This window comes from Anabas testudineus, chromosome 5 (genome assembly GCF_900324465.2).
Source record: "Anabas testudineus chromosome 5, fAnaTes1.2, whole genome shotgun sequence".
NCBI classification, from domain to species: Eukaryota; Metazoa; Chordata; class Actinopteri; order Anabantiformes; family Anabantidae; genus Anabas; species Anabas testudineus.
In genome coordinates this window covers 17,596,510-17,737,779 of record NC_046614.1, presented here as the reverse complement: position 1 = coordinate 17,737,779, position 141,270 = coordinate 17,596,510, and the positions used below count along the sequence as shown (strand labels likewise).

The following is a 141,270-nucleotide window of genomic DNA, read 5'->3' as shown; positions in this document are numbered from 1 at the left end:
CACAAAGCAGAGCCAGATTTGGCAGAGAGATAAATGCAAGAGTTAAATCTAGGGCGAATTATTTGGGATTTAACATCTGGCCGTTTTGTGGTGCCGTGCTTATCGTACAAGATAAGTCTCACACCCTCTTGTTCTGCTAATGCATGTAAAGAGGAACTTCACAGACACGAAACGATGTGGCATTAAACATTATTAACCCGGGCCTCCTAATGAGGTGAAAGGGGCAAAGCATCAGACAGAGAATACATTCATAATGCTTCAGTGTCCTTTATGTTCTATGTGTTCATTAGTATATGCTCATATTTATGTTGTATGCTCCTATATACTGTGGAATTGCAGTATAAAGTGGAAATGTTTATGTTGCTGAAGCAGAATTCAAAATCATAGAAAGTCTGACTGGTTAGAAAGACAAGACAGGTTTAAACAGCAGGTGAATTTAATGCTTAGGCTCAATGGTGCATATTGACCTCAGAATTTCAGTGTGTTGCGTTGTGCCTCAATAGTTCATCAATAAACTGATGAGTGAATTAACAGAAAGTGTAAATTTGAGATTTTAAGTGTTGGGTGAATATAAAATAAACAATGAGAATATGTCACCTCGGGATGTTACTACTACTACTACTACTACTACTACTACTACTACTATAATTTTTTGTGACATTCCTGATTTGAGAGAATGAACCATCAGTTGCAGCTCTGTGCAACTTCAAAACCTCTGTACACTGGGACTGATTTTAATTAGGAGTTTACTTTGAAACACTAAGTTAGACAAATTTGTGCACAGGCATTAATTTTACAGCTACCCCAACACTGCACAGGCAGTAAAGTCAGTGCAGTATTAGTACTTCTGACTGAACAAAAAGCACGTCAACCCTCACTGGATGTGACTGTGAGTCAAGACTCCCCGACATCAGTGGTAAAAGTTTTAGAACATGAAACTTGTGTGAAGACAGTGATCCCAGCAGAGCTGAATATTTCAACGTGACAGAATGCAGCATCTACTTCTTTTTTATTTTTGGGGGGGGGGGATAATGCAACATGAAGCTCCCCGCAGACCACCCTCGTCTGAAGCCACGATTGATGTCTTTAGGTGCTCCGACAGGTGAACTTAATACACAGGAATGTCTCCATGCTTTGATCTCCCTCCTGCCTGACAGTCTTTAGTGGATCTGAGGAATTCAACGTGTATTTGTACAAATGTGCTCTGATGTTGCTTTAAGTCTACCACAGACTGGCAGAAGTGCCGTCAGTGCTGTTGTTTCAGGGATGTTGGCTTTCTGACTCCTGCTGTGTCCTGCCAGTGTAATCATCATGGGGGGGCGAAATCAGAACCTGTGATGTCTGATGTTGGCCCTGAATACGCAGTCGGATTTATTTTAGTATTGAAATAGCTGTAAATTAATCAGTGATAATATTCATTTAAGATAAAAAAAAAAAAAGAGACTTAGTAATGATGAAGTGTATAAACATTCCTCGTTATGTGAAAATAAACTAAAACTGAAATATATATATATATATCCCTATTATCTAAGTCCCCTCAGGCCATAGATAAATCAATAGTAAAAATAAAGTTGAATCCACATGTTATAATAAATAAGGAGCTGATAAATCTCAGTTTCAATAACTTATTCCATAATGGAGCTCATGTTGGTTAAAAACCAGACAAAAATAATCATTCCTAAGATTTTAAGAGTTTAATTCTGGCAGCTGAGCAACAATACATTATAATTATCTCTGATTACAGTAAATTAAATATCTTTTGGTTTGAGGTGGTTAGTTGGACAAAACAAGAAATGTGGAAAAAAAGCAATTGAACTCTGCTATTCACTCTTTTCTAGCATTTTATACACAAAACAAGTAATCAAGGAAATAATAAGCAGACTAATCAGTGATGAAAATTATTTTTAATTGCCTATTAAAACACATCTGCAATGATAACAGTGTGACAGGCAAAACTATTACGTTTCTGTTTCTGTCCAGCACCAACAACATCACAACATATCACTAAGTGCTGATTCGCTCTGAAGATCATCTCATCTCATCTCATCTCATCTCATCTCATCTCACACTCTCCGATTAGAAGTGACCTCCTGCTAACAGCTCAGCGGCTGTCGTTTAAACTTCACAACAAAAGCACCAATTTTCGCGAAGCCTCTCCAGTTCTTTAAAAACCTTTCAAACAGTGAATAATTGAGACTTAGCTCAGTCTCATCTCTGCAGGCTGTTGCTCTCATGATGTGGCTGTTGGCACTCAGTCCTTCAAACGGCAGTGGACACATTTACATACCCCACTCCACCCCTCCTTCACCCTTTGCTCTGTTAATTTCTCCCTCTCCCTCTAATTCTGTCATTCCTGCACGCACACACATGCACGCACGCCGCCCCAGGGGGTCTGCCTCTTTCCTGCTTTCATTAAATCATAAACTATGGGCCAATCGGAGAGCTTCGTCATCATTAATCCAGATTAAACACAAATCTCCAGTTCTGACTCACACCCACACACACAGTTATTTAATGCTGCATCCTGTTACTCAACATAAGTCATCTGTCAGCATTTTGTACATCTGTTCTCCAGAGGTGATTAAAATATGTTATTTTTCCACAACCCACAGTTTTAAAAGTGTTGTTTTCTTCACCATTTGCTTCTAAACTGATCTCTATGTGACAATTTATATAATCTCTCCAAAACCAACTAACCAGACTAGGCCTGATGTCTCCCTACATTTCTCTCCATGTCTGTCTCTGTGCCTGAGGAGATATTTCAAGGAAGTTGGAAGTTTTCTAGGAAGTCTGCTGTAGTGTAGGAGAAAGAAATGCATGAAGTTGAATACCACTAATGTATTTTCCAGGTTGAGGATGAAACCTGCACATGGAAGAGGGCGCGTCTTCTCCCCATGTGTTGCAGCAATAACGACATCTGCTTCATGAGTTCTGTATTAGCTAAACTAAAAGGCCGTTCTTCAACAGAATACTTTCAAACCTTGCAATAAATGCATTAAGTGGGAAAGTTGTAAGAAACAAACTGACCTGGCAATCGAACTAAATAAAGCAGGAGGGCACAAAAAAAAAAAAGGAGTATTACACAGGAGGATTACACAACCTCAGGGTCAAGGTTTGTTGTCATTTCCTCCATTTGTAATACTCATTATGTGAGCACAAAGTGAAATAAAAGGTGTTCGTTAAGTACAAATACACAATAAAAAAAGATAATAAAAATAAATAAGTGATGTTGTCCACAGTAGTGAAAAGTAACCTATACTTATGGTACTCTAAGTACAATTACCGCACAGTACTTCACATTTACTCAAGTGTGTAATATGGAAGACAGGGTTTTTACTTAATTTTTAATGGAATATTTCTACATTGTGGTATAAGTACTTTTACAGTCTGAGAAATTCTGTGCCATCTTTGGTTTTACATGGTTTACATACACAGTTTCTATCAGAATGTATATTCGTCTTTTACTTAATATCTTAAGAGTTTGTATTTTTAACATTCTTGCAGTAACTAGTTGTATGATTGGATGAGTTATAGTGAAAGATACAAGATATGATGCTAGTCAGTGCTGGACGTGCATGTGCATGTGCATTGGCACCAGCATAAATTGCAGTTCAGCTCATGTAATTCATGTATTCATAAAAGTTTTAAGCAAACTTTTACCCAATTACCACAAAAGCATGCTGTAGCTAATATTAAAAATAATTATAAAAGACAGTGTGAGAGGGGGTATTTCCAGCATGTCCTTAAAGCTAAAGACTAACATGACCTTCCTCATTACACTCTGTGCACTTTTTCCAGTAAAAAACCTCAATAACTCAACAACAGCCAACAATTCAACCCAAAACACAACAACATATTTCACTATGAAATTATACAACATCGTGGCTTCAAACGCAACCACAGTAAAAAAAAAAAATAATGTCAGCCACTACAAAGACGTCATCCATAATTAAAGAACTAAACTGTACAAGCCATTATATAAGTCACGTAAGAGCAGCCATTAAAAAAGCAAGACATTCAGCAACTTCATAGATCCGCTGTGATGGACTAACCTCACAACATCTCAAATAACTCACAACACATGTGTCCAAACAAGAAGAAAGCTCTTACCTTGGTGACATCAAGCAGTAGGCCAGAAACCTCAGGAAAACCCCACCTCTAGATTAAAGCAGCTCTAAAGAAGCAGCTAAAAGTGTTCCAGCAGGTTATCTTCCTCATTTAACAAACCAAATGAGCAGCAGGTGTTTTCAGGTGTGGTGCAGCAGTACGCTAGGCTACCTGGCAGCAATGGGTGTGTTGCATTTATGTTGCAGCAGCCAGAGGAGGTCACATGTGACTGTTCCCTCCATTTACACTGTATCTTTGTACAGTTATGGTGACCAGAACACAACCCTGATAGGAGACATGGTAACAAAACATACTTGCTGTCCACCTTCTGTCCTTAGACCGCTCCAGTCAAAAAGAAACTTCAAGGTAAAAAAATATTTCATAAGAGTGATTGCTCTGCAAAGACAGACACACAAGCAAAAGATGTGCATACAGAAAAGCACAGCATGTTAAAAGTACAGTAAGCACGTGAATTGTAAACAGAAATGAAGAATGTGGATGCAGGATGATGTCAGACAACAGACCTGAGCCACACAACTTCCTCTTGAACACAGAAATCAGAACAGACTCACACTCCATATTATTGTTTCCCCTACACCATTCCTTTTTCTCCTCTGCTCCGTGTAACTTCTCTACCACACAGCCTCCTCCCTGTTAATGAACTTGTGTTTACATAGAACATTTTTGCATTTAGAGGCCAACTTGGTTAATGGGGCTCAGACACATCATTTATCAACATGTCAAACCAAGACAGTTCACCCTGCACATGTATCACATACCAACTATTAACTGTCAACATATTTTGCATAGATACCAGTGTTCATAGTGAAAGTTTATTCATATTTTGATTGATTATTCCACCAGTATTCACTGTGGCAACCTCCAATGTGCCTCTGAATGTCACATGGTGAAGTTTGCCTGTAAAATTCCAACTAACTGAAGCAGATTAGTAGCTGTATATGAACATAGGGTTGAAAAAAATAACATCGTATTGTTGTTTTTGTTGCTTTGCTTTTTCTTCTCATCCCATCCTCCTCGCCAAGCCTCGAGGGATAGACTCACTAAGCACGGCCCCAATTCTGTCTGGTATCACAACCGCAACCAAAGTCCTCATCATCATGCGTGCTGCAAAAATGGTTCTGCTTCATTGAATTTTCTCAGAGAGATGGATGATGAATGGAGAAGGAAGGAGAAAACATGAGAAGACGTTCTAGATGGAGTCTTTACTTCTCCTATTATACGAACAGTGGGTGAACAGGACTTAGCAACACGGTGTAGTTGGAAAAATAAATGCAGAGTTTTAACAGCATACAGGAAATCCACAGGGTCAAAGCTGCGGTTATGTCTCAACATTTCGCTGCCTAACGTGTGTTTCTTACTGCCGATGTGACTCAGCAGCTTGATTCCCAGTGACCAACATCCTATCCTTTGAAATCAGGTGTTCAGCCAAATGTGGGTTAACTATTCATAGAGGTGGAAGAATGAATCAGACTTTTAAAGCTTAAAGGGAAATATTTCATACTCTTCTTCATCTTTTCACCTTCACCTTCACTTCATCTTTTCCTGCTCTTAAGCCCTGCAGCTGACCCATTCCCCCACCTCATTTCCTCCACCACCTTTCTTTTACTTTCTCCTGCCCCAAACTTACACTTCATCCTATTTTCTTTATCGTCTACTTGTCCAATTTCCAGTAGCCTACTCTCCATAGTCTACTATTTCTCCTTTGCATCTTTCCTTCACTACCTCCTCTGTTCTTCATCTCCATCGTGCTTTGCAACACAGTCGCAGACATAACACACATAACACACAAACTGTCTCGGCTGCAGTCTGATGAACACTGATTGTCGCAGCTGAAATGTCACGTTAGCCTGCTGCTAACTCCGATCTATTCCTCCACAGTCAACACTGAATGTGAAATTAAACTAGGCTCAGAGCGTCAACCCCCTTGCTGCACAGTGAAGTGCGAGCATTGCTGTGTCAAGCTCTGGATCTATTACATCCGAGTACTTTCATGCAAATGATGATGTACTAAATTAGAACAGCTTAGTGGAAACTGCAAAGAGTGATAAAACATCTTTTATCTTCCCAAGAAGTAATTCCACATGTTTTATGCTGAAGCTGGGAAATAGTGAATCTACTGAATAAACTGAAATTAAAATTCTTCTGTTGTGAGTCGAGGGAACTGCTAAAAATAAGCCATGAACTGTAAATGTAATGTTTGGTTGCAGATTTTAATAGCATTAAACATTAATTTTGTTGGCCTGGTCACTTTTTTAATGACATTATACAATGAGAAGGCTCCGAATTTGATTAAAATAAATATAAATTGATATGAAATAGATATTTGCAGCTTGGGATTAGAAAGGAATCCATCTATTATCTAAACCACTTATCTTGTCATGGGTCACAGGGAGGCTGGAGCCCGTCCCAGCTGTCATAGTACAAGGTTGCGAATCTATCAAAGTGCTGACGTAGAGAAACAGACAACCACTCACACTCACATCTACTGTACAGGTAAGTTAGAGGCACCTATCGACCTCACGGCATGTCTTTGGACTGTGGTACAGAGCTAGAGTACCCGGTGACCGGCCACGTGTTTAGCGTCTGTCTTTTTGTATTGTATTGTTTTTCCTTTTTTTCACGTTACTTTCAAAACTTCATTAAATCCAGATGCACCAACTATTACTAACTTCCACCCCTGTGTTGCATCAGTGCAGAATGTGAGAAATAATTTGCAATAATATCGTGAACTTTATGATTCTAAAAAAGACAGACTCATATTTGTGAAACATTGGGTTTTACTTCATCATTTCTAGTGTGATGCTGTAATCTTCTTTTTTAATAAGGGGTGTAAACAAAAGCAAAAGTGAAACATGAGTGTAAGGAAAGTGAGAGAGGTAGCTGGGCCCTTTATTTTAGTCTGAATATAAGGAGGAAGAGGAGGAGAAGGAGGGGGAGGAGGAATGTGACAGGATGAGATGAGACATTCACTACTGCCCTTGAGGAGAACAGCAGTACTGGGAAGGCCTGATGAGAAGTGGAAGGCAGTGTGTGTGTTTCACTGTATGTGTGTGTAAACCCTGACCCTATTCTGTATCTCACATACAGTTCATTGATTATTGAAACAAAATTAGTCTGAATTAAATATTCAAAACGGGTGTGTACACCTGATTTTCCACATGTATTAGCATCTATGCATGTGTGCAAATCACAGCTATATGTGTGTGTGTGTGTCTCAAGAGCAAGAAAATGAATGGCCCTTAGTTTACCTCAAGATCCCCTCAGCTCTATGATTAACTCCCTCAGATAGGTCCCAAATTAAAGATGTGGGTTTCAACTTTAACCCTGGTGGAGCTGCGCGGCACGGCTCTGCCCAGAGCCCGTGCAGCTGTTGCGGCCTGGCAATTAGAGGGCATTTCAGTTTAATCCAAAGCAAACCCAATGTGGTGAAGTGAGACTATAGGTGGAGAGGACTCTCCCTGCTGAGAGGAGCTGCATCTTTCCCTAGAGATTAGTGTTTGTGCTGTTCTAAGCACATTTGTGGTGTTAAAACCTCTTTCTGGGTTGAAAATAACAATTTAAAACATATTACAAAGGTTTTAGTAAATCTGCAGTGATACAAATGTTTGTTATATTCAATAATTGTTAACTATATGAAGGTGAAATGTGATTGTGAAGTGTTTGCACACAAAAGGAGGAAATCAGCGGAAAAGCAAATAAATCAAACCATGATAGGTTTAGATCAGTAGTATAGTATAACTGTCATTGTGTTTCATGTGCTTAAGGTAAAATCTAATATTTATATTTTAAGTACTTGTTGGGCTCATTTACAGAGACATCATGTACAGTAACATTACATGAAGAGAGACCACAAGTCTTCGTGTTGATTTCTGCAACAGAAATCCCATTTCAGACCACAGGGTGAGTTGCAGTGTGGCCCATATTTTCCTATTTGTATCAAAATATTTATCTTTCAATACAAATTTTACACTGCAGCTCGTGTAGCTTCATTTTTCCATGCATTTCCCAGCTTAAGTATTGGTGGTGTTGTGCAGCTTAAGAAAAGATACAGAGGCCACTTGTCTCGTGTCTCATTCCTCCAGAGAAACTTCCACCATGTCTCTTCTTCAGCCTCCCCTTCATCCTGAAAGTTCAGCAGAGCAGCGTCCATTAAACATTTAACTGCTGACTTTTACTAGTTTCTCAGAGCAACAAAATCCTTTTCCCTCAGCACATGAATATGCAAAGAGACTCTGTGGATGCATGGAGGCAGACTGGGGCACGATTACACTGCTGGCTGAAAGCCGCTGTTGTGTTGCCTTGCATCACATCATCTCCTGGTGCAGAAAAGCACACTACTGGAACACTAACCCATTAGGCTACAATCTCTGCTGGCTTTTTTTCTGTGTCATGGCTTCCTTTTCTGTGTCATGGCAGCTGGGATGCATGTGGCGCTCCCCAGATGGGTACATATCCTGACTTCAGCTCAGAACTGTGTGTATTTCTGTCACTGCTGTGGCTGCTGGACACTGTGAGAGTCCAACACTCTGCAGCAGTGACAGGATTTCCCAAACAGTTTTGTTAAGTGGGTGAAGTTGCAGTGACCCACTGACCACTGGATGATGTCTTGTTTTTTCATTGTCACATCTGTGCTGTGGCTCTCATATAAAGGAGCTCAAAACAGTTCAGACAGTGTGTGTGTGGAATACAACGTGGCAAATGTAATTTAAGACTGAGACAAATACTTTTAAGCTTAATGTAGCCTCATTTTAACCCACATGCCTACAACTATTTTGATCTTTGTTAAATAGTTAATAGGCAGCGTAGCAAGCATGTGACAAGACAAGAGCAGCTCTGTGTATTTAGTCACAGCAGTACCTTGTGCTAAATCTTTATCTTTGTGCTTGTAATCTTTATTATGTTTGAAATGATGTCATTACGTAAAAAATGTTGTATTACGTACAAGAAAATAAACTGGCTTCATCAGTTCTCAAGTTTTTATAATTATGGTTTATTTAATACATTTGTCCACACAGTACGTTCTACTTTTCAAACCACTGGGGGACATTATGGTTTGCTACATCCATTTTTATATACAGTCTGTGGTGAAACCCTCGAATGTCTGTAGAATATTTTATGCCAAGTAATTTGAATGTTGTTCAGATATTTTAGTTTGGCTCCGACTGATGGATTCTTCAACCTAAACCATCTTTAGATCCAGGCAGAGAGTGTGGCTAAAAAAATGGACCATCCATCAGGTACAGTGCCAAAGGCTGTTGCAATCAATGTATCGACTGGTGGCTCCCGACAAACAAACCAATTATTGTAGTTTGTGAATCCATCAGCCACAATCTTCTATATCAGCAGAGACAAATAAGCCATAGTTGCCACAGATGGTGATAAACATTAATCACACAGAAAGCATATGAACCTGCAGAAAAAAATGAAGGTCGGTTATAAACAGTTCACAAAGCTGCCCGGCAACATCACATTTACTATTGCTGTGCGACTCGCTCGAAGGCACCATGGTCGTATTCGATGTGAGGCCGTTTTACTCATTCGTACACTTCGCCACTTGACAGTTGGTATATAAATCTGTGTCACAAGCCCACTTTCCTAACCTGTAGGCTTCTGCTGCCCTATTTGCACAAGAAAATGAGTCAGGAAATCTGTGTTGTTGCTTGTAGCTGCATTTAATTAAAAACGTGAAAGGTAAAGTTCTGTGTGTATGCAGCCACCCGCACGGAGCCACAGCAAATTTTGATATAATATAATTGGAATAACTAATAAGCACTTTAGTTATTTTCATCACACTCGCCTTTACTTTGAAACCATTCATGCTATGACCTGATAATAAGAATTTGGAGTATATTTGCTCAGCTAAGAGGCTAAATTCCCCTGCACCAGGCTAGTGAGAAGGTCTGGTTATTTACGCAAGACCTACCTCTTAAGCAAGAGTCCAAAAAGCTGGCACCTTGTTTCAGAGGCCCATTTCTTCCATTGCCGAGGTGGTGAACAGTCATGCTCAAGCCACCCAGGTCTCTGTACTTAATTTGAACCCCTCTGCCCTGGCAGCATTAGATTAAATATCTCTCAGTCACTTAACGAGCTGCCGTGGTTGTTTTTTATTTGGGTCCAATCTTTGATGCACGATACCTGTGAGAGAGGCGGGTTTAGCTGTTGCCTGTGATTGCATGTTCTAATAAATGTTCAAGTACACTTCTGTGTGCATGTGTGTGTGTGTGTGTGTCAGTGGAGTCAGCCAATACCCCGGGGGCACGTGGTGTTACAGACTGCCCTACTGGTTTTATTAACCAGTTGTTCCTCGGGGCCACATGAAAACAGAGTTCAGCTTGTTTTCAGCAGACAGAGCGTCACAGCAGTGCTGATATCTGGCTCTCGTGGGTCTTTCTGGGTCAAATTATGTCTCCATCTGTCCTCAGAGTCAACACTGGAGTGTATTCATATTTATATTGTATGTAGCCCATAAAATACATGCAGCTCCAGTTTTGTTTAGAAAGCAATAAGCACATTCAAAGTCTTCCTACTTAGTGGTTGATTCTTTTTTTACCGTTCCTCACGCCTTACTGTGTTTTTTTAAATACCTAATTCATCATTGACAAAGCTGTCCGATACCATGTGCATTATATTTGGATGTGGTGGCAGATGGGGTGCTCTCAGTGCTCGTCATGCCCCCATCAATACTGGAGGAGAAAGAGGCGATGGCAGCACAAGGTGCAGAGAGGACATGTGACAGTGTGTAAAAAAAAAAAAAAAAGAAAAAACCCTGTGGCTGCTCCCTTCCCCCATAAAGCTCCTCCAGCCTCTCTGTCTGAATTAAATGGAGCCTGTCTTCTTCCTCACAGCTGTAGCTGAACTGTAACGCCATCAAATGAATGACAGACACATTGTTCCTTGTCCAGAATGCTCCCTGTTGTGCAAAAAAAAAAACATGTTGTCATTTTCTCATTTTCAGTCCAAAAACAATTACTTACCGAGAGCACGTATGTTAATAATAATGGCGCACTGACAGGTGTAATTGTTGCTATTAACATATTGTGTTTTGAAATGGAGGGACAGGATGTGTTAAACATGACAAGTGCTTGTATTTGTGACAGACATTGAATGTATTTTGGTGCATGTCAGCGAACTGACTTCCATCATTCTGTAAGGAAACCACACACACACACACACACACACACACACACACACACACACACAAATCAAATCCAAAATGCTTACATGTGCATACACACTAACAGCGACATGCATAATCTAAAACATCAATTAGACACACCCACAAAAAGTCCCAAACTCCACTTGCATGTAAGTGTGCAAGTGGAGATTCCCGTTCATTAAACGAACACACTGAAATACTCCCTTCGGTGAAGTAAAAGCAGAGCAGCGGCTGCTTGGTGTTTATTTCCAAAACAGGAAGTCAGACCATTAACTCAAAGCCCAAAGGCTTAGAGAAAATGATGAGGGGTATGTGCGCCTCTTTGTTTTTCATCCAGGCTTCTTTCAAGTTCACTTGTGTGAGTCTTTAACAAGGCAAATGCCAAATGAACGTGGTTATTCAGGAGAAGAGGAAGAAGAGCAACTGCTCTGTTTCAAGCACTTAGTCTAATGATGATTTTACCAGATGAACATCAATGCATCTTCAACAATAACAATGACGTGCAAACAGTGAATAGCAAAATAACACTGGTATGCATATCTGGGCCAGTAAAGCCAAACTCATTTTTTAAAAACCAAGTGACGTCGTCCTTCATGGTCATGAACATCCCACTCTCTGCTAATGAAGGATTTCCCCTCAGCAGAGCCAGAGTGGCTTTGACATCCAAATGTGCTTTGCTCACATGTGAAATGTCTGAACCAGAAATCTTCCCTTAAAACTGCCCTCAGCGTGTCCACTAACATTTAATGTACAACAAGCAGCAGCACTGGAGGGCACTGGGAGTCTAATGGTTCTCGAGCATGCCACATAACAGCAACGTCCCCAGCTTGAGTCCGGCTGGGGACTTTAGTTGCACGTCACCCTCGCACACACTCTCTCCCTCTCTCCCCTAATGTTTCCTGTCTCCTTCTCTAATGTGAAGCTGTAAAAAATAAAGGCTAACATGCCAAAAATCCAGTATTTATATTGTGATATTATTTTATGAAGTTAATCTTGTTTTCAGCTTCAGGAAGAAGGTGGACATGGTTACACACATTAAAATGCTAATTTGTTTTGCATAATATATTTTTTTTTATGTATTAAGTCATAATTTTCACCCAAAAAATGAAGTTAAGCAGTTTGAAATGATAGAATAGTGCAACATGGAAAAAGTCAAGGTTAAACCTGCAGTCTGGATAGAGCGACGTGTTTAAATTCACCAAGTGACTTTGTAAACTTGTACCACGTTAAACATTTTAAACACTTTATGATTGAGCTTTTGATGCCATCTGTCACTGAAGGATACCACATGATAGTGCGAAAAACACAGGGAACGGTAGAGTAGGTCGACGATTCGTCATTTCTTAGAGATGTAACTAATATCTGTGTGAATGTAATAAAGAGCACTCTCATCACATTGACGCAGTTACACACATTCACACTTAACAGCTGCCCAGTATAACCACAGTTTGCTCTGCAGCTGTTGTTCAAGGACAACACAGTGATGTTGAGGAGGACTAAACACTGGCGTAACTTCTCTAACCTTTAAGACACCATTGGTTCCAACCTCAGACATATACATCTGAGGTCAAGAATGAATATCCATGCTCGACCAATTTATGACTTTCAAAATAAAAATGTCACAAACCAGCATCCTGCAGAGAGCATCAACACAAAGACACCACACAATGTCCCATATCTCATCATTATAAAGATTAAAGACATGACAGGACCAGACAGATTGACAGGAAGCTCTGGAGGCTCAAACCCTTCACTACTGGCCTTCAAGTCACCCACGAGGAGCAAACCTACAGCAGCAGACTCATCAGTATGCATGAGTGCACTCTCCAGCGCGTTTATGCCTTTATACAGAGACACGTGCACATAAAAAGCTCCTCACTATCGCTATCCTTTTCACACATACACACAGACACACACCACACAGCAGGAATCTCCAGATTTATTACACGCTCCGAGAGGGGGCCTGATGTTAGCAGGTTCCATGCAAGTAGATTTGCCTCCTCAGTGTGTCCAAACATTTAGACGACATGCCGGGCTCTCACATCAAAGCTGGACTTCCTTTCTAACCGAGAGCTACAGTGGGGCACAATAACAGTGTCTCTGGTGTTATGCAATCCAGTGCAACAGCTCTGCAACAAGTACTTCAACTGTGAAGCTTATCGTTGTGATGTCAGAGGGGATTTGGTTCAACTCTGTGGTGACTTTTGAAACAGAGATTTGTCGTCCTGTCACATTTAAAAGCATCATGCTCAGTGACTGAAAGTAGCATCCCTGACACAGTAGAAACCTGGATAACTATTTTCTTGCTATGCTGAGGTTATTCACTTGTTATTTTACTTTGCGTTTGCGACTTTTGACATCTCCAGCTTAAGCTAATTAAAAATGACCCAGATCAGATCCCACTGTTGCCACATACTCAAGAATTTGAACATCATTTTGGCCCAAATATATCTGTCTATAACATAGTTTGTATGAAATCTTTGGAGAACTGGTGAATATCTTTCATTAATACGCACACACAGCAGCTGCGTATACTGAGTTCTTTAAGAAAGAAATATCAACCTGCACCTTTTCAATAGGCCTCAAAACAGCCTTAGAGAATCAGGATACTACTGTTCTTTAGAAAGACTGCTCATCTGGGTGATATGTAGCAGTAGGTCTTCTAGTGTGTAATCATGCTCCAATAATGAGCTCTTTGCTCAGTTCAATTATGTTTGGCTGTGCCGTAGAAAATCACACGAGGGAAACTTTATTTTCATTCTGTGTGTTCGTGCACATGTGTGCAAAGCACTGGTGGTACGAACAATTTGGCACAATTAGAACAATAATTAGGTGATATATGGTTAGAGGAACACATGCATTATGTACATGTTTGTTCCACTATTTCTGTTTCTGGAAATAACACTATAAACCATAGACATTAGTGAATGGTTCATTTTAATTTTAATTACATTAGCATGAATGGAAACTGGAATATGTGGTGGACCTTGACACCAAAAAACCAAAAGCAATAACTAAAACTAATGAAAAGACATTAATGGGTTTTACTAATCAAAAAGTTACCATAATATATAGTACAAAAAAAACAGACTGAGAATAAGGTTAACTTCTAAAAACGAATTCATTTCTGAAATAACACCTTTACACCCTTAAGGGCAAACTCTCTTGAAGCTTTCCCATAATGCAAATAGATATTTGTTCATTGCATGGCAGGTTTGCTGGTGTTTTTGTTCTTATTTCACCACAGGCACAGAGACAAACCCCAGGTGAGGAGTGGATGTATAATCAATTATACTTAAGAATGATTTTTTACGGGCTGATTTATCTTCATAGTGCGCTGAGAGCAGATTATGAAATCTAGCCAGCTCACAATTAAGCCCCTTTTTAAACAAGCAATGAATTTCATCAAGTAGTAGAACAGAACACAAAGATCCAACCATCCAGAGTCTTGGAGTCTACCTTGGGTTGAGCTGCAGCTGAATACCGAGCAGCCCAGGGAACCTCCACAATATTCATTACAGCCACAAACCTCCAAGTCAGCAGAACAGGAGAGCAGGACTCAATGAGAGAGCAGCCATCCAGTGGCTTTGATTTCATGCTCCAAGCCGCATTTCCCCAGTTGCAGAAACCAGTCCACCCAACCCCCACCCTTGTTTTTCCATTGTTCCTGCCGTTTATTCCACACAAGCATGACTGCATGCAGAAAGTGGCCATCACACTCAGGAGAGTGAACCTCTCCTCCATCAGCTGCCAAGTGGAGATGGATAGGGTTTCACCACCAGACAAGAGCACTATCAGTGTGCCAGTGTGCGTGTGTGTGTGTGTTTGTGTGCGTGCGTCCTAATGTGGTTTCATCCACAAGGGAAAATGCTTCACCTCCTCTACAATATAAAGCCATGTGCTAATATCAGCTCTTGTCTGCACTTTATTTTTACAGTATTTTCAGATGTTCACCAAACACGTCTACCAATTCTTCTGTTATGTACTTTGTTGTCATTCTGACATGTGTCACTTCATGAGATATTGCACAGATAAACACAGTCTTGTTTAATGACTAAGTTCCTCTTATATGACTTTGTGACTAATAGGATTGAATCATGTACGATTTGTGCTGACAAGCAGACGCAAGAACTCGGATTCATCTGTCTGCAAACGGCCAGATGTCAGCAGCTGCTTCAGAAGCATATGTGTTTCTGTCTTTGAGGGTTATCTCAGGATCAAAGCTTATGTGGTGGCCAGATGGTTACATGTATCCTAAGACAAGCATAGATCTGCATGAAAACCGGAAAGATCAATGAGTTTAATTGTAAAATAAATAATAATGTAATTGCATTTGATTGTGACCCATTTAACTTGCAGGAAGATTGCTTAAGCTGATTCTTCTACTATAGCTAAGAAAGTCTATGGATTTAATATGAGCTCAAATCTCTCCTTGTTCTTGTCCTGCTTTTCTCATACTTTGGTTTTTGGTGCCCTAATTATTACACAGGACATGTGTAATGTGCAAAAGCACTACCATAATATAGTATTGCCACATATATTAACATATGCAAAATGACTTTACAACATCATCAGCCACTGCTGGAAACACTTACTGATAAAATCCCTGAATAAATGTGGCGACAGAGGAATGATATACATTAGGTCACCAGCTTACCATGAATAACTATGCAGGCCAATTACCTTCTACTATCACTACATCTCTGGGGGTGAGGACAAGGTCAGCTCAGAAAAAGAGGTGGAGCAGCAGAGTCAGGTCTTGAATTTTTATTGAAACATCTTAGCAGCCATCACCTCATCTCTAACGTCCAGACAGATGAACATGAACACACAGATACATCAATGTTCACACATGCACACACACTCACACACAATAATATGCTGCAGACATGTGGGAGCTGGTGACCAGGAGGGAGAATGAGGTAATGATGAAAAGCTCGTGGCAGACAGAGAGAGACAAGAGAGAGCAGCGCCTCTCGTAATGAGCTATTGACATTTTTAAAGCATGAGTTACGGGAGTCATGCTTAGCTGCTGGATTGAAAAAACATCAGGCTGTAATTTTCCTAGAAAAAAAAAACAGTGATTTGTCTGGAAAACTAAGAAGATGATCTAAACAAATGAAAATAGAACAGAAAAAATAAATAAAGTTATTACATTACAGAGGAAATATTAGGTTCATAAGATCAGAAGATCATCAAGTAAATCAATAAGTAAATCATGAATCATTGAGGAGAAAAAGCTGGATCAAATGTTTAAAGCATGTACTGGGTAATATGCCTGTTTCAAAACAGGCATTAACATGAGAAATAACTCTACAGTGAGGAGAAATCCTATAATAAACTGCTACTGTACACACTCAAAACATCAATAATATGTCATAAAAAAAAACATTTCCTGTTATTATCAGATAAAAAGTGTTGTCTGTCTGACTCCTTGTATTATTTACTGAACTCAGGTCTTTGAGGTGAAATCATAAGCAACCCGTGATGTTAGCTGCAGGTTTATGTCGTACGAGTGAGACGAAACCACATCACAGAGGCTCTCACTCATTAGCTCGATCTCCAGTTAGACACAGAGTTGCTGAGGCCTATTACTAAAAGAGTTATTGACTGAAGCTCGAGCCAACAGACACAGGAAGGTCCCTAAAGAGAGCAGCTGCCACTATGGTTCTTAAACACATTGGCATTGATTTTTCTGTGTGCTCATGTCATCACATACTGTACAGGTCATGAATCAGGAAGCCATTCACGATTAAGCTTAACTTTGTAGGTAGAAATATTAAATATATTTAAAAGACTAATACAAGTGTACAGCATTTTAAAGGGCAGACAATAAGAGTAATTATACTGCAGTTACTTTGATTCCTACAAATGCAATATCTCATGTGGTCAAAGGTCAAGGTCACTGTGACCTCACCTCCACCCCAACTTTATGCAACTTTAAAGGAAGTGATGGGCAAAATCCACAGCCCCCATTCTGTGTAATATTCAAATGATGAATGGGAATTTTAAATTACAGGTACAAAGTCACATATTTGAATAAGTGGGCAAGCATTTGTAGGATGGCAGGGTAGTCAATGTAGACACAGGTGGATGTGGAGAATAACATACATGGTGTGAGTACAGTATATACTGAAATAATTAATGTCAGAGAAAAGATGTGTTGGAGCCTTAGTTGGAGTAGAGCTGTTATAAAAAAATCATCAATTAAGTCATTTATTTATGAATAATGCAAATACTACTGAACCACGACAAGACCCAAGTGTCAGGTCCAACTTTGTGAGGTCTTCCTGTAACAAATAAAAGTACAAGTACTTCCTCATTGTTCATACGTCCCTTAGGGGTTGTAACATCTGATCATGTCTCCATCACATTTCTAATCCTGTCCATCTTCATCACTCCCAACAGAAATCACAACACTTGAGTATTGTACTTGTTTGTATGTACTTCTCAGCTCTCATTGTAAACTACACTGTACAAAGTTGAACTGTTGCTTTTAGCAGATATTAAATAAACAGTATAATAAAAATAGTCTTTGGAAGAAAACTAAAAGCAGACTGGATGTCGGAAATAGAGCCACACTGCTGTCTAAACAGTCAAGTCACAAACCCGTGCAACTATTTATGTGTGTGTACACAAGTAAACAGACTTGATCTGTGTGGCTGCCTGTGTAAATACAGGTGGGATTTACTGTGAACAAATTGCCTCTTACTCCCTGTGCAAAGTTAAAGGAACACCAGAGAGAAAAACATCATCCATTTTCAATTAGACGTTACTGCTAATGAGAAGTGAAGCCCTTCATTAAACTGTGATATTGTATTCACAGGCTAAAGTTACTATCAATATTAACGAAAAAAGTATACATTAAACAATGTGTGGACGGAAAAACAATAAGGAAATAATTTTATATTGACACAGATTAGTAAACGTACTGAAAATGCCTTTTTAAATGCTTTGTAGGTAGGTCAGTATTAACCTCTGCAATTAGTGTATTACATAAAAAACATAAGGAGTTTGAAGGAGACACTATTGCTGGAAAACTAGAATACTGTATAATATTTTTTTTAGAATTACATCAAAAAAGCATCAGTGCACATCATCAAAATAAATAAATTACAGACAGGAAATGGCAGATGATGAATTTTTGGAGGACAAACGTAACCTTGCACTCCAACCTGTCAATATTCCCCCGACAGTGAAGCTCATGTTCACTGCCTCTCCAGAAAATGCATTAGACACCAATAATATCCTGGACCCAGGCCTTCAATCTATTCGACACGAGCACTAATCTGTTAATTGATCTGGTGAGGGGAAGGAGAGAAAGGGTGTGGAACGGGGTCGGAGATGGGGGGGGGGGGGGTGACATTACTGAAGCAATATGTAATCTTTTATAATGGGTTTAGGGACTTTGAGAGGATGCTGTTGTTTGAAATGCCTCTTTAAGAATGTACACACCCAAGCTTGTTGTTGCCAACAATAAAGATGTCTAACTGTGTAGATGTAATTCAGATCAGAAATAAAAAAACACTTGACAGAAATGTTTGATGTCTTCAACAATAACATCTAATTACACAGACACAGTGCCACTCTTTTGGTTTCAGGCTTTCAACAAGTTGTTTTAACCTAGCTGCAAGGATTTGTTCCCATTCAGTTACAACAACACATGAAAGTCAACTAATGAATTTGGGTGATGAGGCAAGTTTTCAAACTTACAGCTGGTTAACACTCATTGTGCCAGCTGGTTCTTATATTAATAAGATTAAGGGTATCATGATTGTTTGACCACAGCAGTTCTCAACATCTAGTCATCATCTTGGGAGGATTAAAAATTCAACATTCAAAGAATTCAAAGGTATTAATCAAATCTGGGAAAGGAAATGAAAGAACCAAATAAACACAAATATAAGTAATGATACGGTATGATATTGTTCTTTATCTCCCTTTCCACTAAACGCAACCAGTCGAAGCACATGGTTAAAAGTTGCTTCTAAGGATGTGGCTATGAAAAGGATAACATTAACCTGATAGTGTTTTGCACATTGATATTTAAAATATGATTGTCCAGTTCTTTGTCCAGTGTCCGTCCCCCACTCCATCACCAGATTGCGGAGGAGCTGTAAAGTGTAATGGCCACTGGAAGAAAAGATCTCCTGTGCTGTTATTAGTTTTTTGGTCTATTGTCCATCAGTTAAGATACATTTACATTTACATCACATGGTGGCACACTTGTAGTTGTTGTTTTATTAGTTTGAAACTTGAGAAATGTCTCTGTTCATCTTTTGAGTAATTCTAACTTTTCAAGGTTATCTATAGCAAACCCATTAAAAACATGCTAAATCCACATACTTTTGGTAATATTGTGTAACTCACTGCTAAAAGATTGTGGTATCATGCTTTATACAGACTGACACACTAGAGAGATCCCATTTTGTAAGACACAGAAAGTGAACGCTTTGATCTCGCTCAAGCCCACCTGGTACCAGACAGTCTTCCTACTTTTCCAAGGGGACTGAGAAGAACTGAAGAAACCTCACACCGGAGGAGTCTGGAGGATGATAACAGGCTTTTTTTTTTTTTTCACATGGAGGATAATGAATGCAAAAGTGTTGTGGTATTACTGCGCTTCTCAAACACTAAAGGGATTAAGGGCACGATCAAGGCTGCAGTGCAGGTGATAAGAGTCAAAAACAAGAAGAAGAAGTGAGTCACACACTCTAATCCCTTCTTCACCGTTCTCACCAGCATACATTTAGCACCCTCCTCTGCTCAACACGTCCCCCTCAGAAACATAAGAAGCTTAGATGATGCAGCATTTTTTTTAGAAAAATAGTTAACTTGAAGCAATACTTTTGCTCATGGTGTGCTTGTGTCTGGGGACATGAGATGATATACATTTACTATGCCATATATCAAGAGGTACAGCAGCTGTCCTTTCAGTATACGGGTATAATTATGTACACTAACAGGCAGTTATGGCACACAAATGTAGTGTATAATTAAGAAGCAACAACCTTCAAAGTGGAACTATCTTCATTATAACAGTCGCACAAAGCAAAGTTTATCTAAAGTCCACACGTATTATACAGTTTATGAACAAGGCTGGGGTCAGAAGGGCGGCGCACAAAATCAACTGGCCACATTAGAGAGGTGATTGTTAAAAACAATAAATATGAAATAAATCATAATTATTAACAATGTATAACAACAATTCATGGTTTCACACAACTTGGTGGCAACTTGGACGCTAATCACTGCATGGGATGGATGTTACCTCCCTCTAGCTGTTAGTTTGTTTATACTTATTTAGACTTAAAGTTATTTCACTAGTATTCTTATATTTTATTTATTTATTTTTATTTATTCTTCCAAATACGACATAGTTGTGCTTTAAGTCCGTGATCACAGTTGCATCTCTTGGTATAATGAGTTATAGTAAGTAGTTGTTTTAAACACACAGTTTAAGCTGAAGTAAAATCCAAATTAGTCACCAGTTACATTTTATTTACATCACTATCAAATAAAAGAAACTGTTTATTTCACCAAAGATCCATCAAATTATTCCCCATAGCCTCTCACCTTTCATCTGTTCTAATTTCTAAAGCACACTGCTCTTTCCTTTGCCCTAACAATTATAGAAGATTATAGAAAATCCAGCCTTTAAGGTAGGAAAGTAGAATAAATCCAGGCTGTGGAGGCACAGTTTGTAAGATGCCACCAACACTCTGCAGTGTCATCTTCCTTCTGACCCTCATTTCTTTTTTCCTTTTCTCACAATGTTTTGTGTAAAGAATAATTATGGAAAAGAAGCACTTAGCATATTAATATTTTCCATTGTGGATTATTGCCCCTTGAGCCACATTATGTAAGTTACTGCTGGGAGCAGGCTTAGGACTAACCTGTCACACTGAGTCAGTGTGTGAAACATTTCTGCTCATATACTGACTCCTGGTGGTCACTAAAAGTAAAGCAACACATCATATAATCAAATTTAGTTTAGCATATACTGTAATACAATGACTGAGTTGAGTTATACTCCAGGAAAAGACAGGTTTCACCATGTAGAATCAATATCTAATTTACTACATCTACCCAATTTCTACTTTTGTTCTAGCTACAGTTTTAAACCTTCTACAAATGCCTTTTTATTTCATTATACTCAAATAAATCAAATCCGCATTGGATAAAATTTTAATTCACAAAAATACATTGACCAATATGATGAAAATGTACTAAAATGTACTTTAATAATCCATAAAAGCTGGAACATCATTGACAGAAAAACACAAGAAGCATCATTAGAGTTGGTTTAGTATAATATATTTCCACTTCAAGAGACATAGAAATCAATCCTTATTTTCCCCATTTTTCTTCTATAAAAGACCCATTTTTTTCTGAAGCATTATTATGCAAAAAATGGCATTACAATATATTATGGGAGCTATGAAATCCCAGTGACTGAGTATAAAATTAAGTCACATCAGAGAGGAATATTTGCAGAAGAGAAGTCCATGAACAACAGGGCAAAGAAAAAATATAATAAAAATAATAATAATAATAATAATAATAATAATAATAATAATAATAATAATACATATTATAGACCTTGATCTATCATCACTGACATGACAGGCATGGAGAATAGGTGTATGGCTATAAAAAATATCTCACTTTTCCACTTGATTTCACTTGAAAACATCTACACTAAATGATGCATTTTTTCATGCTCGTTTTTGAAGAATATTTATAAATCATACAACTAAAGGGGTCAATTTCCATGTCTTTCAAATACAATATTGAAAAAGATGTGAAATACTGAATCAAAGTTCTAACTTTGTTTTCCTTCTTTAACAGTTATTTTCTTTTTGTTAGCCTGCCAAAAAACAAACAAAAAAAAAACAAACAAAAAAAAAACAAAAAAAAGAAGGGGTGCTGCTCTCTGGCGATGTAGGCAGCTCATGGACACCTTTATGTTCAGAGGCTTTGCTGCACTTATCATCAGTTTGTGGTGTTGAATTGCAGAAATGGAGACTTTCCGTTCAGGGTTCACACGGTAACTGAGACACAGGAAGGTCCTTGGAGGCAAGAGACTGAAGTCTTCTCTTTTTCTTACTGTCTTTCTTTCTCTTTACTCTCTCCATCTCTCTTCTCTTTCTCGTGTAGATCGTCCTCGTCTTTGATAGGAGCAGTTCAGTCAGCTGATTCACCGTTTATGGCTGATGGAGGGAGGGGGTCGGGGCTGTTGGAATGCTGGCACGTTCCAATCAGGGCAACAGTTCTTCATTACAGCATTTCTGCAACACAGCACAGTGGTACAGTCCTCATTGTGGGCACCGTCAGTGTTCAGACTTTACTCAAATGTCCTGAACACTATCTACAAGCTGCCTCTGCCCTCTACTGGACAATCCACAGTATTACACCTGTTCGCTTAATTCTTAGAGCAAAAGGAAAAATAGGAAGAGAAAATTCTAATGTAGTCTGGAATATATAATATTATTAAAAGCTTTGGATACAAGGAGTGATCATTTTAATCGAGGATCAAATGACAAATAAAAATGATGAAACAATTTCATTTGCTGGTGGTAAGATCTGTGTGAAGTTGTGATGATTGATGTTCTAAAAGAAGTGTATTAAAATTAAAATTTACCTTAATGTTGCGATACTACGTTCTCTTTTGTTTTTATAATTCATAAGTCCAAGTTTAGGGCTATTCCCAAAAGATTTTAATACACACCCAGGGCCCTAAAACATATCTAGTGTCTCATCCATCCCTGACAAGACTGACGTTTGCTGGTTGCCCATTTGTGATCACCACCTATTGCCTCTTACTGTCTATTTTGAAAGAAGGATTTGAGACCCATTATTAAATTAGCAAGCATAGAGGAAAGAACCCTGTCCATTTACAACGAGCCTAATGCCTTTTCCCTAGTGACATATTCAGGACAACAAGAAGTTTCATGAACTATGAGTGGACACTGTTTCAATTAGCCCACAACTCAATTAGCTGCATATTAATGCTTGAAGAGTGTACAGGGTGAAAAATATCTCTCTCTGTTGCACATTCTGTGCTGGTGCTCCATTCATGTCATATCAGCCTCATCTTAATTACACATTTCCTACACTACTAAAACTTCATCAGAATCAGTGTAGTATCACCAAACACCAGTGAATCCAATGACAGCTAAATGACATATTACATGAGGTCAACACACTGCGAGTCAACTTTGACTGTACCCCCCCCCCTTCCGTCTAACAGTGTAGGTTGATAGAGTGATGTGAGCAGGGGAACAGTGGGGCTGTAATCCTGTTAGTGCTGGTTCATTGGACTGACCATTGTTTGAATGGGGGTGGGCAGACACAGCCCTATGGCCAGCTCACATAAGCCTCACTCTGTTGGGCTCAAATGTCTGGGCTACAATTGTACTGTCTGTTTCACAAAGCTGGTCTTATCAGCAATATCAAAGTTTTATAATCCCCCACAATGCAAGGTAAAAGTAACTGAAGAAGGTAGATATAAAATCTCTATGGCTGGCTGTACGGCTGTCAACCAAAATGTGTAAACAGTGATAGGCCAAACGAGAGACTGCATAATGGCCAAAACACTGGAAAATAAACTCTTGGAAACTGTGTGTTGCTCAGCTTCACAGCTATTTGTACATTTTATATTACGTCATGCACATGATGGACGGTAGTAGCTCAGTTGGTAGAGCAGCCATGTACACAAACCCTAGGGTCAGTGGTTCCTTGGACAAGACACAGAAACCCTCTAGTGGAGCCAACACATATCGTCTGGCACACTGTCCAACAACAATTTTCCCAATTGGATTAATAAAGTATGTCTTTCTTTATTATGATGTATTTATCTTGTTCAGCAGTTAGTAAATATGGATCCAGCAGAAAAGGATTATGTCCAGATGCAGTCCGTTTCTGTATGTGGAAATATTATGTTTAGATATAAAATGCTCATTATGATTGTGCCAATATAATATTATACTTGTACTTTAAATAACTGTTTACTCTGAGTGTCAGCTTGGACTGCATACTTGGAAATAATAGCGTCAATCTTGCCAAGGACACATCCATATGGTTGACACACAGAAATAACAGCTTGTACTAAAGACCTTTAGTTGAAGGACAGTCTTTCCACTCATTCTGACACCCTGCTGGCTATTACACTGACTGACCAAATGCAGTAGTATTCAAACAGAATGCAGCCTACAATACAGTAGTACAGACCACAAATTCAACACTACTAACAGCCTACTAACAATGTGCCACAATGTTGTGGATTGTTGCTAAAGTGCATCTAGAAATGGTCAGAGTAGTCCATCATACGATCAAACATGTCTTTCTCAGCCCAGAACCATAACACTGACCATGAAAACAGGTTAACCCTGCCTGCAGTGACAAATAAACACTGTAAGAAGACTTTAAGAAAGCTCATGTCATGTCAATAGCAGTAGATGAGTCCAAAGACAAAACTGATTCCACAGTTTTGACAGTTTTTGTCTGGCCCAACTACATTTCTTGGTTTGAAAATGTGGCCAAAATGAATTTGGAAGCAAATAGCTCTGTCAGAGCTCTTACAAGCCATCTTCAGCTCAGTGAACCTAAACTCTTCAAAAGGAAACGATCAGGGTGGAAACACTCTTTACTCTGACTTTCTAAACTGGTGAAGCTCGTAAAGTTTAAGGTGGGTTAAACCTTATGATCAGCTCTTGGTGCACATGAACTCTGACCTAGACTTGCACTAATAGTTAAAATTAGAAGTGAGTAATACAACATGTTCTGTTAGTGTTGCCCGCTAGATTCTTCAGCACCAGTCATACCAAGGTAGCTATACCTTTTACTTCTTTATAATAGTTCTACAATCACAGCAATTCTGCACTATAGTAAAGCAGTGGTTAGAGATTTTACAAAAAGAGCTGAATGAAAATGTTCTCCAGTCTACTTTCACAAAGTAATCCAACATCAGCTATTCAGGAAGACTAACGATTGCATCACATCAATATCAGAAAAGCAGTTCTAAATTTATCAACCAAGTTACTCCAAAAGATTGACAGGAATCCAAAGCTGGTTTACGGTGTGACCGTTTTCAGACTTCCTCATTACCAACATCTGTCGAAACTGTAAAATGCTGAGAAAGAAAATTTAAAAAAGAAGCGATTCTGAATTTCCTGGGAAACAATCTAATGGAGATGAGGATTTCCTCAGACATAACCAGCTGCTGCAATCTGCTGAGGTCCTCATTTAAATCCAAACATCATACGGTAACTTGAGCTAAAATAAAGATGCAAAAAAAGAAAGCGCTTCACAGTACAGAAGCTGACTGAGTGATGTTGGCCTCCCCCATAATATTTATTGGCTCTGCAACTCCTGAGCATTAGCATTTATTGTTAAGAATGACAACTGCAGGTATTTATAGAAAGTAACACGACACGTCCCACACACACAACCTATGCACAAGATGTCTCACTGACTTCTTGTCACATGGAATAGTTCCTCTTCAGACTGTAACTAAAGAGGATTTATACTGGTCTGCATACAAACAATCCCTTGTAAAATACTGTATCCTGGGTCAAGTTTTATAATCTTATAACATCCAATGCACCTCCGGTTTTCTGAAAGGGGGTCATATCATCTGACTTTGCTCAGAGAACTTAAGAGAAACAAATCTAATGCAGTTTGAATGGTGAAAAATTTTGACTTGATCCTGATCAAGGCTGATTTTATATTTAAATAAGTTTAGATTTGTGGTTCAGTGTGTTTGTCTCTGTATCTTTTGAAAATGTAAGACCTTTCATCATCATCAAAAACACTAAGATATTTTATAACCTGTAATGAAAAAGAAAAATACATTTAAACTGAAGGTATTTTAAGATGTCCTGTAAATAAATAAATAAATAAATAAATAAATAAATAAATAAGTAAAACCTAACTTGGATAAATGATAAACTACAACAGATGTAGGCAGCATCATGTGAAATGACACGATAAGATAACGCCAATTAAGTCAACAGCCTCTCTATAAATTGTGACCTCAGTAATATGTCATCTACACAGCCACTTGCAACTAATGTGTTTTGAATGTTTGACACACACACACACACACACACACACACACACACACACACACACCTGGCTCAGAGCTGCTGCAGGGGCTGGTGGGGGTCTTTAAAGCAGGACACAGTTGGATTTCTTTTTTGCCTTCTTCTTTTCCACTGGCGTTTTCCTATTTATTTGTCTGACCAGGTCATAGAAGATCTAATAGAGGCAACAGACAACATGAGAACAAAGATGTCAGTAATCTAACAATGTTAAACTCCTTCAAACAGTCCTCTCACACTTTTGTACCTTTAAGCGATCTGTTGAAGCTTCAGGACTAAGTGGATTGATGACACCATTTACACAAACAGTGGGTTTAACACGGGTGAGTAGCAGGTCTTAATCCAGCTGAGCTCATTACTACTTTCATCTCAGATAGACCATATTTTACCAACAAAAAATGACACTGTCACCATTTAAACAATGCTCTGACAGATGAATGTGGTAGGTGTCTAATGGGTGATCAGTGATTTTGTTGTGCATACTTACATCAAGGACATTGATCTTTGACTTAGCAGAGGACTCTAAAAAGGCACAGTGGTTCCACTGTCTGGCCAGGTTCTGGCCCTGCTCCTTTCCCACCACACGCTCATCCTCCAAGTCGCACTTGTTCCCCACCAGGATCATCGGCACCTAAAGACAGATAAGAGAAAATAAGTCTGAATCATGTTCCAGCAAATTCATGATTTCTAATTAAGATCAAATTAAAGAACTGAAATCAAACATTCTCTACAATGTATTTAGACATTGTGAGAAAAATAAATACAAACGTATCAGCTCTTTGAAAGGTAGAACAACAGCTGAGGCAATGAAAAATGTTAATCAAACACAGATGTATCTAGCATCAAGGCAACATGTCCTTAATTAAGTCTATCAAAAATAAACTGAAGAGAGAAGAAGTGGAGGAGGAGTAAAAAAAGATTGTTCAAGAGGAAACTTTGTTAAAAAGAAAGAAGACATTTGAGTTTGGACTAAAACAAACAAGAAATAGGAGATAAATTCAATAATCAAAAAAATTAAATTAATCAAAATTAAACTTGGATGTATAAAGGTTACTCTTCTGCGTGTGCCTCCTTCAGAAATAAAGCAAATGTAAACAGTAAATGAAGTGTAAGTGTAGGATTTGTGGTCTAGGATGTACAGCAGATGATAACATCCCATGTACAAAATCCAACTGGTGCCCTTGCTACCATTAGCACAAAATTTTGTACGTTCAGCATCATACTACTCCTCAAGAACCATTTAGAGCATTTAATCATAGCAGAATAGTGACAGCTGAGTGAAAAGGGTGGACACTGAGACACTAGGTTTAGGAAGTGTAAAGAATAATATCAGGACAGAATTTCACAACAAATGCAAATCTCATGAAAGAATAAAAGTAGGAATGTGATTTTTAACACAAAAGTAGCCTATTCATTTCAGTCAAGTCTGGATGCTAAGGTTACAAAGCCAATTGAGAGAATGCAAAGATAATAGTTCAAGTTACAGAAAAGTTACAAAAGAGGTTAAAGCATTGATTCCAACCAGGAAGTAAGGTAGGTTTTGGTTTGTTCTTTCAGTAAGAAATCTTTTCAGACCAAAACTAAAAACACAACCACTGACAAGAAGTGCAGCTGGTTTTGGAAACTCCCAAATACTCAACACTTCTTCTTTTGTGCCCTCAGTCAGAGGTTATAAAAACTTATGTGGCAAAAAAACACTCTCTGAGGAAGAGAGAATATTCTGGGCAAAACATCTAACCCCAACTGTCACAGCAAGCAAAGATGGGGCAGTCAGGGTGTCGGGATGCGTCTCATCCTGCCTGCTGTTTCCTGACCGGCTATCTAGGGAGCACGCTGGCCCGGAGGAAGTCATGGCAGCCCCGCCCAGCCGGGATAACATCGCTTTCCTTCCTGAATGTTCAAGCATTTCAGCTGGATTCCATGCTCTGGCTACTGCCTGGAATTATATGATAGTATGAAACTGTTTGTTTGTGTCTGCACATATCTCCATTTGATATGCAGTGCATTTTCAGAATTAAACCTGGCTTAATACACCACCCACTGTAAAATGCATGATAAAAACACAATCTTCAGGGCTTCCTGAGTTTTCCAAAGGTTCACAGGATATCTGCAGCTGAACAAGCGACAGACAAGGGGAACCTAGTCAATCAACTAGAGGAACATTTTGCATGCAACACAACAGGAGCCAATAATACATTAGCTGGGGAAATCCATTTGTGGTGGGACTGTAACAGATAAATATATGCATGGGAAATCCTGAATTTGCTGTCTTTTTCTGGTTCAGAAACTTGATGGATCTGGATATTTGTAAGCAGTATGGTAGTATCCTGAAGTGCACAAACTTGCTTATACAGCAGTATGACCTCGGAACAGTAGACTTGTGGGTGGGAAAAGATCTGAAGTATTACAGTTTCTGGAGATTCTAATTTCTTTTTCAAGGTATAGGATGAATATTTCAGGGTCCTTTTTCCTTCTCTCTCTTTCTCTCACTGGACTGTGGAACAGACGACAGGAAACTGCAATGTTTAGATTAACCCCCTGCGGTTGCTGCTTGATGTTTGATAACCAAACAAGCCCTCGCACTGGACTGCTGAAGACATTTCTCCCAGGGGTCCTGGGAGAACCAGTGGTATGCCCTCCTAACACAAACTCTGAGCCAAGCTGGGATGAAATGGATGGAGAGATGGATGAAGGTATGCAGGGAAGAAAAATGTTCAGTGTCAGCAGCACACAAGCCAGCATTAGCTTACTTCACACAGCCCACAGAGAATCTGTTCAGACACTGCTAACATGCTAAGGACAGGTCCTATCCCGCCCACAATGGCATGCTTGAGAGTGAATTGTGAAGAACACAGAACAAGGGAGTATAGAGTAGTTTAACTGAATGGAGCAAATAGCAGTGAGTCACAAGCATGGAGTCAGACATTAGTACCATCCTTGTCACACAAGATGGAAATGGCCCAGAAAAGTCATAGGACTTCTCTTACATAAGACCTGTGTAATGTGGGAAGTGTTGACTGCTCACTTACTTTATTCTTCATTCCTAACAACATTTTTAAGGAAATGGCATTTGGCCCTACTGTCTTCAGCATACAGTCATTAAAAGTCATTTTAACTGAGCTTGGCAATATAAAGTGCCTCTGTACATTTTGCCAGCTTTTCAGTAAATGGTGCATGGCAGAGCTGAGAATGAGAACAGCTGCACTAGAAATAGGGTGCCTGCTTTAGCTCTGCAATGGCTTAAAGCTTTCAAATAAGAAATCTGTACTCTTGGACCAAAAAAAAGAACACATTAAGTATTTCCTTTCATTATGCATTCCTGCAAGGAGTGAAGAAAGATAAACAGATGTCACAGTCATCATAGGTAAATGCTTAAACCATCACTTCAGCTGATAACTAACATGGACGATGGCACAGATATGAACAACTATTTAAACTATGCATGAATTCAGAGGGAGCACAGTTAGAGAAGAAAGGGACACCAATGGTTTTCTTGCATGTTTAGGAGCCACTGATCCTGCAATCCATCTGTTAGCCTGAGGCTAACCTCAGTTCCCTGACCACGGAGGCTCTAATGAAGTACCACAGACTCACAATCCAGTGTGTTTTTGATGAGCTGAGGCTTTTTCTTGCACATCATTCCTGACAGTCCAATCACCAGCACAGAGTGCCAGACCACAGTAATACCACAAGCCAGGCCATAGAGAAAGAGGTGGTGGGGATCAGAGCAACAGGCTCTAAAAAGGCCAGTCAAAACAAAAAGCAGGAGTATAGTAGAACACATACAGGGGAAGGGGAGCAACAAAGGTACAAATAGAAAGATGGTATAAAACCTTTGCATCAGGCTGCAGAGGGGCTTCATTCATTGACAGGGAACAGCAAGCGAGACAGAGGAGGAAAGAGTGAGGGAGAGGGTTATGGTAACATTCACTCCCTCAAGAGATCACCAAAAAAGGGCATCTTAGATTCTGCTGACGCACTGTCCCACCAGAAAGGGATCGGAGGGTTTACTCACTCAAACAGCCTTGCAATTTACCAGACATATAGAAAACGGAAATATGTTACTGACAAACGCTAAACCAGGAAAATATTTAAAATGACACATACTATTTTGCTTGCACCATGGCAGACACCAATCCTAGCTGAGGGGAGTCTAACAAGCACTAGCAAGTCAAAAATGCTCTACCTTTTCTGGTCTCTTAGCTAATTGGAGACTTGCATTGTGTGACCACCTCAAACACAGATGAAGTAAACAAACCACTGGGATATCCATTGCACGAGTAATAGCTAATACTAGGCTAAGTACAGTACACAACTTTCACCAAGTGGTTTCTCATTGTTTGCACTATACAGGCAACACAGAAACACAGTCACACTGCCCAAACTTCTAATCACTGGCATAAGATGGAGTGATTTCAGTGTTGAATCGTGTCCATAGCAACTGTGCAATGTCTCTGCACAGTGTAGGTGGCTGAGAACACAGAAGTAGCACATTTGTAATTTATCTGTGTGATTTTCTACTATATTTGATGTCTACAACCTATTCAACCATAATTTAAAAATAAAATAAACTGAGGAAAAGTTTTGCGAAAATAGGGAAGAATCGATATAAACATAAAATATAAAATAATTATGCATGCTGTGCACTTACATCCTCTGTGTCCTTTACTCGTAGAATCTGTTCTCTCAGGTCCTGGAGGTCATTGAAGGTCGACTGTGCTGTGATGGAGTATACCAATGCAAAGCCTTGGCCGTTCTTCATGTACAAGTCTCTCATTGCTGTGAACTGCTCCTACACAGGTGGGAAAAAAGTGGAACAAAGGGCAATGAGATACTGTCATAGGCCTTTTGGCATTTTATATTCTATTAAAAATCTAATGTCAAAGTAATATAACAGGAAGTCACAGTGTAACACATTCCAAGACGCAGCAGAAATAGTGGGTGAAACAATTTGACACTTTTCAAGTAAAAGTGTGAAATATTTGAAGTATTTGGGTTCTGCAATATAAGGATTTGCTTCTTTCCTTTATTTTGGTATAAAGACAAGTCTTCAATCTGAAGACATCCCCTTGGACTGTGGGGAAAATATTACTTATTACCATTTACAGATGGTAAAGACAGATTTAAAGACCAAATGATTATTCAGGAAAATCTAGGGACTGGTTTCAGCCATTTTTAATGCAGTGAAGATACAGTACTGCACAATATGCACAATAACTGACTCTCTGTCAAGTTTTTTTACAGCACTGTACAGTGTTGGCCTGATTCAGAAACAGAAGACTATCAGGTTTCCACTACAAACAGGCACTTACATGTTTGCTGCTTGTGCCCCATGAACATCATGACAACTTGCCCATAGCAGATCTACTCAGCAGGTATACTCCTACTCTTGCAGCATACTTAGGCTGACTTAGGCCGGTCAAAAGTGTGAATATACCGAAACCACACCACCAGTGTGTCAGGTTTCTGCCCTTGTTATTTTAACCTTTGCTCCAGATATTTACATTTCATCAAATAAAACGTTTTTTTCCTAAGAAGAAAAAAAACTATTATGGAAAGTGTCCCACAGCACATTCACCTACAAAGTCTTTGTTTAATACAGTGATCCAGGACTCCCTATAGAAAAAGTACTGACACTTTTTAGAGGTATGGCATTCACTTACTGTGCCCGCTGTGTCGAGAATTTCAAGCATACATTGCTGCCCGTCTACCTCCACTTGCTGTAAGAGAAGGGAAAAAAAACTAAGTTAGCTAATGTACAACTCAATTTCAGGTCACTGGGTACATGTCATGTTATCTGTTTAAATTATAACAAAGACCAAGAGACAACTAAGACAAAAATATGAAACAAGTTGAAGGGAATTACATGAGGGAAAGCAAGAGTACAACATCATGACGTGAAACTGCAGAGCAGCTGCTAACAATCAGCTCATTCCAAGCCAGCACTCACTGCCTCTCCTTCTCCCCTCTCACGGGACACTCACCTTTCTGTACGAGTCTTCTATTGTAGGGTCATATTTTTCCACAAAGATTCCCTGTACAAACTGAACTGTCTGTAAGAAAAGACACAGAAAGAGCTAGTGTCAGATCAAACGCAGGGATGTAGTAAATGTAGCAAACGCAGCCAAATTGCCCCGTCTCCTAGTTGTCCTCTCAGTTGCACCTATATTCATTACAACAACAAGCTAGGACATCTGGAATGAGAATGTTTATGATGTTAGTAGGCAGTCCAGCCAGGATGCAGAGAGAGTTCAACTAAAGCCAAGAACATTCATTTTAATGACATGTGTGACTACATGTAAATCAAACATTTAGACTGTACTATATATAAAGAACTGTGCTTTTAGTGGCAGGTTTACATTAGGGCTAGACTGAGCTCACCTAATAACATCTTAAGTTCTAAAGAGATTAACCCGACTTTGACACTTGGGCGAGCTAGTTAAGCAGGGCAAAAAAGATTTCACAGAAGTGTGTGGTCTCCTGACAAACGTCTTATAAAAATAAAATACATAAAAGTTTAAGATTTTCTGTCTGTTTTCTATCAAACCCAGAAAATAAAAAAGTCAATATGGCTTAGAAGTATTTAAACTGCCCAATTCAACGTGCAATGTTTAGAAATTCTAGATTATCTTTTTCTATTTTAAACAGGTGTGACTTAGAAGACAGCAGGCTTCATCCTGTTTTGCTGAAGCTTCTTTTACCACAGTTTCCTCCATAATCTATTGAAATGCCTTGGTGTCAAATTGACAATTATCTCAGTGGCTTCTACAAAATCATTAGCTAACACACTGGAGAGGTGTCAGAGATTGGACGCACTAGATACTCACCAGAGCAGACTTGCCCACACCTCCAGAGCCTAACACCACTAGCTTGTATTCACGCATGGCGGGATTGCTTCACCAGACAGCCCAACAGTCTACAGTGGACAAACAAAGAAGGAAATGGGATAAATAAGATAAAGGAGAAAGAGGGTCAAACAAAAAACACATGTTACACAAAGTAACCTTCATTTTAAGCAAAACAAAGTAACTTTCCCAGTCTGGTCTCTGAGTTTTTCCACTCCAAAAAGGGAGGATTGTAGTCTATCCTGAAAGCTATAGAGAAGACACAGCACAACAATAGAGGAAACACCCATAAGTTATGCTGTTTGAGGGTGGAGGAGGTGAAGAGTATTTGACCCCTCTCTAATACAAACCAGCTGTGTATGAGTGTAGGGGGGACTGAAGGGGAGATGATACATGGATCAGGCAGATTTTCCTCCTACTGACACAATCATCTGGCCATCTCACACTAAAACACACCCTCCTGTCAGATTTTTAGTCACTCACTCACTTTTGGTACTGTAAAGCAACAACAGAAGAAAAGAAAACAGCTGGAGGGAGTGGAAACTGTGATTGTGAGGAAGTTGTGAAATCACTGGAATATCCCTTTGAAAGAGAAAGAGGCTTCCAATCAAGAAAGTTCTCAAATGCGATTAATCTTCTTTCAGAATGTTTTTATTTGGTAAAATCACTTATTTTAAACATGCCTTTCCAAACTAAAATGCCAAACCCTAAAAGATATCATATCACTTATAATGATGGGGGGAAAAAAACAACAGATTGTCACACTGAGGAAGCTAAAATTGAGAATTAGCTTGATAAAAGCGACAAAATGAAAGCTGAACAACATAGTTGAGTATTAGAATAGACCTTTTCAGCCTTAGGAGAAACTATCATTTTGGAAGCTACAATTTTCCAATCACTGATATAAGCTTGATTTATGACTGTGCTATTCTCAAACTTCCTTCAAGTGTACCACCAGATTTCCATCAACACACATGAGGGAGCTGCTAGCTGGCTTAATGTTTTCATAAATCTTGCTCCTGAAACAATAAAATAATAATTTCGTATCATTGGTTGAAAAGCTCAGTTTGTTGCCATGAAGACTGCATTGAAAATCATCAACTGGCTCATGTTAAAACCTGGTCCCAAGTAACACAACATAGCCTTGCTGGATAATCATCCTTTTTTGCACACTATCAAGCAGATGATCCCCCTCCCACAATGTTCTTTTTACAGTACACTCCATCGAAACACTCAGAGCAGTGGACAAAGAACTGAGGACCTGCAGCTTCAATCAAACAGTGACCATGTGGGATATGAAGCCTGGGCTGTGAATAATTCATTCTCACTAATCCTCAACACACAATGAAGTTCTCCTTACGTGATTAGGAGCAAAAGAATAAAGAACAGGGTGGCACAGGTGCTATGCTAACAGTCACAGCTGCAAGCTCGTGTAAATCTTAAAGTGTAGAATAAAGTGTCACATACACAATGTCATATTTCGATTTACGCTATGCCTCACTTGTCAGCTTTAGGTATGTCAGGTTTCTTGTATAGGGTGTGTGGACAGATAACGTTAGGAGTCCAATTGGTGACAATGGATGTTAGATTATTACAGTACATAAATGCTTTAAAGGTCACTAGTGGAGGTCTATTAAAATATGTACACCAAGTACCTTTTTCAAATGAGCAGATCAGTTTCATATGATGCAAACTGGCAACCTAGTCCAAGCTTCACACAAGGGTTTGCAGCCTTGTTCTTGTCATATCACAGTTAAACAGGAAAATGATTAGTAGATTAACTAATAATGAAAATAGTGACTAGTTGCTGCCCTAATAAAAAAGGTAGGTAATCCCAGTTATAACAAAGAGAATATAAAAAATAAAAATCTGTATAAACTGTGTTGATATTAGTGATGAGGCTTTGGTTTAATATTAAAGACATTTGCAGTTATCAAAATCAACCACCTAAAAAGAGAACTAGGACATACACGTTTCTCCCTAGATAATTATGTGTGCCATTCACAGCTAAATAAAATGGTGTGCAACCAAAGCACTTTAGTTTCAGTACCATTTTAGTTTTTGGCACAAAAGCAACTAGTTTAATAGCCAAATACAACCCTTTCTTGTAACTGTCATAGTTGATTTACTAACCTTTTAAGTAACTACAGTAACTGTATGTTATAATAACAAATGAGGCTTAGCAGGTCACTTAAAGGCAACTTAAAGATGAAGCACAACTTCTGTCTTCAAATTAAGACAATCAACTTGGTAAATTACAACAGAACATTAAGCATTAACACAAGTAGAAGACAATATTTCTCAGCTCCAATGTGTTAATTGATGGCCCCAAGAAAGCAGACATGTTGTGCTTGTTGTCTGTTAAGAGACTATTTCCATATTCCTCCAAATCATATTTTTTAATCAACACTAAAACAAATTCTGCCTAATATTCAATTAGTGACCTCTGAATCCGTTCCTTATTTTCAACAAAAGGTAAAATCAAAAATCAGGGATGTGACTGAACATGATGCAGTTCCTGTGACACATATTTTAAATACAAAGTGTTATACCAGCAAAACTACACACAACACTGTACTCTCCCTTCTGCTCTCTACAAACTCACAACGCACACAAATACATATACAAGGCCATTTAAGGACATCTCCCTTTAAAACCAAACCTCTCCCTTTTTCCACTGCCTGACTACACACTGTCATTCCCAACAAAACAAACACACAGCTGCTGTTCTGCTCTCGTAGTAACCCCAGCAAATAAGGAGCGAGGGAAAGCCACATGCCACAGAAAACATGCTCTACCATGACATCACTGCATCCCTCACCCTCTACAGCCAAAGGTATGTATCCATCTAAGGGTGGAAATTGGACAACGTGGTTCTGCTGCGAGACAAGAATATGAAGCTAATGCGAGTCTGAATAAACTACAAAACTCAAATTAGACAGCAGGAAGCTACACAGCTAGATACTACATTCAGGAACCACTATATCCTGTTTAGTGAGGCTAATCCGACAGCAATAAAGCTGTCACAGCAACTGACTCAGCAGGGTGGTATGATTGACAACTGCCCTCTGTAGCTTCCAACCATTGCCGATGTTGAAAACGCACACATCCGTTGGTTAAGCTAGCAGCATGATACCAACTCTTGTCCCATCTTCTTATTTGACCGACATGGCAATTACGGAAGTTTAAATGTTAAAAGATATTTGCTTGAGGTTTGGGATAGAAAAAAAAGAGGGTGAGAAAAACTGCTGTTCTGGTAGAGTGTTTTTTTACATTCTGGTTATTCATTACCTCCACCAAAACCACAGTTCACACAGAGCTTATCATAAATAACCCACTAATGTTAAGGGAATAATCCAGCAGCTAAAACAGAAAACCTGTAAGTAAATGGGTTTCATTAGAGAAGACAGAGCAGTTATTCTTTTTTAATGCATTTCCTGCTAATATCTTAAGTCTTGAATATTTCTATGTACTTATTCTAGGTCATAAATGTATTCTGAGACGCTTTGAGTTCAGTAATTGTGCTGAGCTCACCAACAGGTTTTAGATTTCGATGGGAAATTCCTGTAAAGAACTGCTCCATTTAGTAAAGTAACACTGCTCCAAGTAAAACTTTATCAAGTAAATCTAGTAAATATCAATCATCATATGAAACTGGTGTTCATGCATTTGCCTAGACAGAAACTGCTCACTCAACTGACATTTGCCCAAACTAAAAGACTTGCTAAGTTAGCAGTTCATTATTAGGTAGTATACCAATGAATCCCCTCTAATTAGCCTATAATTAGTAGCAAATGATGTAGTTCTTCACAGGAAACTTCCTAGGAAATTAGGAATTTACAGGCTTGTAAAACTGTAATGTATGCTAGAAAAGCCCCACATTTTATCTGAGTAATGAGGATGTTTCTAACAACCACATTGAAGAAAAAATGTTCTAGTACAGTGGCAGCTCATCTCTGCAGAAAGCTGACAAAACTACTGTATAATCTAATCTAACCTAATATCAAACAGTGACTGAAAAGCATTATGCTCCCAGTATCTAGTTGCATATCTCCTTTTGAGGTGCACCACAACCTTGAATACCCCCTTGAGTCAGAGCAAAACTGCAGCTAGGCACACAAAACTTTGCTGTGACTTAACTATGACAAAGATCTGTAACTGACAAACACCATCAGCCGAAATGCATCTGTGTCGCTGGGGCCTTGACCTGTAACCACATCCTCTTTCCAAAGCACAAGAAGGCTTCATGCTGATAGGATGGAAAAGGAGCAGCGACACACTAAAATAGCCTCTTCCAGTCTCTGTTCCTGTTCAAGACTCCAGACAGAAGGCTTGCACAGAAAGAGGGAGGAAGTGGGTTTAATAGCTTGCATATCTTCATCAAAACCTGGACTATATAGAGATTCAAAGCACAGGATGAGGCAGATGTACCATTGCTATCAACACAAGGGAAAGATGGTGCCTCTGAAACTGCTAACGTTTTTGCACATTGTCTACCTCGCCCTTGCAGGGTTTAGCTGGTTTAATTCAATAATGCTGGAATAATAAAAAAAAATAATTAAACTGTGGCCTGTTTTCACAATCCACTGTTACAACTGTTAAAATAATTTCTCCAGAGAGCCTGCAATCGGAAAATAAACAGTTTATAACCAACACTGCTGCCTTCGTGAAGCAAGAGAATATGTTCAAGGCTTTGGCATCTTAAACTTTCGTGTTTTTGGAAACTGAATGGATTTTTAGAAAGTTTCCATGCACTGCATTGCTGTGACCATCTATAATTAACAGAGTTGACATACAGTGTGTTCACAGCACAGGGGCCATGAGTACACACCTTTCCTCTGTCACAGCACTCTCCCTGCTGCAGACTACTGTAAAAACGTGGCCCCAGACAGGCGAAAGTCCTTTGAGCTTTTGGGTTATCTCATTGCGAATCTACCTAATTTGCTTACGGCAGTAACATATGCTTATCACTCCAGGTCATGCTAAGTCCCTGCAATCTGTGGCTGTGACTACACCACGGAGCTGCAACTAACACTCAGTGTGATTATTCACGTTACAACAACAACATTAATTAAATTCAAATCATAAACCCGCTTAACCTTGCAGATAAATCCTTAAAACACCATAATCTGTAATCCATGCAAGTGGGTGTCTGTCCATGAACAATCTAGTTTCGCAGCAGCAACTAGCTTCACTAAGTCCCGTTATCAGGCTCGTTAGCAAAATGCCGCTAACTAGCTAGCTTTAACTAACTGCCAGCAACGGGCCGCCGAGACTTCACAAACCGCTAGCTACGTCTCGTTAGCAAGCTAGCCCGCTAGCCGACTCTTTGCTTTCCTCGGCGCTTAATCAAAACACAGCTAGGCTGTCAAAAAACACGCTGCAATCAAATGTGTTTCCTAACTCAGACGTCAACCAGACTTGGCAGGTTTTAAATCCCCCCTCATTACGGTGTACTAGCTAAAATGAGACAGAACCGCTTGCTAACGTTACCTGCCCTTCCGCCTGGCCTTGACTAAAATGGGAGTGCATACTCCCGTTTCGTACTTGCGGGTGATTCTTCTCGTTTATCCGATGAATAAACCGCACACCCCGCGCTCTGCTGTGTTCGCCTACAACCCCGCAAGTGTCCACGCTACGTGCGTCCACACAAACGGGGTATTTGACCGCGTTTAGCAGCTAGTAAAGTTTGGCGTTTCCACTCACCGTTTCTCGCTCGCCGTCTCTCGCCGCTCCGCAAGTGTCAGTTTGCCTCCGGCCTCTGTGCGCAGCAGAAGTCACTCCCCACTATTTCTCATTTTTCTTAAAAGGCCATGACACATCGGCCTCTCATCCCGCATCATTTCCATGATAGAAGGCTGGGCAGCAGTGATGACTGTCACTGCAAACACACACACACACACACACACAGAGAGTTGTTTTGGTCCAATGTCGACATTAACCTTCAAATCAACGACACATTTGTCTTAGTGTAAAATAACTGTGCGTGTGAAGGACCATAATCTGGTGCCTTTTCTAATGTTGCATCAGACAAATAAACACATAATCTGTATTATTATTATTATTATTCCTGTGATACAACTACAGGTTTAAAGGGCAGCTTCACATTTTTATGTTTGTTTTGAAACAAAGGGCCTTAAATCCTGTTCATTTTTTTCTATTAACATTGGCCATCAAAGTGCAAGCGATAGGGAACACAATTCACAATCTTGGTTTTATGATAAATAAAAAAAAGTATTCAGATGTGTAGTAGCAGTCTGAGATAATCAAATCCACATCATCAGTGTAACCTTCAAAGACAACCATATATGATTTGACTGATTTAGAAAGTCAAATGTTATTCTTATTATTTCGTCAGACCTGTAAATCTGTGAAGGTTTAAATTGCAAAATTTTGTACAGTACATCATTTTGTACTCTATCTAATTTCTGTCACAGGTTTTTGTCACTTCCTGAGCAAAAGATAAAGGTGGAAAACCACCATTTGTTGCAGGCCAACACACAATTTTGACGTACATTATGTTGAATAAATGTGCCAATCGAAATAAAGGCACACACCCTGGTGTGATTCATAATTATTAGTGAAAAGCAGCTCTGCATTTCCTCCAGTAACCATATTTAAACACTGCACATTCTTAAAAGATGAGCTATCTTGCGGTTGTGAAAGTTGTAAAGGAGTAATTGTACTCATCATCTTATGGTTGCCCAATACAGTATATCTAGGATTACAGGCTCCATGAATTAAGTTCCAACTATTTAAAGGTCCTTGAGGGCAAAGTGAAGTCATATTCGCCCAGTGTTAGGAAGGTACAAAGTTAAATTAGTTTCAGGTTTGATATAAATGCATCATTTTATTTTAAGAATTGGGTGAGTTTATTTAGTTTTCTATGGTAGTGAGTTTACCAGTTTTTAATTGTTGGTCTCAGTTTCTAATGTGAATGTTGGCTTGAGATGCAAGTTGAACTTCAGTGGGAACAGACAATAAAGCAATATAATATCCTGCACTGTATCATTATAGGCCTTCTATGGTCAATATTTAAGCGTTTTTGAGCAGTAGTTTCTCACGTTTTTAATATCAAACGATAATTTCACCTGGAAATAATACCCAGATTATTCAATAAAGTAATAATTTGATAGTTTGCAGTCCTAGACAGCAGCTAACTGACTTAATAATGAAATATCCAACTTCTGTCGCGCTTAAGAGTTAGAATAGTCTTGATTTTACTTTAAGAGTTCAAGTCAGCTCTTTAAAGGTCCCAAAATATTCATTTTAGTGACATGTTTGTGTACAGCTCTGTCATGAAGGAACAATCCCCCACTTCAAACACATATTCAACTGGTGATGTAGATGCTGCAGCAAGGTCCCGGTCATGTTCCCTTAACTGTCTGGTGTCCTTCACCTGTAAGTGTACAGAGCTGGCTTCAAATAGTTAACATGTGTGTGAGACACAAACAAAAAAATGTGGGGAAAAAAGTGCTCCCTTGTGTCTTAAACTAATCCTAAAAAAGTCAGTTAGAATTTGAGAGAAGCAGTAAGATAAACACTGGTTTAGATAAGTTTGGGGGGAGTTCCCTCTAGTGGGGAATGAGCAGTCCTGCACAGGAAACATAGATTGTGGGCAAAGATAGAGAAATCAGCATAGTTAAGCTCAGAACTAACAGAATAAATGTATTGATAAGGGTACAACAGACACATTTAACAAGGTATTATTTATTGTACCATAGTACACTCTGTCATAGAGATTTAATACAGTATGCACCAATCCCTTGCTTGAGTTTCTCCATTCATCTGTACTGCCTCTGCCATCGTTTTGTCAATAACAGCCTTTTATACACCTGTGTTGACTGTAAAATCCATTGTCACATTAACAGAACAATCTGAAACAAAGTTTTACAATCTAAAATAAATAAATTCACTTTAAAACAAACTAATCGTCCACAGCATTGTATCTGCTAAATGTTTGCCTTCAAAACTGAATAAAAAATAAAAAATAAAAAAGGCCAGCCAAATGTCAGCGACCAGCCCGAGCAGATGAAATATATAAGGCAAATAAAGATTAACATGTGAGTACAAGAAAGCTTTTACTGTATATACACATAAGTATCATACTTATAAGTAGAATTTATTACGTTCCACATGTAACCTGTGTTTTTGCAAGATTCAACACTATCCAGACATCCTCCCTCCTGTTGAGCTACATGCAGCACAGACTCTAAATGAACAAAATAGAAAAACACATGTCATCCCCACAAGCCCAAAAATATCAACACAACTAATCTCACCATGTCTGTACTTTACCAGTGTGAGGTGAAACAGATGCACATAACAAGGCTGAGAATGGCAAAAGGCAGATTTGTACATGGGTCCTAAAAGAAGTAAAATGAAGATGTATTTTGTCCTTCGTTTCTCTGACAAAGTCCATAAAATCTGATGCATTGTCTGATATGTGGTATTTCTGCATCTCCATTTCTTCTTTGAAACTTCAGCAAGGAATTCAAATAGGCCTAGCGAGTAAAGAATTGGGCAGTCATTTCACTGATATTGTCTGTAGTCTCCAAATGAAGGGGTGGGCATAGAAGCAGGTGCAGGTTCTTCTGCAAACTGGGGTCCTGAAGAGAAAAAGCAGGTAGATTTCAGAGTGAGATGACAACAGCCAATCAGAGGTCTGAGGAGTAATAGCCTTAAAAAGTACTTTATTTACATTAGAGTCATTTAATCCCAGTCTTACCGCAGATCGAATCATCAATTATGTAAATTTAAACTGCTCATTTCTTTGACCAATAGTCCAAAACCCAAACATATTTAAATGTATAGTTGTAGATTGGAAAAAATGTTCCTTTATTTTTATTTTTTTTAAGAGAAATTATTTAGAAAACTAATAATTGCATGCTGTAATTTATGGCATTAATATTGAAAAGTAGTAACACAATAGGTACAGTATGTACAAAGAAGTCAGTGTATGGAATATGTCTGATTTCTTATGAATGCTGTCAGTGTGCATGTCTGATAAGCAGAGTTACTAGTTCACAGCAGCTGATACAGTTTCTCAATTAACTATGTGGTCAAATCTTTATATATCAGAAGTATCACTCACCAGTAGGAAACTGTGAAGAGGCGAACCTTGTAAGCAAGATTCCTGCACCTTCTATCAAAGCCAGCAGAATACCTCCCATGGCTGCAGATCCTACCATGGCTACTGGTCCATCTACAGAGGAACAGGAGATAATGACTCATTTGTACATATCATGCCCACAGCTCATGATAAGCAGATTCAATGAAGAAGTAGACAATATATCAACCACTGTTCAATGTTCATGACATTGTTCTCAAAGGATACTGTTTTAATGACACTTGCAAATCTATATGTCCTGTACACAAATAGCCTATAAATATTTTTAGTTATTTTACATAATGAAATCAGGCATTGTCCACAGTGAATATGTGAAAACAGCTTAAAACGGATACTGTACATCATTTGGTATTAGAAGTGCAGTCTATGTGCTTTCTGTTGACTGCCAAATGCCAGCTCCTCTAAGCTTACTCACTTCTTGCAGCAAGGATAGCTCCTGTCATGGCCCCACTTGTTATTGAGTTCCAGGGATCTTCCTTCCCTCTCACTTTTACTAAACCACAGTCAATCATGGAGAAGAGGCCTCCCCATACTGCAAAGCTACCTACAACCCAAAAAAAGAGATTCACATAAATTGAACAAGTAACAGTTCATACATATTTTTGCATTTTGCTGTTTTTGTTATAACTTGAATGTATTGATTTACTATCAAATACCAACTGTGAAGATATTTTCTAAAACAATTACAATAATTAGGATCTTAATGCTAACAGCAATGGATTTCCAAAGAAAACAAGTTTTCACCACAGAAAAAGTATTAAAATGTCCAAACATAGCCCTTGTCCGAGTTTCAACAAGGAATCTAGAAACAGTATGTTTTGCCAAGTTTTGTTGAAACAATGATTGTTTGCAACATATTTTGCCACATTGGTTTGAGATGTTGCTGCTGACAACTGACATGATAAGATATGAACAACAGAAACACAAGCACTGTAAGGAAAGAAAAAAAAAACATTTATCTAAGCTGAATACAGCTTCTGTTCTTTGCAAAGCAGCGCACAGCAACCTTTCAGCCTAATGACCAATGCTAATTAATAGTGTAATTAGTGATACTTGTTACATGTTAAAATGAGAGGTAGATATTTTGTTCTTACCTCCAAGCTGTGGGGCTCTAGTCTTGATGGCAGTTAAACTTCCTCTCATTCTATGGCTCATCCCCTATAAAAGAAAGAAACAAGCACATATTAAATGGAATTCCTTGTTTACTGGTACATTTAACTACAGTTTCAATTCCTAATTATCATAGATGTTTGAGAAGTAATCTAAACATAGTTTATACTAAAACTGTACGTGTTTCCTGTTTTCCACTGGCAAATATTGTGTATGCTAGTCAGGGACACATCCAAGGTTATTATAACTACAGCATGTGCGCAGATGTACAGCAAGCCATTTGTGGCAGCTGTTTAATGTTTCCAACTTTTATATATAATAACCCATATTATTATTTTTATCTAGATATGTGTAATGCTTAATTTGTGCTTGTTGACGTATACCTTTCAAGCAAAAAAATAAGTTAAGTTAGAAACATTAATAATTGACCTAGAGTTTTCGATTACATAATACTAAATAACACTAGGCCTTAGTGCACACTGAAGACTTGTGTTCTCACAAGAATATAAGAGGCAGTTTACTTCAGAAACTCTTTCACAGCTTTTGAAGATACTTTTAAAAAAATACTAAAAAAAGAACATGTCACCTAATGAAGTCTTAAAATCTTTTTAGACAACAACAGAGATCTATAAGGAATAATTCCCCATTCACTGTTGTGAGGCAATTCACTGTTGTTCTCTTTGTATGAAAATTGTTGAAAACAGTATAAAGAAAGATGTAAAATGACAAATCTTATACTTCAGTCTTCACTTCAGTCGCTTTCCTTAAATTTTGGTCTAAAACCACTGATGTCCAGCTGAATCTAAATACTTTGCAAACACTAAAGCTTATAACTGCGTGGAGAAAGGGTGGAAAATATGGTAACTCTGCATTTAATAATTTTGACAATATAAAAATGTGTCAATTCTACACACTGAGCACATAAATGTGGAACAAGCTAAGCCAATAAAGCAAAGTACAATGTTACATCACTGAACTTACTGAGGGTGCATTTCTGAAGCCTTTTACTGCCTGAAATATTCCTCCTCCAATAGCTCCCATGGTGAAGGCTCCCCCACAGTCGTCCACAATCCTCCAGGGGCTACAAAAAGCATTAATTATGATTCATTTCGATATAATATTCTTAGAAAAGACAGGCATTTAGGTTGTTATTGTGCAACCCTTTTTACAGATAAACTCAATGCACCATCCTGGGACCTCACGCCCTCTTCTGGTTATCAGTACCTTGTTCAAGATGTGTGGATCTTTTTCCAGTGGGACTCTCAACCTATTTCTTGACTCCTGACTGATTCCTAGATCGTCAATTGTGTTTAATAAGTATAATGGTGCCATCCTGATGTGATTAATTGTCTTATTCTCTTATTTTTGATAGCACAATATCTACTTATGTGATTATGTGGACAAACGAATACCTTTGTGTCAATTTACATTACATCAGCAACAAGTTGGAAGCTGTCACATTTGAATGTGATAGTAAACTACATGTAAAACTGTAAATAACCTCTGATCAGCTGTCAAACAAGTTTACTTATGATGTGAGCGTTTTCAAATTAATGTATGTATTAATACATGTATGTATCAGGTCGTGGGACGTACAGTAACTATATTATGATGTGAGGTTAGCTCTAACGCGATCGATAGTGCCGAAAATAAGTGTGTTCAGCCGATACCGAGAGTTGTTAGTGCGGGTTTACAAAGCTGAACCGGTGCAGGACTCTGCCTCAGGTTGGCCCGACAGGTCGCTCACTCAGCTAGCAACATATGCTAAAGCAACATACATAATTTCTACAGGACAGCTTATAAAAATCGTCGAGGCGCTTAATATTTACTGCAGGAACCTGGCTGCCATCGAACCTAGATGTAAAGAGTCACTAACTTAAATGAGTAAACGAAATAAGATCACATGTGGATGAGAAACCGACAAGGTCACTAACAACGTGATTTAGCTACCAGGGTCCAGTGCTAACACACTGCTATAGCATTTCTACGTAAAGTTAGCATTTCAGCTAACTTCAGCTAACTAGCCGGGTTGTACGTTTTGAGAGTAAACCGCGTGTTATATTACAAAAATAATCATTCACACTTAAAGTTGTGGTTGTCACAAACAGGGGTACGGACATGACTTCACAAAATGCAGTGTAAAAACGATATTTTTGTGGTTTTAGGACTCACCATGGTTCTCTGGCATATTCCTCCATTTTGTTCTTTAGCCGTTCCCTCTGACGTAAGACTTATCGACGGTCTGACGTAACCACAAAACGTGATCTCTTAAAGGAACATTTCGTGTATTTTTAAGGGAAACACTTAATTGTAATCCAGTATTACAACGGGGGTATATCATACAGCACAATCAATACTTTTACTTTTGGAATTTTAAGTATATTATAAAACAGATACTCATCTAATACAAACATCTACAGTCAGAGCATTTAAGATTTCTGCAGAAATGTTTACATTTCGACAATCAATTTTTTTGTGTTGTATTATGCTTTTCTAACGTATATACTGCTTTTGCCTTATTGAGCATGTAGTTGTTGATATTTTTTTCAGTATTGTGATCCAATGCCTGCAGTCATGTAAAAAATTAAAAGGCTGTCAATGATCTCTACAGAGCCAGGCTGGATTACCAACAGGGCAAAATGGACAACTGCCATTTGACTCAAGGTCCAGAGGCAATAAAAGAGATGTGAAGATACACTATTAAAGCATTAAATATCAAATATCAACCTAGTAAGGATGTTTTTTATTTGCACCATCTTGAAGAGAAGCCCTTCAAGTAGGGACATATTACCATATGTTGTGCTTACTTGCTGCCCATTGCTACATTATTTAGTTTGAGTTCAAGTTAACATGCAGCCAACATAAGTTTATGTAGTATTCCAGAGAAAGAAGGTGAAAAACAGCCCAGCAGTTCATTGCTGCCCCAGACAGCTAATCTGGCCACGTTACATAAATAAAGTAAGCGAAATTGAAGACTAAATTAAATTAGTCAAATCCCTCTGGGATTAATAAAAGTTTTTGAATCTTGAATTTGCACACTGCATTCCCGCTGTGACCACTCAACAAGGAATGTGCAACTTTACAATGTCGTCTGAGTTATTTTGCACACACGATGACTATTTTCTCCTCAGACCCCTTTGTTGGGACTGAACCACTGGTAATCTCAATATTTTTATTCCCTCTCCTCGTTTTCCTCCATCTGAGTTCAGTGCTGTTGGTCAGGGAAGCAGCTATAGCCAAACCGCTGGCCTGTTGCCCATTATTAGGAACAAGAAAGGAATGACTTGCAGAGCAAGCTTTCTTTGAGATATGACCAAATATAGGCATTTCATGGATGCAGAGGCTGAGGCAGAGCGATGGAGACATAAACTGGCCTGCTGCTGCTGCTGCTGCTGGTGATGGCTGCCTCACCAGCTGGTGGGTAGACACTAAAGAGCTCCGAGTTTTTGCAAAGGTTTAAACATGTTATGGAAATAGTTGTAGAAAGCTTTTCATTGCTGTTTGCATATGTGGAAATGATGCAGTATAATGATGGAGACGTTCTTCAAATCAACTTAAGTAACTCGTTTGTATGTTTGTATTTTGTGGGTTTTTTCTGAACAAAAAATATCTGGTGTTGAAGGTAAACAGTGGAAACATCTGAAATGATTGACAGCTGAACAGAAATGAATACAGACATACCCCAATGTATCATACTGAATTTCTTTTGCAAAAGTCAGTTCATTTCCTTTTACAGCTACTGTACATTACCCTCTTACTGATATTAGCCAGATGTTACATTACACATGTGATGTGTCGTTGTAAATATACCAGAATCTTTTATTGAAGACATACAGGCTCTGTAAGAAAGGCATGTGTATTCAAATATGACAGAGAGCCACTCTGATTTTTGTTTATCACATTAAATTCCTTTAGAATTACATTCACTTAAAAGTTTGGCATAAATCAACAGGAGCATTGATAGTAAGCCTGTAATGGTTTTCCAAATCCTCCTAAAGTTAAGACATGTAGATGTATTACATAAAAGTTATGTAAGATATTCAAACACCCAGGTTAGAATAATCCTGTACAAAATATAACATCAGATACTGAAGGACGACCATTTGCACTTTGTGATAAAAATGCATTATGTAATTATTTCCATGCTATAACTCCTTCGTCATGCACCAGGATTCCTCTGGGCTGCTTTCCAACACTTTAAACCCTGCCTGAGATGTCTTGAGATTTGGCAATGAAACACACAATCAAAGACCACCTTGGCCTTTTTCCTCATAGCCAGCTTTTCTGAAGTCAGGTCGCCATGTTGGCTAATTCCCTGATATTTCCGCCATTTCAGAATTCCCAGTTTGAACAGATTTACAACTGACAGATACTGATAAGGTGGATTCCCTCACCACAAATAAATAAATGGGCAAATGAATGTCCACTATATTATTTTGTACGTTTTTTTTTTGTATATTAGACTTTGTAGTGCTATTTGAATCTCTTGTTAAACTCATCGCACTCTACCACCACGCTCGTATTCAGATGCATACACAAGCCAACATGATATATGATCGGCCTCATTATTATCTAGTGCAAATTACCAGCAAAGCATCAATATGAAAACAAACTCATGATCACTCTGCAGTCAGCTAGTAGAGAGCCCTGCATCACTCATTCTCCTCTGAGTCCTTTTGGTCCAGTGTTTGAGGGGAGAACTCATAGTGAGGGCTTGTCATTCAACCAATGGGTGTTTCACTTTCTGCATCGGTCCCACAGCGCAGATCTTCGACTGCAGCCGGGGAACGTAAGGTTTGTCTCCTTGAAAACCTGCAGTGAGATGTCTGTTCTCCCGCTCTCTTCTGTTTTACTTTACGTTCCAACAGGAAATATTACTGCAACCACTTTGGCACCGGCACCTGTGAGGACAAATTAAATGTAAGCGTGTCTGAATATAAAGTGGCTGAGCTGACCTTCCCACAAACCCATACGCACCTTCTTGAGTTGTTTAATATCGCTTCCTCTGATCGAGGCAAGCAGTTGGTCCCTTGAGTTCTTACTACCACCTGGGCTTTTTCCATCAAGCTTCCTCTGCGACACTGGGGTCAGAGAGTTCCTCAGGGAATCTACATCCAGCATTGGAGGTGGAGGAGGTGGAGGTCCACCCCCAGGAGGAGGTGGAGGCGGTGGTGGAGCCGGACTTCCAGCTCCTCTTTTAGGGGTCAGCTTTGGTGAAGGCATAGGTGAAGGTATAGGAGAAGGTTTGGGGGAAGCTTTGGGTGAGCTTCTCAGAGAGCCTCCACCTCCAGGCTTGGGCACCTCCAGCGTCCCCTTCTTCTCCCCGTTGGCCTGGGCCTGCTTCTGCTCCTGCAGGCGTCTCTGTCTCTGTCTGTCCATGTTGCGACTCAGAATGTTTGTTGTGGTCATTCTGGGTCCGGCTAACTCGAAGTGGTAGCCCAGCTTGAGCAGGGTGGTGTTTTCTTTCAGAATCTTGACCATCTCCATCTCGGTCTTCCCGCCACAGATGTGACGCTGGTTTTGAAAGCGAAGCTCCGTCAGGGTGGAGTTGCGCTGCAGCGCCTGGATAAGAGACAGGATGCCCTTGCCCGTGAGATGGTTGGAGTCAAGGTTGATGCTGGTGATGGTCTTGTTGTTGCGTAGCATGCCAGCGATGGCGTAAGCCACGTGGTCGTCTGCACGGCAGTTGGCCAAAGCAAACGTTTTAACGTGGGTGTTGCTGTGTAGAGCCTCTGCGAATTCAATGAGTGTTTTTGACTTGATGACCTCTGAGTTATTGACATTGAGCTCAGGGACGGAGGGGTCATTGCTTCGAACCTGCTCCATCAGCTCATCGAACATGCTCGAGTCTTCATCATCTTCCTCCTCCTCCTTTGCCTTGCTGTTTGGGCTGTTTGGGCTGTTTTTGGCAACACAGTTGTTCAGTTTCCCAGTTTTGCCGTCCTCATTCCTGTCTGTGCTGACCTTCTTCTTCTCTTTCACATGGTCACTGTGGTTAACCAGCTCTTCTCTATCTGTTCTGTTCTCTTCCTTGCCATGTTTCACCTGCACCTCATCCTTCTCAGACACTTGTCTCTTAAGTTTGACATCGGCTTTGTTTTTATCGTCGGCTTTTTTCTCCTCTGCTGTCGGCTTCTTCTCTTCTGATCTGCTTTCCTGGCTTTCTTGTACCTTGCTCTGTTTTTCCACCATTTTCGAGACGAGTCCTTGTGTCCTAAAACTCTCTGACTTTCTCTCTTTGTCTTTGCCCCCTTCCTTTTCACTTTTCTCTCGTAGCTTTGAGATGATGTCTTTGGTTTTGCTGTCATCTTTTCTCCTGCAGTCTTCCTTCCTCTCCTTCTCTCTGCTGTCATCCTTTTTTTCCTGTAACTTGGAGATCATATCTTTTGTTTTGCTACCTGTGCTTTCCCTGTTTTCTCTTCTGTCTCTCAGCCTCTTGTCTTCACATTTCTCTTTCTCGTTAGTCTCCTCTTTCACATCACTCTCTTTGCTCTCTTGCTTCCTGTATCTACTTGAAAGTCGACTTCGCTCCTCTTTTAAACTTTCAGGACCTTTGCTGCCATATCTGTCATCTACTTTGACATCTCTGTCACTGACACTAGCCTGTCTGCGTAAGCCTACTTTCATGTCGTCATTGCCCTCCTGGCTCAGGCCCATCTTCCTCAGGTATTCCTGCTTCCGGCTCTCCTTCTTGGACTCACCCTGCGGGAGTACAAACATGAACATGAACATGTTATTCCTGAAAACAAAGCATAAAAAAAAAAAATCCATGCAGCAGTGAGACAAATGATGCCATTAACCTAAATAAATCACATCAAATCCATCAAATCCTTTATAATTAAAATAATTGATTAGTACAAAACCATGCAAATGCTTGTGTAAATGTATATGTATTCCTTTACTGTAAAACACATCCTCACTGTTAATGCGCATCCACACACACTATCCCCGACACAATACGCCATGTGTGTTTATAGTCTGCAAAAGGACAGGGAGCCCTTTTTTTTTATAGTGCAGGGATACATTTGCAGCGAGTAGCTTGCTAAGTGTTTGATTTGTGAGTCTCCATCTGTTTTGCTGTGTGAGGCCGTGGCCCTGGCAGATGTATCCTTAAAAGGCAGTGAGCATAGGGAGCAATCAACCATGGAATTCCATCAGGCCGGGATTAAGAAGCTCCGCAGGGCCACCGCTCCGTTGACTGGAGTGCTTCTTTTTTAAACACACAAACTTCTAGAAAACTGTCTCTCTGACACTCACCAGAGGGAGGCTCTTCACGTCAAAAAATCTTTTATAGTACGCCAAAGGAAAGAATACACATGGTTTGGTGCATTTCTGAAGTTTCTTGCTTGTGAGAAGACAATTAACAATGTGAAATGGAGGTAAACAGGCCTCAGAAGGAAAATAATATGTTTTTCCTGGCACAGAAACCAACTCTGGGGACCAGCGTTTATGAGATGATGGACTCAGGGTGCATGATGTCCAGCTGGCGGTTTGCTTCAAGCAAAGTGAAAACTAACAAATGCAAGTTATCATTAGAATACCTTGGGACTCTGGTTGTTATGTAATGCTGTCTGTAGCAACAACATCAGTCATACATGGTTGCTTGATTTTCAAAAGCCACCTATCTGCAGTTCATTTCTATGAAAAGCTTTTGGAAAGAGCTCAAATATAAACATCCGAAGAGAGTAATTTGTCTTGAAAATGCCCAGATCAAAGATAAAGTTTACCACAAATCACTTATGAGTGTGTTCTTTAGGGTCAATGTAAAAACAAGTTGCAGATAAAGGATCAAATTAAACGCTCACTCACCTCTAACGACTGTTCCCTCTGATTGAGCCTCTTTTTGGTGTCACTTTCCCGTCGGCTGTCCAGCTTAGCGTCCTGGACGTTGCTGCTCTTAGGTTGGCTCTCCCCTTGGATGATAATCTTCCCATCCTCTGGGTTGAAGTCTGGCACTTTCATTATGTCCTTCTGCAGCTCCTCCATCTCCTCAGGGGAGAGGGTGGACAGCAGGGTATCCAAGTCGGGGTCCTCGCTGACCTGACGGCCCGTACGAGTCAGGCCTTTCACCTTTACCCTGGACATGGTTGGCAAAAAATCTGGGGTAAAGGCTACGCCCTTGAAGATGAAATTTGGTTTCTTTGGAGGAGCTAGAGGAGTTAGTACAGTAAATCCCTCTATTTAAGAACGTTATTGTGTAATTTCTTTTCTATTGTGAGAAGTTGAGTATTCCCATAGGCCAAAGCTTTTGTCCTGCTGTCCTGTCGCGTCCCACTCATCAAAAAGTTACCAGAGGCATCAATCCTGGGGCAAAGAGGCTGGACTCGGTTTTGCAGGCAACGGTATCAGTGACGAACTGCAAGAGGCTTGCATCCTCCGAGTTGACTGTGAGGCTGGGACATTCTTTGAAATCCTGTGAAAGTGCATGTCCATATTTAGTTCAGGGTACACACTCCTTTAAAGGTAATGGGAAGGGCTGAAGTTTACAGAGATGCCAGAGAGAGTTACACAGACTTCCTATCACAAAATTCATGTTTATATTAAGACCAGTTCCCAATTATTTCTCTAGTGATGAGTCTAACTTTGAATTTCTTATGAAGAACTGTGTTTCAACAGATGTCAAATTTTGTATGTTTAATACAGTATGTTTTCAAGTGTGCAGTAAAATTAAATGTTTTCATCAAGTTAGCAACTAAAATCTGAGATATGAAATATATTGAAGCAGCATGAGTTATTGGTGTTTAAGAAACAATAATGTAAGAAAAGAACTGTGTAAATATGCAAATAATAATTACATGTTAATTGCAATACATGTTTTTATGGATTAATGAGATAGGCTGTTGCTTTTGAAGAAATAAAACTGACCAACTGGTAAATGATTATAGATATCTGTGATTTTTAACATAACATAATGATTTATCTTAGAAACAAATCCCTCAAAAAATAACAAAGGACACAGAAGACACGTGTAGTTTACATCCCAAAGTTAAATTTTATGTTAATAGAAATAAAAACTTTTCACTCACTTTATATTACAATGCCATACCATCCATATGACAACAGACAAAAATTTTTTATATCTAGACAAGTTATTTTGCCACCTGATGTCAGTTTCATTAAACACACTCGGGGAGTTGGTTTAGAAGCACAAATAAACATCCTGTCAAAATACGCATGAAAGCATCTAACAAAGGAAAGTGCTCTCTTTGTGCTTCGCCAAGGCTCAACAAATCTGTACATAAGGACATAGCCGTCAGAATGAATCATTTATATTGTGAATTTGAGGAAATAACTCAACTGATTCATTGCATGGTTTAAAAGTAAGATGAGCTACAGCAGTAAGTCTCAAGGAAAAGTATTTGTTTTTATTTTATTCCAGCCTAATCTAACTTTAAGCTTGAGATACTTTAAACCTGAATTAAGATAACTCGGGATTCACATATTAGTAGTCAGTCGAAAGCACAACAAAATGCTTGAGAAATCATGTTTTACAGTTTATACGTTTTACAATGGGCGCAGAGTGGATTTGTTCTGTCCCACATGCTAAACTAGACCCAGTTACAGATCGTTTAGTTTAACATTTTGACATTTTGGGATATTCATCTAATTCACAATATTGTGTTTTTTTATGTCACTTTTATTTGGTGTTTTAATAATGTAAAGGAGAGAACTGTGTCATGGTTTATGTAAATGAATAATTACATATTAACATACATGTTCTAAAATGACACAGTTTTGCACTGAATACTTCTCAGTGTTTCTACTACTCTGTATATTCACATTACAAAATATTCTGAAGTGTTACTACAAATTACTCCCAACTGGCAGCTTTACTGTAAAATGGGCCAATGTACACAACAAAAACTTTTTGGTATTAATAATACTTTCAGTAATTTTGTAAATGTTTTGTAACATACATCAACATTATTGAACTGTGACTTTTATTTACGTAAAAGATTACCACTATACCACACAGTGGTACTAATCAGATCATCCAGCAAATAATCAAAGAAGTATATTCCCCAAAATGTCAAACTGTCTTTAATCGATGGCGCTGAACAAAACTGACTTTTTAATGAGTGAATTTGGCTTTTGAGATGAGAACCCATTCACAGTAAAAGGTAACGCTCAATATTAATAAATATCAAATGGAAAGATGCCAAAACATCCCATTTGTTTGTCACAGTAAGGATACGTTGTTTTAAAATGTCAAACTATTCAGCTGAAGAGCAGGTTTACAAAATAAGTATTTAAATACTTAATCTCTTTTATAAGGCGGGATAGTTTGTTTTAGTCAAGCAGCAGCAACTGCCACTCTCCCTGACCCGATATGTTACAAGAAAGAAACATTTGACAGGAATTTCACTGTAAAACATCCTAAGTGGCATTAGAGGACTGATCTAAAGACTAGTTTCTAATTAATTTAGAACTAGAAAAGAAGCAGGAGAGGACACATAACTGATTGGGAAGCATGCTGGGACTGAGATGTCACATTAGATTGGTGCAGTTAATATCAACCATGAAATAACTAGTCGAGTCAGATACAAAACTCAAGAGACAAAGCTGAAACTAACAGGTGACTGAGGGATTCATACAGTAAAATCCATTAGGCCATCTCAGAATTTTTAGAAGCAGCTTCACACTTCCGTATGATCTGTACATTATCTTTTTTTTTTTAAACAACATGCCTTCCTTCTTTTCAGGACATTACTTTTCCACAAAGAAAAGACGGGATACAGAGATAAAGACAACACATGATCACGTTTGGAGATTGTGGATCATTGACTGGGATGACCTGGTATGTGGTCATCGATTTATTGAAATTTAACAAAAGTGAGGAAGTAAGTTTACTGAAATAAATAAAGAGGGAGTGCATTATTATTTTTTGCAAATCCTTCTGAGCCCTCTTGTTTAAGGTAGGGAGCCCTGTCTTTAGGTGACACCCTGTTATTGAGATGATCAGAGGGTAAAAAACACAAAGTCGAGATGTTGGACGGATAACTCCTCACTGTGCCGGTTGCAGGTTGCAGAACAAAATGTAATTTACGTAAATACTCCAGAAAAGTAGGACAATGTTGTAAATAAACAACAACAACAACAACAACAAAAAAAACCCTTTCAATGTCTCTTGTTGTCATTCACAGGCAAACCTCTGCTAGTCAAGCTGTGTTTATTTGCATGTGTCTGCGTGTTTGAGTGTGTGAGAGAGTGTTGCTGCCTTCTCCTTTTCAAAACAGTCTTTTCTCTCGGTTGCTGTTTTATTCCACCGCGTGCGTCGATGAGCCCATCAGTGACCAGGATACTGAGGTGGAGAGTACGGTGGTGGGGCTGAAAGATAAGAAGTGGTCAAATCTTCATATGATCACCGGCGAAATGTGTTTTTTTAGGCAGTTTTTAGGTTTTTTTTTTAGAGAGCAAATGACATTGATCTTCAGCTAAATGTGGATGTTAGATAATGACCAAAACTTTCCGGCCTTTTCTTCTACACTGTTTTAACTATCCCGCTCTGCAGGAAGGTACGCTGCTCTTACCCTGACTGTATGCAGGATCCATTGGGTGTGGTGGATACGGTCCAGGGTGCATCACTGGATATTGTGGTGGCATGCCGGGATACTGGGGTACCATCGGATAAGCGGCGTGTGGATACTCAGATGGTCCCAGTGGTTTTCCATATGCATCGTACATGGGCTCCACTGGGTAGCTGGCCATGGGGATCTGCTGGGCTGTGAGTCAAAAACAAACAGTCTGCTGTGAAGAAAAACTATACGCTTAATGCTATCTGCGAATGCATGGACAAGATTCAAACTCTTACCATCATAAGGTGTCCTGCCCCTCTGCTGCCTCCTCTGGTAAAGGTAGCAGCAGGAGCACATGAAGCAGCACACCATGGTGGCAATGATGGCCACAAACAGGAGGATGGAGGAGGCAATGCCAGCTAAAGTCGTGGGACTGAGAGGGGAGAAAACACTGGTTACAAAGCATTCCTTTTGTTATTTTAATATTTTGTATATACAGTATATTTTGATCATTCAGCTGCATGCTCACTACAATTATGACTCACTTGAAGTGTAGTTAGTTTAAGTGGAGTTGTCTGTGATGTGAACCTTTTAATTCAGACACACTGTTTACCACAGAACGACCTCATGACACAGTAAAGAACGTATACACAGCATCTTTATGTCTCTCTCAGCATGAGTGGAGCAACAGCCTAATGTGAGACCTCATCATTCATCAAAGCATCCTAGCTCACTTTCATAAAGAGAAAAGCCTAAAAAAAAGACCAAATATGGAGAACCACAGCCCTCTAGAGGTCCAAGTAGTTGTAAATACATAGACTTGAAAATAGAGTAGACAAAAAAAAAAACAACATCCACTATAAACACCACAGACAATGGGGCTATAGTGCACTATTTATATATCAGAGTAAGCATGTGGAAAGTTTCCCAGCAAGCACCAGACATATGGACATAGACTGAGACTCATAGATACTGCACTTACAGATATGTACAGTATGGGGAACTTCCTCGACAACGCACATTAAGAGATATTTTGCACAGCTGTGGTGGAATTCATAGATTACAAACTAGTTAACTAGTTTTTTTATTGCTTCACAATTTTTAAACAATTTAAGCAGAAAATAACAGAACATAAATAAAGACCAGTGATTACTTACAAAAATAAATTCCTACATGCTCAACAGTGGAGTCAGAGTTTGATGATCTGCTTGTTTGCAGATACACTGTCTACCACCGGGACTTTGGTGGTACACCAAGTCAGGGGAAACATTCACACATTTTGATGCACTGAAAGCAACTGATAAATCGGACTCTGTCCAGAAATGAGTGTATGCGCATGATAAATGGTTCCTGATCTCCAACCGGGTTTAATAAGCTGCTGGTTGTCTGCTTGCGACTGGAACGTGATGGATGGTTTCCAGTGCTGTGGTGAATTGCCGTGTGGCAGTAGCAGTTTCTGAAGTGCAAGCTTGCTTACACCAGCATTATCACAACACCTCTCACTCCGACGCTTAACGTCACCGAACACACAGATGCTGATGCAGGAGAACGACTTACAAGAAGATGCAACAATCTTACTACACCTTGTTTCACTCCACTATCAAAGTACTGCAATTTAACTGTTTCAGCTAGCATCACTGTCTGCACATGAGATACTTTTTTTAATTCTATAGTGCAATTTTTTTTAAATTGAATAATGTCGTCCAACACTTATCTCATTACTAGAGGTGTCATTTTTGTCTGAGTATATTTAGTAGTATCATTTATGGTTGCTGTTTAAAGTGCCTTTTAGTTTTGTTTTGCATGCTTCATACGACACATTATCGTAGATGCTGTATCAGTTACCGTAAGTTATTTTGCATCTGTTCTCGTATGTCCCTCTACTGTACTGTACTTCACTGTGTAGAATGACTAAAGTGCATTTTATCTTCTTACACAAGACACAATTTTGATGTGATTTCTTTAGGAGTTAAGGGACCATCCACTAATAGTGGGATGAAACAGAGGTTCTTGCTTCCCGGTCGCATGTCTGCATCTGTTGTGCCTAAACACAGTCTAATAAAGTGTTTTGCTTAAAGCATGGCTGGTGTAGCGGTAATGGAATATCTGTTACACTGATATCTTGGACTCCTTAACTGCCCCACTTATCGAGCCCCTCTGTACGATTGCAGACCACATGTTTATTGTTCATTTTATCCAGTCTGTACTTGCATTGTTTGTTCTGTGGGCCAAAGGTGTCTTCATTAACTCTACCTACTTTCTTATTTGTCAGTAGAGGTTGTGCAACTCGTGTCCTCAAAAAGGACAACCCAAGCAGTGCTAATCTGCTTTGAGGAAATAAAAGATATGTGATCCTGTACTGATGGCCTTGAGTTGTGAATACAAACACTGACTCTTGGTGAAATAAATGAATAAGTAAGTAATTAAATTAAAACCCTGCTGCTGCTGCGGGAGCCCCCACCTGAACTGGAAGAGCATGCAGCGTTTCTGCTCCCGCTCTGTGATCATCTTGAAAGCGTCCAGGCAGCAATAGCGCCGGTGGCAGTTACCACAGCAGAATGTGATGAGAGGGCAGTCGAATCCGTTGTGCCAGGTGCCGTTTTTATCCACGTACCAGAGACAGTCCTCGTTGGCGCTGACTGCGAAACAACAGTGAAGGTGCGTAGAAAGAAGAAAGAGAGAAACAATGAACGCACAGCACGAGTTGAAGTTCGATCTTTGAACAATTCATTTTTCTCCTCTCCATCTCACAGCTTTACAGACATGCTGTTGTTTCTTTTTTATCACAGACATTCAAAGTGAGAAAAGGCCTGACGGATACAGATACTGCTTTGTTCTGCCTTCAGGAGAAAATAAATATTTATTTCAAACATGCCCTGGCTCTTCTTTCTTATTCCGGGCCAAACACAGTCACAATGTATTATTCAAAATGTCCCTGTGGTGAGGTTGAAAACTGATTAAGGCACAAGTCAGGTACCAAGTGGTTTAAGACCTGTGTGCCTGAAGTAGAAGAAGAGACCTTTTGTTAATCCTGCAACTAGCAAATATTTTTATTAATAATAAATTACTGTTATTTTAGTTATGTTGTCTATTAGTTGACAAGACAAAAGCATGTAACTATCAAATATCTGATATTGCATTTTTGTGAAATGAAGGAAATTCTCATCAACCCCTGATTCATTTCAGATGGTTTTAAAAGTCAGAAAATGAAATAAAACAACCATGACACTCAAGTTCTGTGGTTTCTGGGTTTGACAGTGGTTCACATCTGGACTGAGAGACAACTTTTCATGAGGACAAACATATTTAAGTCCTTATTTGGGTTAAAAAGGCTGTGTATGATTAGGTTTTGCACAATGTATAATTTAGGACAGCACTAAATTACAGCCTGGTGACAAAAGCCACATGTTCGCAGAACAGCAGGCTGCTACAAGTCGCACCGCCTTGAATGTTCTATGAGTTTTTCGAAGCCTGGTTCCTGACAACGACACATATCTGTAAAGTATCTTATACTACACAATCTCATTAAATGCTGTATTTAAATAAAACAACACGTTTAATCTACTCAATCTTGCTGAGATGTTGTATAAGTGTATTAAATGATGGAAACTCCATTAGGGGACGTCTGCACCACAGTGTCGAGCCAAGATTTATACAGACTTGGCTCTTAAAGCTATTCAGACTTGTTTTATCTTTTATTTAAAACAGGCAGATCCCACTGATGTTATCAACATCAGCATAAAGTTTCAAATGCAACAAATCAACATGAAAGATAAATATACTATAAACAACAATGCCAAAAAGCAGAAATGAATGTATGAACAACAAATGTTGTGCACTGTGCTGTACACACCGTTCATGAATATGGCTGCAATTAATAATTTCACTGTCTTCATTGATTTACCAGATTCATTTCACTGAGCTGGAGATGTTGTCTTGTTTTGTACTGAAAGTCTAATATTGAGGTTACACTGCTATGTTACAAAAATATATATATTTTTCTTCCCTTTTGACAAATAAAAATCACCTTAGACTTAGATATTGGGTCATTTTTTAATCCATTTTCTGAGAGTCTATTTTTAATCAACTATATTAGTAAGACTAAAATTCTGGATATTCATAGATTAGATATTTTTAAGTGTATTTCTTTTGAACAAAAATGTAAAGTGCATGGCTAAATTATCTATCAACTGATTTGTCAATTAATGTTAAGAAAAGCATAAAATATTCACATTAAAGACGCTGCTAGAAGCAAATAGATTAATTGATCAGTTATCGATTAACGCCATTACTATCGATTAATCGACTATCGATTAATCGACTAATGTTTGCAGCTCTGGTTAGCAAGTTGAACGTACAACACAATATTATGTTAACAATAACTACACGTGATTAACTATATAAACCCAAAATCATCCAGAAACACTAGCACACTAAGCGGTCAGGGACAGTTCTCCAGGCCCGAAATAACCACCGAGGAAGCCGCTAACAGCATCCACAGGGCAGCGGGAGGTCGGACGGACAGGGAGGCTGCCGTCCATAACAGGCCGTGCTGGTGGAAAACAAACCCGCTGCCAGGGCAGAGATTTGCTGTTAAGCCGTCACCGTTAGCTGCAGCGCGGCCTGCACGGAGAGCCGCAGTCTTACCGGGAGAGGAGCAGATGACGACGGAGAGCAGCGCCACGGTCACCGCGACGAGCGACATGTTGCTGCCCGCGGCAGAGAGCATGGAAACCGGCAACGACGAGTCAACGACGGGCGGCTTCAGCCGGTGGAAAGAGACCAGGAGAGGAGACTAGCGCTGCTTCTCCGTCATCCTCTTGGCTCGGGAACAGCATGGGACTCGGTTATTTATCCAAATGACACAGCGCCGTCCGCCAGGCGCCTTCACGTACCGCTCAGTTCGGCGGAAATGTCATCATCCGTTCAATCCCAGCGAGCTGTGTCCGTGAAGCACCCCTGTGGTTTATCATCATACCAAGATAGGGATGTGCTAGGTATTCAGATTTCTTATTTAAAGGGCAACTTTACAGCTTGTCAACCTGCTTGTTGCTTTCAGTAAAAGTACTTTTTCTCTTAAGTGAGCGACCTGCTTCTTCCACAAAGTACATAAATAATAGTGCAGACATCCCCAGGTAGTAAAAGCTAAACGAAATGTCAAGATTAAAGATAAAAACTATGACTAGATGTGACATTGAACTGTTTACAGAAATAAAAGATGACGTTGGGGTTTAGCAGCCTTGTAGATTAGTTGCCTCACTAACTTGTTCAGATTAACAAACCTAAAAATTACTAGAAGCCCTGAATGCAGCATGAAGCCTCCCCCCCCCAGCCCCGCCATGACAGAGGCTTGTCCAGATTTTATCATGTACCTGAGAAAGACAGCAGCTCCTCATGATGTTCCAGTGAATTGACTGTAACCCCCATATTCAACATACAGAGGCTGTGTGGTGGTGCACAACCAGACCATCTGTGTTTGGAGGGATCACTGCTGATGAGCAGCTCCCTCTCCTGGAAAAGTAGAGGCCTAAATCTAAAGCAGCATAAATGGTTTAACATCACCTGAGCCAGTAGAAACTTTATCAAAGAGGAAAGTTTGCAGTCTGGTCTTAAATGTAGAGACGGTGTCTGTCTCCAGAACATGAACCGGGAGCTGGTTCTGCAGGAGAGGAGCTTGAGAGCTGAACGCTCTGCCTCCTGCTTTAGGTCAAGAGAACAATTTTACATTATATTCTGGATTTTTAGAGGCGCTAATGTTGATTCCAGTAAAGACGTCCTAACAGGGAGTTACAGTGGCTCAGTTTAGTCAATTTGAGATAAGATGCTCCTGATTTTGGCAAAATGACTGTACTAGAGTTTTATTTTATGTGTGATGTGTTAAAGTACATTTATTGGTAAAAATGAACTCCAAGAGTCCCAACATTAGTACCAGACGGCAACACTTCAGATGCAATTCAGATTTGCTGGATGGTTGGATACTGCGTATGTGTGAACCAACATAACCAACTGTGTAACCAACTGGGACTAGATAAGCACAAACCTGTTATCAAGCCTAAAGCAATCCCATTAATTGTTAGCGTAGCACAATTGACTATATATTTGCATGGTACAATAGATACACAGGGGGCACTTATTGAATGTGTAGCTTGCATTTTCCCAGAAAAGGTGTGAAAAAGAAAAGCAGCAGTGTACGACTGGCAACATGGGAAAACTGCATATATTGAAGGATATAAGAAAAGGACAGGACTCGATCTGGAAATGTTATCCATTCAGGACTTTTATTTAGAAATTTCTCCATCCCAATTTTCAATGGGTACAAGGAAATGACAAGGGTGTGAATCACCATGGCAACTCTTTTGAATTCCCAAATAACCCACCGTAACTGAGACATGACGGCTGGTCTAAGAGCTTTTCTTTTCATGTCAGAAACAGTTAATGTTTTCTCGAATATATAAGGCCGCCAAACGTTTCAGAGTGTGTTTTTACTTTCCTTCAATCACTGTAAAGTCTCTTGGAAGTTTTGTTTATACAGTAACACAAAAATAACAGGCCAAGTTACAAGTGGGACGTGGCAAAATAGTTCATTCACTTTTCATGGTTCACCTGTCCCGCTGTGTGACGTCACAACCTTTTTGTTCAATCCTCTTGTCCAGTCGGAAATTGCTCCAGAAATGGTGAGTCCTCTGACCCACTTAATCAACAAAACCTGTGCAGCCTCTCACCTCTTCATCCTCACTGTAACATCTGCAGAGTCCTTCACCCACATCACATGGAGAAACACAGCATGCGTCTCTTCCCACCCCGTTTGCTTCCTCTGCTGAGCCAAACATCCCACATTTTTTACTTCTTATCTTTTACTTGTTTGGAAATTCATGATGAGAGAGTAAGTGATGGGGCAACAGAAGAGTCTCAGAATGCTGTACATGAACAAAGACGTTCTGAAGCAGCAGAGAGAGGTGCTAGAGGCCTATAGACTGCAAGGTTTGTCTCTCTGCGTTGTTGAGGTGCCCTGAGAACATGCTGTAACACGGCTGCTGGGCGAACTGTGTCAGGAAGTCTGTCAGGTAAGCCTGGGAAAAGACAGAGGGTACATTTAGTCATTACATTTCAAATCATGACAAGTGGGGTTAGAAACTAGTACACGTTTAGTTTTGTCCTTGTTATAATTATACTTTCCTGTATGTTTATTTAGAGAATAACCATTAACCACCGTTTGTTTGCTCTTAAGCTGCTTGAGCTGATTGTGCACAGTTGCTCATGGCCTTAAAGTGAGTCCTGGAAAATATCACTGCATGATCACATGCAGGTAGTTTGTCAGCAGTTAGAAGTGCAAATTACATGAACTGATTCACCAAGCACAATACAGTTTTACCTTAAGACCCTTTATAATGAGATCATGTTCTTATCTAATGTATTGTTGTAGGAGAGAAAACACCCTCATACCAGTGAAGTATCTTGGCTGCACCTTGTGACTGTGACAGCAGGTCTTAGATGTGCTACAATAATAATAATGATTAACAACAAGCACCATTTACAGCTCACATGGAATACACCCACACAGCTCTCTAGTAATTCTGGCAAGTGCCTGAAAAGAAATGCTCCACACAAGAGCATCGTCTAACTTTTTAATCCTCCCTGGTGTCACATTTGAGCTAGGACCACAAAGGTTTAGAGACTGTACCTGCAGATCAATCTGATATATGGGGTCTTTCAAGGCATCTGGATCATCCTCCTCATCATCCTCATAATAATCATCCTCTGTAAGAGAGAAAGAAGAAGAACAAGAAAACACATTAGTGAAAATCAAAATAAAGATAAAACACAGGAACAGCTGAAGCACAGGGAAGATACCAATACCGTATTTGTTGGAGGCAATAAGATCAGAAAGCAGCTGTCCTGCCACCCCTTCATCCTCCTCCTCATCATCCTCCCCGTCTTCCTCCTCCTGCTCCTCCCACATACCGCCAGAATCTGAAACAAACCACAGCTGGTGACTTAAGTGTCCGCTATCCTTTTTTTTTTTGTCTGCAGCCATTTCTTAAAATAAATAAAAAAGAGGCTTCGCCTGCCACTGTGAGTGAAAATTACACTTTACCATCCCGAAAAATGCTCGAGGATCTATCATTTAATTAAATCAATGGATAAGCAGGTGAAGTGAAAATTCAGCAATATGACGTTAGCATTGTCCTCAGAACGGATGTAAAGTAAAAGAAAATAATTCTGTATAGACACACTCGGTTATTAAACATATTGGCAGACAGAGCCAACTGTATTCATGTCTTCCCCATACCATGTATCCCTTCAGAGTATCATTCAACACTGAACCCCTGAAGCTGAATGAATCAAACTGGAGGAGTTGTTTGATTGTACTCACCTTGGCTCCAGTCTGCTGCATTCGCCCTGCTGGCGTTTGCCTCTACTACAGTTGACAACTCGTTGATGATCAGTTTAAAGACCTTCACTAGCAAAGGGATGTTTGTCCACCGCTCGGGATCTGTGAAGAAATACAACAACAAAAAAAGTCACTCAAGCATGTAATCATTGGGATAAAGTATCATGTTTACACATGACACTATATCACTACTATAAATTTGTATATAAATATACAGAAGTCAAGCAGTCATACAGCCTAGGTCTTTTGGTGACTTACTCTTGGCGGACTTGGATCGTGTGCGGATACCGTCTTCAGGATTGTAGATCTCTTCTCCCTTCACCACAATGTCCTGGAGACGTTTGTCGTCAGTGTTGAGGCCGTGTTGGAGTAGCTTACAAAGTGCCACCGTGCTGTAGAAAAAAGCAACAGTCACAAGAGCTTGACAAATTAGGCAAAGGTTGAGAAAACCCAGAAATAGCTTAAAACGTTTAGAGATTTACACCAAGTCCCACATTGGGCCATTTAGGTTCTTGCCACAGACACAACTCAGGGAGCTATAGTGTAAGCTGAAACATGAATTAATGAAACAAACAAAACCTGTCTTAGCAATGGGTGATGAACAGGGGACACCTAAAAGCAGGTATAGTTAGAACTATACGACTGCAGAGACATCGTACCACCAGTTTACCAACAGATATAAAATCTGCATATATCTATATATAACTGCACACAATGAATGCTATGAATAGATGATATAAACTGAATCTTTGCTCTTTATATTGTTATTAGTTTTGTGTCTGGTTGCACATTTTAATCGGTGCAGAAGCAAAAAGGAAAAAAGTTATTTTAGGAATACAAGGATTGATTATTTTTATGTGTCATGTCACACATTCACAGGATGAACACTGGAGAGAAAAATAAATAAATAATTAAAAAAAAGTTTCCTTCAAGACAAAGCATTGAACTTGTATAATGTGCAAGAGAAGGAGCTGCCAATGAATACAATATGTGATACAATGTACACGAGATATGTGAATACAATACACAATATGTTGTGTGTGGGTCCCTCAATCGTGCTGCCTGGCAGAGTAAAAATTGCATCTGTAAGCAGCAACGTTAAGCAGATGGTTAACCACCTCTGTCAGAGATGCTGTGTACATTGGTTTTCATTTAAATTTAGTAAAATAGGTAATTTGGTTATTCAATTATTAATAAAAATGTTTTCTGACCTGACTTTACCCTCATACTGTCCATAGAAGAGGTGTTGTCTACTCATCCACTCCGTCATAACGAACTCCAAAGCAGGTTTCCCCGTCGGCCCGGGAAGACTGCACAAGAACTCCAACAGAGGCTCCAGCTGGGAGTGAACCAGGTGGGCGAATACCATGATAAGAGACTACAGAGGAACAAGAGAAAGGCAGGAATAGGGAAAAATATGGGTAATGAATTTAAGTGGACTTTCTAGAAATAAATAAATAAATAACAAATAAATAACAAAGTTATTGCAGTGTAGTTACAGGACATGTCACTGAATTTTATTTAGCCGACTACACATGCAACTTCACCTCTTGTAACCATGAGGATTCATGCACATATTATGCACCCAGTGTAAGTAGTGGAATCACTGAACATTCACTCACTCAAGTTACAACCCTATAGTATTATGACTTATATTACTCTATCTTTCTCTCCTACCTGCATGACACTCAGAGTCTCGGCTTGTTGCATCTTGCTCAGAATGGCTCGAAGGATCTGATCAAGCTGCTCCCCGAGTTCAGTTCCAGCTCGAGAGATCAGAGTGGACACCAACCTGCCCACGAAGGCAGCTGTGAACTCAGAAGTACGGGGATCCAGCAGCTGGTTGACCACTTGCATGACGTACCAGAGTCCACTGTTCCCCTGCTCATCCCTCCACTGGGCGATCTGCTCAAGGGCAACAGAGACGTATGCCCGCAGACACTCGCCGCCATTCTGGAGAGAGGACGACAGTGATGACAGAGTAGGAGCTGAGTTTTGTACTAGAGTCTGCATAAAAGTTGAATTTAAATGAAAAACTTTACAGCGTTTACCTGCATTATTGTGTTGTCATCGGTCCGTAAAGAGCACTGTGCCACCACAGGGAATGCCTGGCACACCAACATCTCTGACAGAGGTGGCTTGGTGTTGCGTACAACTGTGGTGAGGATGTCCATGGATGTCTGTGGTGAAGGAGAAAAGTGAGAAAAGTGGTCAGATGTGACTCACAAGAAAAACAATGTGCCTATAGGTTGACTTACGGATTACTAACTTTAGATGTAAAGCTTGACAGAGGACCAGAGAAATCTTTGTATCTATGGCTACTCACAGCACAGAGTCCAGAGGGGATCTTGTCAGGGGGAGCCTGCATGATGCTGACCAGTGTTGGAATGAGACGCATCTGCATGGGGCCCTGGCAGCCTTCGATCTGTGCCAGCTCTTTAAATATGTCCTGAGCAAGAGACGCCACGACAGGGTCTGAGGAGAAGAGAGGGAGACAGAGCCTGAGAAACAATAAGAAAAAGGTCTACAAAGTGTGTAAATCCTCTCAGGGAAAACATGAAAGGAAGTCATTTTGGAATGCAAGTATAACAGAGGATGTCGTAAGAGGAGCTATATCAGTACCATTGTTATATTTAAGGAAAATGGCAATGGTGAGGGGACAGATCTTGTTTTCTGCACTGGTAGTGAAGGCTGGGTCAACAGTGCACACGATGCACAGCGTCTCCATGACGAGAGTGAGCACCTCTGAGCTAAACTGGGCGGCCAGTTGCACCAGACCCTCTAGGATGCTAGGAAGGAAAGGCTGTAGGACATGGGTGCTCTCTGACAGCTTCAGCTGATCACAGTACCTGCAGAGTTGAAAGTGGGTGTTTATTAACATATAGTATTCTGCCAGCACCTTTACACGTTTATGAGTTCCTAAAATGGTATCTGTGATAAATAACGCTTGCAACAGGTGCAGGAACAATCACATTGGTCAGTTCTGTGGTAAATCTGTGATCACTGTAGTGCATTGTGTTCTTTTGAACATAAACATGAAATAGACGCAGACGCTGGAATCACAGACTACCCTTTTAGATAAAGTTGTTCATGCTTGCTGTGTTCACAAAAACAAAAGACAAAAACAACTAATTTAAACAGCAGCAAAGTTAAACACAGCTTGCTCACCCCCAGATGGCCCTAACCGCAGAGATGCGTACAGAGGGCGGCTGGCTGTCATGAAGACCACTGACGGTGGCCTGGAGGAACTGCTGGATGAGCTCAGGAGACATGGCAGCTGTGAAGCGACTGGCCGCCCACAGAGCGCGGCCAAGGAGGAACGGAGATGCCGCTGGTCAGAAAAAAAACAGAAGACAGCAATGAAGACAAAGACCAAAAGACAGAAAGTGAGAGAAAACATTGGTGTTCTCATAGTTTATTTTGACTTCACTTTGCAGAAAGGTGTTTCTAACACTGGGCCTTAATCAACATTATCATCCTAAAGTTTTTCTTAAAGTTGTTCATGAGAAAGCACAAGTTTTAATGAGGCCCGTTATTAATAATCTATGTTAAGTGCTCATAAGTAACTGTGTGATCCAATAACAATCAACAATAGTTTATTTTGGAGGTCTTGATCGTGTGTGTCTATAAAGTTAGTTTATAACTCACCTGCCAGGTTAAGATCTGCGAGAATAACACTGGCCAGGAAACCATGCATGTCAAACTGGATACGACCGTTCTTTACATTCTCTGTGATGATGGTTTTGACTGAACCGAGCGCCAACATACAGGCCTCGTGGATCTTCCACCTGGTTAAACAACTCAACTTAAAAGCATGTGTGCACAGAAAATGCAAACAATAAAAGCAGGATTGCAGTCATCTACATTAAAACCTTCTTTCAAAACTAATTTTGTCCTCTTTAGCCTTCGTCTCTGATTACAGGAAGAATGTGGCATAAATGTAACTAAATTTGAAACTTGTTCGAGAGTCTCTCCTCACCAGTGCTCATTGCCACTATTTCTGGCCTGCTCTGCCTCCTGGAGGTGTCTGGTGGCTGCTGCTGCCAATGCTGCTGCGCTCTCATTCTGAAACTCTGCAGCAACAGCCTGCAAGCAGAGGTCAACTGTTAGCATCATTATACAAACTCTCAGTGGACAAAGGGTTCAACCCAAATAAGGAAACACTGGTGATGAATGTCAAAATCTTTAGGAAAACTACTTAAGTGGGTTTTAAGAAGAAAATCTCTGTGCCTAAGAAATGTTGGTGCACGAGGCCCAAAGTGAGCAAAGAGTTGCTATGGAGCTGCGTTTTTGCGACAGTGGATCCAAGTGACTTTCAGCAGCAATTAAAAACCTGATCTACTAAAGAAAAAATAAATAAATAAATCATTTCTATCTCTTGTATAATGTTCCGAAAACATTATACAAGCTGATTTGTATAAACCTTGTTTACATAAAGTAATTTGGTAACACACCAGAAAGTTTATGTGGGTCATACATTTGAAACTAAAGGTAAATTTATGACTTCAAAATTAATCTACGCAGAGCCGCTGTCAATGTGAGAACCATGTTTCTGTTATTTGACAATTATACCACCAAAGTTCTAGTTTATTTTTTAGATTAATTTTACAGACAGTGACATGTGCAACTAAGTGGATCACATTGGAGTTACACAGAAAAGACAGAGGCTTAATGAACCGTGTTGTGAACAGTTGCAGTCTGATTTGCAACAACATGCAGTTAGGTTTCTGAGGAGGTCTACACCATATCTATGGCACAGATTCGAACTAATGGTTGCTAATGTATTGTTTGTATCCTTTAATTTGTAAGTTCAATAAAAATCTTGAGTGATCCCGAAGGTAGTTGTAACAGGTTTTTACAGTATCTCACCAGCAGCAGGTCCTGAGCAGAGATCCTGACAGAGTAGGAGAAAGTGTCGTCATCTTCATCCTCTACAAACTGCTGTGGATTAGCCGTCCACACTTTGATCTGAACAAGCAATGGTGCAAACAGTCAGGCCTGATATCAGTGATTTGACATTAATAGAAAGACTGGATCTTTTACAGCTCAAACAGCCATTTCAGCCACATGTGCTGCTCACCTGGTCCTCAGTGATCTGCATGTACAGGATGATGTAGTAGATGAGCTCAGGCAGAGCTTTCTTCACTGTGCTCTTGAACTTATTGTTCTCCAGCAGCGTGTGGACAAACTCGAAGATGCTGAAGACCAGATTCTCAAAACCCAACACTTCACCTGCAAAAACAACCCACCAGAAAATAAAGATTTACAAGCAGCAGTGACATTGCATGTCAAGTTATTGGAATGATGGGATTTCTATTTACCATCTGAATCTACTGGGTCATCCACTTCCTCTGTATAATTTACTTCTGTTCTTACATAAGTAAACATTTGGTTAAGGAATACTCTACTAAATAGGAGACACTTGGAAAGACTTAGGTCCACTATAACCTCTACAAGAGAACTTCTAACAGTGAAGTCTAATCATATGGGTTAATGGTGAAGTTTGAAATCTGTGCTTTCTCAATTGTCACATTTAGTTTTCTCTTAAGCAGGTAAATTATGTCAGACAATTATTTAATATATCGATTGCCCTAAAGACCAAAGATTTCAGGCTTTTTTTGGCCTTGCCCAAGTTTTATTCTTTCAGTAAAAGTGATTTTACTGTTTACGTTACATTATTTTTCACAGCCCACTGCAACACCTAAAAAGATTTTGATTTTGCTGAGAAAGCAGGTGACTTTCATGCAACAGAACAAGCAGCTGCAGTGAAGTCGATTGGTGGTTTATAGCGGCTGCTTTATAACCACAACAGCACAAGCTCAAACCACAATCAGTGTCTAATAAACTGATTGGGAAATGCCAAAAAGGAAGTCAAACCTCTAGACAAATTTCGTTCTCACACCCCAGAATGGAAACAGCACTTTTAGCAAAAATGAACAACAGTGGTTATTAAAGAAAGGAAGTAGCTAATGGACCGCTGGCACTGTAAAGGATATAAAGCTGCACTTTCAGTCAGCGTGTTCCATACAATGGGTAATATCTGCTGCATGGAGGACACCATGGGTTTGGGGAAGTTCTTCACCAGTGCTGTTACTGCCTGGGAGAAGAAGAAGAATTACAAATTTAAAGTCTGCAGCTGACACGGGTTTTCATTTTTAATCCTAATTACAAGATTTATATTTATATATTATTTTTAGCTAAACGCACAAGTTTCTATTGATGATATTTTGAAACATTTGAGATTCACATCACACACCACCTTCACAACTATGTGGTCTAAGGAGACTCTCACCTTGAGGACTTCCATCTTGAGACCACTATCAGATGAGGGTCCATCAGGCATCTGCAGAGCCTGCACAAATGCTTCTGTGAACTGCTGCACCACGGGGAAGATCAACGCTTTAGCTGCTCCCTACAAAAACACAAAAATATAGAAATAAAGGTACAATTACATAAAAAACACACAATTCAAATGAAAATGTTCCATTATGTGATTATTCAAACTAAACCTATTATTTAGTTATTTCTATAATACCTGAAGGAAAATCATCTCACCTTTTCAAGTTCTTCAATAGCACAGATGAGATTGGCACAGGTGGTGAATATCTCCACTGCTCTGGAGCGGGTACGAATACTATAAACCTGCAATAGTTAGAGACCAGTACAGATAAAGAATAAACTGTATGAAAAGTAACTAAATGTTGCTCCTGCAGTCTTATTCTAAAATAATTTTTATAGGTTAGCTTAAAAGATTATCAAAAATGTGCCTTATGCTGCTTGCGAAATGGAACATTATCTTCAAAATCAGAGAACACAGATGGCTCGACTCAAAATGCCTCGCCATAGTGCTCAACCCCAACTCAGATATTAACATCTTGTTTGAGATGTAATTAAATGCTGCAATTAATTAACTAATAAACACCATAAGGGACCAGAACTTTTAACAGTTGCAGCAGTACCTCTGCCATGGTGAAGATCTTGTACATTTCAGGTAGGATGACCGGAGCCACCAGCGGCATCTGTGTGTCTGTCACCTCCCGAGTAAACTCTGGAAACATGGCACAAACACTTGCATACATAAGGGGAAAGAAACTAAAAACAAAGCAAATTGATGACATTTGTCATGTAATGCAAAACCTTGGAAAGACAAGTATTTATAAAGTTCAGCTTAAGATCAGGGTTCCCAGCCCTATTCTTCAATACGAGACGATAATGTAAATACGAATGTAAAATAAACATACCTTCCAACTTCTTAATTTTATATACTTAGTAATACTTAATTATTTTTGCCATTAAAACTTTTTTTTGTGATAATCTAGGTGATGTGTGTTTGTTAGTGTGTACGCTTTACATACCTGTGAGGACCCTCATTGCACCGTGTACAGCATTAACATCTCCACTGACCAGCATCTCCATCAGCAGGGTGAATAGCTGCGGCCAGGCCTCAGGCCAGTCCCAGTGGGCGATGGCCGACACGGCATACGCAACACTGGAGCGGACTTTGCTAATCGACTCCCGCAGACCGTTTGGCAGCAGCTCCCTGATAGCAGCTTTAGCCTGGAGGAGGAGAGCAGTGGTGTGACTACACTTTACTCCGAACAACATGAGAAATCAAATTTACACATTTAAAGCTAAACTTCTAAAAGTAGAACACAAATGAAATGTATCTAAGGTAAAGGATGACTCACGTGGTCTGTGGTTTCAGGAGGCCTGAATTTCTCAGACTGGGAACACCAGTGAGTCTCCACATACTGTTTAAGGATTACTGATGCTAACTGCAAAGAAATACAATGAGCTATTATCATCAATTTATAATAAAGCAGATCATAAATGGCAAAAAAAGGCCTTAAAATCACATGTGTGCAGTTTGTGCTAGTCTACGCTGATTTCTGCTCACCTGACGGATGGCAAGCGCTCCCTGAGGATCAACTGTTAGTTCTGCAAGGTGGACGCCAAACTCTACAAAATGAACATATCAGAAAGGAAGAAAGATAAAAATAAGTTACTGAGAAAACAAAAATCAAAAACGCACATACATTATAAGGCTCTAATGCTGGCCTCCTGCATTGAAATGAAAAAATAGGAAAGAGAAGCTGCTGTAATATGATAACAACAACGCAACACATACAGGTCAAACCATATTAACAGAATTCCTTCGAAGATGTGGGTCAGTAAACAAACATGTAGCAGAGAAAAAAGGGCTCAAATGTCAAGGTGTTTTTGCAACCTGGTGATAATATTTGCTTATTTAAGCTTCATAACAATGGCATAAAAATCCTTCAACTTTCTACTAACGCCACCCTAGTTTGATCCTGACCTCGCAGGGACATGGAGATAAACACAGATCTAAAGGTTCACCAACGTCAGCTCTCAACCAGCTCTCTCTCACTGGGTTTTACTAAGGGTGACATCAGGCGCCAGAAGACAATGTTAATGCTGACAATCCTACAGAGTGGCTGCCTTAGAGAGGGGCCAGCAGAAAGGGTCGGTACAGTCGGCGGACAGCATGCACAATTAGCCTTTCACCACAGGCATGAGGATCACAGCACAGACAATGGAAAGTCTAGTGGAGTAAAAGCTACAGCCAATAGGTTCTGTATCCATCTGTCCAGTTTTAGCTCTATCAAAATGAAAAACAGACTCCTTTGACTATTATTCCCCCAAACACCAGCAGTCACTAACTGTTGACATAGAGTATATCGGCCGTAGACCATGTACATTTTGAGACCTTTAATGACAACAAACAAAGGTTGTTTCAGTCAAAATACACAGATTTAATTTCTCAACAGACCGTCAAGTAATTTAAGACTCACACAACTCTTTTACAATAGACAGTACAAGTACACACTTTCTGTACTTTTTCCATAATTTGGATTTGACACCAATAGTTTAAATTATGGGAAATCGCAAAACAGTCACAAATAAAATTATCTGGTTAACATGATGATACTGTGCATCAACACAGCTCCATTATGTTGGGTAACTCACTCCACACAACCTGGAGGACTTTTCTTTCCTTCAAACCTCATTCAAGTGCAGGCACCTGAAAACGTCTGCTTTGTGGTCCAATGACATTAACTGTAACTCCAGGATTACTTGTTTTTCCCCCCAACCAGCAAATCCAGTTTAATCTAGCCTAATATCAGAAATCACAAAAGAATCTCACAATTGAGAAGCGGAAAAAAAAACTGATTTAGTTTTTTTGCGTTTTTGCTTTGAGTAATGACTAAAACAGCCTCCTACTCGGTTAATATCCCTGCAGCAGATGATGGAGGAAGCTGGCAGGATACTGGGCGGGACGCGCGGGAGAAGTTCCTGTGTCCTGGGAGACATCTTCGCGGGAAAGTCTGTCACCGGGCATTGCGCGGTTGCCATAGTGACAGTGGACTAAACCCACTAAGAATACCAAAGCCTGCTTCAGGGGCCACTGGAAGTTGCGTCTCAACAGCGGCCAATAACCTCCCATCGCTTTCTATAAAAAACAAATGTAGGACCGACTAAAGTTCGGTTCGTGTTCGCCGGTTCCGGTGCCGCTGCTGTCCCTCCACCGTTTCCAAGTGACGTCATTCGGTTCCAAGAATGGTGCGTGTTGCCATAGATTCAGACGATGCTGCGTTAACGACATTAATCACTAATTATAGTATTTAGCGTTAAATTTAATTATTTTATAATATATAGCAGCGATCGACCAGTGTCCACCCTGTTGCGGCGCTGCTCAGGCCGGGGTCCACACAGTTCCCATGTGCTTTACTATAACCCACTCCTGGTGAGTAGTTACTTATAGCTAGCTTAATACGGTTAGTTAGCTATGACTTCTCGTTATCTGGTCACGTCGGTTTGATCAAGTGAAGGAGGTCGTATACATTTATTATAACCCGGAAAAAGTTCTGGTGAGTTTTAAAGCCAACTTAGTCAGCACTAACTTCTGAAGTGTGGCCTAACGTTAGCTACTGAGAGCCAAGACAGTGCCTAACGTTATGTCTGTTAGCTAGCTTACTCTTCAGACTAGCCGACAGTCGGAATTAGCATTAGAGCAGCAGTCAACTGCAGAGGACCGTGCCGTCAGTGAGAGCTGACCCCCGGGAAGCTAAGCTGGTCACCGTGACCTGCTCCAAACTAGCATAGACAAACCACTCACCCTCTGTCACTTCCAGCACTTTGATCTGCTCCTCCGCAGCGGCGCGCACTTCTTGAGCCGGGGACAGGATGGCCGTCAGCGTCTCGATCAGAGCGTCTTTTAATCCCTGCTGGACCGGGCCGGCGGCCGAACCGGCTCGAGCACTACCCGCCACACTCATGCCTGCTGTGCTTTCGCCCGCAGCCCGCTAGTCAGACCACGACCACCACCCGGGGAGGAGCAGAGAGCCACAGGGACGAAGCGCGCCACTGCATGGAAACGTGGAGGCGTGGTTTAGCAAGGAGGAAGTGTATTTTGTCGTCCGGTTCGACCCACGTGTTTGTCAGGTTGGTCTTTTGTCTTTGTTTTTAAGCCGTGGCCCCCTCTTGTGGAGTGGGGGCAAATGATCACTATTGAAGTAGACGAGCCTTTCCTTTTTAAAATCTAAATTAGATATTTACTTATAAAGGTGAATTATATTTCCACTTAGGATATCATGCCACGTAACCTGTAGCTAAAAAATAGTTACAAATAAGTGGAGTATAGAAATTTAGTTATATAGTTATTATACCATTATACTGGAAAATTGACAACGGGCAAATTCACATGAAACCACAAGTGGAACATTAGCTGGACTGTTCTCTGTGGATTAAAACTTGCAGGTATGAAACACGTGTAACCATACCCCAGCAACTGCTTTGTTTGCACTGATTGGGTGCAATATTTACCATATAGCCAAAAATATGTAGACACCTTTGTCTACTTATGGACTTTTCATAGTCTGGATTAAGCCTGTTTAGTTCCTGTTAAGAGAAATCTAAATGCAACTTTGTGGCAAGAGTTTGGGGATAGTTCTTTAACATTTTGATGCTCCCATGCACCAATTTAAGCCCATTAATAAATGTTTACTTAAGTTTGGCTCGGTTTATTTAATTGGCCTTCAGCAAATCCAACAACCTGCAGCCAAGGTCCAGAATCTTGTGGGCAGCAATCCTGGTAGACTGGATGCTGTTATAGAATCATATTTATTTTTGAGGAATTAAATGTTGAACAATCAGATTTGCTTATCATTGTAAAATGTTGAAAGTTGCAGACACAGTTTTCCAACTTTCAACTTCAGTTGAAAGTGTCAACCCAGTTACTCCTAATTTTAGTGGTTGGTGCAATACCATGCAGATTAACTAGTTGCAGATGGAGCAGACTATGAAACCACTTCTACATCTTCTCATAACAAGTGTAGTCTCACCTGAGCTTTCAGATGGCATGGGACCTTTGTTAAGGGGTTCTCACTTCTCCAAGCCTGTGCCTCGTTGAGAGAAACACTAAACCACTGTGAAGTGAAACAATAGTGCAGTTCTTTGTGAGACGTGACCGTCGGTCTGCACTGTAGGTTGAGTTACTGAAGGAGGAATTACCGACTTTACCTCACAATCCTCACTCCAACAAGGAAACAGATGAGTTATCAGCCATATCTCTATGATCACGATTTGAGTATGAGCATGTGACATACTGTCTTTTTTTCCACTCCCGATCACTCGATCTTTACTGTGTGCTGCGAATGCATACTAGTTCAAATTCTTTCAGGTGTTAATGTTCTTCATCGAGAAGGTAGTTCACACATTTTAGGACCATGGCATAATTTGGATGGCAAACTTCTGATAGTCATCACATCAGGTTACTCTTTTTGCAATACACTGTGTGCCGTCCACAATAAGCAGGGTATGTATAGACATGGGGTTCCTAGATATCTTAAACACAGCAGCCAAATATGGAAAATGACTCAGCTAATCTACGACTTCCCTGTACGTATAAAAACATACAGTATGCAGTATCAATTTACGTGTCTCTCAGTCTTTGTACAAAATGTACAAGAAATGTTCAAAAACATGTAAAAGCAACGCTTACTGAAAAACTATAGATTTCTTTTGTTTCTGAAATACAGTTAAACTCACTGACTGCTGCAGCCTGTATGGCTTAAGAAGAGCACAGGTGAGGAGGTGCTGGTGTAAAAATAAACGGTAAACGTACTCTCTCTCACATTATCACTGCTGCAGATTTGATGGATTAAGGCACATAAATAAACCTGGAGACTGAAATCGCTCTTAAAAGACATCAAATAACTATATGCTAGAATATTATGAGGATGATCCCAGGAGAAGACTATCAGTGTGTAAAATATCAAGTTGCTCTACAACCGAATGGATACACCTACAAATATACTCAGTTTTCTTTTACAGAGCACAGGGAATAATATCTTATAATATATAATCCTTGATAATCCAACTTGGAGAGACTTGAGAAAAAAGGCTGTGGTGTTGTTTTCAAAGCAAAGTCTTGGCAGAGACCGTTTTTGTATCTTTAACAACAAATCTTCAGACATGTTGGGTGGAAATTACTGTCCAAACTGGTTGTGTTTCACTAAAATATGAAAATTATTCTACATAGGTTCTACGTAGATGTGACTTGATATTCCTCAGGACTGTGTGCCAGAAACACACATTAGTTTACACTCAGTTGCTGTTTTTTTTTTTTTTTTTAGGTACACCTAGATAAAACTAATGCAGTTTAATGGATCAGTCCTGCAATAAATCCAGGCGTTAAGATTCAGTTTTTGTTGATTCAGCTTTACAGTCATTTAGAAAAAGATTTAGGTGAAATTTCAATTTTCTTTCAATCAAAATTTTACAACTTTAATGTGTCTTTTATTTTGGATAGGCTGTTTGATACGTGTATTTATTTATTTTTTATTTATGTATGCTGATTACCTTCTATACCCAATGCCTGCAGTAATACAAAACATCTGTGATAATTAATCTAAATTTGAGGGAATACATGGACTGACCATGACTATTTTACTCCTTTTTCCCCTGTAAAGCACTTTGTGATTCCTAGTTTTGATAAGTGCTTAATAATTAGCTTAATCATCATTAAAGCTAGAATATGTAGACACTTGAAATCTATCCAACCAGGGCGTCAAATACTGATCCTGTGTCCAAACCATACATCCATGGTCAAAACCTGAAGTGTCTCAGAGATATATGGGTTTGACCTTCTCTGATTGGTTGGGAGGTGGTGCCTCACTCAAAAACCTTTAGAAGAAAATTTCTCCACAGTACAGCCAGCACAGTTTGTCTGTGTCAGAGGAAGCATCTCATCACATCATTACTATTGTCTATTTTTACTAATATTATGCTATTGGCACAATGTGAGAAATGCCACTCGGTTATCACTGTTGATTGCAGGACAGTTAGATTAGACTGCATCTGTTTCAGCTACTTGTACATAAAGTAGCAACTTGGTGAATGTGATGTGGACATCAGAGTACAGTGAGCCTAGGAATGAACCAAACACTTCATACAACTGTATCTTCTTGTTTAAGCAAAAAGAATTTGGTTTATGTAGAAACAAGCAATGTTTTGCAATTGGATATTTCCCTCTTCTTCAAAAGAGTTAAAGCTAAAATAAAAAAAGAAATGAATACTCATCCCATTGCACCCAGAATCACCACCTTCTGAAAATGTACGCAGATGTTACTGACAGAAAGCAAAGGAAACCTGGGGGGCAGCTCACAAGGGAGATAGATATAAGTGTACAGTACCTATATATAAAATATAAAATCTGAAATATATTTTATATATATTAAATTGTGTTAGGGTTCAGCATCTTTCACTACATAGCATTAAGGTGGTGTGTCCGATTATCTTTTTTTCTTTTGTTTTTTTCCAAATCCTATCATATAAACCAGAGGAGAGTCAAAGCAAAACAAATGAATCAACAAACAAACAAATGTGGGAAAAAATGGAAACTAAGCAACAGACGAAAGGCCTCCGCCCCGATCCGATGCCCTTCCCCCCAGCCCCCAGCGGAGGGGTGAGCTAGCACAGACGAGGTGGGACAGACCCGTCCAGCTGTACAGCGCAGTGAAACATAACTTACATATTAGCTCATTTTTACACGTACAGTCGTGATCAAGGCACAGGGATCTTCTACAAGTTATTTTTTTCTTCAATAAAGTTGTACAAAATAATACATTTTACAGTCTGTACAAGAATAATAGTCCAGCAGTAAAATAAAGACAAACGTACTTAAAGCCAGGAGGGGGAGGAAGTGGGACTGGGAGAGGGGATACAACAAGACGAAAAGGTGATGGTGGGGGAGGGGGGAGGGGACGCTGTGTAGACGTGGAGAGGAGTGATGAGAGCTGGAGTGTGTGAGTTTCTTTTACTTCATGCTTTTCCTTTTGTTTTCTTCCTTATTAAATCAAATCTCTCTTTTATTTTCCACTTGTTGAGTAGATCTCAAACAGCAGCAGAAGTGGGGCGAAGGGCTTCATATGTGTTTGTATGGCTATCATTGTGAGGACCAGCATGAATTTTTAACCATTGGACTGAGGAAATCTTTACAAAGTGAGGACATTTTAGCCGGTCCCCACAATGAGAAGGGTGTTGAAAAAGCAATTAAGACTGGGTTTTAGGGTTAGAGTAAGGTTTTGGTTAGGGTGAAGTTTAGGGTGAGGCAGTTAGTTGTGATGGTTAGGGTTAGGGTAAGGCAGTACACGTGATAAATTAAAGATTGAAACAGAATAGATTAGCATGGTCTACACGACAGTAGGTGGCTAGGGAATGCATTATGTCAATGAGTGTCCTCACACTGACTGCCATACAAAAATGTGTGTGCGCGTGCGTCTGTGTAGGTGGGTTTAAATGGTGCACAAAGGCAGATCACACACACACACAGTGTACACCAACACACAACATGGGGTATAAACTAACAAACTTAAAAGTTGAATTGTGTTATTACAGCAATATATAATATTTATATTTATATATATACATATTTATATACACACATATATAAATATCTATATATATAGCTTGGATTTTTTGCACTGCATGAAGTTCACTGGTATGCATGATTTTATGCATTGTATGATATTTTTCTTTTTTTTCCTCTTCTTTTCTGTTTTCTGCTGTCCCTCCTCGATTGGTTTCTTCTCTTCTAGTCATGTATTCTTACGTTCGACTTACGCTCATGTCCACAGGCAGCTGTTAGTCAATTTGTCCGTCCTCGGGCATAAAAAAAAAAAAAGGCTCACAGCCCTCTTCTGTGTTATGTCTGTCATCTTCCTCCTGCTTTGTCTTCAGCACGCGGTGAATAAACCACCTCTCTCTCAGGATGCATCACTTAATTCAGCCATTGCTGTTTCCTGTTGGTTTTAAAAGGGTCCGTGTGTCTGTGATATGAGACATTAAAACCTGTCTAAGGATTTTGAATGTTTTATTTTGTAGTGTGCATGTACCTGTGAGTGTTAGTGTCTTCATATATCTGAGAGAGAGAGAAAGAGAGCTAAAAGGAAGGATAGCCTGCACTGAGGGACTCCAGTCTTGGGGTCAAAGTGTAGCTGAGTACAGCAGTCAGTCCTGGCTAAGAGTTGAAGAAACTGTTGTTAAATGTGTTTCCTTAAAAAGACGGTTCTGTTTTTATGAAATTGTGTAACCAGAAGAAGATGTATTGGGCTGGAGGGGAGGGCAGGCGTTCGGACTCTCGCTCATTTGCTCGGTTGTTTGGTGAAGTTGGATGGAAGTGTAGGGGGGTGATTGGCTAACTGGTCATGGGGGGTTGACAGGTGGGGCAGTAGGTAGATAAGTGGACCGGATACCGCTGCCCATCACAAGAGCTCGTACTGCCGTAGGTGCATCCTCTGTATGATGTCACGACAGTCATTGAAGACGCGACGGATGTTTTCTGTGTCGACTGCGCAGGTAAAGTGGGGGTAACAGTAATGCCGTCCATCCCCGCTGGCTGTGCTGATCCTCTGAGAGAGACATGAAAGGAAAGGCAAGTTTTATTAGACAGTGGTTCCCAGAGTTTTTAAGTTAGTTAGACTTTTTGTTGTGTTTACATTTCAACAATTTACATATTCGCTGATAAAATCTTTTACTTTTAGCCCTTCAGAAGTACCCCCCGAGGTACGATATGTACCCCCTAGTTTCTGAGACAACTCCTTCCACTGAACTCTACTGAGAACTTTTCTCAGACAAATATCCTCTGCAACAGATCCGAGTTGAACATTTAAATGGCCATCTGCGAGATTTCTGTTTTCCTGAGATTTCTGTGAGATTTTTGGTAACATCTTTGGTGCTAAGCTCTCACTGTGTCTTTGCACAATGCTTGTACAAGAAAGCATTTGCCAACCAGACAGTGAGACCAAACTGTGATGTCATTTAATTTTCTGTTCACTGCTTTTGCTGTTTATGGACTTGAAACATACCATCCATGATTTATATTTGCCCCTGAATCATATTTTCAGTCAGTAATACAGTGAAAGTGTCAAAGTAATTAGGTGAAAATTTGACTTATTATGGAAAACGTGCTGTAGAAGACTTGCACAGCGGTCTGACTCTCTCATCATCAATACAAGATCTTGGTAAAAAATAATTAATGCAACTCTTAATGGGGTAAATGTTGAGACACTGCAAAAGCTTATCGAAATGATGCCACAGTGCATGACTTTATCACAGCTAAAGGCGGTCCAACGAAATATTAGAGTGTGTGACTTTTTGTTTGGACAGGCAGTTTATCTTAATTCACTGTAGGTCAATACTACTGTGTTTTTAGGTTCATTCTGAAGTTTTATTAGCAAAACTCATCCAACTCATCCTGATATTAAAAAAATTAAAGAGGAAAATTTTTTTACAAAGAAAAAACAGGTGAGAGGAATAAAGTGGAGAGGGCAGTTTGAAGAATTAACTTAACAGCAAACTGTCAGATTTCTTTTAAAATCACACATTATGCAACACTGTTCTGTAAACTGCAAGTACAAGTATTAAATATTATAAAATAATTAGACATTACATACAGAAGAAAACAGGTAAAACAGGATCTACAAACCAGAAACTCATCCCGAATGAAGTACTTTGCTCTTGTGACGCGGGGATCTTCACCTGGCTCTGGTATTGCTGTTGGAGAAGAAATAATCTGGTCACTTAAATCACTTTTTCACTGTGCCACTGATCACAGTGGTCATGATCGTTCAGGACATACTAGATACTGAACGCTACAATATTAATTCCTGGTATTAGCTAATTTATAGTTGTTAGGTTTAAACAAACTGCCCAAATTACTGTTTGCATCTGATACGAGGACGAACTCAAAGGTGTAATATTCTGTCATAACAGGTTGGATCTTATAATACAGACATTCAGCCGTTTATCCATCAGTAACGATAACACTGTTTTTCCTGCAAACTTGTTATGAAGATGTGACATTAAACCAAATGCCAACAAGGCAAGAAACACAAGCAGTCAGATAATAAAACATAGCAGTGGTTCATCTAGAATATGTTAAACTATCGATTTGGACATGAAACCAAATGTGAATATCTTATATATACACAGTAAAACTGTGTTATGGCCACATCGATAACGAGTCAAAGCTGAATCAGAAATTCACTGTACACCGTCACAGTTTAGGTAATAACTTGAGTCTTTTCAAATAAGCTTGATTTCACATTACTCTGTTTAAAACCTGACTTGTTGTGTTTCTTGCGATATCTCCTCACTTTGAAATCTCTGTAATAAAGTTTGCGAGTACAGTGCTACTGAGAAATGATGGCAAACCTGTGAGAACTGGGTCTAAATGGTTGTAATAAACTACAATTATCCTTCAAATTTAAAATGTAAATGTAGTTTTTGTCTGTATCTGTAGGCTTCATGATGGCTAAGCTAGAGCTAAATGCTTTTTATTCTGTTTTTAAAAACTTTATTCAACATCGCACATCATCTAAACTGAAGCAATAGACACACAGAAAAACTGATGTGCGTGTTTTGCTGTATGTATCGAGACCAAGAAGCATCAGTGTCAAACTCTTACCATCATCAGGTGTAGTGTAGCGTGCAAACTCAGGGAAATACTCTTCAATTTTAGATTTCCCTGCCAAAACCTTCTCAGCGAGCAGGTCCTGTTTGTTCAGGAAGAGGATTACCGAAATGGTCCGTAGCCACCTGTGGTGGGAAATGAAAAATTAGTTCAGTGCCAGATTTCTTTGGACTTTCATTGAGGACCCTAAAACCATTACAGGTCTGCTACTGGAGAGCCTGCCCTTTTTCAAGTGGCATTACATTTTAATGGGTTTTGGCTGAAGAACAAGAGAATAATTTAATCTTTGGAGTTCTGGGCCGAAAAGGTCTTAGAGCTCCTGTCATAAACAGCCCATATGTTCTAACAGGGAGATGAAGCAAGGGAGGAAGGTCTTCTCCCACTGTATACACATCCTGAGGAGGAACTCGTACGAAATGTACAGAAAATATATCGTGACAACACTGTCAGAGTGTACTATGCAGCTCGCAACCTAGTTCACATGGAGTACATATGTGAAATAGCCGTCATATTTTGTCTTTTAGTGCAGAACATTTGGTAAATAGCTCAGCGGTGCATTTAGGCAGAAAGCAAAGGCGACAGATCATATTGAGGGCGTGACACGCACATGCACATAGATAAACACAGCCTCTCGGGTGAATTAAACACTCAATTTACTTTTATAAGGGTAGCAGGTAAAACCTCCTAAAACAATGTCCCTCAACTCAGTGGTGTGTTGGTTTTCGGGTTAAGTCCTATCAGCCACTAACTGTTTCAAATAGGCTTTCCTTCTGTGGAACATTGTGTCTCAATGGTCAAAAAAGTGCGTTTGTCAGATTGGAGAATCGTACAGAAACAGAGTTACTGTACGGGTCTCACAACTGGAAGATTAAACAATAATTGGAGGGTAGTAACACGATGTAATGTAATGTATGAATGTAGTTTTGTATGCTGTTGAGACATAGTCTAGTCTTAGTATGTATATTTTTCTAAAGAAAAAGCTTTGCTAGTTTCGTCTCCCCGCGTTGAACATCTATAACATAACATTTTAAATGAGAAACTTTTCACTGGCCTGTTGTTCCAAATGTTCTTGAAGAGGTTGAGGGCTTCCTGTAGTCTGTTGGTCTGATTGTCTTCTCTGATCACCATGTTGTAGCTGCTACTCGCCACCACAAAGATGATAGCTGTCACATCTGTATCACACACACAAAACATCAGGTTTCCAAAAAATACCTAGTAAATAAAATCCATAGTCATCATCGGTTTCAGCAGGACGATAAAGCTACAACGACCCTACCGTTAAAACACTGGATCCATTTTCTACGTTCATCCCTCTGACCTCCAACATCAAACATGCTGTGATAAAAACAAAGTTTAAATTTTAATTCACACAATAAAACCAGAGTTATGATGTTTAACACACATTGTTATTGTTATTTAAAAAAAAAAAAACATTTAGTTAACTCACTGGAAATTGACTTTATCTATTTGAAATCTTGTCTCGAAGATCCCGGATGTCAGGACTCTGCATCTCAACAGGTCCTGGATAATAAAGTGGGAATAGGAGAGTAGAGAGTAGAAAAAGATTTAAGAGAGGAGGTGATGTAAGAAAGAGGGACATAATGATAATTAAACTTAGATCAAAAGAGAACGTATGGAGGACAAGCAGGATGTTGGGTGAATTCAGGCTGAAATTAAACAGTGTGGGTTACTGTTCAGATGAAGTCCACATACATCAAACTTAAACCTGCTTTAATTCAGGTGTCAGTTAAAAAAAAAGTTTAAAGATTTAATATCAGTCATCTGAAACAATGCATAACTGTCGGGTAGATTTGGATCACGCTCAGGTTTCTTTAACACAGGCTGTATGCAGGCAACTTTGAAATAATCAGAAACACAGCCAGTAGTCAGGGATTTGTTCAATACAGAGAGCAAATGTTGTCTTAAACAATCTATGACATTTATTAAGAACTTAGTTCAGTTGATATCACACAAACTGGATGTTGCCTTCAAGTGAGTTATAGTATCTGGTTACTTTGGACAGAGTAATGGGAGAAAAATGGACCAAGGATTTCTGATATGGACAAGTCACATCCAAGAAGGATGTGTTTTATATGATCCCCCATCTTATTGACTCTACTTTGGAGACAAAGGACAAAGGAACAAGGAACTTGTTGCAGTCAGCAACAGAGGTTGCAGAGGCATGGGTAGGAGCTGGATTATCTAGTTTATCAATGTCATTTGTCATTTTTAAAGCAAAAATGCAAAACAATACCTAGTTCCAGATTATCAGTATTCTTTCCTCTATAACATTTTCCAGTTCTCGTAATTAACATTGATAAGTGACATAATAACAATAAATGTCTCAATGTAAGTTGAACATCTCACCTGATCGGTGGGTGTGTAGTCATTCTGCCTGACCACGTCGACTCTGTCTAAGAAGCTGCAAAACGAACAGAAACATGCAGCCGGTTAGATCCCAGCTGTTCTGTGACAGGTGCATGAAAACAATACAATACAATAAAAGACCCACGTTTGCAGAAAGTTTGTAAAATATGGAATTTCTATTGGCCGTGTTCAGCAATTCACCATGAAAACACAAACCTACAGTGAAATGTTATGTTAATCCTTGTGGTAAAAACAGGAGACACACACACACACACACACACACACACACACAGATATATATATGAACCCGGCACTTTAATCAAGGCAGGAGAAAGATGAAGGCCAACAGTCCCTAAACGGCCACCAGGGGGCGTGCGTTTTAATTCAATGCGAGATCAGAGACAGCCAGTCTGAGTCACCGGCAGCCGTTTGCTCTGTCAGACCTAGAGAAGCCTCCTCAATGGAGCTGCTGTAGTAGTACTTGCACAGGAGGAGATGTGTGTGTGTGTGCGCACATCTGTGAGCAGAGGTGGTGTGTATGTGCACAGTGGGGTGGGTATGCAGGCTTTCAGTGCGTTCAGATTAGCAGAGGGCCCCCGTGCATGTTATTAGTTCAGATGAACTGGTCTACATTATCGCTGCTCTTCAAGGTGTGCGAGTTGCCCTGACGTTTACGTGATGACTATATCAGGGTCGCCGGCTGGAGGTGTCAGCTGCGACACGTCGAGCCTCCGCACAGATCTCAAAAAAAGACTGGTTGCTCTTATTTGAGCATCAGTTGAGGAAACATTTCTTTGGTTTGTGGCAGGCGTAAGTTTAAGAGCCTGTGTTAAATAGAAAATGAGCTGACTAATAATTTGTCCTCGTTCTTGTGGGCTGCCACACTAAACACGAGCACAGAACGAATGTGAGCAGCTAGAGACAACACACACACACACACAAGAGAGAGGTTTAAACTTGTTCTTCTGACAGTACTTTGAGATGTACACCAGAAACTTTATGAAGAAGAAGAACAGGAGTGGCTCTTCTCCAGCAGTGGAAAGAGCAGTGGGCTGAGCCAGTGAATGCTGCTGTTTCTGCCTTCTGCGTGTTACGATTATATTTAGAAAGAAAAACCTAATCTGTTATCTACAACACTTCTCACATCTTCCACAGGACTGTTTGAATTATATGTGTTTACTTTACCATATATAAAAAAAAACTGCTTCTCTGATTTGTAAATTTAACAACTACTGGTCGAGTCATTTGTAGTAAATAGCGGCTCATTACAACCAGTCGCAGATCAAATGCAGCATCTATAAAAAGATAAATCGCTTCTCACCACTCAATTGTATTTTTAGGACAGAGCACTTTAGAGCAGTACTTCCCAACATAGGGATCAGGACCCCCAGTGTGGGCATGAAATCTGAGGGGGGACAGCAACAAGATCAGCAGAAACAAATAGATTTCTACAAGAGTTGACTTTAATGAAGCCGAACAAAAGCTACATCAGAAAAGTGGCTCAATGGGTAGAGCATCGGCCCGGGATGCAGAACGTTCCTGGTTTAAACTCCTGTCCCTGTCACCAGGTGTGCCCTTGAGCAAGACACTACCCCCTGTACCCCTCGGGAGGACGGATGAAATGCATGCAAATTTCATTGTAACATGTACATATGACAAAAAAAGTCTTAAAAGTCCTGGTCCACCTCACATCCAACCAGATCTTCACTGCTCTTCAGCAGCACCTGGTTCTTCTTTAGCCTTTAAGTAATTATATTTATTATTACATAAATGTAATAAAACTGTAAATTAAATTGGTTGCAGGTGGATAGAGGCAACCAGTAACAATGGAGCTGTACAATGCATAGTAAGATAATTTCATTTAATTTTTAAGGATCTTTAAAGATTTCCCAAATTACAGGATTTTGTTTGTTAAGTGCCACTTCAGCGTCAAAAAATAAATAAATAAATAAAATTTTTCTGAAATTTAACAATAATCTCCAGAGAAATCAGGCAGATGCTCCAAAAGGCACAGCTAAAGCTACATATTCAATGAGTGAAGTGATTATTTAAATAGTTGTCAACTAAACAAATTGATAATCGAGTGAAATCTAATCGAGTCAAGACGCGTCAGCGCTGACCACCTCCACTTTGTTCTTCAAAGGTTGAGAACCACTGGTGTAGAGTGATGTCTGGCTGCTAACACAGACCAACACTGACTTCCCACTCTGTTCGATTCCTGCACAGCCGCCTGTTTTGACTGATCGTCTGCCCACTCCTACAACCAGAAAGGTAAAATTCTTGCTACAGTAAGAGCTGCCTCTTGGGGCAAAGGTATGCAGCTCCCTCTGAGATAACTAGGAATGTGGCAGGCAGGGGTGAAATGTGACAGGAAGGCAGCAGGTAACACACTGAGAGGAATAGGGGAGGGGGTTGGACCTGCAGACCGCCCCCAAGTGCACAAGACACAAGTGCCTCATGTGCCTATCTGAGCAAAAATGCACACTGACACAGATCTTCAAAAAAAAAAAAAAAAAAAAAAAAACACACACGAAAGCAATTAAGCAGCCAACCAGTCTGGTACCATTGACTCTGCAGGGGCCGAGAAGCTCAGCTGTTCCCACACCACAGCGCCTCTGCTGTGGCAGCACACCCAGAGCCTTCAGTGGACAACTGTTCAGCCAAGCTGCCTGTTTCTGCCCCATATCCACAGCTCACACGCTGCCAGAGTCTAACTTCATCCTCCCATAACATCCCCCTACAGAGCTCCAAAAAACATAAATAATCTGGATGCGACAGAATGTAAAAGCCATAGCTCTAATGATAACAGAGTTAACAAGGCTGCCACCGACATCTGCTGAGGCCAATCTCTTGTTTGTCTACAGCTCTGGACTGGGGCGTCGACACGCCCAGGACAAACACACTGCTCAATTTTTAGCAGTTCTCCCTATTAATAGGAGAAGTGCCAATAATAACCGTGCCTCGTAAGTTGAACTAAATAATAGCGGCTGCCCCAGTAACAGAGAGGTCTGCGGTGTTATGTATAACCTGTTAGGGTTATTCTGGGGCAGCAGACAGGCTGGCTTAAACTCTGGAAATACACACAGGACACTTGTCTGGTGATTGAAAATAACTCAGTATTTCCAAGAAAAGAAACAGCTTTTATTACTTTTTGTTTCATTTGACTTCAGTGCGACTTTGCTGGTTTCCAGGTCCAATCACTGTGAGAAGCATTTGTTCAGGAATTTAAGGGATAAAAATAAAATGTTTAAAACATTACATGTATTTTTAAAACTATTAATAGTTGTATTGCTCTATATCTGGGTTATTTTAAATTTCTGGACAATCAAAAGAAAATAAAAACTTTACAAAAATATTACTGTTTAAATTTTCTTCTTTTTATCTTCCTATTTTTTGCGATAATCTCATTTTCAATTTAGCAAACAGCCATATCTTTTAACTGATCCCATTTGTATATATAAAGTCAAACCTGAAGGAAGAAATCCTGTAGTAAAACACTGGTTCACAGTTTAATAACAGAACCGGAAAGTAGTAATAATAAGTTTGATTGGTTTTGAATTAAACTTCGCAATAAAATGCAGATCTTCACACGCTGGATTAACAGCACAATGGTGGCCTGACAAAGCGGATCATATGACATTAATGCATTCATCTTGTTAAAGTGGCAGCATTAGGACAAAGGATTACCCAGATTATGGGCTAGTGCACATATTTAGCTCTACACAGGATTAAGATATTGTGTGTGGTCAACAGCCTTTCAGATGAATAAAACTGGAAAATATATCTAGTAAATTTATATTAATTTAGCAAAATACCACAAATTAATAATATAGTAATATACTATGATTCAGAAACTATTTACATTTACTGACCTTAACGTGTGGTTAAATTCTAAAATTGTAATGAGATCATTTAACAAGAAAAGTAATTTGTTCATATAAAGTAACTTGATTTGAACACATTAAAACAGTCTGACCAATGTTAAAAAAAAACAAACAGCATATATATATATATGTATATAAAACCCAGCAGATTAACTGTAACAAACATTATTTAAAGCATTTTAACCTAAATAAATATCAGGGTTTAAGGTTTCATCAGAAGGAAATACACAACATCTGGGGACCTTTGCCCTGCATTCGAGCGGCTCTGCTGATCGGCTGTGTGACACATACACATACACACACGCACAACTGGACTACACACTTAAAAAGTGCCTTTTTCCACATCTACTGAAATCTACTTGTGTCTATCAGGTTTTCAAAAGTTCAACAAGCAGTTTATGTCAAAGACTCAAAGCAGCTAACACAATACTTGGTTCATTAACAAGAAAAACAAATTCAGATTTTCTACAAAGCAAATAAAATAGTTCATGTTACATAAACAAACTAAAGCAACATCTAAGAAAAACAGATGCTTATTTATAATTTACCCTTTTTATTACAAAAACTAGTTTGCAAATAATGTAACTTATACTAATTAAAAGTAAAAGTTACCAATTTACAATTAATGTTAGTTACTCTGGTATTTAATAATGAAATATGAGGCTAAAATGTGTGAATATGAAACTTTTATTTCATTATGTCTGTGGACTTGTAAAGACGGACACAGGACAGAATAAATTACTTGTTTCTTTAGTTTCATGGGGAACTAAGCTGCAGAATTACAACTTGAAAATTCCCGTTTTAAATGCAGCACAACTGAGGGGAGGCACTGACATTTAAAACACTTCAATATGTCATTTCACGATACTGAGATCAATCTCTGCACAAGACAAAACAGAAGCTTCACGAGCCTTCGAAACACGAAGTCAAGTCAGAACACGGTGTTGGCGCTTCGTCAAAGAGGGGAAAAGATTGTGCACAGCCCGCCGAGCGCAGCGTTTGGAGGGGCTTACTGCTTCTTTGTGCTTTAACGCTTCACACTGAGAGCAGACCAAACCAAAGACTTCACCGGACGATCCTTAATCAAACACACACACACACACACACCACATCCAGAGAAAGAGGAGGAAAGAAAAGAGAGCGAAGGCTGTGTCTGACATTACAGTGCTGCTCCAAAAATAGCTCCCTGGCGCCCTGGCCTCCAGCTTGGTTGTCATGGTGACAGAACCACAGGCGCTATAAATAGACAATCGGCTCCAAATCTTGTGCGACTGGAGTGGGGCCAGAAAGAGGGAGAGACAGACAGCGAGAGAAAAATGTAAAGAAAGGAAGAGAGGAAGGGCGACACAAAGAAAGAAAAGACAAGAAAGAAAGTGATCCAAGAGCGAACAACGGAGAGATAGAAAGGAGAGAAATGCAGGGAATGGAGTGGGTTAGAGAGCGAGGGGAGAAAGAAGAGGAAAGAATGAAAGACTGAATTAAAGACGAAAAAAACAAAGAATGAAGAAATCAAGAAACTAAGTTAAAGTGAGACAGAACAAAAAGAACGAGGAAAAAGACAGAAAAGAAATTTCAAAAGAACGAACAGACTGAGACAGAAAAGAATCAACCAAAGAACGTGAATGAGAGGAAAATGAAAAGAAGACAAGTAAAGAAACAGAAAACTAATAGGAAACAACAAACTGCTAAGAGTTCATCAAATAAAATAAGATAAAGTAAAGAAACAAACAAAAAAAAAATAAGAAGAGAGTCATAAAAAATAAAAACAAGAAGCCAAGAAAATTGAATAAATGTAAGAAAGAAAGAAACAGAAAGGACATAGAAGAAAATTTAAAATAAAGGAAAAGAATAAAACGAGAGTAAACATGGGACTGGGAACACTGGCCAGTGGAACAGCAGCTGAACTGGGAGCGGCACAATCACTGAATACACACAGCATTCAGAAAGTCACAATACAGTGAGATATCAGCCGCAGCAGCAGCAGCAGCAGAGTTTCCCAAAGACGAGAGACGTACCTGACTCAGCACAGCGACAGCAATGTCTGCCGCTCATATTCAAAACACATCTAAACATACTCAGAATAACAACACACTAAACCCCCCCATCCCACCATGCAAATAAAAAATAAAAAAATTGTCTTGGACCAATCTCTCTTTTCTCCCCTCACTCCCTCCCTGCTCGCGATGAGTCAGAGACTCAATCCCAGCCATTTTCTGTCTCTGCAGAAACACCGCTACACATCACAGAGAGAGGGAGAGTGGAGGGGGAAGTAGAGGGGGAGACAAGGAGGGGAGAGGATGTCAGAGAAGTAAATGACGGGGACTACAGCACATGACAGAGGGACATTGAGGGACAAGAAGCGACAGATAGTAAAGATGCCAGTAACGCTGGGATGGCATCGCAGTCAGCCGACTAACAATACACACACACACACACACACACACACACACACACACACACACACAAAAACATGTAAAACACACATATATTTTTTTTGTTTTCTCTGAAGAGGAGTAAGAAAATCCTACAAACCCTATCCACCTAATATAATAACATACAGAAGCTGATCAAGTGGTTTTAAAGCATAACAGGTCCCTAAATATCTAATATGGGTGCAAATAAGAATTATTTTCATTGTTGATTAATTTAGTTCATAAAAAATAATAAAAAATGAATGAAAATTAAGAAAACTGTGCTGTAAGTGCTCAAATGTCTTGTTGTGTCCAATCAACAGTGTAAAACCTTAAACATATTCTGTGCTCTCACATTTGAGAAGCAATAACCGGCATATTTTGGATGTTTTCACCTAAAAGTGTTGAGTATTTTGTTATAAAAATAGCTGCAGCTCACTGCAACTCGGCTGACAACTAATGGATGATTCATTATTTACGTTATAAATCGTAAAAATATAAACCAGAATATGAAGCTTCCAGAATCCAGGGTTGCTGATGAGTCTTGATTTGGACATTTGGACAATTTGGACATTTGGACATTTTTTCTCAATAAATCAGTGTAAGGTTGGACATACAGTACTATTTTTTTATTAGACAAAATTTAATTAAAACCATTTCACACTCAATAGGTCTTCAATTGTTTTTATTGACATTTACATTCTATTTTTAGCTCTACCAATAATTTAATTACTCAATTAACAAGATCTGGACCCAGAAGTGCCAGAAATGAAAAAAAAAAAAAAAAATCAAGTTATTTAAGTAAGCTAAAATTGACGTTTGTCTATTATCAGTTGATGAATAGCTCCATATATTATTACTATAGTAATAATGATAATAATAACATATCTGGTTCCTGCATGTACAATGAATTAGAAGTCTTTACAGGAGACCAAGACTTTGGACCCGACCCGAACACGATTGCGGAAAGCTAATCTCAAAGTTAAGTGAACTTGAATAGACCTGAATAAAATTAGATTTGATCCAACGTGCAGTCGAACCAAACAGATCCAAAAAGAACACAAACACACCAGCAGCACTGATACGCTATCAACTAATTACCAAGCTGTTAATTAGTTACCAGGAATTAACAAAGCACATTCCTGGACATATTGACACATAGGAAAGGAAACCCGGCCCAGCCTGATTAGACTGAGCAAAATTTGGAGCCGGTCTAGGGTCAATTTTAACAGTCGGCAAGTAAAAGCATTCAAGACCCTTGTGAATAAAATTCAACTCCTTAGTGTTGAGGTTGTAAACCCTTTAGACACACTAGTGAAGCCATCAACCCATGACGTTCCCCAAAAAGCGGAGGTTTTGATCCAAATCACCTAGCGAACTCCTCCTGGAAGAAGCTGCCCTCCTGCACGTGTTTAAAAGAGTTGAAGTGACAATTTTCATTCAGGTGCAGCAAATTTGGTTAATCAGCCTCTCCTGAAAGAGCAGCCACTGTTTTAATACAACTAGTCATCCATAATAAGCAGGGCCTAGTGTTTGAGGTTCCAGCCAAACAGATTTTGTGTCATTAGACCCTCAAAATTTTTGTCCTTGTGCTCGCAAAGACCTTTAAATGCCAACTCCCAACAGGCTGTGGCTTCTTTCTAACCACTCTACCTTAAAGGACTGATTGATAGAATGCTACTGAGATGTCCTCTGCAGAGGACTTCTGAGGCTCTGTTAGAGGGACCATCAGGTTCCCAGTCATGTCCCTGACCAAGGTCCTTCTTGTCTGGTTACTCAGTTTGGTCGAACAGCTAACGTTTCAGACGACTATTTACCATTATTAAGAACAGTGTGCTCCTGGGAGCACTCAAAGCTTTAGAAACTGTTTGATACTGTTGCCCTCATCCGTGCCTCACCACAAAATGTGATAGACGGGGTCTCTAGAGAGTTTCTTTGACTTCATGCTTTGGTTTTTGTTTTGACATGCAGTGTGAATTATGGGACAAAATCCCATTTGCAATTTTTTTTATTTGTTATTTTAAGTTTATTGAGACTTTTAAGGGGAAATGCATTTTTCCCATTTTAAAATAAATTTACAACAGTAAAATGTGCAAAAAGTAGAGAGATCTGAATAATTTCCAAAACGTCAGTATGTAATACAATATTGCTCAACTGTGTAACCACAAAAGTTTTTAATTACTAACAATCGTATTAAATCAGATGCCATTGTCAAAGTGTTTTTGGCAGTATTAGACCCATTCAGTTCTTAATTATTACTTAACATTAACCCTTTTTTAAGTGCATTTTTATCAATTCTGATTCAGTTGTGTGGTTTTTAAAATAGTTATTTATTAGTCCATTTAATCGCTGAATAAAAATTATTAGGGATTTAATTGTATAAAAAAAGGACTTTAATGTGTATTTAATATTTAAATACTTTTATTTGGTTTTGTGGAAGGCTCTCTGTAAAATAACTTTTCTATTCAGAATCTTCAAAATGTTTTACAACTGGGAGAAAGTTGAAAATATTTCAATCTTTCTGTGACTTCTGTACGAGCAGGGAAACAGAAACCTGACGAACAGGCTTTGTCAGGCGAGACAAAGCAAACACTTTGCCTCGGTCCTGTTAAGGTACAGAGACACGCTGTTTGGACTTTGCATGTGAATTTCCTAAAGTTACAGCAACCAAACCAACACTGGCTGAATTCATCACAATCAACAACAACAACGTCCTCACAGATGACAACATGCAGGAGCATGACGGAGCAAAACGGCAGGCAGGAGAGTTTCAGCGACTTCCTTCTCCTCAGACACAGACAACAAAGCATTACCGCCCCGTCAACTTCTTCTTCCCTTTATATATTTTTATCACAACGTGAGTTGAGTGACATATTTAGCTTTTCAAAAAACTGAGAGGTAGGGGATGTATGGGGTAGCCCTGAGCTTTCCCATACCGATCGAGGGTTGACATTTTCATTTAATGGGAACAACCTTCATCAATAATCCTGAAGTTGTCTCTCTCCTAACACACTCGCTCATTCTTTCTCCTTCTGCAGCCTGCCTGGGTTAAAAATAGCTCTCCCCTCTCTCTTTCTCTGCTTCTCCGTTTACATAAGCGCACAGAGGGGGGAGGGGAGCACTTCCGGTCTGGCCACCCAGCCCAGCATCTGATCCATAACACTGGGTCTGCTGGGTGTGGGGGGAGGAGAGGAGAGGAGAGGAGAGGAGAGGAGAGGAGAGGAGAGAGGAGAGGAGAGGAGAGGAGAGGAGAGGAGAGATCCCGCAATGCAGGGAAGCCCTCTCTTTCTCTATCCCAATCTGTCCCTCCATTAACATGCAGCTCTGTCTGTCCAGAAACATGTTTCTTACAAAGGAGGTTTAACATGATCCCCCACATTTAGTCAGGTACTGTATGTAGTACATCACCATTTTATGCTACTTTATGCTTCGGGTCCATTACCATCGACAAATAGTCATTGTTTTAGTCCACTACATATTTTTGCTTGTCATGATTCACATGTTTTTTGTAGTTCAACCATGAAGAGAATTACTCTCCAAAACACAAAATCGAATCAGTGCGGTCTTAAAGGTCATACAGATTAAAATGAACTAGTTCATGTTCCTAGTTCACAGTTCAGAATTTAGGAAAGTTTACATTTTGAAATAATGAACTAGTTTGTGAACATTTCTCTGATGTCAGAAAACTAGATCCTTATTTCGTTTCCGGGGTGGAACAGTAAGTAGGGAGGGAGTTAGCTGTTTCTGTGATTGACATAGACCATTTGCCTCTTAGCACTTCAAAACCCAACTGACCTATGTTCTGTGTGGTTCCTGAATGCCTCAAACACACGATACTTATAAAGTCAACATTGGTAAAGAGGTAAGAGGAGCTGGAGGCGAATCAGAGTGTAAGGACGATCATCGAATACACAAAGCCTTTGCTCCTTATATTCAGTAAGTAGGATAAACATTAAGATAAAATAAAATACACAAGACAAATTAATGCATCAGTAATTATAACCTGATAATATGGTATTATATTATATCGGTATTATTCAAAAAATTAGTCATTCTGCATGTATTTTTAATTTTGTTACGTTAAAAAATATTTTTATGATATAATACTTTCCTAATTTTACTTTAGCAACATTTTTTAATGCAGGACTTAAACAGCCTATGGTAGTGCTAAACACTATACAATTAGTTGTTGTTAGTTTCACTTATTTTTCAGGCTAAATTAGCAAAAACACATTATTATGTTTTAGCTTCTAACATAATATTCATCACAGAAGCCACTTTACTACAGCCCTTTTACTTTCGATACATTTCATACAGTTTCCTGTTGGTTGATTGGACTTCTTCCACCACTGCATAAAGTCACATATGCATAAAAACCTGATCCCTCACACATGCATGTCGACACACCAGCACATAATGCACACACAAGGATATACACATAAGAGCAAGTTAGCAAGCCTCCACCCTCCAAGAACTGTGGCTTCATGTGACCACTGTGTGCCTTACAACAGAGCTGACTGAGGTCAAAAGGTGGATAAGGAAGAGAGAACGAAGAAAGGATGAGAGAAGAAACAAATAAAGAACAAAAGTGTTTGGCACTATGTTGATCTAGGTCACTGACAGCAACAACAGACACTTCAACCTTCACCGTTTTGAACTACATCCGAACTGCAACAGAAAATAATAATAATACGTAGCAAGACGTGCTGCTCACTACGTATTAGCAAGCAGCCTGCTCCTCGAGGACCACTGTTCTGCTTGTTTTCCAACTCTACCTTTCCTCACCACTACTGATTACCTGGTTCAGGTGAGTTTAGCCAATTAGAAGCTGTAAGTGCATGGTTGGAAATCAAGCAGGACAGTTGCCCTTAAGAGCCAAGTTTGGACACCCCTGCTAGAGGCTGTGACAGGATGTATGGACAGTGACAGGACTAATATGCTGATGTTTGCAGCTGACCTAGTGATGCTAGATGAAAACTAGTATACTAGGAAAGTTCACCAAAGTTATTACAATTCATCCTCTGGGTATCAATCATTGACAGTCCATTCATTATGTGTTGTGAGGTGAACAGATAGACCTACCTAACTACATGATTCTTCAACACAGTGAACATTAACTACACACCAAATTCACAGCTGTAAATAGTGCCCAGCAAATGAACAATTGACTCATGTAGTAACAACATTTGCTAAAACCTAGCACCCAGAAGTTGAAGAAAATTATTTGCCTTGCAATAAAAAAATGTGTACTTGTTATACTTGACTGTTTTATACATGTTCAATGTCGTTATGAATTGACTGGCTTACTCCTGAATTCCACACAACAGAGGTGAACATATTATAGGTGTAAGAAAGATTGATACACTTGAATATCATAATATTAAAAATGTATTCTGGTTTTACTATATCTTTAATTATCTTATATATTATATTAGATTATATATGTACTGTGAAAACACAGCATGCATTGACACCACGGAAATACTGACACCTTGCACTAACTTAAACCACATGTGAAAACGCCCCACAACAGTGTGCACATGATGTGTTCGGAGTATATATAAATAAACGTGAAGTAAAAAGCCAAACATAGAAAAAAGGAAGCATGTCTTTGTGAGCCCTTAGAAATGGCTTTTCATGTGTATGTATGCAGACATGAAGACACTTACTACTGTGCACAGTCGATGAGCTGATATTCATTGGACCTTTCCCAGCAGGCCCGCACACCCTCATCCTGCCAGAGGATTTTTGCATGGTCATAAAACTCCTGGAAAGAGTAAGAGGGGTCTGGATCAGCAACACAGCACACATACAAATAACTACAAGTCAGGCTCTTGCTTTGGCCTCGAAATAAAGATATCACATAAATATCTGGATGAAAAGTGCACAGTGTGTTTAAGTATAACAGGAATCTTTATAAGCAGCAGCAGCTGTGTCCACATGTAGCATCATAAAAAATGTCATTCTTATGAGCTGTTTTTATTTTATTCCCAGTTTTCCTGAAAAGAAAACAATTTTGTTAAACAGAATAGTATTTTAAGTATTTTTACATCTTTGTCTTTTAGGCCTTTGTTGAGGCTAAATGTGAGAATTTGAGGATTTTCTTTGTCATAAATAATAATAAATCTTTGACACTCATAGGCACGAAAGAATAATAACCAAATGAAACAACAATGAAAATAACCAGCTACAGCCCTAAAGAGAAGCAAAAAGAAGATAATGTTATTTATAATCAGGCATATACTAAGCGCCATGCAACAAATCATCCAATTCACATATTAATGGATGGTAATAAATGAAAATGTTGGGGCTTCACGACTATGCTGTACGTGTTGAAGTTCCTGACTTACGACTCCATTTCTCGCCCGAGTCTCAAAGGGTAAGACATTTAAAGGCAGATGGAGGGAGGCAGTGATAGTCCCTAACTTAGTTTGGAGTTTAAGGCCGGCTGGGAGAGGAGCAGCAGATGAGCGGGCTTTGACAGAGGCAGGAAACAGAACAGTTCACTGAGTTTGTGAAGAAATGGAGAGCTTTGTACTGACACAAGGCTTGGCTGTCACTACACAGGGGCCTATGTCTTCACTACAATCTCCAGTTGGTCAGATACAATGTGGTCAAGCACAAATAAGCTATTATGAGCCAGAGAGTTAAACTGTATATCCTTAAAAATACTCAATTTAGCTAAGAGTAAGCAGGATTTGCCACAAACCTCCATGTCAGTGATGGATTAACAACTTTGAAAAAAAAATGGATTGGACTGCTGAGATAGATACTTGAATGTGATAAGGTGACACTTGAGGTCAGAGTATATCTATAAGTGTTGTTATATATATACACACACACACACACACACACACACACACACACACACACAACTAAAACCTGAGTTAAGCAGTGGAGCAGCCTTAAACAGTACCAATCAGGAAATCATTAACGCATGAAAGAGCAAGGTTTGTGCAGAGTCTTATATCCCAGAAATCTGATATCACTTGCCACTGAGTGTGGGCGCCATGTTAAAGTAACACTGTGTCTATACAGAAAGGGCAGCATGAGCTGTATGTCAGCTTCAGCTCTGGTGGGATGTTCAAGGACCGTACAAAGTGTAAGTCATCCATGTTATGAGGCATTCATGGACAGTATGGAGTAAAAAGCATCCATCTTGTTTAAGTGCTCAGAGACCCACCAAACTGTGAATTTGCACTCTTAAAGAAATTATTTTTACTAATCGGGTGGCAAACTCCCAACCCTGGGGTTCATTAAAGACTGTACTACCAACTGAGCCATGGTTGCTCCCATAGTTTATCAAAACACTGTTGAACAAGCACAAACTCTCAGAATAACAAAAATCTGCTGCATTTTAATAGCAGCTCCCTGACGCCCTAACTCCATCAAATTATAGAATATCTCCCAGACACCCCGTAGTATGGAGTGACCATTTCTCATAGTGCTGGTGAGGCATTCAGGGGTAATACAGAGTGCAGGTAATCTGTGTTTTATTCTTTTTTTTTTTTTTACTTTAAAATAACTGAAATATTGAAAATGCTTCTCAAAATTAATTAAATATCATTAATTTCCCAGCCATTGGGCAACTTTGTGACAAGTTTTAGTCAAGGATAGAAATATATGAGAAGCTGTCCAGATCATCCTGTGTTCCATTTGCAGAGTGAGGCTGAGGATATGATATTTCACCTACCAGGTGGCATATGAGAAGTATGATTTCACTTACACTGTATGTTAAACAGCTAAGAGACTACTCACGAACAATATGTAAATAGTTAGCATAGTTTTGTTTGTATGAACATAAGGACTTCTTCCCCTGCCGCTCTTAGTGAGGTTTCTCCCTGTTTCCTATTACATTTCTTTTTCAGTCAGGAAGGAGCTTGAGTAATATCTTGTAAAAAGGCATTGTCCATTAGGAGAAAAAATATGTTTGGTGTTAATAACTACAAAAGTATTGGTTAGATTATGAAGTACTAAAGGAAATCAAGAAGAGACTATAGAGATGAAGTCCAGCCCTTGTGCTTTTTCTCTCTGTATTCCTCTCCTGCTGAAGACAGAGTCAACCAGTCCAACTGGTTTCCAGTAGGCCCTAAGGCCAGGCGAGGAGGAGCGGGAAGAGGACGTGGTAGAGCTAGAGGAGAGGCTGAGCCTCAGTTTTCTTCTGCATTCCCTTTCCTGAGTAACCCACTCAATTGTTTCAATGGGTTAAGACAAAGCTTCTGTTGCTTCATTTAATCTTGCTTTAAATAACGAGCTTCTGTGCTGACTCCACTGTTTGAAATAATGGTAGTAATTCAACGACTCCTACAGTGTGACCACAACGTGTATAACTGCTTCTACTAGTCACATGACACATACAAAAGACCAAACTCAGTACCAGATCACAGTGTGGGATCTGGTCTTTCCCCTGTGTAAAGATCCTGCTGCTCTTCAGTAGTAGTATAGTGATGGACTGGTAGCCTGAATAAAGGGTCAGCTTGTGACAGGCCTGCACATTAAAGTGGCAATGACGTCACAGAGACAATATCAGGAAACTTCCTTTTGATAACAGACATTTTCACTCAACTGCTAATAACTAATCTACACAAATAACACACAGTATACAGTCCCATGTTAAAAAAAACGATTGCACTGCTTAGCACTTTTAATGACTATTTGTCTACTCCAGTATCAGTTCAATATACATACATTTTGTATTATTATCACATTGTATTAAATGTCTTGATGTTGCAAAATCAAGCAATGTATCAAATCAGAAATCATGAATTTGAACACATCTACCACCAATTATTCATAATTATTTTCAGCTCAATAATTTGTGTCCATCTGCAGCCATAGTCCAAATGACTTCTAATGTGCCAGAAAAATATAATTTTATACTTTGAAGGTAACTTATTTCAGATGATCAAGTGACTTGTTAATTTAATAGTATACTCAACAATTGAAAAATTAAATTAGGAAATATTATATATTATAAGGATAATCTTTCTGTGATCAATTAATCTGTAACATCATATTTAACCACTAAATGACGACAACATAAAACAATAATATCTGGTCCTGCAGTGGGACCTGCAGTGGCTCCCTGACAGGCTGCCGGGAGGAGACGGCAGCTCAGGGGGAATCCCTCCGAGTCACTGTGTTTTTGGAGAACAGGTCCCTCTAGACACATTTAGGGTTATTACAGACAATCAGTGTTAATGGGCGGTGTGGATCTCTCAGGTGAGAGGCTCATTCAATTGACCGCCTCCCAAGTGGGAGCACACCTGCTAATTAGTGAATCACTGCACAAATCCTGCAGGCGGACTCATTAAGGCTGCAGTGTCAGGTACCTCAAACACCTACTGCACGTCTGACCAGCTAGATAGGGATATTTTAAGATCACATTTGGCTTAACATCTTGTAAAAATACTAAATTAACAAACCAACCGTCACCGACCAACCCTACAGATTATTTTCAAGAGAAATCATTTGGTTGATAAAATTTCTGAAACTTGTGAAGAATGTCCAAACTCTCAGAGTCAACATTTTAATATGTCTCATTCTGTTCTAACCACAACCCAAAGCCAAAACATAACCACTGGAACATCAGCAAATATTCTCATTTAAGAAGCTGGATAGATAATGTTGATTTTTTTTTTTTTGAGTCAACTAACCAAGTTAAGTGAAGTGCAACTTACAGATGGAAATTCAAAATCCTTCTGGTTGACTTGGTTCAGGACATAATCGACCCGGGTCTGGTTTGCAGGACAGGCTAACTGGCATGGTGGTGTGAGTGTACTCATGGCAGCCACAACTGTCTGGAAGGAGAGAACAAAACAATGACACAAAAACCTACCGACTCTCGGACAACACAATATTCAGGTGCTGTAAGGAGCTGCATTTCATCACCTTGAAAAAATGTACTTAAAAAGCGTTCACAAAATTGTTATCAGCTGATAGACAAAGCTCTTTTAATGCCTAAAATCAGTAATAACATAACTCAGATATTTAATTCAACAAGACACTAGCACACACACACACATTAAGGAGTAAACAGGCTGCACTGTTGTGTAATATCTCAAGTTGGGCTTTGCTGTCACTGTCCACACTTCACGCTGCATCATTCAAAATGATAGAGATGAATTTCTTACCTCTATAGCTTCTTTAATGTTGTTTTTAATATCATGGATTTTCTGTTTTTTCTCCCTGTGAAGAAGAAAGATAAGTCCATTTTACATTTTTATACAAAAAGGTGCTTATTAAAAGAATTAGGCATTACGAACTTCAGTAATCACAGTGAATACAGTTAATTGCTTCTGTATATATCCAACATTCAGTAAAGACATGTTCTTGTTCCTGCAGACAGATTATTGTACAGTAATGTGCTGTGTAACACTAATGTCTCTGGCATCTCTCTGTCAGCCAGGGGGCAAATTATGTCAGACATCAGTATTATGGCTGCTCCAGATGTACAGATACCTTTATTTTGCTGACTCCTGAATGTTGTGTATTTGCTGATATCAAATGAGAACAACAGAACATGTCTTCATTTTGGCAATGACATATATTAACTGAAAACAGCAGAGTGGGGGTGTGATTGTGGACGACTACACACACTTACTGTACATTTTAAGGAGCGTTTAACTACAACCTACGATCAGCACAAAGCAGAATCCAAAGTATTAGCCAACACATTGATATGCTCCATATTTTGTCTATTTATTGGACTGAATTTCAACATCACAGCACTCGGTTTATGCAATCTGTGGTCTTCACTGATACCAGAAGTAAACATCTAACGTCACACAGGTCTTTCAGAAATCATGGCTAGTGTTGAATTCTTTCAAATGTCCTGACAACTACAAGTCTGACTATTGAAACTCAGAGCTGCTTACGCAACCAGGTCCCTGGTTCGTTTGTCTATCTCAGTGCTTGAGTGCACTGAAATCAAGACAATAATATGCATGCTCAGCAGTATTTCACATTAAAAGCATGGATGAATATATTTTTATCTGTATAAAGTAACTTTAGTCAGGAAGTAAAAAAATCTGCATAATTGCATCACAGCATGCTGCTGTATTCGTAACCTAACACTAACTAAGGATGATGAAGAGGATAAAACTAAAAGTCAGTTTTGAAATCCTATTTAAATTTCCTATATGGATGATTCTCTGTGTTAGTGAACACTTGTGTCTGTTATTATTGGGCAATGTAGATGAATATCTCAATATTTCTAAACCCATACCTCAATTCCAACCAGGTGAAGATTCAGAAGATATCTGAGCATTTGATGACTATCAAAAATCACTAATCACTAATCAAAAAGGCTGGATCAAGATTTCATATTTCTGACTTTTCACTAATTTAAACTGGTGTGATGTTGGACAGCTGGTTCTCCATTCAGAAAAGCAACCAAGTCAATCAGACTTTTTCAGAAATTAATACATTTCTGTGCAAGAGCAAGTAAAACTGTGACAAAAAAAAAAAGTCACAACAAACAGATTTAAAGCTTTTTGCAAGCTGACATATAGAAATTGCTTTACTTATAGCTACATATTTCCTCTATCAATTTGAAAAACATTAAGCTAACCAAGATTTGTTTGCTACCGATGGAATACAGCAAAACAAGTCAGAGAGTGCCGCATGATTATAAACAGAAAACTGCCACGCGAAACAAAAATCTGTCTCACTATCAGGTAAGACGATGTTTTTATTTATCAATCCTACGCATATCCTACGTTCACGTTTGCTGGTTTTCTGCATCTTCTGCGACAGTAAAGTGAATGACTCTGAGTTTTGGTCAGACAAAACAAGATATCTGAAGATGTCACAGTGAGCTCTGGGAACAAGGATGACATTGTTCACTACCCAGTAATAAACGAGAAAATATTGTACTTCTCATCACAATAAAGTGGTTCCTCCAACAGTAGAAATACAGCGATAAGACTGTATGTGATTAAGTTTTTCTGTTTATAAATACTGAGGGGAACAAGTGATCCTGCTATAAGATGTTAGATTAACTGACCAAGAAAGCTAAGAAGAGTTTTAAATCTGATTATTTACCCAAAAGAAGTAGAGGTTTAAAATGAGAAACTATTACTACACTAAGTGATAGTGTCTTCAGAGAGGGGTCTGCTTCACTCTCGGTTCTTCAGTCCTTGCTTTTAAACAGAACAACTGTAGTATCACCAATAAAGACTATATTCCCTCACACTAGGACCCAAAAAAGTAAACAAAACATAATAAAAAAAAAAAAAAGCTCCCACTTTGAAATGGACCGCCATACCAATGTCTTCTCACTCAGCCACACTCCCTCCCTCACTCCTTACTCTTATCCTTCTGCTGTATTACTGTGTCACTCCCCATCACCTCCTCCAGTCTTCATCCTCCCAGCACCTTGCACTGACTGGCACTGCTCAACACCCAGAGGTGAAGCCCTCTGACCTAACGAAAAAGCAACAAACCCGGGAGGCTAAAAGCAACACAGGAGTTGCAGCCCGACTGCGGATCTGTCATGACGCCAAAGAGATTGTCTCCGCGAAGAGCATCTGTTCAGAAATAAGCACATCGTGATGCTCCTACTTTAAAACCCCTTTCTAGGAAAACAGATGATTAAGAATAGAAAAATGTGACTTGTATTTCCATTGCATCAACTTGGGATTGAGTTTTAGGAAATTCACAAGACTGGGTGGCTTGAAAACACTTAAGGCAATGTTTCCATGAAAATCCAAAACAGAGCATTCTCTGTGTGTCAGACAACTAGATAACTAATAACTTCGCTTTAATCCAAAACAATTTGAAGATAGGCCCAAAGCATTTCAGTTATCTTCAGTAGAAGAAACTGTGGAGAGTCCGTCCCTCCATCACAACGTAAAAATTCAATTTGACACTTTGAGCCAGTCCTTGAAATTTACTGTAAGTTTTTGTACTGAAGATAAATAAATAAAACAGTATATTTACAAATCAGTGTCATGTGACAGCGTCAGTCCCTTCATCTGATGATGTCTGATTTATTTTGCGGTGATGTTAAAAATATAAATATTTAATAAATAAAGAAATACTTAAAACGAAACCACTGAATATTGAAATTGTTGCTTAAAAATGACTCAAATGAGTGATTATTAAAATAGTTGCTCAATAATTTTCAGCTGATCGGCAATCAAGAAATCAACTTCTTGTTGCAGCTTTATGCTCTAACCCTAACCCTAACTGTGCAACAGTACAATAACTTAATTTTAGCCTTACATATAAAGCAAATAAATATGAATGTTCATGTTGATGACTTCTATATGTTTTTGATGTTAATTATTTTCTGACATCAGTGTCTAACTTCTATTTCTCTCTTTGTAACCATTACTGAAAGGTTTCTACTGTCATTTGTGTTTTCTCAATGCTCCACAAGTTCTCCGTCACCACTGTCTGTGTTCATTAAGTGAATCAAATGTGTTGTTGTTCATGTGTGGAGAGTGAGGGGGAGCAACACTTACTCTGCATTGAAGCCATTAACGTGCAGTATTCGCATCTGTTTGACTATCGTACTTTTCCCGGATTCACCGGCGCCTGAAAGCAGAAACAGGACAGAACAATAAGTTAAGTAAGATAAGGTTCAATGTCGTACAAAACTCCTAAAATTATCACAGGATTCTGGTGGACACTGGATTCATAGAGGAGATATCATTTTGGTGTCATGGAGGAAGATCAGGACAGTAAAAGATGGAAAAGGAAGAGCTACAATCTCTGTGCTACAAGACTTTATCCATTAATGGTTTCAACATCAGGGCTTAGTTTCACAATACCGATCTCCTGTCAGATACAGCACACACACGGAGTCCCACACCTCAACTTTTCATTTCTTCATAGGGCTGTGTGTTGAACAAAAGCAGCAGCTCTAGGGCCGAGCAAGATGGTGAGACCTCAGGACAGCCAATCAAAGCGCTGGGTGAGGCTGAAGTCATCTTGCTTGTTGTTATCAGAGTTGGAAAGTAACCATGTATATTTACTCAACTACTGTTTTTGAGTGTAATTTTGAGAAACCCTACCTGAGCGCCTCCGTCACAAAAGCAAATATCGTGCAGTTTACCTCACTACATTTATTTGACAGGTGGACTTACTAATTATTTTTACCTGCTCTTTATCAGGTACTTGATAAAAACTTTTTTACTTTTTAATGTACTGAAGGACTCAAGTAAGGTAAGGACACAAAGGATTAGGAGTTAGTTAGGTTATTGGTATTTAGGGTGTAAGTGTACAAGTGTAAGATCAGTTTCGGATTAGAACGAATAAGACAGTTATTCAAGGGAATCTAGTAATTCTAACACTAATCCTAATTTGCTCGTCCAACTGCGAGAGGTTCAGCAAGTTACTAGCCCTGGTCTCAGATTCAGATACTGTATCATGACATGAAGCCCTGGAAGATAAAGCTATAAATATTGTTATCAATTTAAAAATAAATGAGTGAGTTTTCAAGGACTTATTAGAAATGATCAATTTCTAGAGAGGCTGGTGTGGAGAGAATTGTATATATGTAAAAAAAAATGTTAAAAAATGTTTAGTCTATAGGCCTAAATATCACCAGGTTCTGGATCTAAACTGCACCCTCAAACACAACGGATCACTTTTACTTTACGTGAGTAGAGAAAAGAAACAACCATGCAATACACCTAGTGGTGGCCTCCCAGCCTCTGTGTAGTGCCTGAGTGTGCTGCCTTCACAGAAATGGCATCAGTCTGTCCACCGTCTCTCACATATTCTGTGATCGTGCTACATAATAACTCACGAATGCAGGAGACAGGCCTGATTTTAAACAGACCTGTGTCCAAGACGCTGTAAACCGGTGATGAATTGACATCATGCCATTGCATCATGATTTGATGCTGCACTGGTGAAGGCTAAAGAAGTTGTCATAAAGCATTTTCTCATGGGTACGTTATGAAACGTTGGGTGTTACATGTGTATAAAAAGGGGAAAAATAGCCTTTGTGCAGTTTTGCTGGTGCAGGATAAATTGAGTCGTCCAGGCCTAAAATGAACACACATGACAAATATCACAAAGACCTACCTAACAGTAGTAGCCGGTGAGTAGCTCGGTATATCTGTTTGTCTTTTTGGAGCTGCTTCTCTATCTTTTTGTTGGCTTCCCTCTGTGCCTTCTCCTCATTTCGTTGGTCTTCAGTCTTACTATTGCCAAGACAGCCCATCTTCCCAAAAACCCAGCGTTAGGTTCAGGGGGAGGCAGGGTGGTTGGTTAGGTGGGTGGGTGGGTGCAGGCGGGGAGGGTGCAGCTCAGAAGCAAATCTTCAATCCTAAATTCCTAGACTGGCCCAGCAGAGGAACACCTGGCTCAAAATGGGTGTCATTTATGTTGCCAGATGCAGATGAAACTGATAGTAGTGGATGGAGGGGCCACACCAGGCTTTGGCACAATTATGTACGGGTGGATGTGGCTATTTACTGGCAATGTATCAGTAAGAGATGTGCCAGAAAGAAGCAGAGCAGCGATGCCGCCCTCTCAGACGCTTGATTCCTGTGTGTTTCACTGTAAATCCGCAATGAAGTCATCAACATTGATATGAGAGTGGATGTGAAATTTTCCAGCCTTGCACATGCACTTGAACGGATGCCGGCGCTCCCGTTTCTTTAAAGGTGTTTTAAATGCAAATGCTGGCTTTATGATTAAATATATAATTGCATGCTATATGTTTAATTATTTTAGCAAACGTCTCCACCGGAGCCCATGTTCGGCAGATATCTCACACTGCCATTCAATTCATTTCCACTCACAACCAAAGCCCTGTTTTTCTCGACCCCCTTTAAATATATATATATATAGAGAGAGAGAGAGAGAGAGATATGATAGATAATTATATTAAAAGGTGTTGCAATCGGTTCTCCACCTAACCAAAGCACATCAGAGGGCGGTGGAAAAAAATAAAAAATAAATATTTCCTCTTAAAATGACGGCATGTGAATCATCAGGCTACACCGGGGCTGCTGCTGCTGCTGCTTCTCCCACAGATCCGTCACATTATTCATTTGGGGGGTTTGACGTCGTTGATGTTAGCAGCCTTATCAATAATATCCTGTTGTGATCCGATGTCAAATGTAATTTCCTCTCCCCGTCAACAGATGCTGGTGCCTGCCTTTTCGTAAAGGGGGTTGACCAGACCCAAAAGAAAAAGGCCCCTTCTCCGTCCTTTTTCCTCCCTGAAACCTTAATTTGGATTTCTTCTCACATCGGGAAGCTTCTCCGGACGAGCTCGGCCGCTTCTGGCAGCTGGATGTCCTTGGATAAAAACGCAATATCCAGGTGATAGCCGGGAAAATCCTCCGTTATTTTCCCCGTCTGGCGCAGGTACAGCCCGCTGTCACGTCCCTCAGCTCTCTGTATTCACTTTGAATCCGTGCGGTAGATTGTGGTTACATGTGCCTCAGACATGGACACACCGCGGTGTTTTCAATCACTGGTCCAGCGGCGAGACGCTTTTTTTATTTTTATTTTTTCCTTTTAACCGCCGAGAGGCCGCGTCGTCTCGGAGGAGCCGGTCCGGGAAATGAGAGACGTCTCTTTGCGGTATAACTGTGAATTATTTTTGCCCCCCTTTTTTTCTCGGAGAATTGTACATTGAGATAGATAGCGCTGGAGAGGTGGGGTGGGGCAAACGGCTCTCACGGAACCCTGGGAACGAAGAACCGTGGTCAAGTTTTCCGGGACGACAAACTCGGCTTCCGGTTGCAACTTTCACAATAAAGCCCAACTCGAACCTTTTGTGCTCAGTGAGCACAACACACGTCACAATTAATTCATATGCACAAGTGGCAAGAAAATGTATGTGAACCTTCATCTGTCATAAAATGTGATCCGACCTTCACCTAAGTCAAGTGTATTAACGAATATAATGAGCCTAAACTAAAATTCATGTCTTTATTGAGAACACCTATAAAAACCTTATAGTCCTAATGAAAAGCTATGTGAACCCTTAATAACTGGTTTAACCCCACTTGGCAGCAATAACTTCACCTAGGTGCTTCTTGTAGCTGTGGACCAGACCTGCACATTGTTCAGGAGGAATTTTAGACACATCCCATATGTGTGTCTCTCTTAAAGTCGTTCCATAGCGTCTCTTTTAGGCTGAGGTCTGGGCTCTGACTTGGCCACTCCAAAATGGTGAATTGTGTTTTTCTGAAGCCATTCTGTTGTGTGTTTTAGGTCATTGTCCTGTTGCATCACCCAACTTCTACAAAGTTTCAGCTGACGTACAGACATTTTCACATTATTCTGAAGAATTCTTTGATTCAATCATTCATACTTTTTCAACTCGCACTATGAGGTTTTTATGATAAAGACATAAAATATCAGGATTCTGTTTATGTTATTACTTTAGGCACATGATATTCCTTAATACGCTTGACTTAGATGAGGATCAGATCACATTTTATGACAAATTAATACAGAAAACCATGAAATTCTAACAATTTCACATACTTCTTCTTGCCACTGTGTATATCAAGTTAAGATTTGGCTGAAATAATGTTGATTATGTTCATTATTAGGGTCATAGTGAAAGATATGCTGCTATGGATTTATTTATATTCTGTGGTGTCTCTATTGTTTGTACTCCCCATTTATAAACAGAGGCAGTAAAACAACCATAGAGTAGATACAAAATAGTACAGAGACACAGACAGTGGCTAAGGAGACAGGCAAAATTACCACAGATGCAGATGATTACCATAGAGAAATGCAAAATGACCACGAATAGACAATGAATAACCACAGAGACAAAAAAATCACAAAAGGATTTAAGATTACAACAGAGGCTCACAAAACAACCACAAAGTGACCACAGACATCTAAGACGACAATGTAAACACAAATCCACAAAATGACCACACATACATGATGATTACAAGCAACTCGTGTTGTCCACTGCAATCGAGAATAAATTTAAATGCTGGTGAAAAAAGTCAAAAGTGATCCTGAAGAAGGATTTTCCACAACTTAGCAGAACAGTACAGAATTTACATAAATGAGTGTAGTACAATTTAATAACCAGTTATATAATCACTAGCCCTTTTTAAGCTGACCCTTATCAAATTATCCCTTTCTAACTAAATATAGGTAAAACGATTGTTTTGCAAAAAAGACCCCTGAGTTTGTAATGATTACATTGGGTTTGACCTCCTTGGACTAAGCGAAATGCTGTGCTTTTAATTTGAAGTTAAAATTAAAGTACTTCCTGCTTCCTCCTTATTGTGGCTTGATGCATCTGGACTGAAGCTGGGTCGGATCACATGATTGCCCGGAGCGTCATGAAGCAGAGGTATAGAAGGGGAGAGGCGCCCTCTTTGAAGCAAAATGATTATCAACCCATCCACCTTAAAACCATTAATCAATAACACTGACAACCTATTGTAAAAATACCCACACATGGCACCAAAGTCAGTAAGTGCATCCATGTACAAATACTAATACAAATGAACGGTAGATAATAATATAGTAAAGGCTGAATCACCAACCTGGCAAAACTGCCCAGAACCCACAGAAACCCCAGGTTAATTCCATATTACTGGAGTTTACATAATTTTAATTAATCGAAATTAATTGATTGAAATGTGCACCATTAAACAATAACATCAGCATGACAGGTGCCTCAAATTAGTGCCTTGATTTGTAATTATTACATAATATTGAGTTAAATTATAATTATATGTTTTAGATATTTAGATAGCATGATTTTACTATTATAGGGAGCAGGGAAATTTGGTACAGGGTGTAAAGTCAAAAAGTGCCCATAACCAATTTAAATGAGTCCATTATCATGAGCATACCGACAAATGAAATGCTGTTTGGTAGGATACGACTCACACAAAAAGAACTAAACATTACACTTGAACTGCATCTTTATACTGTTATTGTCTGTAGCAAAACACTGTATATAGTTGAAGCTCATTTGAACTAAAAAACAGCCTCCCAATCTAAAGTGGTGCGAGTGATTGTCGGTTGAAACTAATCTAACCTGATTAAACAAAGCAGTTTGATACATTTTTCACACAAGCTACATTTATTTTATTTATTTATTTATTTTGGTCAAATGATTTAGTCGAAGCTAGTTCAGAGTACAGTGAGATAACATTTGCACATAGATTAATTTTACTCAACCAGAAGCTGCAACCATAATGATGCATTATGTGGTTATCAGCTGACAATGGCTGGTCAGTGAGAAACACAATCAGACATATAGAAAGGCACTTTGAACTGTTATCTACCTTGACAACAATACTTGTAATTAACCTGGAGGAAATTGTGCAAACAACTGGAGAACATGCAAGTCACCTCATAGCATCACCTATGAGAGGTTTCCATGTAAATGGTAAATAAATGGATTACAAGGCGCCCATGTCCTGTGCCAATAGTCAATTCAAAAACAGCTGGTGCCACTATTATAACATTTAAGCATTTAACCTCAAATATAACAAGTATAAGATCAAAACACCTGAGTTCTTATTTCCTTTTGTCTCATCATGAAAATAAATATTGCTGTATTATATTGACTCTATAGCTAAAACACATCTGTAGCTATAGGAGTGAACAAACACAGGAAGTGTAGTGAAGATTCAGACAACCAACCATTAACTTCACAATATCATCACAAACAAACACACATATTATTCATTTATATTCTTATTTCATCCAGTTATGCTATGATATGTCATGTCTGCGTTTGTCCTCTAGATGGTAGCCTTCCTCAATCATAATCTACTAACCAAGCTAGTGTCTATTTACTCCTTTTTTACTCCTTCTTCTTATTACACCCACACTGACTTATAGCTGCAAAAGAAATGCTGTTTATTTTATGTTGTTTGGATATTTTAGGAAATGTGGTATTTTAATTTATACCATGCAGTCAAATCCTGCTTCCAAATTTTTCAGTATCTTTAACTTTCTTTAAAAATGTTTCTTAAATATAAAACTTATTTGCTGTATGTTTTTTCATATGGGGAATAACATGCTTGAGCTATATATGTGTTAGTTTGTGATGATATTGTGTAGGTAATGGTTGGTTATCTAAAATTGACCAGAGACACTCACTGCCTCCGTTCATCATCACTTCACATCCTGTGTTCACTCCTACAGCTACAGATGTGTTTTAGCTATAGTACAGTTTTGTAAAATGAAATAAACCTACTAAGCCTAAACATACATGTATAATATATCTATTATATCTATTATTTCTCTAGTCATTATTCTGTGTAGTGTGTAAACGGCCCAGAATACGTATTTAAAAACTGGGGGTGACTCCCTGACATCACTGATGACATCATTTCTGGTAAGGTATAAAAGGCCAGTTAGTTATAGACCTAAATATTATCAGAGACCCCTAACTGCTCTGTGTACTGTAGCTTGACCATCATGCGTGAAATTGTACATCTGCAAATTGGACAATGCGGCAACCAGATCGGCTCAAAGGTAGTAAAATAAAATTCTTTCTCCTCTCTTATAGAAGTTATAATATGCATTAGACTTTGTTGAAAATGTTGATGAGAGTCTAATACATTTTTTTTTCTTTTTTTTTTATCTGCACGACCCACATCAGAACTTAAATTGCCATTTTGAAGTGAATGTTATTAACACATCTCTTCAAATATCAACTACTAATAGTGTATCAGCTGGTTTAGTAAAGTCAGTGTACAAAACAAATAGATAGGGTGAGGGATAAAATGTGTAAATGTTTTAATTTTAAATATCTAAAAAAGCAAATGATAAAATCCAAAATAAATAAATAAATCAATAATAACAACTTATTTAGGTTTTAAAGTTCTGATGTATATTTTGACATATACAATTCCTTTGCATGTTGCCGCCCACAGTTGTGAATGACACAGGGTGTTCCCTGTCAAGCATTCGGAAAAAGATAAGGGCTGGCATGGGTGGGACATTTTTTATCATGGCTACCACAAAACAAGAGAGAAAAACTACAAGATAGTACTTGAAAAACAAAAGTGACACATACTGTTTGAGAGTGTCGTAAAGAATCGAGCAATTACTTCACATTATATTCTTTTACTTACTTATTATACTTTAATGTAATGTCCCTGTGCGCATCAGGAGTTTTTCATCTGTTTCAGCAAGATCATAAATAGCTGTGGCTAAGTTTGTGTTGCAACTCACAGAGTAATAAACTTGTGTGTATCTTCACATCTGTGCACCAAGCTGGGGAAAAGTCAGTGTAGAGTGTACAGTATGTTTTCCAGACCTGCACTGACCGCAGAGGTATTGATGGAAGATATAGTTACATAATTATATAAAAAAGTCAACCATCAGACATACTACATTATATTTTGCTATATCTAAACCCCTGCACTCATTTCAAGCATTGGACAGAGACGAGGAAATATAGATCATTAAACGCATATTAAAAATGTTTCACCAAACACAATATGTACCATTATTACAAAACTATATTTTGTGGTATTGTCTTTGTAGTTTTGGGAAGTGATCAGTGATGAACATGGGCTCAATGCAACAGGCATCTATGAGGGTGACAGCCACCTTCAACTGGATAGGGTCAACGTCTACTTCAACGAGGCCCATGGTAAAAGAGCACAGTACATGTACTGCAACGTGCTTACTTTACAGCTAGTATAATTAATTTAACTTTAATATGTGTTCACAGGAAACTCTGTAATAATTCTGTATTTTTTTTTCTGTATTGTTAATAATCTTGATTGTTTCAGGTGGGAAATATGTTCCCAGAGCCCTCCTCGTTGACCTGGAGCCTGGCACCATGGATAGCATCAGAGGAAGTCGCATTGGGGCCCTTTTTAGGCCAGACAACTTCATCCATGGTGAGACAAATAACAAAATAGTAGCACTATAGGATATTTTTTCCTCCATTATTATTAAATTAGGATAATTTTAATGATTTTTTTGGCAAAGAAAACATACAGCTACAATAACAATTACTGGTACCCTGGATAAAAATGCATCCTGAATAAAAACTCATCAGTTGAGTTGAATTGTGTCATTGGTTGTTGTTTGTCAAGTAGTTAAATTTGATCAGTAATACAATAAGATTACTGCACACCTTTATTTTGGTATTGTAGGAAACTCAGGAGCTGGGAATAACTGGGCGAAGGGCCACTACACCGAGGGAGCGGAGCTGGTGGAGCAGGTTATTGACAGAGTGAGGCACGAGAGTGAAAGCTGTGATTGCCTGCAGGGCTTCCAGCTAGTTCACTCACTGGGGGGTGGTACTGGCTCCGGCATGGGAACGCTCATCATTAATAAGATCCGGGAGGAGTACCCCGACCGTATTATGAATAGCTTCAGCATCATGCCCTCTCCTAAAGTCTCTGACACGGTAGTGGAGCCGTACAACGCCACCCTGTCTGTCCACCAACTCCTGGAGAACACGGATGAGACCTACTGCATCGACAATGAGGCCCTGTATGACATCTGTTTCCGTACACTGAAACTGACCACACCAACTTATGGCGACCTCAACCACTTGGTTTCCATGACCATGAGTGGGGTCACGACCTCCCTGAGATTCCCCGGACAGCTCAACGCAGACCTGAGGAAGCTGGCCGTCAACATGGTGCCTTTCCCTCGCCTCCACTTCTTCATGCCAGGCTTTGCCCCACTGACAGCTCGTGGCAGCCAACAGTACAGAGCCCTCAGTGTGCCTGAGCTCACCCAGCAGATGTTCGATGCCCGCAACATGATGACGGCGTGTGACCCAAGGCGAGGGCGCTACCTCACAGTTGCTGGTGTCTTCCGTGGAAGGATGTCCACCAAAGAGGTAGACGAACAAATGCTTCTGATACAACAGAAAAATAGCAACTACTTTGTGGACTGGATCCCCCATAATGTCAAGGTTGCTGTATGTGACATCCCACCTCGAGGCCTCAAAATGGCCTCCACCTTCATTGGCAATAACACAGCCATTCAGGAGATATTCCGTCGCGTGGGTGAGCAGTTCTCCCTGATGTTCAGACGGAAGGCTTTTCTGCACTGGTATACTGGGGAAGGTATGGATGAAATGGAGTTCACTGAGGCAGAGAGCAACCTAAACGACCTGGTGTCCGAATACCAGCAGTACCAGGACGCCACTGCTGATCTAGATTGGGAAGAGGAGGAAGAAGAGGAAGGATCCTCATCAGTGGCAGCAACAAAGATTCAGTCTCGGATTGAAGTTAAACTGGAAACAGTGACTGAAACAAGCCAAGAAACTGTAGATGAGTAGAAAACATGGTGGATACAGAGGGGTGTGTAGGTTTGACACCATGTTGCGAGGATGTGGAAAACATATGTGAATTATGATCTAAAAAAGGAACTATATTGTAGTTTAATTTATGCCTGTGGTTACAAAAATAGTCTTTACTTACTAAAATGCTGTGCTGTGACATGTTTACACAATAATGCTTGTTGTCTTGTATATATTATATAAATGACTTATATACCTTTATGTTGATTTTTGCAGATTAAAGCTCTTTCGTTACAGTAAATATTTAAAAACCTTGGCAGTTTTTTGCATGTATATAGACAACGATTTATGTTATTCCAGCTCTATGTAATCCACAGTCATAAATGAAACTGTGATATTAACATTGTTTGTCCAATAGTTTTTAGACCTACAGTGATTATTACATTGGGTGTTTTGTATCTAACTTATGACGGTAATTAAAAAGAGCAAAACGAAATAGTGGCGATTTCAAATATTTTCATTCTCTTTTTATTTAGTTTTATAATTTGAAGTTATATTGAAGCAAACTAAACTCTGCAGTGATGGACAGCTCTCTGACAACACAGTGATAGTAGCACTGTCCAAGTACACACAGTCCGTACATAGTTTCCGCCCACTGTTAGTCTGGGGCACAGCGATTACACACAACTTGGCCAGAGAGTCTGCACTCTGAGATAAGCAAATATGACGTGGAAATGCCCCTGCAATACTGCAATAAAGTCAACTAGACTCATTTATGGGCTGGGATAAGAATATTGATGTAACCTGCGTGTAACAATTGTGGCATTGCTTAGCGTTTTGCAATGTGGACCAATGGGTTTAAGAAGTAAAAACATTCTCAGTTGTACTACTACATAGCAGAGCTAATGCCCGACTATGTGATTCCAAAGAAGACACATCAGTTTTCCCATTAACTCAATAGTTTGAGCATTTAGAAAAAATGGAAATTTTATAATGTCATCAAAAGTTCACAAATGATATTAAAAAACAATATCCATTGAATTACCATGTTACTGGTTATAAGCTGACATGTTAAGCTCTAAAACACACTCTGCATCTGGTTAACAGTGATGCTAGATACTAAGCAGACACATTGCAGTCTCTTTGGTTGCTTGCTACTGATTAAAATGAAGCAAGGTCTACTTACAACCTTGCATCATAGGTAACAGTTATCTACTGATTGTGATAAGTTCAACCAAGGAGTGATAACTGTACACTTAAATTTAAGAGCCTTAAATAAATTATATTTTATAATTATGTTATTATAATTATTATATAACTATTCAGTACATCACAAGGAACTACACAAAAAGAATGTTTCTGTCACTTTGCAGCATGCATTATACTCTCTTTAGTGTTAGTATTAGGTACAGAGATCGAAAATAAATCTCATCAAATATTACACCCAAATAATCCACTAAGATGTATTTTAAATTCAGTGACTCTGTAGTCAAAACTTAGTAAAACTACATTTCAGGATAATATATATTGTATTAAAATCACTGATGTAATGATTTGTACATCACTTAAGTGTTTAAGCTCTTAAATGTAGTTAGAAAGGTAGTTTAATTGATAATAATACATTAATATTTACAGATTATGTTTTATATTCATTATCACAATCTGCAAAGTAACTTGTAGCTAAGCCCTTACATTTTACCTAAATACAGTCATTTGGTAAATGTACTTTCCACCAGTCCACAGTAACATGCTGAGTGTCCTTCTATCAAGGTTGCAGGGAACCTTCAACTTCCACCGAGATGAATTATGCAACATTCAAGGTTATGACATTACCACACATTTCATAAGTACGCTGTCTGCTGTAAGGGAATCACGATGGGGGCTATATTTACAAGATGTTCTGTCGTTCATGTTCCCTGCAGTTTCATTATAAAACACTTTTCATCAGCTGTATGTACCCGGTGTCAGTGAACGGTGGAAAGCATGTGGCAGCCCGGCGGAAGTGCGTAGCACACCTCATGTGACTGATCGTACAGTGGGAGGGGAATTATGATCGTCTTTTCATGCGGTCCGGTCATTTCTCTCAGTGTGACTGTCACTTCCTACCGGCTTATCAACGCATCGACTCCGGCTTCGGACAACTCGCTAGAAAATGAAGATCTGGACGTCAGAGCACATATTCAAGTGAGTAATCATTAGCTAGCATCGCATAACTGCATATTTTAACCAGTTAGACCGGTTCAGTGGTGTTAGTGGGTTGTGAAATTACCGCCGACTGGCTTCGTTCTTTATCCGGTGAAGAACACACTCATCGTTCACAACGTTAGTCGGAAACCTCAACCTTAAAAGCTGAGGTTTAAGTTACTTAACAGCTAAACTGTAGCCTCCTATCTAACGTTAGTGTTACAAGCTAGCATGCTAACGTTAATAGTTATTAATTATGTAACATAGCCAGATTTTCCTCCGTGTTTCAAAACGAGCACCTCACCTAATGATGGCGCATACGAACAAATAATGTAAACCTCATTCATGTGAATATTCTTTAAAACAACCGTGAAAACGCACCTAATAGTGAACTCGGTCAGTGTCGGGGTCTGGTTGCCGCACAGACGTCCACATGACGTAAGGCGCCGCTCACGACCCGCCCCCAGCGCGCGACCTTTCCCCCACATTCTGCTGTTCCTGGCTGCGTCACTAGGCAACGCCTGCGAGTTCAGAAGTCCCCATGGCAACCAGTACTACACGATGTCTACAGAGTACACGAATCTCAGTACTTTGACTTCCCAGTACTGCTAGTACAGTGTTACAGAAATAGCTAGCAAACTTCTAATGTGTGCATTTGTTTGGATTTTTAATGCAATGGTACCCATGACGTTTTTGTTTTATGCCTCTTCTTCGACAGTCATCCTTGGGAGACGGTGACCAAGGCTGCTATGCAGAAGTATCCCAACCCCATGAATCCCAGTGTGATCGGAGTGGATGTCTTGGACAGAGGCGTTGACACACAGGGGCGCCTCCACAGTCAACGGCTGCTCAGCACAGAATGGGGCCTTCCATCTATAGTAAAATCTGTGAGTGTCATAACGTGAAATCTGATTGTCTCAGTGGTGCTGGGCTGCAGTTTTACTTTGTTTGGTCCTGCTTAAAATGACCACATGTACTGTAACTCTGGACTGAAAACCACATGACCCTATGTACAAGTTTATGCTCGTGGTTTGAGTCCATCTCTTTGATGCTGATTAATCAAATCAGTGCAGCAATTTATCAAATAGCATTTTAGCATAGCAAAAATGTGGTGCATAAAATAACTTAAAAATACTTTCAACAATCCAGTTATACATCAGTTAGGGTCTTAGTGGGTTGAGTGTCAGACATGGGTTAATGCTTCTAGTGGCCTTAACCTGCAAAACTATTTCTGTCCAAGGGTATCAGCAGCCGACCGAGTGGCTGACCTGTGCCCAGGCGAGTTCCTGGCTGTGTGTCATGGCTCGTGTTGTACAGGACACGCTAGTGCCATTTCTGACATTGCTGAGGAGTAACCCATGACAGCATGTGATGTAACTTTCCATCTGTGTGTCAGCGCAGTTCAAACCAGAGGTCACTGAGTGCTTTTGGAGGGCAACGTATCATATGAACTTTCACCCTATCTCTTTGACTTTGTAAATGCAATAATGATAAGTCTGAAGAAAGATCATTTTATTGCTACTCTGTCATGGTTTAAACCTTTGTTAGCTGTTTGAGCTGTTGCTCTCCAGCACTGACCTTTGCCTAGAAGTGTGAGGGGTTGTAGTCACTGACAATCTATGAATAGCCCAATTTAATTCCGAGGACAGTCTGTATTATCCAGTTAGAGTTATTGATAGCATAGCAACACACAGTAACCCTTAATCAGATTGTCTCATAGCATATTATTGCTAAGCCTCAGTTTATAGTATATAATACGTGTCATCTGAGGTCAGTTTACTTCTGAACATGTAGTTGAAAACTACTGACAGTGTCTCACAGCTGCAGCTGTGATGTGCAAAGAAAATAATGACAGAAAATGTTGTCATTTTTTTTAGCCAAAGCTTGTAAAACATAAAAATTGCATGTGAATTCTGCAAAATGCACATTGTGAGCATGACTACTTCACATTCACTGCATGTAATTCTAATTTAAAGACTTAGGCTTTGACTGGCTGCTGGACATACATACTGGCTTAGTAGTTCATTTCATTTTTTAAATTGTATTTATTTTTTTATCCTCAGATCATCGGTAGCTCTCGAACATACACATATGTTAAGGAACACTCTGTTGTGGATCCAAAAGAGAAGACTTTCGAACTTCAGTCCACAAACGTGAGTATTTATAAAATAACACTCTCCTACTTTTGGCATAATGTGGACATTTAATGTTCAGTATGCATACAACACACGAGAGCATGGGTTAGAGCTCAGTATATCTGAAATACAATAATTTGACTATTATGAAAACACATATTACTGTGTGAAACTCTTTCTTACCATGATGCACTACCAGCTGAAATAGGATACTATAATAGGACACAACTTTTGCTAGTAGAAATAAATTATAAGTTTTGTTTCTGCCATGAAAGAAAGATTTTTTTTATCCACTTTTTAAGGGTATAAGCTCTTTCAGCTGTTTACAAAGCATGTTCTATTTTGGATGTATCAAACACAAACACCCGTAACTCATCTATATCCGCCTTTCGTGACTTTCCATTTGAGCAAACAAATGTGAAACATTTCTGGAATTAGGTCTTGCTTATGAGACAGGTTGATGGCTCACATTTCAACAATGAACAGGCACAATGAGGTTTTGCAGCTTGTGTTTCAACGTATACGATTCATATAAGCCATTACATACCATGTCTTAACATTTTAACATTCAATCGTCTCTGTAGATCACTTTCACAAACATGGTGTCGGTGGATGAGAAGTTAACGTACAAACCACACCCCGAGGATCCAGAGAAGTAAGTTTGTACTGTTTACACATTTAAAGTGTCACTGACAAATTATTTAGCACCTTGGCTGTCAGGTTATTAAATGCATTTCTTTTGATAAAAAACACTTTCTTTTTTAGAACAATCCTGACTCAGGAGGCGATCATCTCAGTGAAAGGCGTCAGTCTCAGCAGTTACTTGGAGGGAGTCATGGCCAGCACCATCTCAGCGAACGCCGGAAAGGTAAGAACTCCCATTCATGTGTTGTTCAGTGGAATCCATAACGTCTCTTATGCCTGTTTTATTTTGGTCATTTTAAACTGAACAGTGGATTGAATATTGTTTCAGTCATTCACCTCAATTCACTTAAATTATCTGCTTTGTTAAAGCATATTTACTTTACATATATACTTTATTATCATCAGTGTCCACCTGTGACAAGTGAAGAAAAATGGAAATACAAATATATGTTTTTGCACAAATGAAAAAATGTTCAACGGGGAGAGAAAAGCTAGCCATTACAAGGAGGGGCAAAAAGCAATAATCATTTAAATACAGGGAAAAGATAATCTTTCTCTAAAGGGATTTGTAAAGTTTAAGGTTCTTGCCTTAATTCTTTTCTTTTCACTTCCCTGCACTAATTCTTTGCTTTTTCTTGATCAGGGCCGTGAGGCTATGGAGTGGGTAATCGGGAAACTAAATACCGAAATCGAGGAGCTAGCAGCCACAGCACGTGGGACCCTGCGTACTCCGATGGCTGCTGCTGTCACTGAGAAATGACACTGGCCACAATTGTGGAGCAGAGTCTGAGAGAAACGTCACGCCAGCACAACCAGCCTCCCTTTATGCTGCTCTCAAGGTGTTTTGGTGCTCTCCTTTTTTTGTATTATTTAAGGGTACAACTCATCCATCTCCTATGATTTATTGTCTACATTAGATATTTTTTGAAGAGCGGACTGCAGCATAAAGGGATTCTGCAGAGCGTTTTGAAGGAGTGCCGCTTGGCAGGACTGCAGTGATTGGAGATTTGTGAAGGAAACGCTGGTCGCACACTCAGGGACAAGTTTAAACATGTCTGTTATCTGTATGTTTGGAAACATGTAGCACTGATGGAGTCATTGAGTGGTCTGACAACACTGAAGTGCCAAGGCAGACACGCCACTTTTTCTGTAACCTCTTAAAATCACCCTCGCCAGCAGTGTTTTAATTTGTGGGAAAAAAACCTCAGAAAGCCAGTGAGGCTCCTCTGGCATGAGCTCTGTGTTTACAGCAACAGAGTAGCAAGAAAAGCATATATGGTATGAGGAACCTTATGACCTTATGGGAGGAACAATGTTGAGATGTGCTGGCAGAAAACAATGCTATGTTAAGGCAGCGATCAGTGCATGTCGAGGCTACGTGGAAGTGGTTTCATAGAGTAATTGGTTGGTTTAACCAAGCCATTGTCAATAACATGGTAATGAAATGTTTTACAGCCATCTCCTCAGTGTTCTCATGTGGGACCTCAGCAATAAGACACTCTGTATCAAGAAAGCAAGCAAGACTAAGTATAAACGATATTTTATTATTTTGTAATAACTAATATTGATATTAATATATTTAAATGAAATTAAGGGATCAAGTTACAAGCCATATTTATGTTTTGATGGAGTTATGTTGAAGACCTTCTCAAACACTGATGTACACAGAAGCTTAAGAGTACACATGTAAAGTTAAACATTGTACCTCAGCATGTTTTCTGAAATCAGACAGTTTTACTGATGCACATGAATATTGTTCCTCAGCTGTAACATAGACCTCTCAGCATTTTCTTTCAGTGTAGGCTGAGGCTTCTGTATTTGCATTTATTTGCACTACTGAGGGAGCTGCTAATTTGGTATTACTGTTTAAGAGGTTTAAAGTGGTCACAACACATGTTTGGGGAGGTCTTGCCTCATATAATGATCTGCAGTGTGGTGATGACAAATGCTTTAGTTTCTTTAATATATATATTTTTTACCTGTAACAGGGATATTTATTCAGAAAAACAGTTTCTTTGTTTTTTTTTTTTCTTTTGAAGAAGTGGGTTGAGATAGAAGATATTACATGTTTAGTTAAAATTGTAATTTGTGCAATGTATGTCGGTGCCTCTGAAAAATGGTTTCACCATCTGTAGGATGTTTCATTAAAATAATGTAATCTGTTTAATAGAAAGCTATTGCCTGTAATTCTTAAGTTCAACATGATGTATGATAAGTTAAATTGTGAATCAAAACTACAGTGACACTTTAAAGTGTGCCCTCAATATAAGTTGAAATTGACCCATGTGAAAATGTTTTTGGAATGCAAATGACTCAGTGATGGGAGGTGCAGCCAAATGATTCTCATGCCAAACACTATTGTCAGGTTTTAACAAGATTAAGAATTTCTTCATACTACACTAAAGCCTAGGTGTGGACTAGTACAACTTCATTCTTTAATAAGTACAATAAGTAGCAACTTTAGGGCCAAAGTGAATTAAATATTTAACAAAATATTCTATAAAGCTTGACAAATATTGAAAATAAATACGTGCAGTTCATTTGTCTTTGTTTAATATAGTCATATAGACAACACAGTATCCTCTACTGACACACACACATATTCAAAACACACTGTGAATGAAGATTCGTCAGTCTCGTGTAAATCACGCGAGATTACAAAAATCCCTCTTCGGGAACCAGTGCTGGTGTTGAGGAGGAACAGGTTATATGAAGACATAGAGAAGAAACGATAACAAACAAAACAAAACAACATGCCGAAAAGAAATATATACCCTACTGAAACACTTGAGTAAGTCTATCACTTGGCACAAGCGAACATTTATCTGTTTAATTGTAAAACGTGGTCTGGTCACCATTAGTCTGGTGAAAATTGCATACAATGTAAGCTAGGCTAGGTAGCCCGGGTCTGGTGAACTAAAGTTGACTTTTTTTATTTCTACAATTTGACATTTTGTCAAACTCATTATCAGAAGAATGGTTAAACAAACAGAAAACGTCTTAGACAGCTGTCAGAGCAACGTGACAAATACCGACTCGTATACAGGACTTTCTCGATCGACAGTTTTGAATGAGAGGATGGTTTGGTTTGTATTTGTTTACATTTTGGACAAGTAGCTAAGTACGCCGATATAGTTATTACTAGTTCTAATTTGCAGTGGACACGTTACTGTACATGTAACTTTCACTGGGTTATTTAAATAGTGCAGAAAACTTCAAAATGCAATGATTTTCAAGCAGGTTCTGGAGTCATACGGACTTATAAATGGCAAGACAGCGATTTGTTTATCAAAATATCTGGCATTTTAGAGTATTAATCCCTTGAATACTCAGAAAATGTGCATTCAAGTTATTAAAGCATTAAATGTGTTTTTATTTGTATTTCATTAAGTCAGTATAGACATGCTGTGGAAAGATCAAACTGTCAACAGTTTCCTTTTCTTATTATTTCTTAAAACTGTGAATACAAATAAAGAGATGAAATGCTTGATAATTGGGTCTGTAGGACTGACTACAGTTCAGTGCTGTGGAGAAAAGAAACCGATCTTGGCAAACTAGTTGTACTGGTTGTGTGTGTTTTTCCTAATAAAAAAAGGAAAAGAAAAAGGAAACCAAACATGTATGTATTATTTTAATTTTTAAGGATGCTTGAGTCTCTCTGGGCCCAGGGAATGCAGAACTGCAGCACAGATGAAAACAAACTGAAAATCCAGCAGGCATCAATGGCAACAGGACTTGTTGATGAGAGAATAAAGGTATAGTGAACTCGCCGGTATTTCCCATCATTCACAAATAAGGTTTTATATTACTGTTGGTGTGATTTTTGGACAACTGCACGACATATTCATAAATGCAAATATTCTAATTGCTTATATTCTGTGATAAAGCAATGGATTTACTGGAGGAACAGAAAGAAGAAGGAGCAAGTTGATGAAGGGAAGTCTAAGAGGAAAAAGTCATGTTCTAAAACGACAATGGCAACCATTGTTAGTGCAGGTATGGTATGTTTATACAGCATTAACCTTGACATATACAGTGCTTGGTTACTTGGTGCTGCTCAGATATTGTTACTATTCAGAGATCAGTAACCTTCAAATGACATTTCCAAATGTTTTTTATTTAGATATTTTTGTTTTTATTTATTTAATAGTTTACAGAACAGAGTTTAGATATTGTTTTCCCTCAAGAAGCAGAAGAAATTTAGCTTTAAGCTTACTCTGGTATATTGAATCACATTGGCACAATTAAGCTACTGTCTATATAAATACAAATTAAATTATAAAACAGAAGCAGTAATATACAAATGTGAAAACACACAAACTACAGTGACTAGGAGTGTAAGAAGATCTTCTTGCAGATGTTCCTTGTACTAATTATACTATTTATAGCAAATTGATATTTAACAGTGATAAACAGTTGATATTCAACAACAATAGTGTGTTTGAATTAAGATATTTTGTGATATGATTTTTGTTACAGATGTCACACAAAAAGTTTCAAAAGAGATTAATCAGGATGTGGCTGAGGTGGTAGCTAGAGGGCATCAATCAACATCATCATCTTACGAAGGGATGAACAGAACAATACCACATCTACCTGTCCCGGACCCCAACAGTTCACAGAAAACAGTTGCCCAACTCATACAAAGTGTTGAAGAAAAGGTGTGTAAATGTCTATAGATAAATAGCTGCTGATGTGGTTACAGTAAAATGACACTAAATGTGGAAACTAATAATCCTGTTATGTCTTGTTTCATTTAGGTCCAGGAACTTCAGGCCTGTAACTGTGATGTAATTTTCCTAGTCTACAACCAAAGCAGCAGATGCCTTTCCACAACTGGGACACTAAAGGGACTGAACTTTTTAAGTACTCAGAATCCAGGCATTGACTCGCAGTTTGCAGCATCTGTATCAATGTCATGATTATTCTTTGAACTGAACTACACCATTGTATTAGTAAATACTATGTATTGATAGTCTGAGATATTTTATATGTAACTTTTCAAAAAGTTGAGAAGATCAGAGATCCACCAGGCATGTGTTCTGCCTTCTAAAACCCCATGTGCAATTTCAAGTACTCTATGAACATTTTTTGATTCTACTGTTAAAACAAGTCAAATATCTTCTTCCTCTGAACATGTACTTTTTTCATATAAGGTAGATGGGTAGTGCTTTGTCATGTAGTATGAAGAGTTACTTTAATATGCTTGGACACATCAATAAAAGATAAAGGCATATTTTACAAAGCAGCAAGACAAATTATTTCTTACTTACTTTCTTAAGTTGATATTTTGTGTTGCTATCACAACTGGCTATATTAAAAAACAAAAAAATTATTTCCATAAAGGAATCTTAGTTGTCTTTTTAGAAAGACAGTTAATATTATTAAGCACAAGAGTCGTTTCTAATTCCTGTTTAAAAATGTATAGGCTGTAGACTATTGGCTCAACATATAGTTTATAAATTAAGTTACATAAAATATTTTTCAAAATTTTTCAAAACTATTTGCTTTGTTCTAGAAACATTATGGAAATGCATCATATCATTATATAATGTATTTAAATATCAACATTATCATGTATAATTGATCATTCAGTCTACTTCAAGTGTGAAAATGCACTGCAGTCTGTGGTCTTTACAGCCATCACATGGCCAGTCACAGGATAACCAGTGCTACAAATGCTACTTACTGCAGTTTACAGTTATATTTACCGTTTTGTGATCTCATAATTTTATCTTCTCTTATATACAGCAATGTATTTGATTCTTTCATTAAGTGTCTTGTGAATGTGAATCACAAGATTTGATCAGCTGACATCACACAGCTCAGCCCTCTACTGCCCCCTGCTGTTCTGGAGGGATTCTTTCCTTTGACGTCAGGCTGCAGTATTTCGCGTCAACCAATAAGGAGCGAGAACACAGCATTCCCTCAGCCAATCGCAGCCTGTTGTGTATTTAAAGGTTTTGAACAGAGGGACGTTTGAAATTAAACAAGCACTGATCGGGAGAAGTGGGAGACAGCACATTAAACGCCGGGGTCGCACGTCTCTGTCGCTACTAATAATTATCTACAGATTTCTAACTATTGTTAAAAGTATTAGTAACGTTAATGCGATAGAAAAAGGCTCTGAGATTGCAGTGTGGCTTCCTTATGTATGTAGCCGCAGAAATCTCTCGTCAACTGGCCGACGTAGCTGCTAGCTAGCTAGGCTAACATTAACTCGGGAGCTGCTCTAAGCTCATTTAAATTCTGGATAACCTGTCGGACAGAGGTTTTCTCGGCAATCGTGCAATAATAAATTTAGGTAAGTCAAATCATTTAAACAGTGCTTCGTGGGGTGTATTGTGCTGTGGTTACTAAACTAACGTGAGCCGTGAACTAACGTAACTTTAGCTAACGTTAACGTATACGCCAAACGTTAAGCACGCCAACCAGGGCTACAGCTAACTAGCATTTAATTACATGTCTATGCTTAACTGTCTGCCTTTTTTTTTGTCGAATTGCTGTTACTTTTAACCTACAACCAATTTAGGAGGAGCATTTTTATGTAGCTAGCTAGCAATAACAGTCACCAGGTGCCAAAATGATACAGCCTTTAGGTATTTTAAGCCATGTGATCATAGAGGAGCTCAAATCGCTAAATACACGATCGGATACAACATTTTCCCTTACTTAGCTATTCCTTTTAACAGCTGTCATTGATGTGTTATAGATTAAAGTAAACTTTTTTATTTTTTCTCAGATTATGGATCCATCTGCGAAGCACAAGCAGACAAAGGACATGAAACTTCACAGACCAGAAGTGAAGGTAATGTACAATAGTACCCTGATCCTATAATTGATATATCTAAAACTGCTGCTTATCTTCATATAGTAATGTGAGTGTGTCTTGTGTATACATCCTTAGGCAACTTCACACATCAAAGATCGCCCATTGTTATGTAGTTAACATTACTCTGCTTTTAATTTGACTGCTTCCTATGGCTTTTCATAAAAGCTCAACTCTATCTATATAACACACAAACAAACATGTTCTCTTTTCAGAAAATGTATCTTCTTGGAAGATGTAAAAAGAATTTGTTTCCTGTCACTGTGGTGCTGATTCTCATTGAATGTGTTTAAGGTTATACATGCCTGCATGGCACACCACTTTAATACAATAATAATAATAATGACATACTTTATTGATCCTCTTTGGGAAATTGTTGTTTGGACAGCTGCAGTATATGACGGTGCTGCTGTGTGGTTTCTGTGTCCTGTCCAAGGACACCTCCACATAGAGTGGCAAGAAAAAGTATGTCAATCTTTAGGAATTTTATGGTTTTCTCCATACTTTTTTTTCTTTTTTGTTGCCACTGTTTAGCCAGGAAGAACCAGGAATTGAACCAGTAACCCTGGGGTTTATAGACAACTGCTCTACTGAGCTACATACAGTTGTCACACTGTGAATACCTTCAAAAATATTTTGATGTGTGCTCATCATGCATGTTTTAAGGTGATCTTGAAAAAAATACTTGTAGTCTCAAACCCTTCACATAGCCTCAACATCATCTTCTGACCAGAAAATGGAAGACAATCATGAAGTGAACATCAGAACTATGAGACAAGGCATGTGCAGGTCTTTCATTGTGTCCAAACCACATAGAGGAAAAACTGAGCTTTCATGTTACTCAGATTAAAATGTATTAAATGGGATTTCTTTCCATTGCAGTTGAATGGAGATGGACCAAAACGGATTCCTGTGTCACAACAACCACAGATGACTCAGAAGACTGTAGTTACACCAACTCCACATCAACGGGTCCTAGGTGTTTCAAATGGACCACTGCGTATTCAGCGGCCCGTGAGCCATCAAAAACCAGTATCCCATGTCTCTGTTGCTGTAAAGCCAACTCAGCCTTCTGACCAGAACGTGAACCCTGCTACTCAGAATGTAAATCCTGCACCACAGCTGAAACCTAGTTCCAAGCAAAATCAGCTAAAGACAGATGTGACCAAGGTGAACCAAGAATCAGCCAAACCACCACAGGAATCAGCTGCTCTGGAAAAGCCACAAAGTAAGTATAATAAAAAGAGCAGGCAATTTCATTTTAACTGTGTATGTTTTGGGTGTTAATATTTTTCCTTTTCATTAGACAAGCCTGCAAAGAAGGATTCTGCAATGGCCTCATCCTCAAAGTATGTCTAAGAATTAATTATTCAATTAACCTTTTTTTCCCTTATCTTTTGTAAATGTAAATGTTTTATTGCTGTTACACTAAAATGCACGTGTTCTCACACAGGAAACGATGGAGCCTAGAAAATTTTGACATTGGTCGTCCCTTAGGAAAGGGTAAATTTGGCAACGTCTACCTAGCCAGAGAGCGACAAAGCAAGTTCATCCTGGCCTTAAAGGTGCTATTCAAGAAGCAGCTGGAGAAGGCAGGAGTGGAACATCAGCTGAGGAGAGAAGTAGAGATCCAGTCGCACCTCAGGTAAAGTGTCATCCAAACTATAAGTGGTTATGCCAGATTTACAACAGTACAGGGTGATTATGACCTCTTATCTTAGGAGTCAGGTCAAACCAATTAAGCAGGTTTGACCTGATAAGATCATAAATAATGGAACAAATGACTGACAAGCAGTTGCCTGGCCAGGTATTGTCTATTTCCTCATTATGACTTATCAAGCAGACAAAATGTCGGGATGTGGTTCCGACTGAAACCTTTGTATTTGGTAGCTGGTTACCATAGGGGTGTCTGTTAGTGAAAGAGGCTATCATTAGGCTTAAAATACCCAAAAAAAAAACAATCCCATTTGAGAAATCTGTAAAAAATATTAGGAGTGGTCAAAACAACAGTCTTAGAAAGAAAGAATTAACTGTTAATTTCAGCAACAACAAAAGGCCTGGAGGATCACAGAAAACATAAAAGTAACTGCAAGTCCTGAATGGTTGCTTGTCAAACCCTTTTCATTAAAGCGGATAAGACACCTCATAAGTGTTTCATTTTAAGTTCAAAACGTCAAAGAAAAAAAAAACTTTGTTCCATTACTTATGTATCTGACTGTAAATAATTTAGAGGCTCATTCACCCTTTAAAGAGTCCTTGAGGAAGCATATTGACCAAACCTGTGGCACTCCTGTAGAAACAATTATTTTGAACAAATGAGTAGCAGAAAGACTATGGGGGGAAAGTGGTTTGTTTCTTGGTGACTGAAGTTGCCTTTTTGTTTGTATTGTAGCTAGGTGAAGGTTGTTACTAGGCAATCCTGCCTAGTTCAGGTTTTCGGTTTATCATAAGTAGTTCTAGTTCTGATGTTGAAATGACAGCACTAGAGATCAGTTAAGTGAAAATGTTTTGCTCAGAGTGGGTGCTGTAGGCATTAAAAGTGAAATCCCCTTTATATAAAAGAAGTGAACCTCTTCTTCATGTTAATTTAGTCATGTTTCTTTTAAAAAATTGTTATATCTGAGAATCCTCCTCTGCATCTGCGTCCTGCAGGCACCCCAACATCTTGCGCCTCTATGGCTACTTCCACGACTCATCTCGTGTGTATCTCATTCTTGAGTTTGCACCCAAGGGAGAACTGTATGGTGAATTGCAGCGCTGTGGAAGTTTTCCTGAGGACAGAAGTGCCACAGTAAGTGTGCCTGTTTACATTTACATTTAGTTATTTGGCAGACACTTTTATCCAAAATGACTTACAAGAGAGGTATAAAGCAAACAAATATCTAAACCAAGGAGAGGAACTATAAAATAAAGTGCTTTAGGAAGAACTGCTTAGTTTCATGGGATTTAAGTACAAGTTTTTGTTTATAAGGTTTAACAAAACTAACAGGATGTTGTCTTCTATATTTGAACTAGTACATCATGGAACTAGCAGATGCCCTCAATTACTGCCACTCCAAGAAGGTGATTCACAGGGACATCAAACCAGAGAATCTGTTACTTGGAGCTAATGGGGAGCTTAAGATTGCTGATTTTGGCTGGTCTGTTCACACGCCTTCTTCCAGGTACCAGCATATGCTTCTATGCAAATGGCACTTTTCTTTTGAACCTTTTTAAAGTGTTGTATTTGTAGAATCCCACAGTAAAATTGGGGCAATGTTTCGAGAAGAAAAATGTTTTGGAGTCGGTGTGCAACTTACTTGTTTATATTCAGGTCTCTTCCCCACTCTTGAAGCTGTGTAGACACCTACTGTAGATATCTAAATCACAGATCATACAAACTAAATAAAACATGACTTACTCAATCACTTACTCATCACATCAGGAGGTCCACACTGTGTGGAACACTGGACTACTTGCCTCCAGAGATGATTGAGGGAAAAACACATGACGAAAAAGTGGATCTGTGGAGCCTGGGTGTTCTTTGTTATGAGTTCTTAGTTGGAAAACCACCCTTTGAAGCAAAGAGTCATGAGGAAACCTACCGCAGGATATCAAGGGTAAGGCATCGATAAGTAGACACTACAAAACTGGTGTGTGTTGAAGTGAACGTTTGAATGCAACCTCATAAAAGTTTGGAAATACAGTTAAATTGCAGTAATGCTGTTGCCTAGTGATCACTAAAGCAATTCATAAAAAAAAAATTAAAGGGATATAAAGCCTTCGTTTATTAATAAATTAATAGGTTAATGTACAAAAAACAGCTCCACTTGGAGTGCCTACCATGTTTGAATGCAAACAGCTGTCTGTTGCTTTAACTTTGATTGTAGAGTATTGCAGAGAAAGGTGGTGTGTTGCAAAGTTCAGTCGTGTTGATTTCTGTTTTCTGAGTAATTCACTTTATGATGCATTACCAGGAAAGGGCAACAACAAGAAATGTGTTTATTTCAAGCCATGTTTTCCGTTGTCCAGGTGGAGTACACTTATCCTACACAGGCCAATATCGGCACAGGAGCCAAAGACTTGGTTGCGAGGCTGTTGAAACACAACCCCATGCACAGACTGCCCATCGAGGGAGTCCTGTCCCACCCATGGGTTGTTGAATACTCAACCAAGAAGCCCACAACCCTGAACAATGACGAGCCCAGCCAGTGAGCCTTTTTCTTGCCCCTCCACCAAACTTTTGCGGGCTTTAGATGTGAGAGTATTGCAGAACACACAGGCTGCACGAAGGTGTGGAACATCACAGTCTGCTTGTACTACTACGGTGACTGCAAATCACTTGATGTGGGTGAATTGTCTGCCTGTATTTTGAGCCACTTGGTTTTCTTTTATGTTCTTATCATTTTGACTTTTCTTGTCTTACCCCTGGCTTTCTATTGCCTGTAAATATTTCACCGTTTTTGTATAATTATGAAAGTTTTATTGAGCTTTTCTAAAATGCCATTACTTGAAATAAAAAATATAAATGATCTTTCATGGAATATGTCACTTTAGGATGAAGTAGTATGTTTGTCTTCTTTGCATTTCAGGGTTTCAGTAAATTGTCTTAAGTATTAAGGACATGAAAACTTACACTAAAGGTCCAGAGTTTGAAGTAGTTTCATGCCCAGCAGAGGGCGCCAGCACCTCACGGGAAGTACATTTGGACTTTGGATATTTTGGAGAGTATTAGTCCCAGTGTCACTGTTATTAAACATGTCCAGGTAGTGAAAATCTGCTCCAATAAAATGTTGAAATCTAAAGCTTACTTTTTAATTTTTTATATTGCCGTTTACCTCATTTAACTGCTAATTTAATGTCTCATCTGATTAACCTTGCAGCCTAACACCAGCATTGTGTGTATTAACTCCTGCAAGATTATATATGATTTGCTTTAAAACAAAGCGGCAGTAAAATCTGTGTAATTGTGACATCAGTTAATAATTTACAGTTTATATTGTTGAATGTTAAATTAGACAAACATTACCTAAACTGAATCATGGTTTATTACTAATCAATTAACACTAGGTGGCATAACGTTCAGTAAAACACTCCTGGAGATGGTCGGGAGAAGATCAGTCTACTGACCCGGTGAGTAAATGTTTTGTTCTTATGTTTCTATTAATGGATTATGTGTAAGTACCCAGCACCGGATAAGCTAAATTCTATTTATGCTTATTACAGGTTCAGATCCAACAATATGTAGGATTTGTTGTGCTCAGGTGTTGGTGCGGATGTCACGTTAGAAACATGTCGGTGTGTTTCTGTCTGTCTCTTTGAACTGCAGCTAGTTTTACTTTAATCTGCCTCCCTGAAATCATCTGCATCAGGTAGCTTGATGTTTCAACATCTGGACATTACTCAGAAATAAATGGTTTGTCCAGGTGTTGAGCAGAGAAATCAACACGGTGCGTGAACAGGTCGAGCACAAGGCCTGATGGAAGCCTGCAGCGGAAAATCTGCTGCAGGCTCACATGCTGACTGTAAACATGCGTTTGGAACAATAACACGGTAGATTTTCTCTGCAGCCTTTACACTGATCTCCTTTGTCGATTTCGATTGGAAAAAATATGAAAGCCACTATTTTCTCCACCATTTTCTGTCTTTTATTATAGAGAAAAAAAAATACATGTTCTGGCCGTTTTTCGATTTACATAAAACCACACACATTTTTACAATATAATTTCACTTATTTCTTTATTCTTTAATATTAATTTCACGATATATGATGACGACTTTGAGATATACATTCCATCTTTTTGTAACCACAATAACACACTACACATACGGTTTTATAACATTTCCACAGGACCCATTAGATTGCACAGAATGAAAAATGTCTGTATGCACATTTTCCTCTTTAATCATCTCTTTGTTTTAGATTTTCAGACACCGAATTTCCGTGACGGAGCAGGCCATGTGTTGAAATGAGAAACATCTTTAAATTAAGTGTGCATTTTAATTTAGGGTCCCCATTTAGGTGCGCCACGGTGTGGGGGGGCTGGGCATTTGACCAGATATCTATTTCAGATGAAGGAATTATTTTTTGCCGATTGAAATTATCAAAAGCGGAGGAATAGAGGGTTTTTTTAAATTTCCACTTTCCAGTTTCATGATGTTTAGTGTGTCTGAAAATATCCTACATTCAATGCATAGTTTGTAGGCCTATAGCTGCTGCGTCATTTTTTATTTTCTGCGTTTCTATGATTTTAAACTGCTCGGAAAAGGCCTAATTTCCTCGTTTTTACGAAACGTCGCTTTTTTAAAATAAACATTTCGATACGCGTCCATGTGCTTCTACTACTGGTTATTGCCATTGTGTCACTTCTCCGTCTTGTTTTGTTTTTATCACCTCATTCTCTTCCCACAACGATTTTGCAAATTACCAAGAAGAAAGTGGCTTTTTTATTATTATTTTCTTTTGACATTTTGTGTCTTTTAAAAGAAACTTAATCGTTAAATCACATTTTGCCCTCGGACGTCTCTTCCATCGCAAACCCGAGCGTTACATGAAGTGAAGTCTCGTGTGGGGAAGCACCACAAGAGCGACGAAAAGACAAAACTGCCCTTTTTGCAATTTAGTTTAAGGTCAATGTTGTAAACGTTCACTCCACTGGAAAATGTGTATATGTACTTTTTGTATTCGCATATTTATACAACATGTATCGTCCATATATTGTTCTGTGGATGCATTAGATTCCCTCACTGCCGCCGCCTCAGTGTGTGTGTGTGTGTGTGTGTGTGTGTGAGAGAGAGAGAGAGTGTGTGTGTGTACAAACGCGCACATTTTTTTCTGAACTGATGCAAGAGACTGTATGAGTGCGAAAATGTCCGCGCGTGTTCTCTGTGCGCCTTTTACGCATGGATTAAGCAGAGGGGCTGCACTTGCCGGGAAGTAGTGTGTTTTTATTTAATTTTTATTTTTTCACTAAAATGGGGATTTGCAGTTAAACATCTAGTTCCAGCGATGGCTTGCATCTAATCTTCTATGTTGTATCTGAAAGCCTCTATGAGCCCCTCCATTGAGTGGATAAAGCCAGATATGCTGCATATACCTCCTATTACAAAGATGGCGACATCGAAGAAAACCTGGTGCCATAGCAGCTTTCTCCATAAAAGCTTGAGGTGGAAGAGACTGGGAAGTAGGAAGCACAGGCCTGCGCCTGTCAAGCTGCCCGTGAGACCCATGAGGAGGGCGAAATGTGGCACGTAGATTGCCATGAGCAAGGTGAACACAACAAGGCTACATCGGAGAGTGAGTCCCCAGGATTTTAGGCGTCCGTCTCCTCCGTAGCAATCTGGAAAGAACGCACGTCCTCCGTCCTGGAAAAATGTTTTCTCTAACACCTCGACGGCGGCGAAAAACGGCAGCGGATATGAGAGCAAAGCTTTGGCCACTAGGAAGAGGTTGACGACAGCTCGGATGGTTGGCGGCAGGTTGTCTGTGATGACCTCCTTGGTCTCGTCAGCCCAGGTCAAGTAGGCCACAAGGGCGAACAGGCCCTTGAGGATGCAGGCAGCGATGTGAGTCCAGTTCATCATGCAGTGGAACTCGCTCGGTTTTTGCATGTTCCCCTCCAGTGACGGCAGGAAGATCTGCGAGGTGTAGCTGAACACGATAATCCCAATGGAGATGGGGAACTTCTTGACGTCGATGTAAAACTTGACCTTGTCCCAGGCCCAGTCCCTCGCTCTGGAGAGGCAGTAGGCTATGACCAAGATGTTGATGACAAAGTGGGCCATCGTGCACAGCAAGCTGAACTTGGAGACGGCTTTCAGGTTCTTGAGGAAGGCGCAGGGCAGCAGAGCGGCGGTGGCGATGATGGCCCACGACTTTTGGGAAATGGGCATGTTAGGGAAGCTGTTGTACATGAGATTACCACTGACCACCACGTACAGGATGCAAGTCATCACTAACTCTATGATTTGGGCTACATTCACGATATGGCCACCTAAGGAGGGGAATCTGGGCGCGCAGCAGGCGTTGGCAATGTCCACATAGGAGTCCCTCACGCGCACCAGCTGCCCGTCTTCGTCCTCCTCGTACAGGCAGGAAATGAGGATTTTCCCCGTGTAACAGCAAACTACGGCGGCGAAAATAATGAGAAAGAGTCCGAGGTATCCTCCGTGCAGGATGGCGTAGGGTAACCCAAGAACAAACATCCCCTAGAAACATAGAAAGACAAGGAGAACACATTGTGACTGAGTCTGAGACTGGATGAGTCAGAAATGTTGTTCAATAAAACTTTTTTTTTTTTTGTAAACCAGATCATATTTAATGTAGGTTCGGCTGTGGCCGGCCTGTCTCTTCAGTGGACGTCACTCCCTTTTTCATCTTGTGGGTTTTCCACTTCGCTTTGAGCGCATCCTCGGCCTCTGACGTCACCACTGACTGAAGGAGACACACGCTGACATCACGGTGACGGCCGTGACCACAGCGTTGAAAAAGGGTTGCGTCTAGGGATTTTTGTCGCATAGCCCCCTCCCCACATACACACACACACACACACACACACACACCCACACACACAAACTCCATTCTCAAGTCAAGCCTTGCTTTGTAAATGACCATCGATCCAGTAGTTTAGTCTATAATAACTTAATTTTGGCCTCAACATTTGACATGTTTACAATTGTTTTTCCCACTCGGCGTCTAAGTTAAGTCATTAATTCCGTCGCCTTTAGTTTAGAGCGGGTTAAAATAATTTAAAATGGTCTTTATTATCTGCAAACCCATATCAAATGTTTTGTCCTTGTCCACTTGTCCACTGGCATGCGGAATGTTAAGTGGACACCTATCAGGGACGTGCATCTGTGACATTGGACATCACTATACAGACAAAGAATGTGCTGAAGGGAGGGTGGAGGTGTGGGTGGGGAGCGGGGGCACTGGGCAGCCACTACCCCCCCCCCCCCCCCCCCCCCCCCCCCCCCCCCCCCCCCCCCCTCTTTTCAGCGTGTCACGCCTTCGCTGTTCTAAAATCTCTGCATTGCTCTGATAGAAATAAAAGACGATCGTAATAAACTGAATTACTGGAGTGTTTGTGCGTAAAATCCGTCTCCAAACCAAAAGTCATTCATCTTTATCTTTTACCAGAATTATTAAAACAACAACAACTTTTCAAAGTTGATTCATAGCCACAGAGCCTGGTGTGTTTTATTTTGTGCATCAGTATTTTAATGTTGTGCGTTTATCTTGAATTTCACTGCTGCTTCGGAGGCGGCTCAGCCAACCGCCCGTGTCTAGTCCCTGAGGTGCGTCTTTACCTGGATTGCATTCGTGACGTTCCAACCCGCCTCCCATGCGGTGATTTTTGGTCTGACTTCAGTCAACTCGTTCGTGGAACCGCCGTCCTTTGAGGCTGAGTGCGGTGGACCGGTGCCGTCCCTCTGGTAGTGGCTGTCCCCTTCCATCACGCCTCCGTCTCCGCTCGCTTCACCTCCCATCTCATCGGATGTCAAAATGTCCATTTGCATGCCTTGCCGGTGGTCGTAGTCCAGGTCATCGCAGGCGGCAAAGCCCAGAGCCTCCTCGTCGGTTGCGGCCTGGAACCCCATCCTGGCGAACATCCCACTCACCTTCGCCTGGGATTTGTTGGTCACAGCCGTGGCTGCATTTGACAGTTTATTAGAAAGCTTGCTTCTGATTAACGTCGCCATTTTTTGCTCCTGTCCTGACTCTCAATTGTCTGCAGCCTAATTAGCGTTTTTCTCCTCCAGTCGATAAAAAGTCGAGGCTACTTTCGGTTGTAGTTCTTGATTCTCTGCATCAGATTAAACCACTAGGAAAAGCGCGCGGTTAGTTACGAGACACCAACGGTGTTCAGTTGCTATCTCCACTTCTTGGTCAGTGTACGCCTGCTGCTCCTGATTATTCCCAGGTTCATGTCACCTTCAGACGTCGCTGCTCCGTTTCTGCATCTTGGCACTGCGCTCTGATGCTCGACGAGTAGCGCACCTATTCACGCTGCGAGACGGTGCGGCGGTGTGCGCAAGAGCTTTGCGCACGACAAAAAGGCGAGCCACAGGTTTCTGTAGGGCCTATAATATCGCTTTCTTCGGGTTATAAGGTGGCAGGCACCGTTTCCAGGAGTTGGTTGTCGGTTTTCAGGTGACTTTACTGATGCCAATGCGGTACCGTGGAGCCCGGGGGGAGGCAGGGAGGAGACACGTGTCCTCATCAGCCTGCCAATGCAAAGCACGTCTCCAGCTCTCTCAGTGCCCCACCAGGAGAAAACAGGAGAGATTTGCTGCATTTCTGGGGGAGGTGCTTGCTGTACCCCCACCACCGCTCCCCCAACCCATAATCTATAATACCTCATCCTAACATCCAATGGCATTCTGGGGCCCTCAAATCTTGCATAACTTTACGTGTATAAAAGTGGGCAGGAATTTGCCGAACACCCGAACTCTCCGGACCAGAGTGTATCCAAATCAAGGACTCGTGATTTAGAAAAAATAAAATGTTGTCCACTTAGTTTTAACGCGAAGAGGACGCGGAGCATCAAAAATAGTAACTGGGATTATATGGATAAAAACTTATTGGGTTTATTATTGATGAGGAAAAAATATTTTCGTGCGTTTTTCCTGTGCTAAATAATGGTAAGATCTAGAACCGGTGACCTCTCTTATACTTTTTCTTTTTCAAAATGTGGCCTATTTTCCTACAATCTGAAATCTATGTGCTCTATCAGGCTGAAGTCTTCATTCAGAACGCGTATTCATTCATCCATTCATCCACTCATTCAGACTTTGATTGTGTCTGAGAAGCGGGTGTGACAGCTTGAGCCGCGGCTGCGTCTCCGTTGAGAAAGTCCAGAGGCTGTGAAGAAATGTTTGTTCAGAAAGCGAGTTAAAAAAAAAATCCGTTCAACAGGATGGGTGCTCATTTACGCTTAATTACACCCGGATTTGGTCTGAATGTGCATTTATTTTAACATAACTGTTTTTTTTCTAATCAAAGGAATTTTCTAAAATGACACTAAAGAGATTTTATTTCTGCGTGATGACAATAAACACCTTTAAAACAGATCCTCGCTGAATGACGCACAAATCCAACACGGCGCTCACATTACTTCCATCACTTCACTGTAACATTTTATTCCTCTTGTTATGCAAAACGCTTTAATTGCAGTGAAACATTGCTGTAAACGCTTTGTTGACATTGCCTTGTCACTTGCACTTTGTGTCCACCGTGTTCAGTGTTTCCTCGGGCTGCAGCATCAGAGTTTATCTCCATGATACAAAGCCGCGGCCTGGTGCGGTTCACTAAAATAGCCCGAGCTCACACAGTTACACTGCAGCACGGTCTGATGCCGCGTACATCCAGGGTATTTGCTTTGCACTTAAAAAAAAAAAAGCCTGTGAAATGGTCTCAACCTGGTTCCTTCAGCACAATGAGAGCAGCGATGCAGAGGATTTGTAGGCGAGTCAAGGCTGTTATGGTGCCACTCATGTTGAGAGCAGTGTGGGAGACCTGGTTTTAATTTGTGCCAGTGATTTAAAGGAGCAACGGCATAATTAGACGTGTCTTCACTGTTTATTTCAAAAAATAAAATGATAATCATTACAAACATACCTCTCACAAATAAAATAATTAACCCCTTTGAGCCAGTCAAGGTGCTGAGAATGTAACAAGTTCAATGCAATCAGAGCAAAGATGAGAGGAGACAGACTTGTTTCCTTTTGTTTCCTTTTGTTTTCTTTTGTTTCCTTTTGTTTTCTTCTGATCTGATGCTAAACCTCTGGTGCAGTGGTTTATCGACAGGCTCGGATGCAGAGCAGGCCGAGCTGTATCGGGCCTGTGGATCCTTGTTAAATCACAAACCCGGTTTAAACAGTGAAACACCAGCGACAGAAATCTCGCGCTCTGTCGTGTTCTTGTGTGTGTGTGTGTGTGTGTGTGTGTGTGTGTGTGTGTGTGTGTGTGTGTGTGTGTGTGTGTGTGTGTGTGTGTGTGTGTGTTTAATTTTCAGTTGCGGGGAACGACAATTGCTGCTTTCCCCTTCCCTGAATGACTGAAAGAGTTAATGACAGAGGCTGTTATCAGCGCGCTGCAGCCCTGCTCTGATCTGCGCTCTGCGCTGTCTGATGGAGTGAGCTGCAGGATGAAAAGAGCAGCTCTGACACCAGCAGCCAGAAGGTTACGTCGGCTGCAGACCTGTGCATGACCTCCTGTACAATTATTACTATTGATATTATCACCGATTATTATTATTAGTATCATTATTATTATTGTGTTTAGGATGTGTAGGCATTCAGAGCGACTTTACAGGATGATGCCCATACGTGTACGCGCACACTGGCTCCTGCACGATGACAACACACCTAAAAACCTGTGATGAGGCCTCTATCAGGCCTTTATTCTTATGAAACACATCATTTACCAGTGGAATCCAGGATGTTTTATATAGATATAAAGTGACACTACTTCATCCAGACCTCCGTCGTGCAGACTCTGGTGTGTGGAGCTGTGTGACCATCCTTCATCTGCACAGCGAGGTAAAGGGATTTTTCGCACCCATCCTGAGAGTCTCTGGTGGGGTGAGGGTGCCACGTCTCGGGGGTGGGGGGTGGGGGGGGGGCTCCACATCTCTGTGAGGAACAGATAATCACCAATCGACGCTCTTTATCTGCGGCTGTTTGTTCGAACAACAAAAAGACAGAGACGACGTCCACCACAGAGGCTTTTTTATGTGTGTGTGTGTGTGTGATCGAAAGCCAAATCCAAAATGGCTTTGTGCTCTCACTGTGTCCTCAAATTCATTTCCTCCAGTGCACCTACCCCCACGCACACTCCCCCCCCTCTCCCCTCCCTGCACAGTATTTCACCCCCGGCTCTCCCTTTTCACATTACACACATGGATGAGCTGGCACAAGGTTCTCCGCCTTCATGTACCCCTCCACCTCCCCCCCCCCCCACACACACACACACGATCACCCCCCACCACCCCAACCCTTTCTCACCAATCGCAAAAATAAAAGCCTCGTTTTTGAGATGATCGGGACACGATTTCCTGGAAAGAGCATTCAGAGAATATCAAGAATATAAAGTACTGTACAAATAAACACGGAAACATGTCTGTGATGTATCACATATACTGGAAACTGGATTTCATGCATGACATCGTTGACTGGAATCATAAGGTGTACAACACCTTTAATGGTGTGTGTGTGTGTGTGTGTGTGTGTGTGTGAGACATGAACCCAGATTGAGCCTAAACAAGAGAGAAGCCCGCTTGGAGAAGACAAAAGGTGCAGATGAACTAAACCAACTTCCACATCCTGCGAAGTATTTTAGGTTAAAATGGAAATTTGAGCAGAAGCTTTCATCTTTTGCTTTATTACCTTTCATTTAACCCATGATTGTCTTCCCACTGTGTTTTTTATTACCAGGCCAGCCAGGCGGAAAACACAGCCCAACACTACTGATTAATACTGGACGGGGAAAAGGCACTCTGGGCTCTCTGGGCTCTCTGGGCTCTCTGGGGACTATAGAGGAGGGAAATTAGCCCACATCAGGCTAATCAGTGGACCTCAGAGTCCATTAACATTTGCATCACAATTACAGGTAGCACGCTGTCTCTGTTATCCACTAGATTGTCTGAGCTGAGCAAAGAAAGGATGGAGAGGCTGCTGTCGATGTGGTGCAGATTTCAGCACCATGGACAGAAAATGATCAAACCTCTTTAAAGGGAAACTTCACTGTTCACCGTGTGATGAGGGCTCTGTCAGAAGGTTTGTATCTTTGTTGTTCTGCTGGAGGACAAACAGCTTTAAAGTTGGAAGTGTATTTATTGTAATATCTAGGGTTTATTTATTGTTATTAATACCAAAGCAGGCGCCAATCCTTTAACATCTGCACCTATAAAGTGACTCTCGGTGAGACGCATCTTGCCGAGGTGTTGTCCAGTTTCTATCAAATAGCGTTTTTTTTTGGGAAATTGTGTCTGAAAATCCCGCGTTGACAAATGCAAACATTGTATTTATCTCTACAATCACACTCACACTCAGTTCCAGAGAGAGAAATGCAGGTGGCCCGCAGTGTAAACCACTAAGAGCCTTTTCATTACTCCTAATGCGCCAGTTTAATGGCTTATTATGGTCTCCCATGAGACCTGCAGAAGGGGGTTTGTATTAGTCCTGCCTGATGGATTCTGCCAAGAAACAAATAGCATGAGTCTATCTATCTATCTATCTATCTATCTATCTATCTATCTATCTATCTATCTATCTATCTATCTATCTATCTATCATATTTGTAAATTAAAGTGATGATGGTAAGTAGGTCGAGTTTATGTCTAAAATCATTTGTGTTGGTTAAAAATAGAGCCTGCACCGTGTCTATAGATGAGTTTCTTCGTGTCTGCCTCTGTGTGTGTTTGATATCAAACGCTCCCCAGACGCCGTTTTGCTGTTAACCCACGGTGACTCCGCTCTCTCCATCAACCTTTGACGCGCGTCTTCCAGGGCGCGGGTCGGGTTCACTCTCCTGCTGCGACACATTAACATTGTAATTGCCTTTTTTTGAGTACAATAAACTGAGTCGGTCCACGGGGACCTGCACGGCCCGGGGCTGGCACAGAGCTAAGCCATCGATTTTTCACAGTGTCAGCAAAAAAAAAAAAAAAATCCATCAGCAAACATGGACTTGGGCATGTGTGTGTGTTCCTGAAAGTCTGCAGAAGATACAGGGGGTCTGGTGTAGGCCACATCTGACAGTTGCCCGAGGCCCAACAACTCATTAGCCTATAATTTTAAATGGACTATTAGTGATTTTAAACATTATGACAGTGTTATTAGTTCTTACATTGGCACAGACTGTGTGTGAGTGAGTAGTGGAGCAGGAACACATCTCCCGTATTGATCAGAACTTAAGGTGGTGAAAAATCATCAATACCTTTCACACTTAATCTACAGTAAGAACTCCTTTCGTTGGTAAAACTGAAGTGCATCAGTGCAAATGCAGTGTGTGTGTGTGTGTGTGTGTGTGGTCTTGTCACCAAGAGCAAAGTCAATAAAGGAGCAGCCCTCAGTGGCTGTTTATCTGATGTCTAATAGTTTTGTTCTCATTAAAGTTTGATGTCATGAGAGCAGCAGACGTCTTGTCAGCTCCCACAGGGATTCCCACGTTTGAATTAGAGCACTTTGACTGAGGGAGCTGAAAGGATCCTGGAGCACTTGACACGGTCGCGACACACACGATGACTGAAATGTTTATGTTATGTCCTATCATGTTTGGAACCCACATATGTTTAATGGGTTTGTATCATTTCTGTAGACTTGTACCAGTCAAAGAAAGTCAAAATGAAAGAAGGACTTAGATGAAAGATGTATTTCCCTGTTTGCCCCTCAGGAATTGAAATAGTACTTTGGTTACTTCTGGTTGAGTCCAGTCCTGAAGTGTCCAAAGTTAAAATTGTAAGTTTTTAAGTGTTTATATGGTAGGGAAAGACATCTACTGACTGTGTGTCTTCCCAAAGATCATAGAGCAGCGTTCCAGCTTGATTTTGTCTCATTTTTTTGCCTTTATTGTTAATTTTGATACAGAGGCAGAGAGAGGGTGTGATGTGCAACAAAGTCCACAGCTGGACTCAGAACCATGCACCACGTAGCCAAGACAGAAGAAGTGAGGCATCTATATCTGAAGGAGGACACTTGTAAGTACTTCTCTTCGTACTTGCAGTTCCAGCATGGTTTTGGAAATGTACACTTTTCTGAAAAAAAATAAATAAAACCATTTGCAAAGGCTTCAAGTTTAACAGTCAGTTATAGCAGTCACTTTCTTTCTTTGCCAGTGGTCGCTTGTCCTTGACTTGCTTGCTTGAAACCTTTCATATTTCTAAAAATACATTTTACTTCCTTATCAAGTATTTCTTCTACTGACGTAAATGTGTTCTGCGTCTTAGCTGGATCAAAAGATGAGATGAAATAAATAAACCCCGGTGAAACAGGGAATCCCTGTTGCTAATTAGCATCGGTGCTTTGTTGATTCTAACGCATCCATGTGTTTTTATTAGTGTAACCCATCCATTTCCTCTCCTCATCCAGCCTGAATGATTCATTGAAATGCACATCTTGTTTGCAATTGACTACATTCACAACCTGCTGAAAGCTTTTTGTTCTGTCCCTGTGATGTCGGCAGGCCTTCAAACGCCTCTGATTTAATTGAAACTCGCAGCACTCATGGAGCGTGCTCTGAGCTTAATAAAGACAACCGTTGGCCACGTT

General features: G+C 39.6%; 10 protein-coding genes across 12 annotated transcripts; 3 read left to right on the top strand and 7 right to left on the bottom strand.

The window, feature by feature from the left end:
• Positions 1-21,458: 21,458 nt before the first annotated feature.
• Positions 21,459-39,085, bottom strand: LOC113154164 (ras-related protein Rap-1A-like). Its single transcript, XM_026348200.1, has 8 exons — positions 38,940-39,085; positions 33,216-33,304; positions 32,373-32,441; positions 32,052-32,108; positions 31,040-31,180; positions 26,876-27,019; positions 26,420-26,545; positions 21,459-22,575 (listed from the first exon to the last, which is right to left on the bottom strand). Exons 2-7 carry the CDS (start codon positions 33,270-33,272, stop codon positions 26,456-26,458), a joined length of 558 nt encoding a protein of 185 aa, XP_026203985.1. The 5' UTR covers positions 33,273-33,304; positions 38,940-39,085; the 3' UTR covers positions 21,459-22,575; positions 26,420-26,455.
• Positions 39,086-40,923: 1,838 nt separating this feature from the next.
• On the bottom strand, positions 40,924-45,721 carry timm17a (translocase of inner mitochondrial membrane 17 homolog A (yeast)). Its single transcript, XM_026346567.1, has 6 exons — positions 45,646-45,721; positions 44,455-44,554; positions 43,458-43,521; positions 42,779-42,907; positions 42,328-42,438; positions 40,924-41,842 (listed from the first exon to the last, which is right to left on the bottom strand). The coding sequence occupies exons 1-6, from the start codon at positions 45,669-45,671 to the stop codon at positions 41,766-41,768; spliced, it is 507 nt and encodes a 168-aa protein (XP_026202352.1). The 5' UTR covers positions 45,672-45,721; the 3' UTR covers positions 40,924-41,765.
• A 1,440-nt stretch (positions 45,722-47,161) lies between these two features.
• On the bottom strand, positions 47,162-51,865 carry lmod1b (leiomodin 1b (smooth muscle)). Its single transcript, XM_026350310.1, has 3 exons — positions 51,283-51,865; positions 48,451-50,175; positions 47,162-48,374 (listed from the first exon to the last, which is right to left on the bottom strand). The coding sequence occupies exons 1-3, from the start codon at positions 51,556-51,558 to the stop codon at positions 48,348-48,350; spliced, it is 2,028 nt and encodes a 675-aa protein (XP_026206095.1). The 5' UTR covers positions 51,559-51,865; the 3' UTR covers positions 47,162-48,347.
• Positions 51,866-52,442: 577 nt separating this feature from the next.
• Positions 52,443-59,889, bottom strand: shisa4 (shisa family member 4). The gene is made up of 5 exons (XM_026350127.2): positions 59,637-59,889; positions 57,451-57,628; positions 55,286-55,422; positions 55,005-55,196; positions 52,443-54,801 (listed from the first exon to the last, which is right to left on the bottom strand). Exons 1-5 carry the CDS (start codon positions 59,716-59,718, stop codon positions 54,761-54,763), a joined length of 630 nt encoding a protein of 209 aa, XP_026205912.1. The 5' UTR covers positions 59,719-59,889; the 3' UTR covers positions 52,443-54,760.
• Positions 59,890-61,242: 1,353 nt separating this feature from the next.
• ipo9 (importin 9) lies at positions 61,243-73,807 on the bottom strand. Its single transcript, XM_026348842.1, has 24 exons — positions 73,520-73,807; positions 71,279-71,340; positions 71,070-71,156; positions 70,737-70,938; positions 70,341-70,429; positions 69,937-70,023; positions 69,674-69,793; positions 69,378-69,478; positions 68,703-68,761; positions 68,462-68,613; positions 68,251-68,349; positions 67,361-67,467; positions 67,030-67,169; positions 66,550-66,712; positions 66,004-66,230; positions 65,708-65,856; positions 65,433-65,561; positions 65,059-65,334; positions 64,593-64,759; positions 63,640-63,773; positions 63,364-63,483; positions 62,847-62,960; positions 62,671-62,747; positions 61,243-62,059 (listed from the first exon to the last, which is right to left on the bottom strand). Exons 1-24 carry the CDS (start codon positions 73,677-73,679, stop codon positions 61,949-61,951), a joined length of 3,132 nt encoding a protein of 1,043 aa, XP_026204627.1. The 5' UTR covers positions 73,680-73,807; the 3' UTR covers positions 61,243-61,948.
• Positions 73,808-78,458: 4,651 nt separating this feature from the next.
• LOC113154865 (guanine nucleotide-binding protein G(s) subunit alpha-like) lies at positions 78,459-106,687 on the bottom strand. Its single transcript, XM_026349273.2, has 12 exons — positions 105,078-106,687; positions 103,508-103,580; positions 100,172-100,226; positions 99,719-99,838; positions 95,708-95,805; positions 83,744-83,798; positions 82,824-82,897; positions 82,653-82,711; positions 82,428-82,548; positions 81,371-81,501; positions 80,390-80,457; positions 78,459-79,313 (listed from the first exon to the last, which is right to left on the bottom strand). The coding sequence occupies exons 1-12, from the start codon at positions 105,214-105,216 to the stop codon at positions 79,167-79,169; spliced, it is 1,140 nt and encodes a 379-aa protein (XP_026205058.1). The 5' UTR covers positions 105,217-106,687; the 3' UTR covers positions 78,459-79,166.
• A 3,689-nt stretch (positions 106,688-110,376) lies between these two features.
• On the top strand, positions 110,377-113,724 carry tubb1 (tubulin, beta 1 class VI). Its single transcript, XM_026346557.1, has 4 exons — positions 110,377-110,486; positions 111,504-111,612; positions 111,755-111,865; positions 112,124-113,724. The coding sequence occupies exons 1-4, from the start codon at positions 110,430-110,432 to the stop codon at positions 113,263-113,265; spliced, it is 1,419 nt and encodes a 472-aa protein (XP_026202342.1). The 5' UTR covers positions 110,377-110,429; the 3' UTR covers positions 113,266-113,724.
• A 1,432-nt stretch (positions 113,725-115,156) lies between these two features.
• Positions 115,157-123,438, top strand: prelid3b (PRELI domain containing 3). Of its 2 annotated transcripts, XM_026346561.1 has the most exons (10): positions 115,157-115,410; positions 116,129-116,297; positions 117,474-117,563; positions 118,130-118,200; positions 118,311-118,413; positions 118,834-120,981; positions 121,834-121,945; positions 122,078-122,186; positions 122,670-122,851; positions 122,951-123,438. In XM_026346561.1, exons 1-6 carry the CDS (start codon positions 115,379-115,381, stop codon positions 118,948-118,950), a joined length of 582 nt encoding a protein of 193 aa, XP_026202346.1. In that variant the 5' UTR covers positions 115,157-115,378; the 3' UTR covers positions 118,951-120,981; positions 121,834-121,945; positions 122,078-122,186; positions 122,670-122,851; positions 122,951-123,438. The 2 variants fall into 2 exon arrangements, with proteins under 2 accessions (XP_026202346.1, XP_026202345.1); XM_026346560.1 differs by lacking the exons at positions 115,157-115,410; positions 116,129-116,297; positions 117,474-117,563; positions 118,130-118,200; positions 118,311-118,413 and having other exon boundaries at positions 118,946-120,981.
• Positions 123,439-124,186: 748 nt separating this feature from the next.
• aurka (aurora kinase A) lies at positions 124,187-129,532 on the top strand. 2 transcript variants are annotated; one of them, XM_026346558.1, is made up of 9 exons: positions 124,187-124,494; positions 124,933-124,998; positions 125,902-126,247; positions 126,326-126,368; positions 126,473-126,664; positions 127,672-127,810; positions 128,035-128,183; positions 128,444-128,618; positions 129,031-129,532. In XM_026346558.1, the coding sequence occupies exons 2-9, from the start codon at positions 124,936-124,938 to the stop codon at positions 129,211-129,213; spliced, it is 1,290 nt and encodes a 429-aa protein (XP_026202343.1). In that variant the 5' UTR covers positions 124,187-124,494; positions 124,933-124,935; the 3' UTR covers positions 129,214-129,532. The 2 variants fall into 2 exon arrangements, with proteins under 2 accessions (XP_026202343.1, XP_026202344.1); XM_026346559.1 differs by lacking the exons at positions 124,187-124,494; positions 124,933-124,998 and adding an exon at positions 125,671-125,798.
• A 1,108-nt stretch (positions 129,533-130,640) lies between these two features.
• On the bottom strand, positions 130,641-135,233 carry slc32a1 (solute carrier family 32 member 1). The gene is made up of 2 exons (XM_026348991.1): positions 134,308-135,233; positions 130,641-133,206 (listed from the first exon to the last, which is right to left on the bottom strand). Exons 1-2 carry the CDS (start codon positions 134,698-134,700, stop codon positions 132,019-132,021), a joined length of 1,581 nt encoding a protein of 526 aa, XP_026204776.1. The 5' UTR covers positions 134,701-135,233; the 3' UTR covers positions 130,641-132,018.
• Positions 135,234-141,270: the final 6,037 nt, after the last annotated feature.

Bases quoted from the DNA above. Each gene is read 5' to 3' on its own strand.
- LOC113154164 (XM_026348200.1), bottom strand. From the start codon at position 33,272: ATGCGTGAATACAAGCTAGTGGTGTTAGGCTCTGGAGGTGTGGGCAAG. The intron at 32,109-32,372 runs GTGAGTGTCCCG...CTTCTCTTACAG, and splicing joins TAGAAGACTCGTACAGAAAG to CAAGTGGAGGTAGACGGGCA. The intron at 31,181-32,051 runs GTAAGTGAATGC...CCACCTGTGTAG, and splicing joins TTCTCGACACAGCGGGCACA to GAGCAGTTCACAGCAATGAG.
- timm17a (XM_026346567.1), bottom strand. From the start codon at position 45,671: ATGGAGGAATATGCCAGAGAACCATG. The intron at 44,555-45,645 runs GTGAGTCCTAAA...TGCTTTTTGTAG, and splicing joins GAATATGCCAGAGAACCATG to CCCCTGGAGGATTGTGGACG. The intron at 41,843-42,327 runs GTGAGTGATACT...TTTTCTCTTCAG, and splicing joins CTCTTCACAGTTTCCTACTG to GACCCCAGTTTGCAGAAGAA.
- lmod1b (XM_026350310.1), bottom strand. From the start codon at position 51,558: ATGTCCAGGGTAAAGGTGAAAGGCCTGACTCGTACGGGCCGTCAGGTC. The intron at 50,176-51,282 runs GTGAGTGAGCGT...GTACTCCCGCAG, and splicing joins AGAGGGAACAGTCGTTAGAG to GGTGAGTCCAAGAAGGAGAG. The intron at 48,375-48,450 runs GTGCGTATGGGT...TTGTCCTCACAG, and splicing joins ATATTAAACAACTCAAGAAG to GTGCCGGTGCCAAAGTGGTT.
- shisa4 (XM_026350127.2), bottom strand. From the start codon at position 59,718: ATGCTCTCTGCCGCGGGCAGCAACATGTCGCTCGTCGCGGTGACCGTG. The intron at 57,629-59,636 runs GTAAGACTGCGG...GTTGTTTCGCAG, and splicing joins CGTCATCTGCTCCTCTCCCG to TCAGCGCCAACGAGGACTGT. The intron at 55,197-55,285 runs GTAAGAGTTTGA...TTTGACTCACAG, and splicing joins GGGCAGGACACCTTATGATG to CCCAGCAGATCCCCATGGCC.
- ipo9 (XM_026348842.1), bottom strand. From the start codon at position 73,679: ATGAGTGTGGCGGGTAGTGCTCGAGCCGGTTCGGCCGCCGGCCCGGTC. The intron at 67,468-68,250 runs GTGAGATACTGT...CTCTGCTTGCAG, and splicing joins CTGCTCAGGACCTGCTGCTG to GCTGTTGCTGCAGAGTTTCA. The intron at 66,231-66,549 runs GTGAGCAAGCTG...TCAACTCTGCAG, and splicing joins GCGGTTAGGGCCATCTGGGG to GTACTGTGATCAGCTGAAGC.
- LOC113154865 (XM_026349273.2), bottom strand. From the start codon at position 105,216: ATGGGCTGTCTTGGCAATAGTAAGACTGAAGACCAACGAAATGAGGAG. The intron at 80,458-81,370 runs GTAAGAGTTTGA...CTTCTCCAACAG, and splicing joins CTACACTACACCTGATGATG to CAATACCAGAGCCAGGTGAA. The intron at 79,314-80,389 runs GTTTGTAGATCC...TGTCTCTCTCAG, and splicing joins TCATTCGGGATGAGTTTCTG to AGGATCAGCACAGCCAGCGG.
- tubb1 (XM_026346557.1), top strand. From the start codon at position 110,430: ATGCGTGAAATTGTACATCTGCAAATTGGACAATGCGGCAACCAGATC. The intron at 110,487-111,503 runs GTAGTAAAATAA...TTGTCTTTGTAG, and splicing joins GCAACCAGATCGGCTCAAAG to TTTTGGGAAGTGATCAGTGA. The intron at 111,866-112,123 runs GTGAGACAAATA...TTGGTATTGTAG, and splicing joins GCCAGACAACTTCATCCATG to GAAACTCAGGAGCTGGGAAT.
- prelid3b (XM_026346560.1), top strand. From the start codon at position 120,944: ATGCCGAAAAGAAATATATACCCTACTGAAACACTTGA. The intron at 121,946-122,077 runs GTATAGTGAACT...TCTGTGATAAAG, and splicing joins TTGTTGATGAGAGAATAAAG to CAATGGATTTACTGGAGGAA. The intron at 122,187-122,669 runs GTATGGTATGTT...TTTTTGTTACAG, and splicing joins GGCAACCATTGTTAGTGCAG to ATGTCACACAAAAAGTTTCA.
- aurka (XM_026346558.1), top strand. From the start codon at position 124,936: ATGGATCCATCTGCGAAGCACAAGCAGACAAAGGACATGAAACTTCAC. The intron at 126,248-126,325 runs GTAAGTATAATA...CCTTTTCATTAG, and splicing joins TGCTCTGGAAAAGCCACAAA to ACAAGCCTGCAAAGAAGGAT. The intron at 128,619-129,030 runs GTAAGGCATCGA...TCCGTTGTCCAG, and splicing joins CCTACCGCAGGATATCAAGG to GTGGAGTACACTTATCCTAC.
- slc32a1 (XM_026348991.1), bottom strand. From the start codon at position 134,700: ATGGCGACGTTAATCAGAAGCAAGCTTTCTAATAAACTGTCAAATGCA. The intron at 133,207-134,307 runs GTAAAGACGCAC...CTATGTTTCTAG, and splicing joins ACGTCACGAATGCAATCCAG to GGGATGTTTGTTCTTGGGTT.